This window comes from Carcharhinus amblyrhynchos, unplaced genomic scaffold (assembly GCF_965287045.1).
Source record: "Carcharhinus amblyrhynchos unplaced genomic scaffold, sCarAmb.v2.hapA scaffold_65, whole genome shotgun sequence".
NCBI lineage: Eukaryota > Metazoa > Chordata > Chondrichthyes > Carcharhiniformes > Carcharhinidae > Carcharhinus > Carcharhinus amblyrhynchos.
The window spans coordinates 591,384-733,950 of record NW_027649805.1 but is presented as its reverse complement, the minus strand read 5'-3'; the positions used below and the strand labels follow the sequence as shown (position 1 = coordinate 733,950).

The 142,567-nt window shown below is 44.9% G+C and overlaps 1 protein-coding gene across 1 annotated transcript; it reads left to right on the top strand.

The window, feature by feature from the left end:
- The first annotated feature begins 21,057 nt into the window (after positions 1-21,057).
- Positions 21,058-119,388, top strand: hsf2bp (heat shock transcription factor 2 binding protein). The gene is made up of 7 exons (XM_080182541.1): positions 21,058-21,193; positions 33,043-33,146; positions 64,568-64,717; positions 80,242-80,383; positions 85,428-85,545; positions 112,697-112,800; positions 119,186-119,388. The coding sequence occupies exons 1-7, from the start codon at positions 21,112-21,114 to the stop codon at positions 119,386-119,388; spliced, it is 903 nt and encodes a 300-aa protein (XP_080038667.1). The 5' UTR covers positions 21,058-21,111.
- Positions 119,389-142,567: the final 23,179 nt, after the last annotated feature.

Below are 142,567 nucleotides of genomic sequence, written 5' to 3'. Positions count from 1 at the left end.
AGTCTCCAACTGATCTATATTCTGAAGTATCCTCTGATGGTCTTCATCGCTATCTGCAAATTCACCAATGAAACCAATTATATTTTTTTTCAAATCATATATATATTACAAACAGCGAAGGTCCCAGCACTGATCCCTGAGGAACACCACTTGTCACAGCCCTCCGTTCAGAAACCCACGCAGACACAAGGAGAATGTGCAAACTCCACACAGACAGTGAGCCGAGCCGAGAATCGAACCCAGGACCCTGGAGCTCTGAAGCAGCAGTGCTAACCACTGCTACCGTGCCACCACGTGTGGTGCTGACTACTGGACAGATCACAGGCTCATTGTCTCCAAAATGAGGCTCCGAATCAGACCCAAGAGGTGACCACTAGGAAGCAAGGTTATGAAAAGAATCAATGCGGCCAAGCTAAAGAACCCCAGAATAGCTTCAGCACTGGCTGAAGACTTAGAAATCAAGCTTGCTAACCTACGCCTTGCAGGCAGCGCTGAGGATGACTGAGAACGCTTCAGGGATGCTATCCATACATGTGCGCTGAAGATGCTTGGGCCCTCTACTCGCAGGCCACATGATTGGTTCAACGAGAATGATGAGGAGATACAGGCTTTACTTGCTGAAAAGCACGGTCTTCATCGAGCCTGTCAGAACAACCCATCTTCAGCTGCCAAGAAAAATACTTTTACCAGTGCTCGCAGGACAGTCCAGAATAAACTGTGTAAAAAGCAGGATGCCTGGCTGAGCGCCAAGACAGATGAAATACAGGGATATGCTGACAGAAATGACTTGAAATGATTCTATGAAGTCCTCAACACCCTCCATGGACCTCAATCTCTCAGGAGTTCCCCCCTCCTAAGTACAGATGGTACAACTCTCATTACAGAGGAAGATCACATCCTGCAGAGATGGGCTGACGCTTTGAAGCCGTCCTCAACAGACCATCATCTATTAATGATGAGGCAGTAGACAGGATTCCCCAGGTTGATAACAACAGCGCTATGGATGATCCTCCGGTAGTAGCCGAAGTCACGAAAGCTGTCAGCCAGCTATCAAGTGGCAAAGCCCCAGGGGCAGATGCCATACCTGCAAACATCTGTAAAGCTGCTGGTCCTGCACTTATTGAGAAGCTCACTGAGTTGTTCCAGTCCTTTTGGAAGCAAGGATCCATTCTTCAGGAACTGAAAGGTGCTTCCATCGTACACCTCTACAAGAGGAAGGGCAATCGGCAAGTATGCGACAACCACCGAGGGATCTCGTGCTCTCCATCACAGGAAAAACCCTTGCAAGAGTCCTGCTGTATCGTCTGGTCACTCATCTGGAGCTGGGCCTGCTTCCAGAGTCACAGTGTGGCTTCCACAAAGGACGTAGGACTACTGACGTGATTTTTGCTGTGTGCCAACTTCAGGAGAAGTGTCAGGAGCAGAATCGCGAGCTCTACACAACCTTTGTTGACCTCGCGAAAGCCTTCAACACTATAAGCTGACAAGTCCTGTGGAGGATCATGTCAAACTTTGGCTGCCCTCCCAAATTCATTCAGATGGTACGCCAGTTCCATTATGGCCAGAGTACTGGATGGCGGAGAATCCTCTGAGGCATTCCCAGTCACCAGTGGCGCCAGACGGGGCTGTGTGCTCACACCCACACAGTTCAGCATGATGGTTACTGCCATGCTGAATGATGCCTTCCAGGACAGCGTTGCTGGAATCAGCCTCAAGTACAGAGTGGATGGGAAGCTTTTCAACCTGAGGAGACGTCAAGCTATTACCAAAGTGAAGGAGACTGTTCTGAGAGATTTCCTCTTCGCCGATGACTGCGCCCTGTATGCTGGCTCAGAGCCAGAGATGCAAGTCAGTATGGACGAATTTTCCAGGGCTTGTGACAACTTTGGACTCACCATCAACATTAAAAAGACCGAATCATGCTCCAGCCTGTTCCTCATGCACCGTACACAGAACCCATAATCACAATCAAAGGGCAGAAACTACAAGCAGTGGACCAGTTCACTTATCTTGGCAGCACCCTCTTCCAAGAAGTGACTATTGATACAGAAGCTAACTGCAGAATAGCAAAGGCAAGTTCTGCTTTCGGTAGACTGCGCTCCACTGTTTGGGAACGTCGAGGAATCAGCCCAGCAACAAAACTGAAGGTCTAAAGTGCTGCAGTACTCACGACCCTCCTGTTTGCTTGTGAAACGTGGACTGTATATCGAAGGTATGCAAGACAGCTCAATCATTTCCACATGATTTGTTTTCGCAGAATATTACGCATCCGTTGGCAAGACAAAGTACCAGACACTGAAGTTCTCTCTAGAGCAAATCTACCATCAGTCCACACACTGCTGATGAGAGCGCAGGCCAGGTGGGCAGGTCATGTCATCCATATGTCAGTTACTAGCGGTGTGCCTCAGGGATCTGTTTTGGGGCCACTGCTGTTTGTAATTTTTATAAATGATCTGGATGAGGGTATAGTTGGGTAGATTAGTAAATTTGCTGATGACACCAAAGTCGGAGGTGTGGTAGATAGTGAGGAAGGGTGTCATAGTTTACAGAGAGACTTGGACAAGTTGCAGAGCTGGGCCGAGAGGTGGAGGATGGAGTTTAATGCGGAGAAGCGTGAGGTAATGCACTTTGGCAGGAATAACGGATGTGTAGAGTATAGGGCTAACGGTAGGACTCTGAATAGTGTGGACGAACAGAGGGATCAAGGTGTATGTGTACATAGATCCCTGAAAGTTGGGAATCAAGTAGACAAGGTTGTTAGGAAAGCATACGGTGTTTTGGCATTTATTGGTAGGGGGATTGAATTTAGGAGCCGCAGCGTCATGTTGCAACTGTACAAAACTCTGGTGCGGCCACACTTGGAGCATTGTGTGCAGTTCTGGTCCCCACATTATAGGAAGGATGTGGAGGCTTTGGAGAGGGTGCAGAGGAGGTTTACCAGGATGTTGCCTGGTATGGAGGGAAGGTCCTATGAGGAGAGACTGAGGGATTTGGGGTTGTTTTCGTTAGAAAGAAGGCGGCTAAGAGGGGACCTTATTGAAACATATAAGATGATTAGAGGTTTAGATAGGGTGGACAGTGATAGCCTTTTTCCTCGGATGGAGAAAGCTAGCACGAGGGGGCATAGCTTTAAATTAAGGGGTGGTAGTTATAGGACGGATGTCAGGGGTAGGTTCTTTACCCAGAGGGTGGTGAGGGATTGGAATGCCCTGCCTGCTGCAGTTGTAAATGCGCCTAGTTTGGGGGCGTTTAAGAGATCCGTGGATAGGTTTATGGATGGAAAGGGATTGGTTTAGGTTAGAAGGTCATTGCTTTTTAATTGGTCGGTGCAACATCATGGGCCGAAGGGCCTGTTCTGCGCTGTAATGTTCTATGTTCTATGAGCGCACACCCAAGCAGCTCCTTTTCGGGGAACTCTCTGCTGGAAGACGCTTGCATGGAGGGCAGAAGAAACGTTTCAAAGTCACACTCAAAGCCTCCCTGAAGTCGCTTGATATTGACACGATCACCTGGGAAACGCTGGCATGAAACCGCCCTACCTGGTGCTGCCTCATCCACAAAGGCTGTCAAGCTCACGAAGCAAGATGTATTGCTGAAGCATAACTTAAGCACGAGCTGCGCAAGTCCAGAGCCACCAGCACAACAACTACAGTGTCTACACAAGTCTGTCCAATATGTATCAGGACATTCCGTGTCCGAATTGGCCTGATCAGTCATCTTCGGACACACTGCAACCAGCCTCAAAATGTCTAATGGTGTCGAGGTCCTCATTGATGATGATGGACAAACAACAACAACTAGTCACTGATCGCCAACCAGAAAAACACTCATTTGCCCCCAGTCTTTGCTTTCTGTTAGTTAACCAATCCTCTATCCATGCTTATACATTACCCGTAACACTGTGCACCTTTATCTTATGTAGCAGTCTTTGGTGTGACACCTTGTCAAATGCTTTCTGGAAATCCAAGTACATCACATCCACAGTTTCCCCATTGTCCACTGCACATGTAATGTTCTCAAAGAATTCCACTGAATTAGTCAAACATGACCTGCCCTTCATGAACCCATGCTGCGTCTTACCAATGGGACAATTTATATCCAGACGTCTCGCTATTTCTTCCTTGATGATAGATTGAAGCATTTTCCCTACACAGAAGTTAAGCTAACCAGCCTATAATACCGTCTTATGTCTACCTCTTTTAAACAGTGGTGTCACATCTCTGCCACCGTATCGACCTTGCCAGCGATTTCGTCTTCTGCAGCAGTCTGCCGTAAGGGATGTTGTCAAAGGCCTTACTGAAGTCAATGTAGACAACATCCATTGCCCTGCCTTCAGCGATCATCCTTGTCACTTCCTTGAAAAACTCGATGAAATTAGTGAGGCACAATGTCCCCTTCACAAAATCATATTGCATCTCGCTGATACATCCACTTCTTTCCAAATGGGAGTAAATGCTGTCTTGAAGAATCCTTTCCCAATAATTTTCCTACCGCTGATGTAAGGCTCACTGCCCTGTAATTACCTAGATTATTCTTCCTCCCCTCTTAAAGGAACAGTATTTGCTATTCTCCATTCGTCTGGGACCTTCCCTGTCCTGTCACCAGTGATGATACAAAGATTTTTCTCAAGGCCCCAGCAATTCCTCTATTGCCTGTCTCAGTATTCTGGGGTAGATCCCATCAGGCCCTGGGGACTTGTCTACCTTAATTTTCTCAAGAACTCTTAAGAACTTTCTGATCTCAGCATGACCCATACTATATCACCTGACATCCTTCCCCAGTTTCATCATCAACCAAGTCCTCTTTGGTGAATACTGATGCAAAGTACTCATTTAATACCTCACTCATTTCCTCTGGCTCCACGCTTAGATTCCTTCCACTGTCCTTGAGTGGGCCAACCCTCTCCCTGTCTACCCTCTTGCAAATATACATATACACATAGAACATAGAAAAACTACAGCACAAACAGGCCCTTCGGCCCACAAGTTGTGCAGATCATGTCCCTACCTACGAGGCCAACTATAACCCTCAATCCTCGAATTCGCCCCCCCCACCACCAATGGCAGCCGATTCCACTCACCCACCACCCTCTGAGTGAAAAACTTAGGCCTGACATCTCCTCTGTACCTACTCCCCAGCACCTTAAATCTGTATCCTCTCATAGCGACCATTTCAGCCCTGGGAAATAGCGTCTGAGAATCCACCCGATCTATCTATACCTCTCAACGTCTTATAAACCTCTATCAGGTCCTGCACCTATTTTTTATATTTCTATGATCCCAGAAATCCAGCCAGTATCTTCTGAATTTATTGATCTCGGAAATCCACCCACTGTCTCCAGAATCCATCCAGTGTTCCCAGAACCCACCGACTGTTCCACTAACCCACTGACTCCTGATAATCCACCAAGTTTCCCAGTGATCCACTGAGGGTCCTGCTGATTCAGCAAATGTCCTGGTAATCCACTGACACTTTGAGCAACTGGGTCTGTCAGTGATCCACCCAATCTTGGTGAGCAGCTGAGTGTGGATAATGTGCTGACTCCCGGTAATGTGCTGACTCCCGGTAATCCACTGACTTGTCAGTGATCCTCTGTGCAATGATAATCTGCTGATTTCTGGTAATCCACTGAATTTTGTTGAGCAACTGGTTGTGTTGGTAATCCAGTTATGGTATTGCACTTGGTGTGTCAGTAATCCACTGGGTGTATCCTTCTGCAAAAGGATCATTTAGATCAAAAACATTAACTGTTTCTCTCCACAGATACTGCCAGTCCTGCTGAGATTTTCCAGCATTTTCTGTTTTATTAAGTCTAATGACTTTGTATCTTAATGCATGGAGCAATCACAAGATGGTAGATGAATTAACAGTGCAAATAGATAGAAACATTTACAGTATAATTACAATTACAGAAACATGACTGCAAAGGTTCCAAGGATGGGAACTGAACATCCAGAAGTATTATTATTTTGTAAGGACAGATGGAAACAGAAAGAAGTTGGGTTAGCATTATTAGCAATGGAGGAAATCTATGCAAAAGTGAGGATGTATGTTGTCTGAGAAAAATCATGTGGAATCTGTGTGGGTGCAGATAAGAAACAAAGGGGCAGAAAACATGGTTGGGAATTGTCTTATTGGCCCCAAACAGTGGAGGTATAAAGGAAGATATTAAACAAGAAATCCAAGATGCAATAAGGGGTACTTGTGCACAAAACGCAGAAAACTAGCAATCAGGTACAACAGGTAATCAGGAAGGCTAATGGAATGTTGGTCCTTATTTCAGGAGGGTTGGCATATCACAGTCATATAATCCCTACAATACAGAAGAAGACCATTCAGCCCATTGAGCCTGCACTGACACCCACCCAGGATCCCCATGTATTTATTCTGTTGATCCCTGACATCAAGGGGCAATTTTAGCATGGCCAATCCGCCTAACCTCCACATCTTTGGATGTGGGAGGTAACCAGAACACCCAGACAAAACCTGCAAACACATGGGGAGAACGTGTAAACTCTACACAGACAGTTAACTGAGGCTGGAATTGAACCAGGATCCCAGGCACTGTGAAGCAGCAGTGCTAACTACTGTGCCACTGGGAAGTTTTGCTGCAACTGTACAAGAGATCACATCTGGAGTAGTGAGCAGTTTTGGTCTCCTTATTTAAGGAAAGATTAACCAAAAATAGAGGCAATTTAGGGATGGTTCACCAGGGTAATCCTTGGTATAGAGGAACTGTCTTATGAGGAAAGGTTAAACAGGTTGGGACTCTATTCACTGGAATTTATAAGAATGACATAAGAACATAAGAAATAGGAGCAGGAGTAGGCCATCTAGCCCTTCGAGCCTGCCCCGCCATTCAATAAGATCATGGCTGATCTGTCGTGGCTCAGTTCCACTTTCCCGCCCTCTCCCCATAACCCTTAATCCCCTCTTTTATCAAGAACCCATCAACCCGCTTCTTAAAAATATTTAGCGAGGCAGCCTCCACCACTTCAACGGGCAGAGAATTCCAGAGATTCACCACCCTTTGAATGAAGAAGTTCCTCCTCAACTCTGTTCTAAACTGTCCCCCCTCTTTATTTTGAGGCTGTGCCCTCAAGTTCTGCTATCCTTTCTAAGCAGGAAGAATCTCTTTACCTCTACCCTATCTAGCCCTTTCATTATCTTGTAAGTCTCTATAAGATACCCCCTCAGCCTTCTAAACTCTAATGAGTACAGACCCAGTCTATTCAATCTCTCTTCATAAGCTAACCCCCTCATCTCCGGTATCAGCCTGGTGAACCTTCTCTGTACTCCCTTCAAGGCCAACATATCCTTTCGCAAACGCGGGGACTACAGCTGCACACAGTACTCCAGTTGCGGCCTCACCAGTGCCCTGAACAGTTGCAGCAAGACCTCCCTGCTTTTATATTCTATCCCCCTCACTATAAAGGCCAGCATCCCATTCGCCTTCTTGATCACTTGCTGCACCTGCAGACTGGGTTTTTACGATTCGTGCACAAGGACCCCCAGGTCCCTCTGCACTGTAATATGCTGTAGCTTTTCACCCTTGAAATAATAATCCCTCCTACTATTATTTCTACCAAAGTGGATAACCTCACATTTGCTAACGTTGTACTCCATCTGACAGGACCTTGCCCACTCACTCAGTCTATCCAGATCTCTCTGCAGACTTTCCGCGTCTTCCATGCAATTTGTTGTTCCACTCATCTTCGTGTCATCAGCAAATTTAGTTGTCCTACACTCAGCCCCCTCCTCCAGATCGTCTATGTAAATGGTAAATAGTTGAGGCTCCAGCACTAATCCCTGCGGCACTCCACTAGTCACCAACTGCCAACCAGAAAAGCACCCGTTGATTCCAACTCTCTGCTTCCTGTTAGACAACTAATCCTCAATCCACGCGAACACCTTATCCCCAACTCTGTGCACCCTAACCTTTTGCAGCAACCTTTTGTGAGGCACCTTATCGTACGCCTTCTGGAAATCTAAAAACACCACATCCACCAGTTCCCCTCTTGCTACCACACTAGTCACATGGTCATAGAAATCAAATAAATTCGTTAAACATGACTTCCCCTTCACAAATCCGTGCTGCGTCTGCTTGATCAAACTGTTCTTTTCTAGGTGTCTTGCTATTTCTTCTTTGATGATGGATTCTAGCATTTTTCCAATTACGATGTAAAGCTAACCGGCCTATAATTCCCTGCCTTTTGTCTGCTACCTTTTTTAAACAATGGCGTAACATGAGCTGTTTTCCAATCTTCTGGCATTTCCCCAGAGTCCAGTGAATTTTGATAAATAATTACTAAGGCATCCGCTATCACTTCTGCCATTTCTTTCAGAACCCTGGGATGCATTCCATCCAGCCCCGGGAACTTGTCTACCTTCAGTCCTGTTAGTCTATCAAGCACTACCTCTCTAGAACATAAAACACTACAGCACAAACAGGCCCTTCGGCCCACAAGTTACGCCGATCACATCTATACCTACGAAGCCATAGAACTATCTGTAACTCCCAATGCCATTAGATCCCATGTACTCATCCAGAAGTCTTTTAAAAGACCCCAACGAGTTTGCTTCCATCACCACCGGCGGCAGCCGATTCCACTCACTCTCCACCCTCTGAGTGAAAAACTTTCCCCTAACATCTCCTCTGTACTTGCTTCCCAACACCTTAAACCTGTGTCCTCTCGTAGCAACCATTTCAGCCCTGGGAAATAGCCTCCAAGAATCCTATCTATTCCTCTCAACATTTTATAAACCTCTATCAGGTCGCCTCTCAACCTTAGTGTCTCCACGGAGAAGAGACCTAGCTCCCTCAACCTATCTTCATGAGGCATGCCTCCCAATCCAGGCAACATCCTTGTAAATCTCCTCCACACCCTGTCAATAGCTTCCACATCCTTCCTGCAGTACGGTGACCAGAACTGCGCACAGTACTCCAAGTGGGGTCTGACAAGGGTCCTATAAAATTGCACCATTACCTCCTAGTACACCATATGCCTTCTTGACCACATCCTCCACCTGCGATGCCGATTTAAGAGTCCTATGGACCCAGACCCCAACCCCAAGATCCTTCTGCTCTTCAACACATCCAAGATTCCTACTCTTGATATTGTACTCTTGCATCCCGTTGGTCCTGCCAAAATGGACCACTACACATTTATCTGCGTTGAAGTCCATCTGCCACTTCTCCACCCAGTCTTGCATCCTATCTATGTCACGCTGCAACTTCTGACATCCCTCCAGACTATTCACAACACCACCAACCTTCGTATCATCGGCAGACTTACTAACCCATCCCTCCACTTCCTCATCCAGGTCATTTATGAAAATGACAAACAGCAAGGGTCCTAGAACAGATCCCTGGAGCACTCCACTGGTGACCGACCTCCGTGCAGAAAAAGACCCAACCACAACCACTCTCTGCCTTCTGCAGGCAAGCCAGTTCTGGATCCACAAGGCCAAAGCCCCCTGGATCCCATGCCCTCTCACCTTCTCAAGAAGTCTTGCATGGGGGACCTTATCAAACGCCTTGCTGAAGTCCATGTAACCACGTCCACCGCTCTTCCTTCGTCAATGTGTTCAGTCACATTTTCAAAGAACTCATCTAGGCTCATAAGGCACGACCTACCCTTGACAAACCCGTGCTGACTATTTCTGATCATTCTAAACTTCTCTAAATGCTCACAAATCTTGTCCCTCAGAATCCTCTCCATCAACTTACCAACCACTGAGGTCCAACTCACTGGTCAGTAATTTCCCGGGCTATCCCTGTTCCCTTTCTTGAAAATAGGAACCACTTCCGCAATCCTCCAATCCTCCGGAACCTGCAAAGGACAATGCAAAGATCATCGCCAGGGGCTCTGCAATCACTTCCCTCACCTCCCACAGTAACCTGGGGTACATCCCATCCGGTCCCGGCGACTTATCTATCTTGATAGAATTTAAAAGTTCCAAAAGGAAAGGATTGCAAAGATGATCCTAGATAGGTGCAAAAGTAACAGGGTAGTTGTTATGGGGGACTTTAACTTTACAAATATAGATTGGAAAAGCAATAGTTCAAGCACGTTAAAGGGGTCAGTTTTTGTCCAATGTGTGCAGGAAGGTTTCATGACACAGTATGTAGATAGGCCAACAAGAGGTGAGGCTACATTGGATTTGGTACTGGGTAATGAACCAGACCAGGTGTTAGACTTGAAGGTAGGTGTGCACTTTGGTGATAGTGACCACAATTCGGTTACGTTTACCTTAGTGATGGAAAGGGATAGGCATATACCGAAGGGCAGAAGTTATAGCTGGGGGAAAGTTAATTATGAGGCTATTAGGTGAGATTTAAGATACATAGGGTGGAGTAGGAAATTGCAGGGGCTGAGAACATCTGAAATGTGGAGCTTATTCAAGGAGCAGCTACCGCGAGTCGTTGATAAATATGTACCTGTCAGGCAGGGAGGAAGTGGTCGAGCGAGGGAACCGTGGTATACTAAGGAAGTTGAATCTCTGGTGAAGAGGAAGAAGGAAGCTTATGTAAAGATGAAACGTGAAGGCTCAGCTAAGACACTGGAGAATTATAAATTAGCCAGGAAGGAGCTAAAGAGAGAGTTAAGAAGAGCTAGAAGAGGACATGAGAAGACTTTGGCAGATAGGATCAAGGAAAATCCTAAAGCTTTCTACAGGTATGTCAAGAATAAAAGATTGGTTAGGGCAAGATTAGGGCCAGTCAGAGACAATAGTGAGAAGTTGTGCATGGAGCCTGAAGAAATAGGAGAGGCACTGAATGAGTATTTTTCGTCAGTATTCACGCAGGAAAAAGTCAGTGTAGTCGAGGAGAATACTGTGATACCAGGTAGTAGACGAGACAGGATTGAGGTACATAAGGAGGAGGTGTTGGCAATTCTTGACAGTGTGAAAATAGATAAGTCCCCTGGGCCGGATGGGATTTACCCTCGGATTCTCTGGGAGGCTAGGGAGGCGATTGCAGAGCCTTTGGTTTTGATCTTCATGTCGTCATTGGCTTCAGGTATAGTGCCGGAAGACTGGAGGATAGCAAATGTTGTTCCCTTGTTCAAGAAGGGGAGTAGAGACCATCCTGGGAATTATAGACCGGTGAGCCTTACTTCTGTTGTGGGCAAAGTTTTGGAAAAAATTATAAGGGATTGGATTTATAATCATGTCGAGGGAAATAAATTGATTAGGGATAGTCAACACGGTTTTGTGAAGGGTAGGTCGTGCCTCACAAACCTTATCGAGTTTTTTGGAAAGGTGACCAAAGAGGTGGATAAGGGTAAGGCAGTTGACGTGGTGTATATGGGTTTTAGCAAAGAGTTTGATAAGGTTCCCTGTGGTAGGCTACTGCAAAAAATGCAGATGCATGGGATTGAGGGTGATTTAGCAGTTTGGATCAGGAATTGGCTAGCTGATAGAAGACAGAGGGTGATGGTTGATGGGAAATATTCAACCTGGAGTTCAGTTACAAGTGGTGTACCTCAGGGATGTGTTTCAGGGCCACTGCTGTTTGTCATTTTTATAAATGACCTAGATGAGGGTGTAAAAGGATGGGTTAGTAAATTTGCTGATGACACCAAAGTCAGAGGAGTTGTAGACAGTGAGGATGGATGTTACAGTGTGCAGAGGGACTTAGATAAGCTGCAGAGCTGGGCTGAGAGGTGGCAAATGGAGTTTAATGCGGAAAAGTGTGAGGTGATTCACTTTGGTAAGAATAACAGGAGTACAGAATATAGGGCTAATGGAAGGACTCTTGGTAGTGTCGACGAGCAGAGAGATCTCGGTGTACATGTGCACAGGTCCCTGAAAGTTGGCACCCAGGTTGATAAGGTTGTTAAGAAGGTGTAAGGTGTGTGAGCTTTTATTGGTAGAGGGATTGAATTTCGGAGACATGAGGTCATGTTGCAACTGTACAAAACTCTGGTGCAGCCGCACTTTTGGAGTTTTACGTATAGTTCTGGTCGCCGCATTATAAGAAAGATGTGGAGGCATTGGAAAGGGTGCAGAGGAGGTTTACCAGGATATTGCCTGGTATGGTGGGAAGGTCTTATGAGGGAAGGCTGAGGGACTTGAGGTTATTTTCGTTAGAGAGAAGAAGGTTAAGAGGTGACCTAATTGAGGCATACAAGATGATCAAAGGATTGGATAGGGTGGACAGTGAGAGCCTTTTACCTCGGATGGTGATGGCTAACACAAGGGGACATAGCTTTAAATTAAGGGGTGGTAATTATAGGACAGACGTCAAAGGTAGGTTCTTTACTCAGAGGGTAGTAAGGTCATGGAATGCCCTGCCTGCAGCAGTTGTGGACTTGCCAACTTTAAGGGCATTCAAATGGTCAGTGGATAGGCATATGGATAACATTGGAATAGTTTAGGTTAGAGGGTCATTAGATTGGTTCCACTGGTCGGCGCAACATCGAGGGCTGAAGGGCCTGTACTATGCTGTGAAGTTCTATGTTCTAACACATCCTCTTTCTTAACATCCACATACTCAATCTTTTCAGTCTGCTGCAAACCTGGAGTACAACCTCCCAGATCACTTTCCACTGTGAATACCGAGGCTCATTAAGCACCTCTGCCATTTTTTCAGGTTCCACACAGACTTTTCCCCCTTCACCTTTTATAGGTCCTATCCGTTCTCTTCTCATCCTTTTACTCTTCACATATTTGTAGAAAGCCTTGGGATTCTCCTTAATCTTACCCACCAAGGCCTTTTCATTGTTCCCTTCTGGCTCTCCTAATTTCCTTTTTAAGCTCCTTTCTACAAGCCTTATACTCCTCTAGATCCTTAACATCTCTTAGCTTTCTGAACCTTTTATATGCCTTTCTTTCCTGACCAGGTTCACCACAACCTTTGTGCACCCCGGCTCCTGCGAGTCTAGTGACAGTAATTGCATTTAGGACCTCATCTCCTACCATTTTTCTGTCTTTAATATTCGGCAAGCTATTTGTGTCCTCCTCCATGAAGACCGACACAAAAAACTTATTTAAAGCCTCAGCCCATTTCCTCATTACCCACTGCTAAATCCCCCCTCTCATCCTCCAAGGGTCCAACATTCACTCTAGCTAGTCTCTTTATATATTTGTAAAAACTTTTACTATCATTTTTTATATATAGAGCTAGATTGGCTTCATACTCTATCTTTCCTTTCTTTTTCGCTTTCTTAGTCATTCTTTGTTGCTTTTTAAATCTTTCCCAATCTTCTAATTGCCCACTATTTTTAGCTGCTCTGAACGCATCAGCTTTTAATTTAATACTCTCCTTTATTTCCTTCGATAACCACGACCGGTTATCTCTTCTCTTACAGTCCTTCTTTACCATTGGAATATATTTCTGCTGAGTACTGAAAAAGATCTCCTTAAAAATCCTCCACTGTTCCTCAGCCATCCTACCAACCAATCTGCGTCCCCAGTCTGCATTTGCCAATTCTGCCCTCATCTTATCATACTCCCCTCTGTTCAAACAGAGGACACAGGTTTGGGACCCTACTTTCTCATCCTCCATCTGCATCAGAAATTCAACCATACTATGATCACTCGTCCCAAGAGGATCCCTCACAAGAAGATCCCTAATTCTACCTGCCTCGTTACACAGTACCAGATCTAAGATAGCTCGCTCCCTCGTAGGTTCCGTTACATACTGTTCAAGGAAACTATCCCGACAGCATTCCAAGAATTCCTTGCCATTGGGAGTTGTGAGGGCAAAGTCCTTGTGTATTTAACAATGAGATAGATAGATATTCCCAGTAAGGGAATAAAGAGAAAGGACAGGAAAAATGGATATGAGGAATATTGGAACATCCATAACCTTATTGATTGGTGAGCAGGCTCAAGGGGCGAATGGCCTTGTTCCTGTTCCTGTTTCATGTGGTCTTATGATTAACTAACAGCCTTGTTGTGCAGGATCCCTTGGAGAAAAGCAACCATAGTATGATAGAATTCTTAATTAAGATGAAGAGTGAAATAGTTGAATCCAAAACTATGGTCCTGAATCTTAATAAAGGGATCTGTGGGGATATGACAGGGCATCTTACCAGGCTTATCCCCTGCAGTATCCCTGCAATCTTACACATTTGCCCTGTCCCCCTTAACCTACACATCTTGGAACATGAAGGGGCAATTTACCATTGCCAGCTCACCTAATCTGTACATTTTTAGACTGTGGGAGGAAACTGGAATACCTGGAGGAAAACCACACAGATACAAGAAGAACATGAAAACGCTACACAGTCACCCAAGGCTGAAATTGAAACTGGGTCCCTGGCACTGAGGCTCTGGCACGGTGCTGCCCTGTTCATTCATTTCTGTCTGGTGCATTGTAATCCAGGTCAAAAACTCCAAGATGTTTTATGGTGTCAGCATAGATCATAAGTTTTATGCTTTGATGTTGGCAGGGATAAGTATAAGATGTTTCTCTCCAGGTGTAATTCAAATGACCCACTAAGGAGCTTTTATCAAAGAAAGTTTAATTAAGCTTACAGTTGACATATAGTAAGACAATTTGCAATAACTTTTACCAATTACACACAAGAAAAAAACAACCATAATAGACCTTAACAACTACAAATACTGTTCCAAGCCAATATTCTTAGGAACATAAACCTTGGTTCCAAGGTTAACACAGAAAGTAAGTATACTCATATGATACTGGACTGTACAGTTTTGCAGCACCTGCTGTGATTTAGTTCTTTGGATGGATAATTGAAACTCTGACTTCCCCGTTCTGAAGCGCCCAGCGCAACTTGAGTATAGATAGAGTCAGTGCTAGCCTCTAGCCTTTAGCCAATCAACCACTTCAAAAAACAGAGGCACTCCTTTCCTTTAGTTACTAGCTAGTCAGCCACCAAGATCGAAATTTCCAATGCCAGGGAGAGGCAGCAGATAGGAGACAGAGGCTAGCAGATAGGAGACAGAGGGTGGTGGTTGATGGAAAGTATTCGTCATGGAGTTCGGTTACAAGTGGTGTGCCTCAGGGATCTGTTTTGGGGCCACTGCTGTTTGTAATTTTTATTAATGATCTGGATGAGGGTATAGTTGAGTGGATCAGTAAATTTGCTGATGACACCAAAGTCGGAGGAGTGGTAGATAGTGAAGAGGGGTGTCATAGTTTACAGAGAGACTTGGACAAGTTGCAGAGCTGGGCCGAGAGGTGGCAGATGGAGTTTAATGTGGAAAAGTGTGAGGTAATTCACTTTGGCAGGAATAACAGATGTGTAGAGTATAGGGCTAACGGTAGGACTCTGAATAGTGTTGATGAACAGAGGGATCTAGGTGTATGTGTACATAGATCCCTGAAAGTTGGGAATCAAGTAGATAAGGTAGTTAGGAAGGCATACGGTGTCTTGGCGTTTATTGGTAGGGGGATTGAATTTAGGAGCCGCAGCGTCATGTTGCAACTGTACACAACTCTGGTGCGGCCGCACTTGGAGTACTGTGTGCAGTTCTGGTCCCCACATTACAGGAAGGATGTGGAGGCTTTGGAGAGGGTGCAGAGGAGGTTTACCAGGATGTTGCCTGGTATGGAGGGAAGGTCCTATGAGGAGAGACTGAGGGATTTGGGGTTGTTTTCTTTAGAAAGAAGGCGGCTAAGAGGGGACCTTATTGAAACATATAAGATGATTAGAGGTTTAGATAGGGTGGATAGTGATAGCCTTTTTCCTCGGATGGAGAAAGCTAGCACGAGGGGGCATAGCTTTAAGTTAAGGGGTGGTAGATATAGGATGGTTGTCAGAGGTAGGTTCTTTACCCAGAGGGTGGTGAGGGTTTGGAATGCCCTGCTTGCTGCAGTTGTAGATGCACCTAGTTTGGGGGCGTTTAAGAGATCCGTGGATAGGTTTATGGATGGAAAGGGTTTGGTTTAGGTTAGAGGGTCATTGCTTTTTAACTGGTCGGCGCAACATCGTGGGCCGAAGGGCCTGTTCTGCGCTGTAATGTTCTATGTTCTATGATGTGGTCAAGAAGGCGTGTGGTGTACTAGCCTTCATTAATCGAGGGATTGAGTTTATGAGTCGGGAGGTAATACTGCAACTTTTTACGACCCTTGTCAGACCCCACTTGGAGTACTGTGCGCAGTTCTGGTCGCCTCACTACAAGAAGGATGTGGAAGTATTGAGAGGGTGCAGAGGAGATTGACAAGGATGTTGCTTGGATTGGGACGCATGCCTTATGAGGATAGTTGAGGGAGCTAGGTCTTTCCTCCCTGGAGAGACGACGGTTGCGCGGCAACCTGATCGAGGTGTTTAAGATGTTCAGAGGTATAGATAGGGTGGATTCTCGGAGGCTATTTCCCAGGGCTGAAATGGTCGCTACGAGAGGACACAGGTGTAAGGTGCTGGGGAGCAGGTACAGAGGGGATGTCAGGGGTAAGTTTTTCACTCAGAGGTGGTGAGTGAGTGGAATCGGCTGCCGTCAGTGGTGGTAGAGGCGAACTCATGGGGTCTTTTAAAAGACTTCTGGATGAGTACATGGGATTTAATGGGATTGAGAGTTATAGATAGGCCTGGTAGGTAGGGATATGATCGGCGCAACTTGTGGGCCGAAGGGCTTGTTTGTGCTGTAATGTTCTATGTTCTATCCCGCTTCAAGCAAAGCGAGAGATACAGAGAAAACAGTCTCTCTCAAAACCAGCTTAGAACAGACTGCCTTGAGTTAGAATAGAATCGCTACAGTACAAAAGGAAGCTATTCAGCCCATCGAGTCTGCACCGACCATAATCCCACCCAGGCCCTATTCCCATAACTCCAATATTTACCCTAGCTAGTCCTCCTGACACTAAGAGGCAAATTAACATAGCCAATCAACCTGACCTGCACATCTTTGGACTGTGGGAGGAAACCAGATCACCCAGAGGAAACACGCAGACACTTAGAGAATATGCAAACTCCTATTCTCTGTGAAAGCCTAGCTGTACCAAGTCATATGACCTTATCTTTCCATAAGCCTAATCAAGCCCCATTCTGAAATATGCCAGGGGAAAACACAAAACAGCAGCACTCTGCATTAGTTCAGGTCAAAACAAATGCATCAGTTAAGATCAGTTATGTTGCTGCGGTCACAATACAGTGCTTCTGGATCCAAACACAACGCACCAATAAAATGGAAGGGACAATTAAACACATTCAGCATAGAAACATGACTAAAATACGTTCCTTAAAGGCACAGTATCGACACATACCTATGAGGAGAAATTGAACAGGTTAGGGTTATTTTCCTTGGTACAAAGAAGCTAAGAGGCAACTTTAGAACATTACGGCACTGTACAGGCCCTTTGGTCCTCAATGTTATGCCGAGCTATGTCCAATCCCAAGATCATGCCATCCCACTTCCTACAATTCTGGTGTGCTTCGTGTGCCTATCCAATAACCGCTTGAAAGTTCCTAAAGTGTCCGACTCCACAATCACAGTGCGCAGTCTATTCCACACCCTAACCACTCTCTGGGTGAAGAATCTACCTCGACATCCCTCCTATATCTCCCAGCATGCACCTTATACTTACGCCCTCTAGTAACAACTACATCCACCCGAGGCAATAGTCTCTGCACGTCCACCCTATCAATCCCTCTCATCATCTTACAAAGCTCTATTAAGTCGCCTCTCATCCTCCTCCACTCCAAAGAGAAAAGCCCCAACTCCCTCAACCTTTCCTCATAAGACCCGCCCTCCAAACCAGGCAGCATCCTGGTGAATCTCCTCTGCATTCTCTCCAATGCTTCCACATGCTTCTTATAGTGAGGTGACCAGAACTGTGCACAGTACTCCTAGTGGGTCTGACAAGGGTCTTATAAAGTTGCAGTATTACCTCCCGACTCCTAAACTCAATCCCTCAATTGCAGCAAGCCAAGGACAGACGTATGGGCATAGGAGCAGGATTGTGTATTAAAATGGCAAGCATCGGGAAGGTCAGGCTTCTGATTGCACACAGACAGAAGATGTTTAGCAAAACGAGCAACCCAGTCCATGTTTAGTCTCTCCGATATAGAGGAGACCACATTGGGAGCAGCGAATGCAATACACCAAATTGAAAGAAGTCTATTTCTCTCCCACCCATCTCCCCCCTCCCTCACATCTTCAGCTGTCACAGCTTACTCTCTGATTTCAGCTTTTCTGCCATTTGGCCATTCACATCTTTATTCTCTCTATGGACTGCCATTAGCAGCCTTTCCCCTTGTTTCTGTGGCTATGCCTTATCTTTCGTTCCCTTACCCTGCAGTATAAATATCTCCCACTTTCTACGCCTTTTAGCTTTGACAAAGGGTAATCTAGACTTGAAATGTCAGATTTTTTCTCTGCTTACAGATGCTGACAGATCTGCTGAGATTTCCTAGCGTTTTCTCTTTTGGATTCAGATTCCAGCATCCGTAGTAATTTGCTTTTATTAGCTGTGGGAACCAATAGGCATGTAATGGACACTGGTGGACAATCTATCACCAGAAATGGAACCGGAGAGGTAAAGGACGGGAAAAGAAGAGATGGACTATGTGAAGGTGATAGACGGGTGGAAATTGGACCTAAATTGATTTTTAAAATTTCCAGGTCCAGACGAGAGCATGAAGCGGCATCAAAATAATCATCGATGTCTCGATGAAAGAGTTGTGAAAGGGAGCCGGAGTAGAACTGGAACAGAGAATGGCCCACATGCCCCATAAAGAGACAGGCATAACTGGGGTTCATGGGGGTGCCCATAGTCACATCTGTTACTTGGAGGAATTGAGACAAGTTAAAGAAGAAATTGTTGCATGCGAGAACAAGTTCAGTCAGACAGAGGAGAGTGGCGGTCAATGGGATTGTTCAGGGCTTTGCTCGAGGAAGAAGCAAAGAGCTCTCAGACCATACTGGTGGGGAATTGGGGTGTAGAGGACATCCATGGTGAGGAGGGGGCGGTTTGGGCCAGGGAACTGGAAGTTGTTGATACGGCTTAGGTGTCGCCATTCAACACACCTTCCCTCATTCACCTGGTCAGCATTCTGCAGGGACTGTTCCATCCAGAGCATCTGGGTCCATTGCTCCATCACACCCATCACCTCACCTACCATCAATAGCACTTTCTCATGCAATCATACAAGGTGGAACACCGCACCTTCACCTTCCCCCTGTTCACCATCCCCAGAGCACAAACACTCTTCCGATGAAGCAGCACTTCAGATGTACCTCCTTCAATCTAGTCTGTTTTGGGGCCACTGCTGTTCGTAATCTTTATTAATGATCTGGATGAGGGTATAGTTGGGTGGATTAGTAAGTTTGCTGATGACACCAAAGTCGGAGGTGTGGTAGATTGTGAGGAAGGGTGTCGAAGTTTGCAGGGTGACTTGGACAGGTTGCAGAGCTGGGCCGCGAGGTGGCGGATGGAGTTTAATGCGGAGAAGTGTGAGGTAATCCATTTCGGTAGGAATAACAGATGTGTTGAGTATAGGGCTAACGGGAGGACTTTGAATAGAGTGGAGGAGCAGAGGGATCTAGGTGTATGTGTACATAGATCCCTGAAAGTTGGGAATCAAGTAGATAAGGTTGTTAAGAAGGCGTACGGTGTCTTGGCGTTTATTGGTAGGGGGATTGAATTTAGGAGTCGCAGCGTCATGTTGCAACTGTACACAACTCTGGTGCGGCCGCACTTGGAGTACTGTGTGCAGTTCTGGTCCCCACATTACAGGAAGGATGTGGAGGCTTTGGAGAGGGTGCAGAGGAGGTTTACCAGGATGTTGCCTGGTATGCAGGGGAGGTCCTATGAGGAGAGACTGAGGGATTTGGGGTTGTTTTCACTGGAAAGAAGGCGGCTAAGAGGGGATCTTATAGAAACATATAAGATGATTAGAGGTTTAGATAGGGTGGATGGTGATAGCCTGTTTCCTCGGATGGAGAAATCTAGCACGAGGGGGCATGGCTTTAAATTAAGGGGGGGTAGTTATAGGACGGATGTCAGGGGCAGGTTCTTTACCCAGAGGGTGGTGAGGGACTGGAATGCCCTGCCTGCTGCAGTTGTAAATGCGCCTAGTTTGGGGGCGTTTAAGAGATTGGTGGATAGGTTTATGGACGAAAAGGGAGTGGTTTAGATTAGTGGGTCAATGTTTTTTTTTAAAAAATAAGACTGGTCGGCGCAACATTGTGGGCCGAAGGGCCTGTTCCGCGCTGTAATGTTCTATGTTCTATGTTCTATGTCTGTTGTATTTTCTGCTCCCAATGTGGTCTATTCTACATCGGAGAGGTCATAGACTGGGTGAACGCTTTGCAAAACGCCTTTTGTCCGTCCACTAGCAGGACCCAGATCTTTCTGCCACTTGCCGCTTCAATACACTCCTGTACACATGTCAATCGTATGACTTTTGCAGTGTTCCAGGGAAGCTCAGTGTAAGCTGGAGGAACAGCGCCTCATCTTCCTATTGGGCATTTTTCAGCCTTCTGGACTGAATATTGAGGTTAACTTCAGAGCATGAACTCCCTCCTCCCCCTCCACTCTACCATCACTATTTATTTTATTTCATTACTCCTTTTCATTTTATTCATCCATTTTTATTACTTTGTGTCTTTTTTTGCACTTCTAAAATCTTACTTTCCATCTTGTTTCGTCTTCCTCCCCCACCCCACTACGGCCAACTGCCGCATTCCTATACTCTGCATCTTTGTTCTGCCACTTATTCCGATCTCTTAATGGACACTGTTAGCACCATTCTCAGCGTTTAGCATCACCTTTTACATTCTCTTTGTCTTCTTGTCTATGCCTTTCCTACCAACTACAGCAGTCCCCACCCCCCCACCCATAGTATAATTCTTATCCAATTTTCCTTGTCTTCAGCTCTGACAAAGAGCTATCCTGACTCGAAACATTGGCTCTATTCTCTCTCCACAGATGCCGTCAGACCTGCTGAGATTTTCAGAATTTTCTGTTTTTGCTCCAGCATCCGCAGTATTTTGCATTTACCTTAAGTTATCTCAGTTGACTGTGCTCCTTTTGCCTTCAATGTTTTATAATTAAACGCTGTCAGAGCTACATGCAGTTTAGCTATTTATCAATCTTTTGACCATTAATTATTTCTGTTTCAGAAGCCTGTGAGCAAAGATGAGTTTGTTAAAATTCGAAAGAAAGACTTAGAGAGACTAACAACTGAAACTATGCAAATCAAAGAGTTTCTGCCAAAAATACTCAATGGAGAATTCCTGGAAAGCTTTCACCAATTAGAAGCAGCTGAAGCAAGTGAGTTCTTTATTTGCTTTTGTTGAAACGCTGCTTCAGTTCATGAATAAGCAGCCATGACGATGTAGTTTATGGGAGAAAGCTGGAGGTATTCAAAAGATGTAGCAGTGTCTGGAAAGAAATAACATTGCAGCTTGGTAAAGAAGTTCTCCAAGAAATTCATCAACCTGAAACATTAATGTGTTTTTCTCCATAAAAGCTACCTGACCTGAGAGTTTTCTGTTTTCATTTCAGATCAGGCAGCACGGTGGCACAGTGGTTAGCGCGGCTGCCTCAGTGCCAGGGACCCATGTTCAATTCCTGATTTGGGTCACAATGTGTCCGGAATCTGCATATTCTCCCTGTGTCTCTGTGGGTTTCCTCTGGGTGCTCTGGTTTCCTCCCACAGTCCAAAAGATATGCTGGTTGGGTGCATTGGCCTTGCTAAATTCTCCTTCAGTGTACCCAAACAGGTGTCAGAGTGTGGCGACGAAGGGATTTTCACAGTAACTTCATTGCAGTGTTAATGTAAGTCTACTGGTAACACAAATAAATAAACTACAAAAAAGAGTTCCAGCACCTGTATTATTTAGCTTTTGCATAGGAATTTGATTGTTTGTTAACTGTTAACACTACACAAGTCGGGAGGAATTAGAGTCATAGCAGTTTACAGCTTGGAAACAGACCCTTCAGTCCAACTTGTCCATGCTGCCCTTTTTTAAAACGCCTAAGCTAGTACCAATTGGCGGCATTTGGTCCATATCCCATGTAACTGTCCAAACGCTTTTTAGAAAATAAAATTGTACCCACACTTACTACTACCTCAGGCAGATTGTTCTAGACATTCACCACCCTCTGTGTTAATACATTGCCCTTCTGAAACCTTTTGTATCTCTTCCCTCTCATCTTAAATTTATGCCTTTCGTTTTAGATTCCCCTACCTTTGGGAAAAGATATTGACTATTTAGCTGATCTATGCCACTCCTTATTTTATAGACCTCTATAAGATCATCCTTCAGCTTCCCATGCTCCAGAGAAAAAAGCCCTAATCTATCCAGCCTCTCCTTATAACTCAAACCATCAAGTGCAGTAGTATCCTAGTAAATCCTTTCTGCGCTCTTTCTAGTTTAATATTACCCTTTCCATACTAGGGTGATCAGAACTGTACACAGTATTCCAAGTTTGGCCTTAACAATGTCTTGTACAACTTCAACAAGACATTCCAAATCCTGTATTCAATATTCTGACCAATGAAACCAAGCATGCTGAATGCCTTCTTCGCTATTCTGTCTACCTGTGACTTTACTTTCAAAGAGCTATGAACCTGTACCCTTAGATCCCTTTGTTCTGTAAATCTCTCCACTGCCTTACCATTACTGAGAGGCAACATGGTTTTGTGAAGAGGAGGTCGTGTCTCACGACCTTGATCGAATTACTTCGAGAAAATAACAAAGGTGATTGATGAGGATAGGGCAGTGGATTTTGTCTACATGCACATCAGTAAGGCCTTTGACAAGGTCCCTCATGGCAGATTGGTGAAAAAGGTGAAGTTGCATGAGATCAGAGATGAGCTGGCAAGGTGGATACAAAACTGGCTCAGTCAAGGAAAATAGAGAGTAGCAGTGGAAGGGTGTGTTTCTGAGTGGAGGACTGTGACAAGTGGCATTCCTCAAGGATCAATGCTGGGACCTTTGTAATATATATAACTCATAGAAACCCTGCAGTGCAGAAAGAGGCCATTCGGCCCATCGAGTGAATGTAAAATCATGTCTCACAAATTTGATTGCGTTTTTTGAAGGGGTAACCAAAGTAAGTGAGGGCAGTGCAGTTGATGTTGCTTACATGGACTTTAGCAAGGCAACTGACAAGGTTCCGCATAGTTGTTGCTTAAGGTTAAATCTCCCAGGGTCCAGGGTGGGGTAGCCAATTGGATACAATCTCACCCAGATCCTACCCCCATATCTCTACATATTTTACCCACTAATCCCTCTAACCTACGCATCTCAGGACACTAAGGGCAATTTTTAGTATAGCCAATCAACCTAACCTGTACATCTTTGGACTGTGGGAGGAAACCGGAGTACCCGGAGGAAAGCCACGCAGACACGAGGAGAATGTGCAAACTCCACACAGACAGTGACCCGAGCCAAGAATTGAATCCAGGTCCCTGGTGCTATGAAGCAACAGTGCTAACCACTATGCTACCATGCTGCCCAAATGATTTGGAGGAAAGTGTAACTGGTTTGATTAGTAAGTTTGCGGACAACATGAAGGTTGGTGGATTTATGGATAGCGATGAGGACCATCAGATGATATAGCAGGACATAGATCGGTTGGAGACTTGGTGGAGAAATGGCAGATGGAGTTTAATCCGGACAAATGTGAGGTCATGCATTTTGGTAGGTCTAATACAGATAGGAAATATACAGTAAATGGCGGAGTATTGATCGACAAAAGGATCTGGGTGTACAGGTACACAGGGAGAAAGTATTCGAGAAGGCATACGGCATGCTTGCCTTCATTGACCGGGGCATTGAGTTTAAAAGGTGGCAAGTCATGTTGCAGCTTTATAGAACCTTAGTTAGGCCGCACTTGGAATATAGTGTTCAGTTCTGGTTGCCACACTACCAGAAGGATGTGGAGGCTTTAGAGAGGGTACAGAAAAGATTTACTAGGATGTTGTCTGGTCTGGAAGGCAATAGCTATGAAGAGAGTTGGAGAAACTTGGTTTGTTCTCATTGGAACGACGCAGATTGAGGGGAGACCTGACAGAAGTCTACAAGATTATGAGAGGCATGGGCGGAGTGGATAGTCAGAAGCTTTTTCCCCAGGGTGGAAGATTCAGTTACTTCGGTGGCATAGGTTTAAAGTGCGAGGGGCAACGTTTAAAGATGTATGAGGCAGATCTTTTGTACAGAGGGTGGTGGGTGCCTGGAACTCGTTGCCAGGGGAAGTAGGGGAAGCGGATACAGTAGTGACTTTTAAGGGACATCTTGATATATACATGAATAGGATGGGAATAGAGGGATATATTCCACGGAAGGATAGGGGGTTTCAGCTAAGTCGGGCAGCATGGTTGGTGCGGGCTTGGAGGCCGAAGAGCCCGTTCCTATGCTGTAATTTTCTTTCATCTTTGTTCTATTAACTTGGTAATTCCTGCCCTGGTTCAATCTACTAAAATGCATCACCTCGCATTTATCTAAATTAAACTCCATCTGCCATTCGTCACCCCACTGGCCCAATTGATCAAGATCCCATTACAATCCGAGATAACCTTCTTCACTGTCCATTATGTTGCCAATCTTGGTGTCATCTACAAACTTACTAATCATGCCTTCTATATCCTCATCCAAATCATAAATATAAATGTCAAATAACAGTGGACCAGCACTGATCCCTCAGGCACACCGCTAGTCACAGGCCTCCAGTTTGAAAATCAACCCACTACAACCACCCTCTGGCTTCTGTCAACAAGCCAATTTTGTAACCATTTGGCTACCTCACCCTGGACCCTGGGAGATTTAACCTTAAGCAACAACTATGCGGAACCTTGTCAGTTGCCTTGCTAAAGTCCATGTAAGCAACATCAACTGCACTGCCCTCATTTACTTTGGTTACCCCTTCAAAAAACTCAATCAAATTTGTGAGACATGATTTTACATTCACAAAGTATTGCTGATTGTCCTTAATCAGTCCTTGCAACTCTGAATGCCTGTGGATCCTGTCTCTCAAAATACCTTTCGACAACTTATCCATCACAGATATGAAGCTTACTGGCCTGTAATTCCCAGGCTTTTTCCCTACAGCTCTTTTTAATCAAAGGGAGAACATTTGCCTCCCTCCAATCTTCAGGCACCTCACCTGTGACTATCAATGATTCAAATATCTCTGCTAGGGGACCCACAATTTCCTTCCAAGCCTCCCACAATGTCCTGGGATACACTTCATCACGTCCTGGGGATTTATCTACCTTGATGCACTTTTAGACTTCCAGCCTCCTTCTCTGTAATATGTGCACTCCTCAAGATATCACTATTTATTTCCCCAAGTTTCCTAACATCCATGTTTTTCTGAACAGTAAGTACTAATGAGAAATATTCATTTAGGATCTCACCTATCTCTTGTGCATCCGCACATAAATTAACTTGTTGATCCTTAAGAAACCCTACTCTTTCCCTAGTTACGCTTTTGGCCTTTATGTATTTGTAGAAGCTCTTTAGATTCCTCTTTGCCTTATCTGTCAAAGCAATCTCGTGTCCTCTTTTTTGCCCTCCTGATTTCTCTCTTAACTCTACTCCTACACTCTCTGTACTCTTCAAGGGATCCATTTGATCCCAGCTGCTCATGCACGTCATGTGCCTCATTCTTCTTCTTGACCAGGACCTCAATATCACGAAGCATCCAAAATTCCCTATTTCTATCAGCCTATCCCTTCACTCCAAGAGGAATGTGTTTACCCTGAACTCAGGTTTACACACTTTTGAAAGCCTCCACTTACCAGCCGTCCCTTTGCCTTCCTACAGCACCCCCCAATTAACTTTTAAAAGTTCCTGTCTCGTACCATCAAAATTGGCTTTGCCCCAATTTAGAATTTTAACTTTTGGGCCACACCTATTATTATCCATAACTATCTTAGAACTAATAGAATTAGTGATCCCCCACTAATACTGTTGTGCCTGCCGCACAGTGTGTTTTAATCGTTATACAGTGGACACATAATTGTGAGTAGAGATCTGGTTATATCAATCAATATTTATTTAAGACACACAATCAATAATCACCCACCCAACCAACATTAAGTTATCTTTCAGAAAATACTAGAGTTCAAGCCCAATACAAGACCTTGACTTAACTTTGCGTGACTAGCAAGTACCCAAGCAGATATTGGCCTTTATCTGTGTGCTGATCTCAGTTGCCCTCTGTGTAATCTGGCCCTTTGGTCTGGTTTGGTACTCTGGCTCTGATTTTCCTTCCTTCTTGTGCTAGTCGTCGCTTGCGATGGTCACCGTGGTTGTAGCCCATTTGTGGGTTCAGAGAGAGAGAGATTCTTGGTTGTGCAGCACCCTTTATACCCCATTGGGTTTTGCACCCCTTTTGGCCATTGCCAATCAGGACTTGATCACCCTGATTGATAAAGTCCAATCGGGTGCTGCCACACTAATCTCTGGGTGTGTCCCCAATGATGTGGATATGCCGGCGTTGGATTGGGGTAAACACAGTAAAAAGTCATTCACCTGAAGAAGAGGGAAACCTCGAAAGAACAAAGAACAACCCAGCACGGGAAACAGGCCCTTCGGCCCAACGAGCCCGCGCCGCCGCATCATCCTACACCTATTCTACCCTGCTTGTCTACGAATGGAACCCCTAACTTAGCCAGATTCAGGGGAGAATAGTGTCAATTTGGTAAACCAATCAGCCTAAGAGCACATCTTTGGGGTGTGGGAGGAAACTGGAGCGCCCGGAGGAAACCCACGCAACCACAGGGAGAATGCGCAAACTCCCACAGACACAGGCCCAAATCCATGTTTCTGCACAGCTAGCAGTGCTAGTCACTGAGCTGTTGCGGCACCCGTCTACTGGTCCAGGATCAAGCACACACACCGACACGAAGTACTAGGCCACTCCCGGAACCTCCAAGAGCAGCCCACGCACGACCCACTGTGTGCATGCCCCTCGTTTGACAACAAGGTGGACTTCCACCTGCGGAATAAAAAGACAAAAACGTTAACATACAAGACTGCATTTCCGGTGTCTCCCGAGGCTCTGACCTTATTTAATACCCCCACTATAACCCTCCATCCTCGTTTCGCTCATGTGTCTGTCTAAGTGAACCTTAAATGAGTCCAACGTTCCTGCCTCCACCATCCTACTCGGTAGCGCGTTCCATACCCCCACGACCCTCTGCGTGAAGAACCTTCCTCTCACATCCAAATTATACCTCTCCCCCCTCACCCTTAGATCATGACCTCTTGTAATTGTACCCAGTCTAGGGAGCAGTCTCTTACTATTGACTTTATTTATTCCCTTCAGTATCTTATATACCTCTATCATGTCCCCCCTCAATCTCCGTCTTTCCAAGGAGAAAAGTCCCAGTTTCTCCAACCTTTCCTCATAACTCAGTCCCTCCATGCCAGGCAACATCCTGGTAAACCTCCTCTGCACCCTCTCCAGAGTCTCCAGAGTAAGCTAGTGAGTTTACTATCAAATAAATCGGTTGGACTTAAACCTGGTGTTGTCAGACTTTTTACTGTGTGTCCCCAGTGGCCATACCTGCAGGTGCTGGGGACATGTAGAATAGACACGACCCTCCCAAATAAGGGGTTACAGTGCCCCATGTCTGGTAAACTCCCCAGTTTGACCAGAAAGTCTCTTTTGTCCTAGAGATGACCCATTCACCCATTTGGGTTGCAGCCTGTTTATCTCTACCTTTTAGGCTGAAGCCTGTCATTTTAGTTCTTGCCCAGTTGTCCCAGTGCTTTACAAATAGTCATTTTAGGTGGCCTCTTTGGCCACACAACCCTCTAATACTACGGCTGTTCCGGTCAATGTTGGGAAAGTTAAAATTCCCTACTGTTACCACCCTCTTTTTCTTGGAGTTATCTGTAATCTCCTTACATATTTGCTCCTCAATTTCCTGCTGACTACTTGGAGGCCTATAGTACAATCCTATCAATGTGATTTCCCCCTTCCTATTTCTCAGTTCTACCCATATGGACTCAGTGACCGAACCCTCGGATATATCCCTTCTCAGTACTGCCATGATGATTTCTCCTCATCAAAAGTGCAACTCCTCTTCTGCTCTTACCTCCTTTCGATCTTTAGTATAGCATCTGTACCCTGGAACATTGAGCTGCCAGTCTTGTTGCTCCCTTAGCCATGTTTCAGTAATTGCTATAATATCCCAGTCCCTCGTACCCATCCATGCCCTGAGTTCATCTACCTTGCCCGTCAGGCCCCTTGCATTGAAATAGATGCAGCTTAATTTGGACTTCCCTTGCTCTCTGCTCTGCTTTTGCCTGTTCTGACTGGCACTAAAATTACTGACACTGCCTTTACTACTTAATGTTCTTTCTTTAACTTCTGTGCTGTACTCAACCTTTTCTTCTGCCTCCGTACTGCTTTGGGTCCCACCCCACTGCCAAATTCATTTAAAACCTTCCGAGTGGCTCTAGCAAATCTCTCCGCCAGGATATTAGTCCTGCTGTAATTCAGGTGTAACCTGACCCTCTTGAACAGAACAGCCCTTTTCCAGAAGAGATCCCAATAAATCACAAGTTTAAATCCCCCCTGCACCAGCTGTCAAGCCATGCATTCATCTGTCTAATCTTCCTGTTCCTACTCTCACTAGCATGTGGCACCAATAGTAATCCAGAAATTACTATCTTCGAGGTCCTGCACTTTAGCCTTCTGCCTAACTCTCTATATTCACACATCAGGACCTCATCCTTTTTTCTACCTATGTCATTGGCACCCACATGTACAATGACCTCTGGCTGGGTACAGTCAGTATAAGAAAAGGTGCCGGTTAAGCATATAGTGTTTTTCGGAAATGGAATGGGTTTAGGTTACTGTGTGTATCGGTTATATTATAGATTCATGCTATAGTTTATGTAGGATATGGGATTAGGATACATATGAGATATGTTTTTATTCGTTCACAGGATGTATCATCACTGGATAGGCCAGCATTTTTACTTTTCAACCATAATTGTCCTTGAGGTGGTGTCCAAAGATGTGCGAGTAGGTTGATTGGCTGTGCTAAATTGTCCCTTCGTTCAAGTGAATTAGCAAGGTAAATATGCGGGGTTACGTGTGTAGGACCTGAGTGGGATTGTTGTCGGTGCAGGCTCAATAGGCCAAATGTCGTGCTTCTGCACTGTAAGGATTCTATGGTGAGTAGTGTTATTGAACCTCTACAGTAGAAATGTGATATAGATACACCCACAATGCTGCTAACAAAGGAGTTCCAGTATTTTCACCCAGTGAAGGTGAAGGATCGGCGATATAGTTCCATGTCAGGATGGCCTGTGGTTTGAGGGCGAGGTTAGAGGTGGTAGTGTTCCCATGTATCTGCTGCTATTGACCTTCTAGATGGTAGAGGATATGTGCTTGGATGGTACTGATGAAGGAATGTTTAAGCACACTGTGTTGGTAAATATATAGTTTAAAGTATAGTGTGCATAGGATATGTGTATATATATATATGTGATACAATATAGAAACTGAACTAGACTAGCTATATAAATACTGTGGCTACTCAGGGCAGGTCAATGTCTAGGAATCCTGTGGCAAGTAACTCACTTCCTGATTCTTCACTATTTACAAGGCACAAGTCAGAAGTGTCATGTAATACTCTCCACTTACCTGGATGGATGCAGCTCCAATAACACTCAAGAACTTGACACAATCCAGGAAAAACAGCCTGTTTGATTTCTACCTCTTCCACAAACATTCACTCTGTCCACCACTCACAAATGTGGCAGCCATGTGTACCATCTATAAGATGCATTGCAGAAACTCACCTAGGCTCCTTGGGCAGCACCTTCTAAATGCACAACCACTACCATCTAGAAGGACAAGGACAGCAGATACCTGGGAACACCGCCACTTGTAGGTTCCCCTCCAAGTCACTCACTGTAGGCCTGGCCTATCCCTCATTCTACCACCATCAAGACAAGGCACCAACCTTGTTGCATTGAAAAGTACAGGAGACTATATCAGGACGTGTACAAGGCATGCTTAAAAAAACTGATGAAGCTACAACACATCTATTTGCATGCTGAAGAGAGGAAGCAATATGCAATATACAGAGGTAAGCAACCTCCAGAACCAAAGGATCAGTTTCAAAGTTCATCAGACCTGCCACATTCAGTCATGAATTCTAGTGCATGATTAAAAAACTAACAGGAAGAGGAGGCCCCACAAAATATCCCTGGGGGAGCCCAGCATGTCAGTGCAAAAGAGGACTGAAGCATTTTTTTAATCATCTTCCGCCAGAAGTGCTGACTCCATAACCTGTCTTTGTTTCCTTCTGAGGTCTGCAGCATCAATGATGCCAGTCTTCAGCCAATTTATTGACTCCACGTGATATCAATAAATGACTGAAGACACTGGATGCTGCTTCGGCTGTGTAGATATTCCATATAGTACTGAAGACTTGTGCTGCAGAACTTGCTGCACCCCTAGCCACACAATGACCTTCCCGCCATCATAAGGTCAAAAGTGGGCATGTTCACTGATGATTGTTCACCACTCATTCTTTGAAACTCTAGAAATACAGGTTCAGTTTTCCAAATCTCTCTTCATAAGACAGAGCTGCCATCCCTAGAATAAGCCCCGTGAACATTCATTACATTCCTTCTTTTGCAATACTATCATTTCTAAGTAAGTAGTTACACAACACCAGGTTTAAAGTTCAACAGGTTTATTTGGTAGCGCGAGCTTTCAGAGTACTGCTTCTCATGAGGTGAGGCATTCCATCATCAAAGAAGAAATAGCAAGACACCTAGAAAAGAACGGTTTGATCAAGCAGACGCAGCACGGATTCGTGAAGGGGAAGTCGTGTTTAACGAATTTATTGGATTTCTATGAAGATGTGACTAGTGCGGTAGTCAGAGGGGAACCAGTGGATGTGGTGTTTTTATATTTCCAGAACGTGTTCGATAAGGTGCCTCACAAAAGGTTGCTGCAGAAGGTTAGGGTGCACGGAGTTGGGGGTAAAGTGTTAGCATGGATTGAAGATTGGTTATCTAACAGGAAGCAGAGAGTTGGAATCAGTGGGTGCTTTTCTGGTTGGCAGTTGGTGTCTAGTGGAGTGCCGCAGCGATCAGTGCTGGGACCTCAACTGCAGAGAGATTTGGATAGGCTGAGTGAGTGGGCGAGGACCTGACAGATGGAGTATGACGTTAGCAAATGCGAGGTTATCCACTTTAGTAGAAATAATAGTAGGAGGGATTATTATTTAAAGGGTGAAAAGCTGCAGCATGATACGGTGCAGAGGGACCTGGGGGTCCTTGTGCACAAATCGTAAAAACCCAGTCTGCAGGTGCAGCAGGTGGTCAGGAAGGCGAATGGAATGTTGGCCTTTATAGCGAGGGGGATAGAATATAAAAGTAGGGAGGTCTTGCAGCAACTGTACAGGGCACTGGTGAGGCCGCAACTGGAGTACTGTGTGCAGTTTTGGTCCCCGTATTTGGGAAAGGATATATTAGCCTTGGAGGGAGTGCAGAAAAGGTTCACCAGGTAGATACCGGAGATGAGGGGGTTAGCTTATGAAGAGAGATTGAATAGACTGGGTCTGTACTTGTTAGAGTTTAGAAGGCTGAGGGGGGATCTTATAGAGACTTACAAGATAATGAAGGGGCTAGATAGGGTAGAGGTAGACAGATTCTCCCTGCTTAGAAAGGTTAGCAGAACTAGAGGGCACAGCCTCAAAATAAAGAGGGGGGGGCAGTTTAGAATGGAGTTGAGGAAGAACTTCTTCACTCAAAGGGAGGTAATTCTCTGGAATTCTCTGCCCATTGGTGAAGGCTACCTCGTTGAATATATTTAAGTCACAGGTAGATAGATTTCTGATAGACAAGGGAATTAAGGGTTATGGGGAGAAAGCAGGAAAGTGGAACTGATTCACTTCAGATCAGCCATGATCTTATTGAATGGCAGGGCAGGCTCGAACGGCTAGATGGCCTACTCCTGCTCCTATTTCTTATGTTCCAACGTCGGCAACTCCATAACATTGTTTCTAAGGTAAAGGGACTAAAACTGTAGTCCAAGTGCACCTAACCAAAGTTGTACAATTGAATCAAGACTTTGTTACTCCTGTATTGAAATCCTTTTGCGATAAAGGCGAATGTATCATTAGCTTTCCTGATTATTTGCTCCATCTGAATATTAATTTTCAGTGACTTATTGACAAGGATACCCAGGTCCCTTTGTACATCTACAATTTCTAATCTCCACCATTTAAGAAATTCTCTACACATCTGTTCATCTGGTTAAAGTTATACATTTTGTTTAAGCCAGACCAGAAACTCCTAAGTGTTTTATGAAGTCATCCTAGACCACAGGTTTTGCACTTTGATTTTGGCATTAGGTTGAGCATAAGGTGTTTCACTCCACATATGATTCAAGTGACCCACTAGGAATATTTCATCAAACAAAGTTTATTTAAGAACACAGTTAAACTAATAAGCAAAATCAGCTTAACTTTTACCAATTACAAAAGAACACCCACAATATTGTATAAACTTTCACTGTGAAGTATACTGTTTCAAATCAAGAAACCTCCACAGACATACACCACTTTCAGGACTTGGCACAGAAAGCGAGTTTGCTCACCTAATGCTGGATTTTGCAGCCTTTTAACTCCTGCTTTGAATTAATCATTTGGATGTTGGATTAAAACATTTCTTAGCCCTGGAATTTTCAGCATACATTGAGAGAGAGAGTGAGTGTGAGGTGACCTGATTGAAGCATATAAAATCCTAGTAGCTGGACAGACTAGATGTAGGAAGGGTGCTTACGCATGGGAAATTAATTTACAATGCTTCTTACATTTCAAGAACAGATTACAAACACAGAAACAATCAGACATCTGCCTTTGTATGGACAGTGGTTTTAAGAAGCATCTACCTGCATATTCAGACTTGCTCCACATTTTGCCTGTAGAAGACATAAATGTTGTACATTACTGATACAGAAAATGAATGTGTGCAGCTAAATTTGTGGAAAATCCATTGGACAGTGGGATTGAACCTTGGTGTGAAATATTGTATCTTGTTGCTGCATTATGACTTGGTGTGAAGCATGAATTTTTAAACAGTGTCAGAGTTACATAGCGCCTCATTGTAAATGTACTATTTCTGTTACAGCTTTGGAGAAAAGGGAGCAAGAAAATGAACAGTTACGACTGGATTGTGAACATTTTAAAGCTAGGCTGAAAACAGCACAGGCAGATTGCCAGAAGGAGCGAGAGGTAAAAACTCATTTAGTAATGTGAGCCCCCTGCTCCACCCACCTCACCCATCCAGGTTTACCCATTATCCTCGAACTATGACCATTGGTTCTGGACTCCCTCTAACATTGGGAACATTCTTTCTGAATCTACCCTGTCAGAATTTTATAAGATTCTAAAAATTTGATTTGATTTGATTTATTATTGTCACGTGTATTGGTGTACAGTGAAAAGTATTGCTTCTTGTGTGCTATACAGACAAAGAACATAAGAAATAGGAGCAGGAGTAGGCCATCTAGCCCTTCGAGCCTGCCCCGCCATTCAATAAGATCATGGTTGATCTGTCGTGGCTCAGTTCCACTTTCCCGCCCTCTCCCCATAATCCTTAATCCCCTCTCTTATCAAAAACCCATCAACCCACGTCTTAAAAATATTTAGCGAGGCAGCCTCCACCACTTCAACGGGCAGAGAATTCCAGAGATTCACCACCCTTTGAGTGAAGAAGCTCCTCCTCAACTCCGTTCTAAACCGCCCCCCCTTTATCTTGAGGCTGTGCCCCCTAGTCCTACTGTCTTTTTTGAGCGGGAAGAGTCTCTCCAGCTCTATCCTATCCATCCCATTCATTATCTTATACGTCTCAATGAGACCTCCCCTCATTCTTCTAAACTCTAACGAGTACAAGCCTAGTTTATTCAGCCTCTCCTCATAGCTCAACCCCCTCAACTCCGGTATCAGCCTAGTAAACCTCCTCTGCACTCCCTCCAAGGCCAAAATATCTTTGCGCAGGTGCGGCGCCCAAAACTGCACACAGTACTCCAGCTGCGGCCTCACCAATGCCCTATACAGCTGCAGCAAGACCTCCCTACTTTTATATTCAATCCCCCTCGCTATGAAGGCCAGCATCCCATTCGCCTTCCTGACCACCTGCTGCACCTGCAAGCTGGGTTTTTGCGACTCATGCACAAGGACCCCGAGGTCCCTCTGCACCGTCGCCTGCTGCAGTTTTTCGCCCCGTAGGTAATAGTCCTTCCTACCATTCTTCCTACCAAAGTGGACCACCTCACACTTGCCAACATTAAATTCCATTTGCCATTTCCTGGTCCATTCGCCCAGCCTATCTAGATCCTTCTGCAGACTCTCCACACCCTCCGCACAATTTGCCGTTCCCCCAATCTTGGTGTCATCAGCAAATTTCGACACCCTACACTCGGTTCCCTCCTCCAGATCATCTATATAAATGGTAAAAAGCTGAGGCCCCAGCACCGACCCCTGGGGCACTCCACTAGTCACCATCCGCCAATCCGAATAGCACCCGTTGGCCCCCACTCTCTGCCTCCTATTTGACAACCAATCCTCTATCCACGCTAACACCCTACCCCCAACTCCATGTCCCTCGACCTTCTGCAATAACCTCTTGTGAGGTACTTTGTCAAACGCCTTCTGAAAATCCAGAAAGTCCACATCCACTGGCTCTCCTCTATCCACCGCCCTAGACACATCCTCATAGAACTCCAGTAAATTTGTCAGACACGACTTCCCCTTAACAAAACCATGCTGCGTCTGCTCTATCAAGCAATTCCCCTCAAGATGCCTTGCTATTTCCTCCTTGATGACGGATTCTAACATTTTACCTACAACAGACGTTAAACTAACCGGCCTATAATTCCCTGCCTTTTGCCTGGCACCCTTCTTAAACAGCGGCGTAACATTAGCCGCTTTCCAATCTTCTGGCACTTCCCCGGAATCCAGCGACGTCTGGAAAATAACCACCAAGGCATCCACTATCACCGCCGCCATTTCTTTCAGAACCCTCGGATGCATTCCATCTGGTCCTGGGGACTTGTCCACAATCAGTCCCTCCAGTCTGTCGAGCACCGCCTCTCTAGTAACAGTAATGTCATTGAGACCCTCCAGTCCTACCACCTTTCCATCGCTAACACCTGGCAAATTATTCACATCTTCCTCCGTGAAGACCGAAACAAAAAAGTTATTCAAGACCTCAGCCATTTCCCCATCCCCTACCACTAAGTCCCCCCTCTCATCCTCTGAGGGTCCAACGTTCACCCTAGCCAGCCTCTTCCTTTTTATATATTTATAAAAACTCTTGCTGTCCTTTTTTATATTAAGCACTAGCCCAGCTTCATAGTTTCTCCTACCCTTCTTTATCAACTTCTTTGTCAATCTTTGTTGACATTTAAACCTCTCCCAATCCTCTTCTCGCCCACTACTCTTAGCTACTCTAAACACCTCCGCTTTTCATTTAACACTTTCCTTCACCTCCTTCGTTATCCACGGCTTATTACCTCTCCTCCTACGGTCCTTTTTAACCATCGGAATAAATTTCTGCTGAGCACCAAGAAAGATCTCCTTAAAGATCCTCCACTGCTCCTCAGCAGACCTACCTTCCAACGCGCTCCCCCAGTCAACATTCGCTAATTCTTCTCTCATCCTACCGTACTCCCCTCTGTTCAAACAAAGGATGCGCGTCCGGGAACCCACTTTCTCCTCCTCCATCTGCACCAGAAACTCCACCATACAATGATCACTCTCCCCAAGAGGATCCTTCACCGCAAGGTCCCTAATTCTACCCGCCTCATTACATAACATAGAACATTACAGCGCAGAACAGGCCCTTCGGCCCACGATGTTGCGCCGACCAGTTACAAAACAATGACCCACTAACCTAAACCAATCCCTTTTCGTCCATAAACCTATCCACGGATCTCTTAAACGCCCCCAAACTAGGCGCATTTACAACTGCAGCAGGCAGGGCATTCCAATCCCTCACCACCCTCTGGGTAAAGAACCTACCCCTGACATCCGTCCTATAACTACCCCCCCTTAATTTAAAGCCATAACACCAGATCCAAACTCCATTTAAGCCATTGAAATAGCAAGAAAAGGATTTCTTGCAGATGGCCTGGCAACAATGAGAAAAAAAAACTGAAAAAGTCTGTTTACAGCTGGAGAGAACATGATTAAAGAAAAAATCTGAAAGGTACACTAACGTTGCACCTCTCCCCTGAGCAAAAAATAAATCATCAACATTCAAAAATGGTTTCATTTTTCAAACCCTTTCAGTTTTCACACTATTAGTGTTCTACAATAAATATACACACGTCTTACAAAATCAAAACATGCAAACAGAACACTCGTATCATCCATTTCAGTCCTTGTCTTCTACGTCTCCAAAATTCTTCATCAATCCGGCATTGATTCAAGATCCTACTCAGTTTTATTGTGCAATTGGAACAGCATTTCCCACATCTACATCTATAACCATTTCAGTACTTCCCAACATATTCCCACATACTTGTCTATGTCCTATTAATAACTCTTTCAGGTCAGTTTGATTTTCCTCGGGAAGGTAACTCAATAACTTATCCCAATTTCTAATAAAGTCTCGATTATCCAATTTAATTTGAAAAATGTGAAATTCAGAGTCATTTGAATTCAGTTCTTCGCTGTGAGTTATAACATCGGCCTTCTACTCTCCTTCCTATCAAAATATCTTTTAATCATATTCATATGACACACTCTAAGTTTTCGTTTTATCTGGCATTCTTATCAAATAATTCACCTCACTCAATTTCCTTTCAATTTGATAAGGCCCGCTAAACCTTGCTTTTAAATGTTCATCTATCACTGGTAGCAATACTAAGACTTAATTCTCACTAGCAGAACTACAAACTTTTGATTTCTTATCCGCTTCCTGTTCATCACAATCTGTGCTACTTTTAAATGTTGTCAAATCAATCCACCTACACTATTCAACCTTTCCCTAAAATTTGATGCACGTGGCTCGATTTTACCATTTTGATTCTAAGTGCTGAATCTGGGCGCAATTCAGATCCGACTTGGAAAACTGTTCTCAGGCGCCCTCATATGCACTTAGTCTGAAAACAAAATCACAGGTCAGAGTTGCGCTGTGGGCAAAGCTTATCACGCTCAAAATGCTGCTGGTCTGATCGGAGGTTTTCACTGGCTACTAATACATGTGAAAATAATAAGTCAAATCAAAATTGATCTGATTGTATTTCTGTGAGTAGTCCATATCCGGTAAAACATTGAAGAAACTCCTTTACAATCCTTTTAGCTGTGATATTATGGAATGGCCTCTGGAAACCTAGTAGACACATCCATTATGGTGAATAGATATTGATTCCTATTTTTTGTTTCAGAAAGGGGTCCTACACAATCAATTAAGGTTCGTCAAATGCTGGAAAGGGAATAAAAGGTGCTGATTTTATCACTGCCTGAGGTTTCCCTATTCCCTGATATCTGTGACTGGCAAAATCTTCATGCAGTCCAGGCAAATAAAAATGTTTTTATATTTTAGCTTAAGTTTTCCTTACTCCCAAATGATGTCCTACTGGTACTTCATGTGCTGTCTGCACCATCTTCTTTCTATACCCTACCAGTAATACTACATGATGAACTTCTGCCCACTTTTCATCCATCTGCATATGTAAAGATCACCATTTCCTCATTAAGCCATCATTTTCAAGGTTAGAACATTTTGGTATATGCTCAGATTCCTCTTCCATGTACACTTTCTGCTGCAACTATTTTATTTCTATATCTTTCTGTCGTTACTCTGCCAACTTCCCAAATTAAAAATATCCACCTCATCCTCCACCTGTTTTTGTTCTTTTCCAACCATCTGATCAAAAATCATTTCTGATTATTGAACTTCAACTTCATTATCTTCACTCTTTGATTTCTCCTTTTGTGACTTTGTGACCTGGTTACCACTGTTATAAAGCAGCTTTGGATCCCCCGCTTTGAGAACTGCCACCAAAACACCCAAAGAGGAGTACCCTGCCCAAAAACCTGTAAAAAGCGTGTGGGAAATGGTACGATGTGCTCTTCAGTCACTCCTAGAGGTTGTATCAAAATAAATCCCTGACATCCTCAAAAATCAACATATAACAATTTATTTATCCAACTAACAGTGAGCACTAAACTATTAACCAAACCAAATAAAGCACGATTCTAATGGAACACTGTTCAGATAAATACAATTCCCACTCATTAACTAAATACAATTTAGTCACTCTCACCATTACACCAGGCTTGATGTCTTCGAACAAACAACAGTATGATATAAGGAAAGGCTCTTCGGCCCTCCAAACCTGTGCCGATCACGTTATACGATCTAGACCAACCGCTTGTATCCCTCTTCCCCAGCTGTTCATATGTCAATCCAGATAAATCTTAAATGTCACTAATGTATCTGCCCCAACCACCTTAATAAATATAACCAACATAAGAAATAGGAGCAGGAGTAGGCCATCTAGCCCTTCGAGCCTGCCCCGCCATTCAATAAGATCATGGCTGATCTGTCGTGGCTCAGTTCCACTTTCCCACCTTCTCCCCATAACCCTTAATCCCCTTGCCTATCAAAAACCTATCTACCCGCGTCTTAAATATATCTAGCGAGGCAGCCTCCACCACTTCAACAGGCAGAGAATTCCAGAGATTCATCACCCTTTGAGTGGAGAAGTTCCTCCTCAACTCCGTTCTAAACTGCTCCCCACTTATCTTGAGGCTGTGCCCTCTAGGCCTACTGTCCTTTCTGAGCGGGAAGAGCCTCTCCACCTCTATCCTATCCATCCCATTCATCATCTTATATGTCTCAATGAGATCTCCCCTCATTCTTCTAAACTCTAACGAGTACAAGCCTAGTTTATTCAGCCTCTCCTCATAGTTCAACCCTCTCAACTACGGTATCAGCCTAGTAAACCTCCTCTGCACTCCCTCCAAGGCCAAAATATCTTTGCGTAACTACGGCGACCAAAACTGCACACAGTACTCCAGCTGTGGCCTCACCAGTACCCTGTACAGTTGCAGCAAGACCTCCCTACTTTTATATTCAATCCCCCTCGCTATGAAGGCCAGCATCCCATTTGCCTTCCTGACCACCTGCTGCACCTGCAAGCTGGGTTTTTGCGACTCATGCACAAGGACCCCGAGGTGCCTCTGCACCGTAGCATGCTGCAGTTTTTCGCCATGTAAGTAATAGTCCTTCCTACCATTATTCCTACCAAAGTGGACAACTTCACACTTGCCAACATTAAATTCCATTTGCCAGTTCCTGGCCATTTGCCCAGCCTATCTAGATCCCTCTGCAGACTTTCCACACCCTCCACACAATTTGCCGTTCCACCAATCTTGATGTGATCAGCAAATTTCGACACCATACACTCGGTTCCCTCCTCCAGATCATCTATATAAATGGTAAATAGCTGAGGCCCCAGCACCGATCCCTGGGGCACTCCACTAGTCGCCATCCGCCAATCCGAATAGCACCCATTGACCCCCACTCTCTGCCTCCTATTTGACAGCCAATCCCCTATCCACGCTAACACCCTACCCCCAACTCCATGCCCCCTAACCTTCTGTAACAACCTCTTGTGCGGCACCTTATCAAACGCCTTCTGAAAATCAAGAAACACCACATCCACCGGTTCTCCTCTATCCACCGCACTAGACACATCCTCATAGAATTTCAAGACACATCCTCATAGAATTCCAGTGCATTCCAATACTTCACAGTGCATTGAAGGCCACCGTTATCCCCATGTAAAAAATTTTCCCCGCACACTTCCAGTGAACCTTCCCCCCTTACCTTGAACTTGTGCCCCCTTGTAATTGTCATTTTTGCTCTGGGAAAAAGCTTCCAACTGTTCACACTATCTATACCCCTCATAATTTTATAAATTTCTATCAGGTTGTCCCTCAGCCTCCATTTTTCCAGGCAGAACAATCCCAAATTATTCAATCTCTCCTCATAGCTCCTTCATACCAGGCAACATCTCCTCCAAAGCCTCCACACTCTTCAGGTAGTGTGGTGACCAGAATTGAACACAGTGTTCCAAATGTGGCCTAACCAACATTTTATATAACTAACATAATTTGCCAACTTTTTGATTCAATTTTAGACTCAATTCTGGACAATGAAGGCAAACATGCCATATGCTTTCTTCACCACCTTTTCCACCTGTGCTGCCACTTTCAAGGATCTGTGGACCTGTACTCCCAGATCTCTGTGTGTCTTTGCTCCTAATTGTTCTGCCATGTATGTTATAATTCCTACCTGAATTGGATCTACCAAAATGCATCACCTTACATTTGTCCGGATTAAATTCCATCTGCTATTTCTCCGTCCAATTTTCCAGCCTATCTATATCCTGCTGTATTCTCTGACAATCTTCATCACTATCCGCAATTCCGCCAATGTTAGTATTATGTGCAAACTTGCTAATCAAACCAACTACATTTTCTTTCAAGCCATTTTCATATATTACAAACAGCAGAGATCCCAGCACTGATCCCTGTGGAACACCACTACTTACAGACCTCCATTCAGAAAAACACTCTTCCACCGCTACCTCTGTCTTCTATGGCCAAGATGTGGAGTTGCCGGCATTAGACTTGAGTAAACACAGTAAGAAGTCTCACAAACTAGGTTAAAGCCCAACAAATTTATTTGGTAGCACAAGCCACAAGCTTTCGGAGCACTGCCCCTTCATCAGGTGAGTGGCAGTTCTGTTCACAAATGGTATGTAAAGACACAAACTCAATTTACAAAATAATGATTGGAATGCGAGTCTCTAAAGGTAATCAACTCTTAAAGCTACAGACAATGTGAGTGTAGAGAGGGTTAAGCACAGGTTAAAGAGATGTGTATTATCTCCAGCCAGGACAGATTTTGCAAGCCCAGGCAAGTTGTGGGGATTACAGATAGTGTGACATGAAGCTAATCTCATGTGTGCGGAACTTAGCTATGAGTCTCTGCTCAGCGACTGCATTGTCATGTGTCGTGAAGGCCACCTTGCAGAACATTTAGCCAAAGACCAGAGGCCGAATGCCTCTAAGGAGGTCAGTGCGGTTTTTCACTGTGGCATGTCGGAACTGTCGATCGATGAGTCGAGCACCATATCCTGTTCTTATGAAGGCACCTGGAGGTGTCTATTGCAATCCTCCTCATCTGAGCCCATCCTGTGAATATAGAGGGGATGCCTTCTTTAACATGTTTAGGGTGGAAGCTGGAGAAGTGGAGCATCGTGAAGTCATTGGTGAGCTTGCAGTACAGTGAAGTGCTGAGGTGACCATCCTTCATGGAGATGCTTGTGTCCAAGGATGCAACCCATTCTGGAGAGTAGTCCATGGCGAGTCTGATGGTGGGATGGAACTTGTTGATGCCATCAAATAGTTGTTTCAGTGATTGTTCACCATGAGTCCAAAGGAAGAAAATGTCATTGATGTATCTAGTGTATAGTTTCAGTTGAATGTTCTGTGCAGTGAAGACGTCTCATTCGAACCTGTGTATGGAGGTGTTGGCATATTGAGGTGCGAATTTGGTTCCCATGGCTGTTCCGTATGTCTGGATGAAAAACTGCTTGTTGAAGGTGAAGACATTGTGGTCCAGGATGAAGTGGATAAGTTGTAGAATTGCATCTGGAGATTGGCACTTGTTGGTGTTGAGTACTGAGGCAGTTGCAGCAATGCCATTGTCGTGGGGGATGTTGGCGTAGAGTGCCGAGACACCCATTGTGGCGAGGAGTGCTCCTGGTTCATCTGCTCCATGTGTGCTGAGTTTCTATAGGAAGTCCGTACTGTTGCGACAAAAGGTGGAGGTTCTTTGTACAATGGGTTTCAGGATGCCCTCGACATAGCTGGAGAGGTTCGCGCACAGGATTCCATTGCCTGATATGATGGGACGGCAGGGTGTGTTGGCCTTGTGTATCTTCAGGAGGCAGTAGAGGTCTCCAACGTGGGGAGTAATGCGGGATGAGAGCACAGAGGGTGCTCTGAAGGTCTGGGTCAAAAGTCTCAATCAGTCTGTTGAGTTGATGGGTGTGTTCTTTGGTTGGATCTGTCTGTAGTGTTCCTCGTTGTCGGTACACTTTTACCCTGCCACAGCAACCTTTGCAAGACATGCCGGATCATCGACATGGATGCCATCTTCTCACGTGAGAACACCAGGTACCCAGTACATACACTTGCAACTTGGCCAATGTTGTACGTTGGGGAGACCATGCAGACACTACGACAGTGGATGAATGAACACCGCTCAACAATCACCAGGCAAGAGTGTTCTCTTCCTGTTGGGGAACACTTCAGTGGTCACAGGCATTCAGCCTCTGATCTTCAGGTAAGCATTCTCCAAGGCGGCGTTCACAACACGCAACAACGCAGAGTCGCTGAGCAGAGACTGATAGCTAAGTTCCGCACATATGAGGGCGGCCTCAACTGGGATCTTGGGTTCATGTCATACTATCTGTAACTCCCCCAACTTGCCTGGGTTTGCAAAATCTCACTAACTGTCCTGGCTGGAGACAATACACATCTCTTTAATCTGTACTTAACCCTCTCTCCATCACATTTTCTGTACTTTTAAGATTTGATTATCTGTAAAGACTCGCATTCCAACCATTATTTTGTAAATTGAGTTTGTGTCTTTACGTGCCCTGTTTCTAAACAGAATTCCCACTCACCTGATGAAGGGGCAGCACTCCGAAAGCTTGTGGCTTGTGCTACCAAATAAACCTGTTGGACTTTAACCAGGTGTAGTGAGACTTCTTACTGTTCAATGGCCAAGCCAGTACTGAATCCATCTAGCTAGTTCACCCCTGATCTCATGAGATTTAATCTTTTGCACCATCAGGAGTGAATTAGGAAGCATGGATTGGATTAGGGGATTACAGGGACTGGGAACGTCTGAAATGTGGAGTTTTTTCAAGGAGCAGCTACTGCGAGTCCTTGATAGGTATGTCCCTGTCAGGCATGGTGGATTTGGTAGATCTAGGGAACCGTGGTGCACTAAAAGAGTTAAGTCGATGGTTAAAAAGAAAAAGGAGGCTTATGTTCGGATGAGATTGGAGGGCTCAGATAGTGCACTAGAAAGCTTTAGATTGGCTAGGAGGGAGTTGAAGAGTGAGTTGAGAAGGGCTAAAAGAGGACATGAGAAGACTTTGGCTGATAGGATTAAGGAGAATCCTAAGGCGTTCTATAGGTATGTCAAGAACAGAAGGTTGGTCAGGGCAAGATTAGGGCCAGTTACAGACAGCAGGGGGAAGTTGTGTGTGGAACCGGAGGAGATTGGAGAAGTATTGAACCAATATTTCTCTTCGGTGTTCACGCAGGGGGACATGAATATAGCTGAGGAGGACATTGGGTTGCAGGGGTGTAAAATAGACAGTATTACGGTTGATAAAGGGGATGTGCTGGAAATTCTTGAGGGGCTGAAAATAGATAAGTCCCCTGGTCCGGATGGGATCTACCCTAGGATTCTCTGGGAGGCTAGAGAGGTGATTGCAGAGCCTCTGGCTCAGATCTTCAGGTCGTCATTGGTCTCTGGTGTAGTCCCGGAGGATTGGAGGATAGCGAATGTTGTCCCATTGTTTAAGAAGGGGAACAGAGACTTTGCCGGGAATTATAGACCGGTGAGTCTTACTTCTGTTGTGGGCAAGGTTTTAGAAAAAATTATTAGGGATAGGATTTATAGTTATTTGGAGTGTAATGAATTGATTAGAAATAGTCAGCATGGTTTTGTAGCGGGTAGGTCGTGCCTTACTAACCTTATTGAGTTTTTTGAGAAGGTGACCAAAGAGGTGGATGGGGGTAAGGCAGTTGACGTGGTATACATGGATTTTAGTAAGGCGTTCGATAAGGTTCACCATGGTAGGCTTCTGCAGAAAATGCAGATGTATGGGATTGTGGGTAATCTAGGAAGTTGGATCAGGAATTGGCTATCAGATAGGAGACAGAGGGTGGTGGTGGATGGTAAATATTCATCATGGAGTGCAGTTACGAGTGGTGTGCCTCAGGGATCTGTTTTGGGGCCACTGTTGTTTGTAATTTTTATTAATGATCTGGATGAGGGTATAGTTGGGTGGATTAGTAAATTTGCTGATGACACCAAAGTTGGAGGTGTGGTAGATTGTGAGGAAGGGTGTCATAGTCTGCAGGGAGACTTAGATAGGTTGCAGAGCTGGGCCGAGAGGTGGCGGATGGAATTTAATGCGGAGAAGTGTGAGGTAATTCACTTTGGTAGGAGCAACAGATGTGTCGAGTATAGGGCTAACGGGAGGACTTTGAATAGTGTGGATGAACAGAGGGATCTAGGTGTGTGTGTACATAGATCCCTGAAAGTTGGGAATCAAGTAGATAAGGTTGTCAAGAAGGCGTACGGTGTCTTGGCGTTTATTGGTAGGGGGATTGAATTTAGGAGTCGCAGTGTAATGTTGCAACTGTACACTACTCTAGTGCGGCCGCACTTGGAGTACTGTGTGCAGTTCTGGTCCCCGCATTACAAGAAGGATGTGGAGGCGTTGGAGAGGGTGCAGAGGAGGTTTACTAGGATGTTGCCTGGTATGGTGGGGAGGTCCTATGAGGAGAGACTGAGGGATCTAGGGTTGTTTTCGTTGGAAAGAAGGCGGCTAAGAGGGGATCTTATTGAAACATATAAGATGATTAGAGGTTTAGATAGGGTGGATAGTGATAGCCTTTTTCCTCGGATGGAGAAAGCTAGCACGAGGGGGCATGGCTTTAAATTAAGGGGGGGTAGCTACAGGACGGATGTCAGGGGTAGGTTCTTTACCCAGCGGGTGGTGAGGGATTGGAATGCCCTGCCTGCTGCAGTTGTAAATGCGTCTAGTTTGGGGGCGTTTAAGAGATCTCTGGATAGGTTTATGGACGAAAAGGGATTGGTATAGGCTAGTGGGTCATTGTTTTTGTAACTGGTCGGCGCAACATCGTGGGCCGAAGGGCCTGTTCTGCGCTGTAATGTTCTATGTTCTATGTTCTAGCCTGCCATGAGAGTCGTTGTCAAATGTCAAATCAATTAAACTAGTGAAGCATGATCTCCCACGTACAAAACCATGCTATCTGTTGCAAAAAAAAAATTCACTTCCAAATGTGTATAAATCCTAATCCTAAGAATCTTTTCCAACATTTTTACGATCACTGATGTCAAGCTCACTGGCCTATAGTTACTTGGGTTATCCTTGCTGCCATTCTTAAATAACGGGACAACATTGGCTATTCGCCAATCCTCTGGGACCTCACTAGTGGCCAACAAAGAAACAAAAACTTCTGTTAGAGGCCCAGCAATTTCAATTTGTCTCAAAGAACAAAGGAAATTACAGCACAGAATAGGTTCTTCAGCTGTCCAAGACTGCACCAACCATGCAGCCTGACTGAACTAAAACCACCCCCCAGATTCCGTCGCCCTCCATTCCCATCCTTTTCATGTATTTGTAAAAATGCCCCTTTTCCATGAGATTGTTTTGGCAGATAAGGCAAAGGAGAATCCCAAGAGCTTCTACAAGTACATAAAGGGCAAAAGAGTAACTAGAGAGAGAGTAGGGCCTTTTAAGGATCAACAAAGTCACATATGTGTGGACCCACAAGAGATAGGTAATATCTTAAATGAATATTTCCCATCAGTGTTCACTGTTGAGAGAAACATGGATGTTAGGGAACTTGGGGAAATAAATAGTGATGTCTTGAGGAGCGTACATATGAGAAAGAGGCACTGGAAGTCTTAAAGCGCACCAAAGTAGATAAGTCCCCGGGACCTGATGAAGTGCATCCCAGGACATTGTGGAAGGCTAGGGAGGAAGTTGCGTGTCCCCTAGCAGAGATATTTAAATCATTGATAGTCACAGGTGAGATGCCTGAAGATTGAAAGGTGGCAAATGTTATGCCTTTGTTTAAGAAAGGCTGCAGGAAAAGCCTGGGAATTACAGGCTGGTGAGCCTAACATCTGTGGTGGGTAACTTGTTAGAGGTATTTTGAGAGACAGGATCTACAGGCATTTAGAGATGCAAGGACTGATTAGGGACAGTCAGCATGGCTTTGGAAGTGGAAAATCATGTCTCACAAATTTGATTGAGTTTTTTGAAGGAGTAGCCAAGATAGATGAGGGCAGTGCAGTTGATGTTGTCTGCACGGACTTTAGCAAGGCCTTTGACCAGGTACCACATGGTAGGTTGTTGCATAAGGTTAAATCTCAAGGGATCCAGGGTGAGGGAGCCAAATGGATACAAAATTGACTTGATGACAAAATGTGGAGATGCCAGCGTTGGACTGGGGTAAGCACGTTAAAAAGTCTCACAACACCAGGTTAAAGCCCAACAGGTTTATTTGATACAAAAGCCACTACCAAATTGACCTGTTGGAGTTTAAACCTGGTGTTGTGAGACTTCTTGATGACAAAAGCCAGAGGATTGTTTTTCAAACTGGAGGCCTGTGACCAGTGGTGTGCCTTAGGTATTGGTGCTGGGTCCACTGTTGTTTGCCATTTAGATTAATGATTTGGATGAGAATATAGGAGGCATGGTTCATAAGTTTGCAGATGGCACCAAGACTGCTGGCATAGTGGACAGTGAAGAAGGTTACCTAGGATTGTAATGAGATCTTGATCAATTGGGCCAGTGGGCTGACAAATGGCAGGTGGAATTTCATTTAGACAGATGTGAGGTGATGCATTTTGGTAGATCAGTCCAGGACAGGACTTACTCAGTTAATGGTAGGGCACTGGGGAGAGTTACAGAACAAAGAAACCTAAGAGTACATGTTCATAGCTCCTTGAAAGTGAAGTCACAGGTGGACAGAGTGGTGAAGAAGGCATTCGGCATGTTTGGTTTCATTGGTCAGAACATTGAATATAGGAGCTGGGACATCTTGTTGAAGTTGTATAAGACTTTGGCAAGGCCACACTTGGAATACTGTGTACAGTTCTGGTCACTCTATTATAGAAATATTATAAGTCACAGGAACAAAATTAGGCCACTTGGCCATTGAGTCTGCTCCGCCATTCAATCATGGCTGATATTTTTCTTATCCCCATTCTCCTGCCTTTTCCCCATAACTACTGATCCTCTTATTAATCAAGAATCTTAAAAACACTTAATGACCTGGCCTCCACAGCCTTCTGCGGCAAAGACTTTCATAGATTGACCACTCTCTGCCTGAAGAAATTCCAACTCATCTCTGTTTTAAAGGATCCCTTCATCCTGAGGTTGTGCCCTCTGGTTCTTGATTTTCCTACTAGTGGAAACATCCTCTCCAAATCCACTGTATCCAGGTCTCGCAATATCCTCCAAGTTTCAATAAGATCCCCCCTCATCCTTCTAAACTCCAACGAGTACAGACCCAGAATCCTCAACTGTTCTTCATAAAATAAGTTCTTCATTCCAGGGATCATTCTTGTGCATCTCCTCTGGACTCTTTCCAAGGCCAGCACCTTGCTAAAATTTGGGGCCCAAAACTGTTTAGAATATTCCAAATGGGTTTTGACCAAAGTCTTATACAGCCTCAGAAGTACATCTCTGCTCTTGTATTCTAGCCCTCTCGAGTTGAATGCTAACATTTCATTTGTCTTCCCAACTGCCGACTGAACCTGCACGTTAACCTCAAGAGAATCTTGAACAATGACTCCCGTGTCTTTTTGTGCTTTTGATTTCCTATTTAGAAGCATTTTCCTATTTAGAAAGTAGTCTATTCCTCCATTCCTACTTCCAAAGTGCATAACCTCACACTTTCCCACATTGTATTCCATCCGCCACTTCTTTGCCCACTTTCCTAACCTGAAAAAGTCCTTCTGCGGCCCCCTTTCTTCCTCAGTACTACCTGTCCCTCTAGATATCTTTGCGTCATATGTAAACTTAGCAACAGTGCCTTCAGTTCTCTCTTCCAAAGCATTAATGTATAGTGTGAAAAATTGTGGTCCCTGCACCGACCCCTGAGGCACACTACTAGTCACCGGCCATCCTGAAGACCCCTTTATCCCCACTCTCTGCTTTCTGCCAGTCAGCCAATCCTGTAACCATGCCAGGATCTTTTCCTTAACACCATGAGCACTTAACTTATTTAACAGTCTCCTATGTGGCAACTTGTCAAAAGCCTTGTGGAAATCTAAATAAATCATGTCCACTGGTTCTCCTTTATCTAACTTCCTTGTTACCTTCTCAAAGAACTCTAACAGATTTGTCAGACATGACCTCCCCTTGACAAAGCCGTGCAGACTCAGTCCTACTTTATCACGCACTTCCAAGTATTCTGCGATCTCATCTTTACTAATGGACTCTAAGATCTTTCCAGTGTCTGAAGTCAGGCTAACCAGCCTATGATTTCCCATCTGCTGTCTCTCTCCCTTCTTAAACAGTGGTGTTACCTTCGCTACTTTCCAGTCCTCTGGGATCCTCCCTGCCTCCAGTGATTCTTGAAAGATCATCATCAATCCATCCACAATAGAACATTACAGCGCAGAACAGGCCCTTCGGCCCACGATGTTGCGCCGACCAGTTAAAAAGCAATGATCCGCTAACCTAAACCAAACCCTTTCCATCCATAAACCTATCCACGGATCTCCTAAACGCTCCCAAACTAGTCGCATTTACAACTGCAGCAGGCAGGGCATTCCAATCCCTCACCACCCTCTGGGTAAAGAACCTACCCCTGACATCCGTCCTATAACTACCACCCCTTAATTTAAAGCTATGCCCCCTCGTGCTAGCTTTCTCCATCCGAGGAAAAAGGCTATCACTGTCCACCCTATCTAAACCTCTAATCATCTTATATGTTTCAATAAGGTCCCCTCTAAGCCGCCTTCTTTCTAACGAAAACAACCCTAGATCCCTCAGTCTCTCCTCATAGGACCTCCCCTCCATACCAGGCAACATCCTCTGCACCCTCTCCAAAGCCTCCACATCCTTCCTAGAATGTGGGGACCAGAACTGCACACAATACTCCAAGTGCGGCCGCACCAGAGTTTTGTACAGTTGCAACATGACGCTGCGGCTCCTAAATTCAATCCCCCTACCAATAAACGCCAAGACGCCGTATGCCTTCCTAACAACCCTATCTACTTGATTCCCAACTTTCAGGGATCTATGTACACATACACCTAGATCCCTCTGTTCATCCACACTATTCAGAGTCCTACCGTTAGCCCTATACTCTACACATCTGTTATTCCTGCCAAAGTGAATTACCTCACACTTTTCCGCATTAAACTCCATCCGCCACCTCTCGGCCCAGCTCTGCAACTTGTCCAAGTCTCCCTGTAAACTATGACACCCTTCCTCACTATCTACCACACCTCCGACTTTGGTGTCATCAGCAAATTTACTAATCCACCCAACTATACCCTCATCCAGATCATTTATAAAAATTACAAACAGCAGTGGCCCCAAAACAGATCCCTGAGGCACACCACTCGTAACTGAACTCCATGACGAATACTTACCATCAACCACCACCCTCTGTCTCCTATCCGCCAGCCAATTCCTGATCCAATTACCTAAATCACCCTCAATCCCATACATCTGCATTTTCTGCAGAAGCCTTCCATGGTGAACCTTATCAAACGCCTTACTAAAGTCCATATATACCACGTCAACTGCCTTACCCCCATCCACCTCTTTGGTCACTTTCTCAAAAAACTCAATGAGGTTAGTAAGGCATGACCTACCCTCCACAAAACCATGCTGACTATCTCCAATCAATTCATTACTCTCCAAATAACTATAAATCCTATCCCTAATAATTTTTTCTAAAACCTTACCCACAACAGAAGTATGACTCACCGGTCTATAATTCTCAGGGAAGTCTCTGTTCCCCTTCTTAAACAATGGGACAACATTCGCTCTCCTCCAATCTTCCAGTACTATACCTGTGACCAACGACGACCTGAACATCAGAGCCAGAGGCTCTGCAATCGCCTCTCTTGCCTCCCAGAGAATCCTAGGGTAAATCCCGTCTGGCCCAGGGGACTTATCTAATTTCAAACCCTCAAGAATATCTAGCACATCCTCCTTATCAACCGCAATACTGTCCAGTTTACAACCCTGTAACCCAGTGTTCTCCACAGCTACATTTATGTCCCCCTGCGTGAACACCGAAGAGAAATATTGGTTCAATGCCTCTCCAGTCTCTTCCGGTTCCACACATAAATTCCCGCTGCTGTCTCTAACTGGCCCTAATCTTGCCCGAACCAACCTTCTGTTCTTAACATATCTATAGAATGCCTTAAGATTCTCCTTAATCCTATCAGCCAAAGGCTTCTCATGTCCTCTTTTAGCCCTTCTTAACTCACTCTTTAACTCCCTCCTAGCCAATCTAAAGCTTTCTAGTGCACTACCTGAGCCCTCAAGTCTCATCCGGACATAAGCCTCCTTTTTCTTTTTAACCAGCGAATCATCTTTCCTAGTGCACCACAGTTCCCTAGCTCGATCAATTCCCCCCTGCCTGACAGGGACATACATATCAAGGACTCACAGTAGCTGCTCCTTGAAAAAACTCCACATTTTGGACGTTCCAAGACCCTGTAGTCTCCTAGTCCAACCTATGCTTCCTAATTCTCTCCTAATAGCCTCATAATTACCCTTCCCCCAGCTAAAACTACTGACCCGCGGTTCATGCCTATCCCTTTCCATCACTAAGGTGAACGTAACCGAATTGTGGTCACTATCACCTAAATGCACACCAACTTCCAAGTCTAGCACCTGGTCTGGCTCATTTCCCAGCACCAAATCCAATATAGCCTCACCTCTAGTTGGCCTATCAACATACTGAGTCAAAAAACCTTCCTGCACGCTTTGTACAAAAACTGACCCCTTTAATTTCCTCAGCTGTCTCTTTTAGAACCCCGGAATGCAGCCCATCCAGTCCAGGTGATTTATCCACCTTCAGACCTTTCAGTTTCCTCAGAACATTCTCCTTAGTGATAGCCACCACACTCACCTGTGCCTCCTGACTGCTAGAGCTCTGGCATCCCACTGGTGTTTTCCACCATGAAGACTGATACAAAGTAATTATTCAGTTCCTCCACTATTGCTTTGTTTCCTATTATCATTTCTCCAGTCTCATTTTCCAGTGGTCCAATAGCTATCTTTACCTCTCTGTTACCTTTTATGTATTGAAAAACCCTTCCTATCTTCTTTTACATTGCTATCTAGCTTACATTCATATTTCATCTTCTCCCCCCTTACTGCTTTTTTTAGTTGTTCTCTGTTCACTTTTAAAGGCTTCCCAATCCTCTGGCTTCCCACTAATCTTTGCCACTTTGTATGCTTTATCTTTTGTTTTTATGCTGTCCTTGACTTCCCTCATCAGCCATGGATGCCTCATCATCCCCTTAGCATGTTTCCTCCTCCTCCTTGGGATGAATTTCTGTTGTGCTTCCTGAATAACTCTCAAAACTCCTGCCATTGCTGTTCCACTATCTTCCCTGCTGGGGTCCCTTTCCAATCAACTCTGGCCAGCTCCTTCCTCATGCCTTTGTAGTTACCTTTATTTAATTGTAATTCCATTAGATCTGATTCCAGCTTCTCCCTTTCAAACTGCAGAGTAAATTCTATCATAAGTTTGAGTTATAAAGAGAGGCTGGATAGTAGCAGGCTTAGGTGTGATCTTATTGATGTCTTTTTCCAAAGATAGGGGAGTCTAAGAGGGCATAGGTTTAAGGTAAGAGGGGAGAGGGACAATTATTTCACACGGAGGATGGTGAGTGACTTGAACAAGCTGCCAAGAGGTAGTAGTAGAGATGGATACAATTTTATCTTTTAAAAAGCGTGTAGACAGTTACGTGGGTAAGATGAGTATAGAGGGATGCAGGCCAAATGCGGGCAATTGGGACTAACTTAAGGGTTAAAAAAGGGGGCAGCATGGACAAGTTGGACCAAAGGCCTGCTTCCGTGCTGTAAACCTCTATGACTCTATCACATGCGTTGCCACTTTCAGTGACCTGTGTACAGGTACATCCAGATCCCTGTGCCTATCAATGCTCTTAAGGGTTCTGCCATTTACTGTTTATTTCCCATCTGTATTAGACTTTCCAAAATGCATTACCTCACATTTGTCCAGATTAAATTCCATCTGCCATGTCTCTGCCCAAGTCTCCAACTGATCCTGCTATATCCTCTGACGGTCCTCATTGCTATCCGCAATTCCACCAACCTTTCTAATCAAACCAAATACATTTTTCTCAAAATCATTTATATACATTACAAACAGCAAAGGTCCCAGCACTGATCCCTGAGGAACACTTGTCATAGCCCTCCATTCAGAAACTCACCCTTCCACTGCTACCCTCTCTCTTTGACTGAGCCAGTTCTGTATCCATCTTGCCAGTCACCTCTGATACCATGTGACTTCACCTTCTGTACTAGTCTGCCATGAGGGATCTTGTCAAAGGCTTTACTGAAGTCCATGTAAACAACATCCACTGCCCTATCCTCATCAATCATCTTTGTCACTTCCTCAAAAAACTCGATCAAGTTAGTGAGACATAACCTCCCTTTCACAAAACTATGTTGCTTCTCGCTAATAAATCAGCTTATTTCCAAGTGGAAGTAAATCCTGTCTCTGAGGACCATGAGCTATTAATTATGGAAAATTGGTTCAAATTCATGAAAATTGCAGGGGACGAGGAGATGCCAACATCCCCAATGGACCTGGCCAGGTCGGGCATGCATCCTGCAAGCTTACTACTCACACCCTTATCTAGGCCAGACAAAATTTGGAATTCTGGGAATGGGGAGGGGAATCCTGGAATTGGGTCTCATTCACCATTTCTAAATGCTTCCAGAACCTTTCCAACTCCAAAATCCAGCCCAATGTCTGTAGTGCTAAAGAAGAGAAGATTCTACCCTTCTTAAACAAAGGAACAAATTGGCTATTCTCCAATCTTCTGGGACCTCCCCTGTAGCCAGTGAGGATACAAGATTTTTCTCAAGGCCCCAGCAATTTCCTCCCCTGCTTCTCTCAATATTTGGGGTATATCCCATCAGCCTCTGGGGACTTGTCTACTTTAATATTTCTCAAGAATCCCCAGTATTGGAGATAATGTATTGATGTGGATAGAGAACTGGTTGGTAGACAGGAAGCAAAGTGTAGGAATAAAGGGTCCTTTTCAGTGTGGCAGGCAGGAACTAGTGTGGTACCGCAGGGTTCAGAGCTGGACCTCCAGCTATTCACAATTTACATTAATGATTTGGATGAAGGAATTGAATGCAATATTTCCAAATTTGCAGACGACACTAAGCTGGATGATGGTGTGTACTATGAGGAGGATGTTAAGAGGCTGCAGGGTGATTTGGACAGCCTGGCTGAGTGGGCAAATACTTGGAAAATGCAATATAATGTAGGTAAATGTGAGGTCATCCACTTTGGTGGCAAAAACAGGAAGGAAGGTTATTATCTGAATGGTGGCGGTTTAAGAAAAGGGGAAGTGTAAGTAACCTAGGTGTCATGGTGGAACAGTCGCTGAAGGTTGGCATGTAGGTGCAGCAGGTGGTGAGGAAAGCTAATGGCATACTGGCCTTCACAGCAAAAGGATTTGAAAATCGGAGTAAGGATGTCTTGCTGCAGTTACACAGGGCCTTGGTGAGGCCACACCCTGAGTATTGTGTGCAGTTTTGGTCTCCTAGTCTGAGGAAGGACATTCTTGCTATTGAGGAGTGCAGCGAAGGTTCACCAGACTGATTCCTGGAATGGCAGGACTGACATATGAAGAGAGACTGGATTGTTTGAGCTTGTACTCACTGGAATTTAGAAGAATGAGAGGGGATCTCATAGAAACATTTAATAACTGGAGGGGCTAGATGTGGAAAGAATGTTCCCGATGTTGGGGAAGTGCAGAGCCAGGGGTCACGGTCTAAGAATAAGGAGTAAACCATTCAGGTCTGAGATGAGGAAGAACCTCTTCACTCAGAGAATTCTGATCCTGTGGAATCCTCTACCACAGAAAGCTGTTGGGGCCAGTTTGTTAGATATGTTCAAGAGGGAACTGGACATGGCCCTTGTGGCTAAAGGGATCAAGGGATATGGAAAGAAAGCAGGAGTGGGATAGCAAGATCCACTCTGTCCATGCCTCCCATAATCTTGTAGACTTCTATCAGGTCACCCCTTAACCTCCATCGTTCCAGTGAGAACAAACCAACTTTTTCCAACCTCTCCTCATAGCTGATGCCTCCATACCAGGCAACATCCTGGTAAATCTTTCCCATACCCTCTCCAAAGCTTCCACATTCTTCGGGTAGTGTGGCGACCAGAATTGAACACTATATTCCAAGTGTGGCCTAACTAAGGTTCTATAAAGCGTCAACATGACTTGTCAATTTTTAAACTCAATGCCCCTGCCGAAGAAGGCAAGTATGCCATATGACTTCTTGACTATCTTCTCTATCTGCATTGCCATTTTCAGTGACCTATATACCCAGATCCCTCTGCCTATAAATACTCTTAAGGCTTCTGCCATTTACTGTATATTTTCTATCTGTGTTAGAGCTTCCAAAATGCATTACTTCACATTTGTCCGGATTAAACTCCATCTGCCATCTCTCCGCCCAAGTCTCCAACTGATCTATATCCTGCTGTATCCTCTGATGGTCCTCATCACTATCTTCAAATCCACCAACCTTTGTGTCGTCCGCAAACTTACTAATCAATTCAGTTACATTTTCCTCCAAGTCATTTATACATATTACAAACATCAAAGGGCCCAGCACCGATCCCTGAGGAGCCGCATTTGTCACAGCCCTCCATTCAGAAACACACCCTTCCACTGCTACCCTCTGTCTTCTGATAAGTATAAAGGTAAGGTGCTTCACTCCAAGTATGATTCAAGTGACCCACTACGAAGCTTTTATCAAACAAACTTTATTGAAGAACACACTTAAAATATAATAAGAAAAATTAGCATAATCTTTCCCAATTAGTAAAATAATCATGATATTGTATAAAACTTAGCAGTTAACTATTATGATCCAGGTCAAAGAACACCCATAAACATACACTCATTTCTAGACTTGCCACAAAAAAGCAAGTATGCACAGGTGAGGATGGATTTTACAGCTTTTTAACACCTGCTGTGAATTGGTCCCTTGAGTTGATTAAAACCTTGAGGCTTCCTAGACCTGGAACTTTCAATATGCCTCTGGAGAGAGAGAGAGAGAAAAACAGAAACATACTGCCTTCTTCCATTGGTTTCTGACAGCAATTTACCAACAGCAGAATTTTTAACTCCAGAGAGAGAGACAGAAACACTGCATGCCTCTATCAATTTCAAGCTAGCAACTAAACTGAAACTAAAACCCTGAACCTTTCTGTGGAAAAAAATTGTCCAAGGCAGCACCTGACCTGTCAGTTATGACCTACCCAGCAATTACAAAAGGGTCATAAAACCCCAGGACACTGCATTAGTTCAGATTAAAAATATACTAGATACCAATTTTATTGCTTCAACAATTAACAATTAACTAACAGAAAGCAAAGAGTGGGGGTAAATGGGTGCTTTTCTGGTTGGCAGTCAGTGACTAGTGGAGTGCTTCAGGGATCAGTATTGGGACTGCAGTTGTTTAGAGTTTACATAGATGATTTGGAGTTGGGGACCAAGTGTAGTGTGTCATAGATCATACTATAAGATGAGTGGCAGAGTAAAGGACACTGAAAGCCTGGCAAGGGATAAAGATAGTCTAAGTGAGTGGGCAACAGTCTGGCAGATGGAGTACAATGTTGGTAAATGTGAGGTCATCCATTTTGGTAGGAATAACAGCAAAATGGACTATTATTTAAATGGCAAGATATTGCAGCAAGCTGCTGTGCAAAGGGACCTGGGGTGTCCTTGTGCAAGATACACAAGGAGTTGGTTTGCAGGTGCAGCAGGTAATTAAGAAGGCAAATGGAATTTTGTCCTTCATTGTTCGAGGGATGGAGTTTAAAAACAGTGAAGTTATGTTACAGCTGTATCAGATGCTGGTGAGGCTACACCTGGAGTACTGTGTACAGTTTTGGTCTCCTTACTTGAGAAAGGATATACTGGCACTGGTGGGGATGCAGAGGACATTCACTAGGTTGATTCTGGAGTTAAGAGGGTTGGTTCATGAGGAGAGAATGAGTAGACTGGGGCTATACTCATTGGAATTCAGAAGAATAAGAGGAGAACTTATAGAAACATAAGAACATAAGAGTCGAGAGCAGGAGTAGGCCATTTGGCCACTTGAGCCTGCTCCACCATTTAATGAGATCATGACTGACCTTTTTGTGGACTCAGCTCCACTTACCCGCCCGCTCACTATAACCCTTAATTCCTTTACTATTCAAAAATTTATCTATCCTTGCCTTAAAAACATTCAATGATGTAGCCTCAACTGGGCAGGGAATTCCACAGATTCACAACCCTTTGTGTGGAGAATTCTTCCTCAACTCAGTCCTAAATCGGCTTTCACTAATTTTGACGGCATGCCGCCTAGTTCTAGTTTCACCTGCCAGTGAAAACAACTTCCCTGCTTCTATCTTATCTATTCCCTTCATAATCTTATGTGTTTCTGTAAGATCTCCCTTCATTCTTCTGAATTCTAAAGAGTATAGCCCCAGTCTACTTGGTGTCTCCTCATAAGCCAACCCTCTCAACTCCGGAATCAACCTAGTGAATGTCCTCTGCATCCCCACCAGTGCCAGTATATCCTTTCTCAAGTAAGGAGACCAAAACTGTACACAGTACTCCACATGTAGCCTCACCAGCATCTTATACAGCTGTAACATAACCTCACTGTTTTTAACTCCATCCCTCCAGCAATGAAGGACAAAATTCCACTTGCCTTCTTAATTACCTGCTTCACCTGCAAACCAACTCCTTGAGATTCTTGCACAAGGACACCCCAGGTCCCTCTGCACAGCAGCATGGTGCAATTTTTTACCATTTAAATAATAGTCCATTTTGCTGTTATTCCGACCAAAATTGGTGACGTCACATTTACCAACATTGTACTCCGTCTGCCAGACCCTCACCCGCTCACTTAGATTATCTATATCTCTTTACAGATTTCAGAGTCCTCTGCACACTTTGCTCTGCCACTCATCTTAGTGTGATCTGCGAATTTTGACACACTACACTTGGTCCCCAACTCCAAACCATCTCTGTAAGTCATAAACAATTGCAGCCCTAACACTGATCCCTGAGGCACACCAGTAGTCATTGATTGCCAACCAGAAAAACAAACATTCCACCTTCTCTCTGCCTTCTGCTAGGTAACCAATCCTCTATCCGTGCTAATACATTATCCGTAACAATGTGCACCTTTATCTTACGTAGCAGTCTTTGGTGCAACACCTTGTCAAATGCCTTCTGGAAATCCAGATACACCACATCCACATGTTCCCCATTGTCCACTGCACATGTAATGTTCTCAAAGAATTCCACCAAATTAATCAAACATGACCTTCCCTTCGTGAGCCCATGCTGTGTCATACCAATGGAACAATTAATATCCAAATGTCTTGCTATTTCTTTGATGATAGATTCAAGTATTTTCCTTGCTATAGAAATTAAGCTAACTGGCCTATAGTTACCTGCCTTTTGTCTGCCTCCTTTTTTAAAACAGTGGCGTCATATTTGCTTTTTTCCAATCTGCAAGAACCATCCCAGAGTCCAGCAAATTTTGGTACATAAGAACATAAGAAATAGGAGCAGGAGTAGGCCATCTAGCCCTTCGAGCCTGCCCCGCCATTCAATAAGATCATGGCTGATCTGAAGTGGATCAGTTCCACTTTCCCGCTCACTCTTCATAACCTTTAATTCCCTTGTCTGTCAAAAACCTATCTACCCGTGACTTAAATATATTTAGCGAGGTAGCCTCCACCACTTCAACGGGCAGAGAATTCCAGAGATTCACCACCCTTTGAGTGAAGAAGTTCCTCCTCAACTCCAATCTAAACTGCCCCCCCCGCCTTATCTTGAGGCTGTGCCCTCTAGTCCTGCTATCCTTTCTAAGCAGGAAGAATCTCTCTACTTCTACCCTATCCATCCCTTTCATTATCTTATACGTCTCTATAAGATCCCCCCTCATCCTTCTAAACTCCAACAAGTACAGACCCAGTCTATTTAGTCTCTCTTCATAGTCCAACCCCCTCATCTCCGGTATCAGCCGAGTGAACCTCCTCTGCACTCCCTCCAAGGCCAAAATATCCTTGCGCAAGTGCGGCGACCAAAACTGCACACAGTACTCCAGCTGCGGCCTCACCAGTGCCCTGGTAAATTATCACTAGTGCATCCACTGTCTCTTTTAGTACCCTGGGCTGCATTCCATCAGGGCCAGGAGACTTGACTACCTTTAGTCCCATTAACTTGCCCAACACTAACTCTTTTGTGATAATGATAGTTTCTAGGTCCTCATCTGCCATAGCCTTCCTGTCATCAATTTTTGGCACATTATTTGTGTCTTCCATGTGAAGATCGACACAAAATACCTGAAAAATGCGTCAGCCATTTTCTCATTTCCACTTATTACATTCCCCCTTCTTGTTCTGCAAAGGACCAATGTTTACTCTAGCCACTCTGTTTCGTTGGCTGTATTTGTAGAAACATTTGCTATCTGTAAGATATAAGATTATGAAAGGAATAGATAAGATAGAAGCAGAGAAGTTGTTTCCACTGGTGGGTAAAACTAGAACTCAATGACATGGCCTCCAAATAAGTGGGAGTAGATTTAGAACTGAGTTGAGGAGGAACTTTTTCACACAAAGGGTTGTGAATCTGTGGAATTCCCTGCCCAGTGAAGCAGTTGAGGCTACCTCATTGAATGTTTTCAAGGCAAGGATAGATAAATTTTTGAACAGTAAAGGAATTAAGGGTTATGGTGAGAGGGTGGGTACTTTTACAAAGCTGAAAATGTCACTTCCAACAGTAGATGTGATGACGCAATTGGACAACACTTATTGAACAATCAGGGACCAGGCTCAGAATTACACTCATAACTAATGTAAGATTATCAGTTGGGATTGCAATATGGCTCACATCTTCTTGCTACAAGTTACATATAAGTGTATGCAGGCTTTGTCCTCTACAAAAAAAAGTCCACACATTATGCAGTTTACAGCTAAACGTAAGCTTGGAGGACAACCACTCGCTGATCCATTCATCATAGCAATTCTTCGACCGATCAGAGTTAACTTGGTTTATTAAATTTAAACCAAAGCCTGAGGGATAATTGTTTCCTGTGTGACAATACTGTGCCTTTAAGAAGTGTATTTTAATCATGTTTCTCTGCAGTTTTGAACTCCAAGTCCCCTCTGAACATCAATTCTGTTCAAAGTTTTGCCATTACCCTTAACATTTGATCTCCTAAAATTCAGCACCTTACACTTGCTCGGACTAAACTCTGCCTGCCATTTCTCTGCCCGTATCTGCAGCTGATCTATATCCCGTTGTATCCTTTGACAACCTTTTACACTATCCACAACTCCTCCTATCTTTGTGTCGTCTGCAAACTTACTAATCTACCCATCTATGTTTTCATCCAAGTCATTTATATATATCACAAATATCAGAGGTCCCAGCACGCAGGGCACCTGTAGTCACGGACCTCCAACTGGAAAACATTCTTCCATCACCACTTTCTGACTTCTGTAGGCAAGTCAATTCTGAGAAAAAGCGGCCAAGTCACAGTGGACCCGATGCATCTTATCTTCTGGATGCGCCTACCATGAGGGACCTTGAGAAAAGCTTTACTAAAACAACAAAGAACAACCCAGCACGGGAAACAGGCCCTTCGGCCCAACAAGCCCGCCCCGCCATTTCAACAGTGCATTTTCCTGCACCTACCCTGCCCCATGTGTATGTGAATGGTACCCCTAATGTAGCCAGATTCAGGGGAGAATAGTGTAGGGCCAATTTGGTACACCAGTCAGCCTAAGAGCACATCTTTGGGGTGTGGGAGGAAACCGGAGCACCCGGAGGAAACCCACGCAACCACAGGGAGAATGTGCAAACTCCCACAGACACAGGCCCAAATCCATGTATCTGCACAGCTAGCAGTGATAGTCACTGAGCTGTTGTGGTGCCCGTCTGCTGGTCCAGTATTAAGCACACACAACGACACAAAGTACTAGGCCACTCTCGAAACCTCCAAGAGCAGCCCACGCACAACCCACCGTGTGCAAGCCCCTTGTTTGACAACAAGGTGGACCGACTCCTGTGGATTAAAAGAGACAAAACATTAACATGTAATATTACATTTCCAGTGTCATCCCGAGGCTCTGACCCTTTTTAATACCGTTTTCTATAACCCTCCATCCCTGTTTCACTCATGTGCCTATCTAAGTAAACCTTAAACAAGTCCAACGTGCCTGCCTCCACCACCTTACTTGGTAGCGCATTCCATACCCCCACGACCCTCTGCGTGAAAAACCTTCCTCTAGTATCCAAATTATACTTCTCCCCCCTCACCCTTAGATCATGACCTCTTGTAATAGTTGTCCCCAATCTAGGGAAAAGCCTGCCACTATTGACTCTATTTATTCCCTTCATCATTTTATACACCTCGATCAGATCCCCCCTTAATCTCCGTCTTTCTAAGGAGAAGAGCCCCAGTTTTTCCAATCTTTCCTCGTAACTCAGTCTTTCCATACCAGGCAGCATCCTGGTAAACCTCCTCTGCACTCTCTCCAGGGTCTCCACGTCCTTCCGGTAGTAAGGTGACCAGGGCTGGATGCAGTACTCCAAATGCGGTCTAACCAAAGTTCTGTACAACTGAAGCGTTAGACGCCAGCTCTTATACTCTATACCCCTTCCTATAAAGGCTAGCATTCCATAAGCTTTCTTCACAACCTTCTCTACCTGTGTTGACACCTTCAGAGACTTGTGCACTTGCACTCCCAGGTCCCTCTGCATTTCTATACTCCTAATCGGTCTACCTTTTATCATATAACTCCTCCCTGCATTATTCCTTCCAAAATGCATCACCTTGCATTTGTCAGGATTAAATTCCATCTGACATCTATCTGCCCAGTATACCAACCTATCTATATCTTACTGTGTCACCTGACAATCCACCTCAGTATCTGCCAAACCTGCCATCTTGGTGTCATCTGCAAACTTGCTGATCACACCACGTAAGCCCTCTTCCAAGTCGTTTATATGTATTACAAAGAGAAGAGGTCCCAGTACTGAGCCCTGCGGCACACCACTGGTGACTGATCTCCAGTCAGAAAAGGACCCTTCCAGCACTACTCTCTGTCTCCTGTTGCCCAGCCAGTTTTCAATCCATCTAGCTACCTGTCCTTGTATCCCATGTGCCTTAACTTTTTCTACCAGCCTACCGTGAGGGACGTTGTCAAACGCCTTACTGAAATCCATATAGATGACATCAACGGCTCGTCCATCGTCAACCGTTTTTGTCACCTCCTCAAAAAATTCTACCAGATTCGTAAGGCAAGACCTCCCCTGAACAAAGCCATGTTGCGTATCCCTAATCAGATTGCAATGTTCCAAATGCTTATACATCCTATCCCTAAGAATTTTTTGCAATAATTTTCCTACCACCAATGTCAAACTCACTGGTCTATAATTACCAGGGTTATCCCTACTGCCCTTTTTAAACAGCGGTACCACATTAGCTACCCTCCAGTCCTCTGGGACCTCACCTGTGTCCAAAGAAGAGACAAAGATTTGCGTCAGAGGCCCAGCAATTTCATCTTTCACCTCCCTAAGCAGCCTGGGATAAATACCATCAGGCCCTGAAAATTTATCTATTTTTATGCTACCTAAAAACCCTAGCACTTCCTCCCTTGTAATGGATATTTCCTACAAATGATCTACAGCTCCCTCCAAGACATTACACGACACCAAACTCCTCTCCTTCGTGAATACCGACGCAAAGTATTCTTTCAGGATCTCCCCCATTCCCTCAGACTCGATGCATAGCTCCCCTCCTTTGCCCCTAAGAGGACCAATTTTCCCTCTAACCACTCTCTTGTTCCTAATATAAGAGTAAAATGCCTTTGGATTTTCCTTAATCCTATCAGCCAAAGCCATTTCATGCCTTCTTTTTGCCTTTCTAACTCCCCTTTTAAGCTCCCTCCTACTCTCTCTATATTCCTCCAGCGCTCTCTCCGTTCCCAGTTGTTTTGACCTAACATATGCCTCTCCCTTCTTCCTGACCAAGTCTTCAATACCCCCTGTAATCCACGGCTCTCTAATCCTGCCTTTTCCATCCTTCCTCTTTACCGGCACATGCCTTTCCTGCAACATTATCAGTTTGCCCTTGAAAGCCTCCCACTTAACAACCGTGGACTTGCCCGCTAACAACCCCTCCCAATCAGTGTCCTTCAGCTCCCTCCTAATCCGGCGATAGCTCGCCTTCCCCCAGTTCAGCACCCTCCCCTTCGGACGGCACTCATCCCTTTCCATTTTTATCCTAAAGTAGACGGGCTTGTGGCTACTGTTAGCCACGTGTTCGCCTCCTGCAACCTCAACCACCTGCCCCAGCTCATTACCCAACACTAAATCCAATATAGCCCCCTCCCTAGTCAGGCTAGTTACGTACTGCTCCAAGGACCTTTCCAACACACATTTTACAAATTCCTCCCCGTCCGTAACTCCAGCTCTAGGCACCTTCCAATCCACTCCAGGAAGATTAAAGTCACCCACTACAACCACCTTATTCTTTCTGCACCTATCTAAAATGCCTCTGCAAATACCTTCCTCCACTGACCTCGGGCTGTTGGGTGGCCTATAGTATACCCCTAGCATCGTAATCTCTCCCTTTTTATTCCTCAACTCCACCCACAGCGACTCGATCCCTAACTCCTCTATATTATCCTCCCTCTGCACTGCTGTGATGTGCTCCTTTACTAACAGTGCCACCCCGCCACCTCTCTTCAACCCTCCTCTGTCACACCTAAAACACTTATACCCAGGAACATTCAGCTGCCAGTCCTGCAACCACGTCTAAATTCCTCACGAACATCAAGGCCCTAAGCTCATCCGTTTTACCCATCACACTCCTCTCATTGAAACAGACGGAGTCCAACCCTCCAGGCCCACTCGGAACCTCCTTCCCCCTGATAATTTTCCTTTCACCCAAACCTACCCTATCACCCAACTCACTCCCGACTCCAGTGTCTAATGAGCTATCAGTCTCATCCCCACTCCCCCTCCCTATTAGTTTAAACCTCCCTGCTAAAACACTTGTCCCCCTCCCATTCAAATTCTCCCCATCCCTCCTGTACAGGTGCCCTTCTCGCACAAATAATTCCCAGTGATCTACAAAGGTAAAGCCCTCTACCTTGCACCAATCCCTAAGCCATGCATTCAGCTGCATGATCTCATTATTCCTAGCCCTGCTGGTACGAGGCAGAGAATGCCACCCTGGAGGTCCTGCTCTTCAGTTTGGACCCCAACTCCCTAAATTGCCTGCGTACATCTGCTCTACTCTGCTTCCTACGTCCTTCTCTCCTATGTGTATTATTACTTCTGCCTGGGTCCCTCCCCTTTCAAAATTCCCTCTATCCTCTCCGATATGTCCTGTACCCCTGCTCCAGGGAGGCAGACTACCATCCTGGAGTCACGCTTTTGCCCACAGAACCTCCTGTCAATTCCTTTGACCCGCCCGTCCCCCACCACTATCTCATTGCCAGCCCCCTTCCTTCCCTCTGAGTCATTCTGGCCCTCCTGTCTTTCCTTTTGTACCCCTGTCGATGCCTTTTGGGGGGCCACTGGGGTGGTCTTTGGACCAGGACTATTCTTCTTCTTCTTCCTCTTAACAGTTATCCATCCATCCTGCTCCTCAGCCCCTGGGACCTCCACTTGTTCATGGTTCATAGCCATTAACTCCTCATTCACTGTTCTACCTTCATTGATCACTTTTATCACTGACCTTGCTGGTGTATACTTAGCATACTTACAATTGTTCAGTAAGTGCCGTTCAATTATGGAATCACATCAACTATTGAACCTTTTGGGACTGGGTCAGGTGGCAGAGATTGTAGATTTCTCATATCTATGAATCCGGCCTCTAAAAATGCCTGCCAGATATTGAATTTTTGGACCAAGATAGGGTGGGCTGGATTAGAAGATGATGTGGAGGGGAGCTGGGCTGAAAGTCTCCCTCAGGGCTCTAGTACTGTTCAAAATCAAAGATCAAAACATGAAACATCCCTTCAACCTCTTTTGTTCCCTCTCCAAACACTGCCAGTGCCCCATCCGTGCCCACCCCTTAACCCCTGATACCCTCCACCTGTTGGGGCAGCATGGTGGCACATTGGTTAACACTGCTGCCTCACAGCACCAGGGACCCAGGTTTGATTCTGGCCTTGAGCTTTGACAGCATGTCTCTTTTTTCCACAATACTGAAGAGTTAATTTAGTGAGAATATGTTTGTGAAAGTGAAATAGATTTTTAATGATTGATTCAAATGGGTAATGGTGAATTGGTAACCTCATTAATACATGCCCAATTTTCTGTCTCATTGCTGAATCACTAACATCTGTTTCACTCAAACCACTGAAACCAATTTCAATCCCTCAGTTTATACTTATTTTTCTCTGGTACACTTAGAAATAATTTCTAAAAATGTCAAAAGCTGTTTCTTTTCAGTGTGCTGAATTATTGCTTCCGGTTGAAGTAACTTTTCATCTTTTTTATGAAGGAAAAATTGACATCGAGACTACAGTTGAATGAAGCAAGACAGCAACTACTTCAGCAAGCTGAATACTGCACAGAAATGGGTGCTGCGGTGTGCACTTTGCTCTGGAGTGTCTCCAGCAATGAAGAATCTGTTAAATTTATCCTTGGAGGAGTAGGTTGTACTGATATTTTGAAGTATATCACTTTCTCTGGCCTGTCAAACTCGTTGAAAGCTACGTTTAATTTTAAAAATGACAGTCTGTGCAGAGTTTGCACGTTCTCTTTGTGTCTCATGGGTTTCCTCCAGGTCCTCCAGTTCCTCCCATAGTCTGAAGAATTAAGTTGATAGGCCATGCACAATTGCCCTTTTGTGTCAGGACAATTCGCAGGGTAAATATGTGGGGTTAGGGGATGGGGCCTGTATGGGATTGTTGTTGTGCAGGCTCGGTGGGCCAAATGGCCTCTTCCTGCACTGTCGGTATTCCATAAGAATGAATGTTTAAATTTAAATTTGATTAACAAATGTTTGGCTAGGAGGAGAAAACAATAACCAAGAACTGTAAACTGGGGTTGGCTATGGCATCATAGAAAGACCAAAACAACAGGTATGACAATGTCCTAAAATTACAGAGAGTTGAAATCAGTTTTGACCATTTGTGCAATGTGACTCCTCCATACATAATTGGTGAGGAATATCGGATACAAATCAGAGTCAGTATGGTCTTATGAAGGGGAAATCTTGTTTGATAAAGTTTTTTTGAGGGTGTACATTAGAACATAAGAACTAGGAGCAGGAGTAGGCCATCTGGCCCCTTGAGCCTGCTCTGCCATTCAATAAGATCATGACTGATCTTTTCGTGGACTCAGCTCCACTTACTCGCCCACTCACCATAGCCCTTAATTCCTTTACTATTCAAAAATTTATCTATCCTTGCCTTAAAAACGTTCAGTGAGGTAGCCTCAACTGCTTCACTGGGCAGGGAATTCCACAGATTCACGACCCTTTGTGTGTAGAAATTCCTCCTCAACTCAGTTCTAAATCTGATTCCCCTTATTTTGAGGCCATGTTCCCTAGCTCTAGTTTCACCTGCCAGTGGAAACAACTTCCCTGTTTCTATCTTATCTATTCCCTTCATTATTTTGAATGTTTCTCTAAGATGTCCCCTCATTCTTCTGAATTCCAATGGATATAGTTCCAGTCTACTCAGTCTCTCTCCATAAGCCAAGTCTCTGAACTCTGGAATCAACTTAGTGAATCTCTTCTGCATCCCCTCCAGTGCCAGTATATCCTTTCTCAAGTAAGGAGACCAAAACTGTACATAGTACTCTAGGTGTGGCCTCACCAGCACGTTATACAGCTGCAACGTAAGGTCATAAGAACTAGGAGCAGAAGTAGGCCATCTGGCCCCTTGAGCCTGCTCCGTATTCAATAAGATCATGGCTGACCTTTTCATGGACTCAGCTCCGCTTATCTCCCAGCTCACCATAACCTTTTAATTCCTTTACTGTTCAAAAATTTATCCTTGCCTTAAGATTATTCAGTGAGGTAACCTCATCTGCTTCACTGGTCAGGAAGTTCCACAGGTTCACGTTTTGTGTGAAGAAGTTCCTCCTCAACTCAGTCCTAAATCTGCTTCCCCTTATTTTGAGGCATGCCCCCTAGCTCTAGTTTCACCTGTCAATGGAAACAACTTCCCTGCTTCTATCTTACCTATTCCCTTCATAATCTTATATGTTTCTATAAGATCTTCTCTCATTCTTTTGAATTCCAATGAGTATAGCCCCATCTACTCAATCTCTCCTCATAAGCCAACCCTCTCAACTCCGGAATCAACGTTGTGAATCTCCTCTGTCCCCCCTCCAGGGTCAATATATTCTTTCTCAAGCAAAGAGACCAAAATTGTACATAGTACTCCAGGTATTGCATCATCAGCACCTTATACAGCTGCAACATAACCTCGCTGTTTTTTTAAACTCCGGCAATAAGGACAAAATTCCATTTGCCTTCTTAATTACCTGCTGCACCTGCAAACCAACTCCTTAAAATTCTTGCACAAGGACACCCAAATCCCTCTGCATAGCCGCATGGTGCAATTTTTTACCATTTAAATAATAGTCTATTTTGCTATTATTCCTACCAAAATGGATGACCTCACATTTACAAACATTGTACTCCGTCTGCCAGAGCCTCACCCACTCACTTAGACTATCTATATCCCTTTGCTGACTTTCAGCATCCCCTGCACACTTCGCTGTGCCACTCATCTTAGTGTCATCTGCAAATTTTGACACATTACATTTGGTTCGCAACTCCAAATCATCTCTGTAAATTGTAAATAATTGCAGTCCCAACACTGATCCCTGAGGCATACCTCTAGTCATTGATCGCCAACCAGAAAGACACCCATTTACCCCCACTCTTTGTTTTCTGTTAGATAATCAATCCTCTATCCAGCTAATACATTACCCTTAACATTGTGCACCTTTATCTCATGTATCAGCCTTTGGTGTGGCACTTTGTCAAACGCCTTCTGGAAACCTAGATACATTCACAGATTCCCCATTGTCCACTACACGTATAATGTTCTAAAGAATTCCACCAAATTAGTCAAACATGACTTTTGCTTCATGAATCCATGAATGTCTTACTAAGGGGACAACTTATAACCTTCCTGTTTTTAAACTCCATCCCTCTAGCAATGAAGGACAAAATTCCATTTGCTTTCTTAATTATCTGCTGCACCTGCAAACCAACTTTTTGTGATTCTTGCACAAGGACATCCAGGCCCCTCTGCACAGCAGCATGCTGCAATCTTTTACTATTTAAGTAATAATGTTCTCAAAAAGTTCCATCAAATTAGTCAAACATGACCTGCCCTTCATGATCCCATGCTGCTAATTTCCAGTGGGACAATTTATATCCAGATATCTCGGTATTTTTTTCTTGATGATCGATTCAAGCATTTTCCCTGTTACTGAAGTTAAGCAAACCGGCCTATAGTTACCCGCCTTTGTTTACCTCCTTTTTTAAATGGTGATGTCACATTTGGTGTTTTCCAATCTGTGGGAACCAACCCAGAGTCCAGCGAATTACCATGCTATTTCCCCCGCCATCTCTTTTAGTACCCTGGGATGCATTCCATCAGAGCCAGGAGACTTATCTACCTTTAGCCCCATTAGCTTGCCAAAAACACTACCTCTTTCATGGTAATGATAGTTCTTAGTTCCTCACCTGCCATCACCTTCTTGTCATCAATTTTTGGTTTTTTTTGATGTCTTCCACTGTGAAGGTTCACACAAAATACTTGTTCAATGCCTCAGCCATTTCCTCATTTCCAGTTATTACATCCCCCTTCTCATCCTCTAAAGGACCAATGTTTACTTCAGCCACTCTTTTCCGTTTTACGTATTTGTCGAAACTTTTGCTATCTGTTTTTATATTCTGAGCTTGTTTACTGTCATATCCATCTTACATTTCTTTATAGTTTTTTTGTGGCTTTCTGTTGACCTTGAGAAATTTCCCAATCCTCTAGATTCCCACTAATCTTGACCACTTTGTATACATTTTCTTTCAGGTTGATAACCTTCTTTATTTCCACAGTAAGTAGTCTCACAACACCAGGTTAAAGTTCAACTGGCTTTTTTGGTAGTATTAGCTTTCAGAGCGTTTCAGGTGAGTGAAGAGTTTGGTTCCTATCCACCAAAGTCTTCTCATGTCCTCTTCTAGCTCTTCTTAACAGTCTCTTTAGCTCCTTCCTGGCTAATTTGTAACTCTCCAGTGCCCTAACTGAGCCTTCATGTCTCATTTTTACATAAGCTTCCTTCTTCCTCTTCACTAGAGATTCAACTTCTTTAGTACACCACGGTTCCCTCGCTCGACCACTTCCTCCCTGCCTGACAGGTACATATTTATCAAGGATTTGCAGTAGCTGCTCCTTGAATAAGCTCCACATTTCAGTTGTTCCCAGCCCCTACTCCAACCTACGTATCCTAAATCTCGCCTAGTAGCCTCATAATTACCTTTCCCCCAGCTATAACTTCTGCCCTTCGGTATATACCTATCCCTTTCCATCACTAAGGTAAACATAACCAAATTGTGGTCACTATCACCAAAATGTTCACCTACCTCCAAGTCTAACACCTGGTCTGGTTCGTTACCCAATACCGAATCCAATGTAGCTTCACCTCTTGTTAGCCTATCTACATACTGTGTCAGGAAACCTTCCTGCACACATTGGACAAAAACTGACCCCTCTAACGGAACCTGTGAATTCTGTGAGAAGTAGGGAAGTAGACCCTCAGAAGGTCTACTGCAGAAGGAAAGTATATAGTAAATAGCAGAGCCCTAAGAAATATAGGCATGCAAAGGGATCTGGGCGTGCAGATCCACAGTTTCCTGAAGGTGGCAACTCAGATAGACAAGGTGGTCAAGAAGGCATAAGACATGCTTGCCTTCAACGAATGGGGTGTTGTGTATAGGAATTTGAAAATGGTGTTCGAGCTGCATAAGATTTTGGTAAGGCTGCGTTTGGAGTATTACAAAGAACAAAGAACAACCCAGCACAGGAAACAGGCCCTTCGGCCCAATGAGCCTGCGCCGCCATCCTAACAAAGAATTTTCCTACACCTACCTTTCCCCGTGTGTATGCTAATGGTATCCCTATTGTAACCAGATTCAGGGGAGAATAGTGTAGGGTCAATTTGGTACACCAATCAGCCTAAAAGCACATCTTTGGGGTGTGGAAGGAAACCGGAGCACCCGGAGGAAACCCACGCAACCACAGGGAGAATGCGCAAACTCCCACAGACACCGGCCCAAATCCATGTATCTGCCCAGCTAGCAGTGATAATCACTGAGCTGTTGTGGTGCCCATCTGCTGGTCCAGGTTTAAGCACACACCATGACGCGAAGCATTAGGCCACTCTCGAAACCTCCAAAAGCAGCCCACGCACAACCCACCATGTGCATGCCCCTCGTTTGACAACAAGGTGGGCCGACACACTGCGGATTAAAAGAGACAAAACATTAACATGTAGTATTACATTTCCAGTATCGTCCCGAGGCTCTGACCCTTTTTAAAACTGTCGCCTATAACCCTCCATCCCTGTGTCACTCATGTGCCTATCTAAGTAAACCTTAAACAAGTCCAGCGTGCCTGCCTCAACCACCTTACTTGGTAGCGCATTCCATACCTCCACAACCCTCTGTGTGAAAAACCTCCCTCTAGTATCCATATTATACTTCTCCCCCCTCACCCTTAGCTCATGACCCCTTGTGATATTTGTCTCCAACCTAGGAAAAAGCCTGCCACTGTTGACTCTATCTATACCTTTCATTATTTTATACACCTCTATCAGATCCTCCCTTAATCTCCATCTTTCTAAGGAGAAGTGCCCCAGTTTACCCAATCTTTCCTCATATCCCAGTCCTTCCATACCAGGCAGCATCCTGGTAAACCTCCTCTGCACTCTCTCCAGGGTCTCCACATCCTTCTGGTAGTAAGGTGACCAGAACTGGACGCAGTACTCCAAATGCGGTCTGACCAACGTTCCGTACAACTGAAGCATTAGATGCCAGCTGTTATACTCTATACCCCTTCCTATAAAGGCTAGCATTCCATAAGCTTTCTTCGCAACCTTCTCCACCTGGGTTGCCACCTTCAGAGACTTGTGCACTTGCACTCCCAGGTCCTTCTGCATTTCTATACTCTTAATTGGTCTACCTTTTATCATGTAACTCCTCCCTGCATTATTCCTTCCAAAATGCATCACCTTGCATTTGTCAGGATTAAATGCCATCTGCCATCTATCTGCCCAGCATACTAGCCTATCTATATCCTGCTGTGTCACCTGACAATCTTCCTCACTATCCGCCAATCCTGCCATCTTGGTGTCATCTGCAAATTTGCTGATCACACCACGTACACCCTCTTCCAAGTCATTTATATATATTACGAAGAGAAGAGGTCCCAGTACTGAGCCCTGCGGCACACCACTGGTGACTGACCTCCAGCCAGAAAAGGACCCTTCCACTACTACTGTCTGTCTCCTGTTGCCTAGCCAGTTTGCAATCCTGGCTAGATACCTGTCCCTGTATCCCATGTGCCTTAACCTTTTCTACCAGCCTACCGTGAGGGACTTTGTCAAATGCCTTATTGTGTACAATTCTCGTTGCCACATTACCAGAAGGATATTGATGCATTGTAAAGGTGCAGAAGAGATTCACCAGGATGTTGCCTGTTTTGGAGGATATGGACTATGAAGAAAGGTTGAACAAACTTGGATTTTTTTTATTGGAGCGTCAGAGGATGAAGGGGGAGCTGATTATGACAGGCTTGGATAGAGTGGACAGTCAAAGTCTTTTTCCAAGGGTCGAAGGGTCAATTACTCAGGGGCATGGGTTGAGAGTGAGAGGGCGAGAGTTTAAGAGAGAGGTAAGAGGCAAATTTTTCATACAGGTGAATGCTGGAACGTGCTGCCAGAGGAGTGATGGAAGCAGATTCTACAACAACATTTAAGAGACATCTGGATAGATACACGAATAGGCAGGGAATAGAGGGATCTGGACCATGTCGAGGCTAGAAAATATTAGATTAGAGAGGCATCTGTGTCGGCATAGACTTGGTAGGCTGAAGGCCTGTTCCTGTGCTGCACTGCTAGTTGTTCTTATTTGATGTTTATTGAGGGAGGTGGATATTCAGTAAAACCTTGGTGACTTTGTGCATTAGTGACTGAGATTAAGCATGCAGATACAGCAGGCAGTAAAGACGGCAAATGGAATCAAATGTTATCATGTCAGCGCCAGCTGTATTCCAGAGGGCCATAGACCTAATCTTAACTGGGTTGCCAGGAGTCCAGCGTTACCTGGATGATATTTTGATAACTGGCTCTACCGAAGGAATGAGGAATTCGCAGATACAACAGGTAATAAAGAAGGCAGGTGATATGTTAACTTTCACGGGGAGAAGATTTGAGTATAGGAATTGAAATGTTTGACTGCAGTTGTATAGGGCGTTGGAGAGGCCACAGCTGGAGTGGTGTGTGCATTTTGGTGTCCTTATCTGAGGAAGGATGTGCTTGCTATAGAGGGAATGCAGCAAAGATTTACCAGGTTGATTCCTAATTACTCAGGCGCTTGTTCAGGTATACTGAGGGAGAATTTAGCATGGCCAGTGCACATAACCAGCACGCCTTTCGTACCATGGGAGGAAACCAGAGCACCTGGAGGAAACACGGGCAGACATGGGAGAACGTGAAACTCTGCACAGTTACCCAAGCAGGGAATTGAACCCGGGTCCCTGTGAGGCAGCAGTGCTAACCACTGCGTCATCATGCTTTCCATAGCAGATCTGTCACATGAGGAGAGGCAGAGTTGGTTCAGATTGTATTGATTGGAGTTTAGAAGAGTGAGGGATGATCTCTCAGAAATGTATGGAATTTAGACTGGATTAGACAGGGTTGTTCATCCATTGTCATCAATGAGGAACTCGACACCATTAGTCATTTTGAGGCTGGTTGCAGTGTGTCCGAAGATGACTGATCAGGCCAATTCGGGCACAGAATGTCCTGGCACATATTGGACAGACATGTGTAGACACTGTAGTTGTTGCGCTAGTAGCTCTGGACTTGCGCAGCTCACACTTACGTTGTGCTTCAGCAGTACATCTTGCTTCGTGAGCTTGACAGCCTTTGTGGATGAGGCAGCACCAGGTAGGGCGGTTTTGTGCCAGCATTTCCCAGGTGGTCGTGTCAATGTCAAGCGACTTCAGGGAGGCTTTGAGTGTGTCTTTGAAACGTTTCTTCTGCCCTCCATGCAAACGTTTTCCAGCAGAGAATTCCCCAAAAAGGAGCTGCTTGGGTATGAGTTCGTCTGACATACGGATGACATGACATGTCCACTGGGCCTGTGCTCTCATCAGCAGTGTGTGGACTGATGGTAGACTTGCTCTAGAGAGAACTTCAGTGTCTGGTACTTTGTCTTGCCATCAGATGCGTAATATTCTGCGAAGACAAGTCACGTGGAAATGTTTGAGCTGTCTTGCATGCCTTCGATACACAGTCCACATTTCACAAGCAAACAGGAGGGTCATGAGTATTGCGGCGCTGTAGACCTTCGGTTTTGTTGCTGGGCTGATTCCTCGACGTTCCCATACAGAGGGGCGCAGTCTACTGAAAGCAGAACTTGCCTTTGCTATTCTGCAGTTAACTTCTGTATCAATAGTCACTGCTTGGAAGAGGGTGCTGCCAAGATAAGTGAACTGGTCCACTGCCTGTAGTTTCTGCCCTTTGATTGTGATTATGGGTTCTGTGTATGGTGCATGAGGAGCAGGCTGGTGCATGACTTCGGTCTTTTTAACGTTGATGGTGAGTCCAAAGTTGTCATAAGCCGTTGAAAATTTGTCCGTACTGACTTTCGTCTCTGGCTTTGAGCCAACATACAGGGTGCAGTCATCGGCAAAGAGGAAATCTTTCAGAACAGTCTCCTTCACTTTGGTAATAGCTTGAAGTCTCCTCAGGTTGAAAAGCTTCCCATCCACTCTGTACTTGAGGCTGATTCCAGCAACACTGTCCTGGAAGGCATCATTCGGCATGGCAGTAAACATCATGCTGAACTGTGTGGGTGCGAGCACACAGCCCTGTTTGATGCCATTGGTGACTGGGAATGCCTCAGAGGATTCTCCGCCATCCAGTACTCTGGCCATCATGCCACCATGGAACTGGCATACAATCTGAATGAATTTGGGGGGGCAGCCAAACTTTGACATGATCCTCCACAGGTCTTGTTGGCTTACAGTGTTGAAGGCTTTCGCGAGGTCAACAAAGGTTGTGTAGAGCTCGCAATTCTGCTCCTGACACTTCTCCTGAAGTTGGCGCGCAGCAAAAATCGTGTCAGTAGTCCCATGACCTTCGTGGAAGCCACACTGTGACTCTGGAAGCAGGCCCAGCTCCAGATGAGTGACCAGACGATTTAGCAGGACTCTTGCAAGGGTTTTTCCTGTGATGGAGAGCAGCAATATTCATTGGTGGTTGTTGCATACTTGCCCATTGCCCTTCCTCTTGTAGAGGTGTACGATGGAAGCATCTTTAAGCTCCTGAGGAATGGATCCTTGCTTCCAAAAGGACAGGAACAACTCGGTGAGCTTCTCGATAAGTGCAGGACCAGCAGCTTTATAGATCTCTGTGGGTATGGCATCTGCCCCTTGGGCTTTGCCACTGGATAGCTGGCTGACAGCTTCATGATTTTGGTTACTACTGGTGGGTCATCCATGGCGCTGTTGATATCAACCTGGGGAATCCTGTCTATTGCCTCATTGTTAATAGATGACGGTCGGTTGAGGACGGCTTCAAAGTGTTCAGCCCATCTCTGTAGGATCTGAGCCCTCTCTGTAATGAGAGTTGTACCATCTGTACTCAGGAGGAGGGAGCTCCTGAGAGATTGAGGTCCATGGAGGGTGTTGAGGACTTCATAGAATCATTTCAAGTCATTTCTGTCAGCATATCCCTGTATTTCATCTGTCTTGGCGCTCAGCCAGGCATCCTGCATTTTACGCAGTTTATTCTGGACTGTCCTGCAAGTAGTGGTAAAAGCATTTTTCTTGGCAGCTGAAGATGGGCCATTCTGACAGGCTCGATGAAGACGGTGCTTTTCAACAAGTATTGCCTGTTTCTCCTCATCATTCTCATCAAACCAATCATGCTGCTTGCGGGTAGAGGGCCCGAGCGACTTCAGCGCAGATGTATGGATAGCATCCCTGAAGCATTCCCAGTTGTCCTCAGTGCTGCCTGCAAGGTGTAGATCAGCAAGCATGATTTCTAAGTCTTCAGCCATTGCTGAAGCTATGCTGGGGTTCTTTAGCTTGGCCGCATTGATTCTTTTCATAACCTTGCTTCCTTGTGGTCGCCTCTTGGGTCTGATGCGGAGCCTCATTTTAGAGACAGTGAGCCTGTGACCTGTCCAGCTGTCAGCAACACACATGGCCTTGGTTACTCTGACATCCTGCCTGTCTTCTCCTGACAATGACATAGTCGATAAGATGCCAATGCTTAGAGCGGGTGTGCATCCAGGAGGTCTTGTTACGGGTAGGCAGACGGAAGGTTGTGTTGGTGATGAGGAGGTCGTGTGCTGCACAGGTCTTCAGTAAGAGTAGGCCAGTACTGTTACACTTGCCCACTCCATGACTTCCTGCCAGGTTGCAGAGTCACAACCTACTCTTGCATTGAAATCGCCAAGCAAGATCAGCTTGTCGGTACTTTTCATTGCTGATAGTAGGGCATCTAGTTCTTCGTAGAACTTGTTTTTCATCACGTCAGGGTTATTCATTGGGGGGGCATAGGCGCTGATCAGGGTGGCTTGACTTCTGTTCTGTAGAGGAAGCTGTAATGTCATAAGCCGGTCATTCACACCCTTGAGTAGACTATCAAGTTTTTGAACAAGATGATTCCTGATGGCAAGTCCAACTCCAGCATTACGACGCGCGTCGCTGCTGCGACCGCTCCAGAAAAAAGTGTATCCACCTCCAGTTTCAGTCAACTGACCTACATTGGCAAGACGAGTTTTACTCAGGGCTGCAATGTCAATGTTGAATCTTGCAAGCTCTCTGGCAACTAAGGCTATTCTATTTACCATTTATATCGATGATCTGGAGGAGGGGGCTGAGTGTAGGGTGACGAAATTTGCTGATGACACAAAGATGAGTGGAAAAGCAAATTGCGTGGAGGGTGTGGAAAGCCTGCAGAGAGATCTGGATAGGCTGAGTGAGTGGGCGAGGACCTGGCAGATGGAGTATAACGTTAGCAAGCGTGAGGTTATCCACTTTGGCAGAGATAATAGTAGGAGGGATTATTATTTAAAAGGCCAAAAGCTGCAGCATGCTACGGTGCAGAGGGACCTGGGGGTCCTTGTACATGAGTCACAAAAACCCAGTCTGCAGGTGCAGCAGGTGATCAAGAAGGCGAATGGAATGCTGGGCTCTATAGCGAGGGGGATAGAATATAAAAGCAGGGAGGTCTTGCTGCAACTGTACAGGGTACTGGTGAGGCCACAGCTGGAGTACTGTATGCAGTTTTGGTCGCCGCACTTGCGCAAGGATATATTGGCCTTGGAGGGAGTGCAGAAGAGGTTCACTAGGCTGATACCAGAGATGAGGGGGTTGGACTATGAAGAGAGACTAAATAGACTGGGTCTGTACTCATTGGAGTTTAGAAGGATGAGGGGGGATCTTATAGAGACGTATAAGATAATGAAAGGGATGGGGTGATAAGGGGATGGAGTGATAAGATAAGGGGGGGGTGCAGTTTAGATCAGAGTTGAGGAGGAACTTCTGCATTCAAATCTCTGGAATTCTCTGCCCGTTGAAGTGGTGGAGGCTACCTCGCTAAATATATTTAAGTCACGGGTAGATAGGTTTTTGATAGGGGAATTAAGGGTTATGGGGAGAAAGCAGAAAAGTGGAACTGATCCACTTCAGATCAGCCATGATCTTATTGAATGGTGGGACAGGCTCGAAGGGCTAGATTGCCTACTCCTGCTCCTATTTCTAATGTTCTCTCTGGTCTGTTTGCTGTAGGGTTGTCCAAAAGCATGCGCACGTTCCAAGTGCCAGTGGTGAGCAGTGTCACCTTGTGTTTTATTTTGTGTGTTCAACTGCAAGATGGGATCCCTGCCAGCCGTGGTAAACTGGGCAGGGTGTAGTGAAGCAGGCAATGTTTAGGGCACCTTTTCTAGCCCCTTCCTCATTCTACGGTGGTGAGCAGTGTGTTCCTGAAGAGGCGTGGGCTCGTTGGGCCAAAGGGCCTGTTTCCTGGGCTATTTTTGTTCTTTGCTCTTTGACTGCTCAGCTGCCCAGGTAGACGCCGAGTTCCACTGCTGCTTCGGTCAGCGGAAAACGACCATTAGACCTGAGCTGCATGCGTGCAGGTCCCTGACTACAGCTCCCAGTGTATCCACACCTGCTGCTTCATCACTCACCCATCGCCACAGGACTTCAAGGATTGAACAGGACACATGATGATGGTGTCGAAACTAGCGCTTGATTTGGATTAAAGTGAGGGAGAGTTGCGCAGCATCAGCCTCACTCTCTCTTCCCAATTCCCATCTAGATCCAGTGGCAAGACAAGAGTCAAGACAAGGTAGATTCAGAAAGAAAGTTCCCAATGGTGGAGGAGTCACCATACTTTGAGGATAATGGAAAAATCTTTCAGGACTGAGGTGAGGAAAAGTTTCTTCACACAGAGTATTGAATGTGTGGAATTTAATACCACAGAAAATAGTTGGGGCCAAAACATGATTTCAAGCCGAAATTAGGTATAGCTCTTGGGGCTAAAGGAATCAAGGGATATGGTGGAAGGCAAGGTCAGGATATTGAATTTGATGATCAAAATGAATGGCAGAGCAATTCGAAGGGTTGAATAGCCTACTCCTGCTTCTATTTTCTATGTTTCTAAAGAATCAGTTCCTTGTTTTAGTACCCTATGATACAGGAACTGCAGGCTATTAATAGCTTCAGGGTTAGGGTTAGAACCCTAACCTAGCCTGTGTGTGTTTGCGACATATTTATGATATATATGTATATGCAATTGTGTGTGTACATATACTGGTGTGTGTATGTCTGTATTGGGCGCCCAGATGCAAATGGAGAAATATGTGGTATTATAAATAAGAGTGTTTCTGTATTTCCATCACAGTTTGCACCACCGTATGATATTTGAAAGCATCTCACAGACAATAATTACTTCTGTAGTAGTCACTGAAACTTGAGAGATGTGTGGAGATTACTACATAGTCGGACTTTTATGAGCAATTAATAGCTGAAAAAATGCACCTTGGAATTGTTTGTCTCATTGAAATGTGCCATGTTACTGAAAAGGTTGGGATCTACTGCCAGGAGGAATTCCAGGAATGTGTATAGGATAGTTTTCAGGACCAAAATATTGAGGAACAAACTCAAGAACAGGCCATCCAGTGCTGGGTATTATTTATTGAGAAAGGAATCATTGGCAATCTAGATATGCAAGACCCTTTGGGCATGAGATACTATAATATGGCAGAATTCTTCATCATGATGGAGAGTGACTAAGTTGATTGTAAGAGTAGGGTCCTGAATTGATGTATTGTTGCACAGGGCCTTGGTGAGGCCACATCTATTGTGTGCAGTTCTGGTCTCCTTATCTGAGGAAGGATGTTCTTGCTTTTGAGGGAGTGCAGCGAAGATTTACCAGGCTGATTCTGGGCATGGCGAGTCCGATGTATGAGGAGAGATCGGCTAGGTTAGGATGTTTTCACTGGAGTTCAGACGAATGAAGGGGGATCCCGGGAGACTTATAAAATTCTAACAGGACTAGACAGCTAGATGCAGGGAGGATGTTCCCGATGATGGGACTGTCCAGAACCAGGGGTCATAGTCTGAGGTTACAGGATCATCCATTTAGGATGGAGATGAGGAGACTTTCTTCACCCAAACAGTGGTGAGCCTGTGGAATTCATTACCACAGGAAGTAGTTGATGCCAAAACATTGAATGTATTCAAGAAACAGCTGGATCCAGCACTTGGGGTGAATGGAATTAAAGGTTATAGGGAAAAAGCAGGATTAGGCTGTGGAGTTGGACAGTCAGCCATGATCGTAATGAATAGCGGAGTAGACTCAAAGGCCCCTTTCCATCTTCCGTAGTTTCTATCTTAATGAAGGAAACTACGATGGTATGAGGTGCAAGTTGGCTGTGATGTATTGGGGAACATCACTTAATGAGACGACGATGGATAGGCAATCGCTAACATTCAAAGAGCGCATTGATAAACTAGAACAATTTTTCATTCCTGCCCGGCATAAAATTAAAAGAGGGAAGGTGGTCAAACCGTAGCTTACAAGGGAAATTAAAGATGCTATTAGATTCAAGGAAAAGGTGTACAAATTGGCCAGAAAAAACAGCAGACCTGAGGATTGGGGGCAGTTTTAGAATTCATCAAAGGAAGACCAAGGGATTGATTAAGAAGTGGCACGATAGAGTTTGAGAGAAAGTTTTCAGAGAACATAACTTTCTCTAGCTATGTGAAGAGGAAATGATTGGTGAAGGCACGTGACTTACAGTCAGAAACAAGGGGATTTATAATGGGGAACAAAGAAGTGGCTGACCAACTAAATCCATACTTTAGTTCTGTCTTCACAAGGGAACTTGCAAATAACATATCAGAAATGTTGGGAATGCAGAGTTTAGTGAGAGGGAGCAACTGAAGCAAATCAGTATGGAAATTGATGGATTTGAAGGCCAGTAAATCCTCAGGCCAATAAATAAATAATCTACATGTCAGAGTACTTAAAGAAGTAGTCATAGAAAAAGTGAATGCATTGGTGGTCATCTTCCAAGATTCTAGACTCATACTCTCCTTGCCTGTCCTGGTAGCTTTCTTTTCACTCTCCTCTAGGTGTTGCTGATAGTATGTCTGCTGTTCTGTTCTCACACTCTCCTCTAAGTGCTGCTGACTGCTTGTCTTAGTGTCCTCCTGTAGGTAATTCTGGCTGCCTATCTTTGTGTCCTCCTCTCGCATTCTTACCCAGGTGTTGCCGACTGCCCATTGTGGTGGCCTCCTTTCGCACTCTCCTCTAGCTGCCGCTGGTTGCCTGTCCCAGTGTCCTCCTTTCGCACACTCATCCTTTGAATGAGCAATATGACTTTGAATCATAGAATAAAAGAATCATAGACTTAGTGCCATTGGAGATTGTTTCTGTTCAAGTAGTCATCTAGTGCCCTCTTGAATGCCCTGATTAAACTTGCCTCCACACATCCAGGCAGTGCAGTCCAGCCATGAACCGCTCATTTTGTGAAAAAGTTTTCTCTCACATTGCACTCGCTTCTTTTGCAAATCACTTTGAATCTGTGCCCTCTCTTGATCCTTTTATATAAGGGAATAGTTTTTCCCTATCTACTCTGTCTAGCTCCTCATTTCCCAAAGACCTCATACAGCTCCTTCACCACTCCATTTCTTTTTTTCAGCCCTGACCCCTCCCCATATTCTCACTGCTTCCTCTATGTCTCACCTCCCAAACACTAGAGACCTCATCTGCTGCTTTTTTATCCATGCCAACTCTTCCTTCTCTGTCCCTCAATTGTCACATCCTTCTGCAGTTCTGATAAAAGGTTGTAGATGTGAAACATTTTTTCCTCCCTCGATAAATGCTGTCTGACATGCAAGTATTCCCAGCATTTTCCCAATATTCATTTCATATTTTCAACATTACAACATTTTTTGTTTTGCAAGATAATTTTTATTAAATAGTTTTAATTGGGGCATAGATAAGGTAGATAGTCAACATCTTTTCCCAAAGGTAAGAGAGTTTAAAACTAGAGGGCACAGTTTAAGATGAGAGGGGAGAGATACAAAAGGGTCCAGAAGGGCAATTATTTCACTCACAGGGTGGTGAGTGTCTGGACCGAGTAGTAATAGAGGTAGGTACAATTTTGTCTTTTGAAAAGCATTTAGACAGTTACATGGGTAAGATGGGTATAGAGGGATATGGGCCAAATGCAGGCAACTGGGACCAGCTTAGTGGTAAAAATTGGACAACATGGACAAGTTGGGCTGAAGGACCTGTTTCCATGCTGTAAACCTCTGATTCTAATTCATTTCTCAACATTGTAATATCTTTGTGTGTCTGCACATTAACAGAATTTGAACAGGATCCTTCTTGTTTAATTAACAGAGCAAAGCAGAAAGGTTCTTTAATATCGTGGGACAGACAATTGAAAGTTTTGTGAAATCTCTAGATGGAAGTGTCAAGGAGCAACAGAATCTGGATTCAGATGAAAACCAGTTTGTTCTGGCATTGGCAGGAATTGTAACAAGTAAGCTCCATTCCAGTTTAAAACCAGCTTCTGTATTCTGTAGAGCATTCTTAATACCTGTGCTAAATTTTTGATCATATCTGTTCCCTTACTAATTAAAAATCTATTTATCTTAGTCTTTAACTTACTCAACAACACAGCCTCTGCAGCAAAGATTTTCAGAGATTCACCGTCCTCAGAGAAGAAATTCTTCCTCATTTGTGTTTAAATAGATGACCCTATACTCTGTGTTGGACATATTTTTAATTAGTAAGGGAAGCAAAATTTATGGAAATAAAGCGAGAAAGTGGAGCTGAAGATCTCATTGGATGGTGGAGCAGACTTGATATGCCAAATGGCCTACTTCTGAACCCATATCTTATAGTCTCATGGATTGCTTGAGTATCTTGTTTGAGGCAAGATACCCTTTGGCAGTGACCATACACCCTTTGGGATAAGCCTTTGACAAGGAAACTGATGAAGGTAAAAGCACATAGGATCCAATAGTAACATGGAAAGATAGATCCAAGATGTCTTAGTGGTAGGACACAGAGGGTGGTGGTAGAAGACTGTGTGACTGGAGGTCAGTGTCCAATGTTGTAGCACTGGGCTCAGTGCTAGACCTCTTACCATTTGCGATACACTCAGAAGGAGCTGGGTGTGTTTGTCCACAGATGCCTAAAGGTAGCAGGACAGTTTAAAGGGCATTTAAGAAGGAATATGGGGCACTTGGGCGAATGGGGGGCTGATTGAGGTGTACAACATATGGTGATATAGAGAAGGTGGATAGGAAACAGCTATTCCCCTTAGGAAAAGGGTCGATAATGAGGGGGCATAATTTTAAAGTGAGGAGCAGGAGGTTTAGAGAGGATTTTGGAACAGACTTTTCATTGAGAGGGTGGTGGGTGTCTGGAATTCACTGCTTGGGAGGGTAGTAGAGGCAGGAAACCTGACAAACTTGAAAAGGCAAGTAGATGAGCACTTGAAATGTCATAACACTTAAGGCAAGGGCCAAGTGCTGGGAAGTGTAGAGTTAGTGTAGTTTTGTTGGTGCAGACTTTTGGCCTTGGAGGGATTTCAATGCAGGTTTGCAAGGATGATACCTGGACTTCAGGAGTTAAGCTACACAGAGAGATTAGACAAATTAGGCCTTTATTCCCTCAAATTCAGAAGTTTGAGGCGTCATCTTATAAAAGTTTGGATGAGAATATAGATTAGTAAGTTTGCAGATGACACCAAGATTGGTGACATAGTGGACGGTGAAGAAAATTATCTCAGATTGCAATGGGATCTTGATCAATTAGGCCAGCGGATGCTACAAATTGCAGATGGAGTTTAATTTAGACAAATGTGAGTTGATGCATTTTGGTAGATTGAACCAGGGCAGGACTTATTCAGTTAATGGTAGGGTGTTGGGAAGAGTTACAGAGCAAAGAGATCTAGGGGTACATGTTCATAGCTCCTTGAAAGTGGAGTCACAGGTGGACAGAGTGGTGAAGAAGGCATTCGGCATGCTTGGTTTCATCGGTTAGAACATTGAATACAGGAGTTGGAATGTCTTGTTGAAGTTGTATAAGACATTGGTAAGGCCACACTTGGAATACTGTGTGCCATTCTGGTCTCATTATTACAGAAAGGATATTATTAAACTAGAAAGAGTGCAGAAAAGATTTACTAGGATGCTACCAGGATTTAATGGATTGAGTTATAAGGAGAGGATGGATAGACTGGGACTTTTTTCTCTGGAGCGTAGGAGGCTGAGGGGTGATCTTATAGAGGTCTAAAACATAATGAGGGGCATAGATCAGCTAGATAGTCAATACCTTTTCCCAAAGGTAGGGGAGTCTAAAACTAAAGGCATAGGTTTAAGGTGAGAGCGGAGAGATACAAAAATGTCCAGAGGGGCAATTTTTTCACGCAGAGAGTGGTGAGTGTCTGGAACAAGCTGCCAGAGGTTGTAGTAGAAGCAGGTACAATGTTGTCTTTTAAAAAGCATTTAGGCAGTTACATGGGTAAGATGGGTATAGAGCGATATGGGCCATATGTGGGCAATTGGGATTAGCTTAGGAGTTTTTAAAAAAAGGGCAGTATGGGCAAGTTGGGCCGAAGGGCTTGTTTCCATGCTGTAAACTCTATGACTCTATAAGTTGACGAAGTATTTACAGAAAGGACAGGACAGTTGGATGAGAGTCAACTGTTTCCACTGTTGAAGGCTGTAGAGCCTGAGGCCATAATCTAAAAATTAGGGCCAAGCCGTTCAGGAGGGAACAGTCAGCATGTTTTGTTCAGGGGAGATCATGCCTGACCAACTTGATTGAATTTTTTTGAAGTGACCAGGTGTGTAGATGAGGCAAAGGCATTTGATGTAGTCTACTTGGACTCCAGCAAGGCTTTTGATAAGGTCCCATGTGGGCAACTGATAGCAAAGATAAGAGCCCATGGGATCCAAGGAAATTTGGCATCTTGGTGTGCAAGTACACTGGTCCCTTAAGGTAGCAGGACAGATGGATAAAGTGATTAAGAAGGCATATGGTATACTTTCCTTAATTAGTTGAGGCATAGAGTTTAAGAGCAGGAAGTGACTGCAGAAGGATAGAAAAGAGGTGCAGGAGTAGGCCATTCAGTCTTCGAGCCTGTGCCACCATTCAATATGATCACGGCTGATCATGCACTTTAAGTATCTCTGTTTGCTGCTTATGCTGTTTGGCACACAAGTAATTTTGTTTTGGTAGCTTCCTCAGGTTTTTAGGTATGGACGGTGCTGCTCCTGACATGCCTGCCTGCACTCATTATTGAGCTAGGTTTTACCCTTCCTTCCACAAAAGCTTTTAAACTCACTAAAACTATATGTCATTTCTAATATTTACCAATACAAATCCCTTAAAACTACCTTTGTTTTCCTAACAATCACTGTTGTTCTTATGTTCAGTATCATTTGAAACTTCTCAAATATGAAACACTCAGTAAAAGTTTTTTAAAATTTATTAAACACATGTAGGCTTACATTAAGAACCTAAGAACTAGGAGCAGGAGTAGGCCATCTCGCACCTCGAGCCTTCTCCGCCATTCAGTAAGATCATGGCTAATCTTCTCGTGGACTCAGCTCCCTTTAACCGCCCGGTCACCGTAACCCTTAATTCCTTTACTGTTCAAAAATTTATCTATCCTTGCCTTAAAAACGTTCAATGAGGTAGCCTCAACTGGACAGGGAATTCCACAGATTCACAACCCTTTGTGTGAAGAAGTTCCTCCTCAACTCAGTCTTAAATCTGCTCCCCCTTATTTTGAGGCCATGCCCCCTAGTTCTAGTTTCACCCGCCAATGGAAACAGCTTCCCTGCTTTTATCTTATCTATTCTCTTCATAATCTTATATGTTTCTATAAGATCTCCCCTCATTCTTTTGAATTCTAATAAGTATAACCCCAGTTTACTCAGTCTCTCCTCATAAGCCAACCCTCTCAACTCTGGAATCAACCTAGTGAATCTCCTCTGCACCACCCCCCAGTGCCAGTATATCCTTTCTTAAGTAAGGAGACCAAAACTGTACACAGTACTCCAGGTGTGGCCTCACCAGTATCTGATACAGCTGCAACATAACCTCACTGTTTTTAAACTCCATCCCTCCAGCAATGAAGGACAAAATTCCATTTGCCTTTTTAATTACCTGCTGCACCTGCAAACCAACTCCTTGTGATTCTTGTACAAAGATACCCAGGTCCCTCTGCATAGCAACATATTGCAATTTTTTACCATTTAAATAATAGTCCGTTTTGCTGTTATTCCTACGAATGGATGACCTCACATTTATTAACATTGTACTCCATCTGCCAGACCCTCGCCCACTCGCTTAGACTATCTATATCCCTTTGCAGATTTTCAGTGTCTTCTGCATACTTTACTCTGCCACTCATCTTAGTGTCGTCTGCGAATTTTGACACTACACTTGGTCCCCTGCTCCAAATCATCTAGGTGAATTGTAAACAATTGCGATCCTAACACTGATCCCTGAGGCACAGCACTAGTCACCGATTGCCAACCAGAAAAACACCCATTTACCCCCACTCTTTTGCTTTTTGTGAAAATCCCCTAGTCACCACACTCTGGCGCCTGCTCAGCCACACTGAGGGAGAATTTAGCACGGCCAATCCACCTAATCAGCATGTTTTTCAGACTGTGGGAGGAAACCGGAGCACCCAGAGGAAATCCACATATGCACAGGATGAATGTTCTGACTCCGCACAGTTAGTGACCCAAGCCAGGAATTGAACCCGGGTCCTGGTGCTATGGGGCAGCAGTGCTAACTGCTGTGCCAGTGAGGTCACTGGGGTGACGCCAGTGGGAATTCCCACTCAGCAGCGTTACCAGAGAATCGTGCTATTAGCAAACAATGCGCTACCTCCCGCTGGCGGGAAACACGCCACTGGGAGGTCGGAGAATCTTGCCCAAAATGTCTCAACCAGGTGATTGAGGGGAGCTTAGTCTATGTGCAGATCCACAAGAAATGGGTAAGATCCTAAATGAATAGAACAAAGCCAATTCAGCACAGGAACAGGTCCTTCAGTCCTCCAAGCCTGCACCGACCATGCTGCCCGACTGAACTAAAACCCCATCCCACTATTTAGCCTGGATTTGCAAAATCTTACTAACTGTCCTAGCTTGAGACAATTCAAACTTCCTTAACTGGTGCTTATCCCTTCTCCACTCACATTACCTGTAAAGACTTGATTACCTGTAAAGACTCACATTCCAACCAATATCTTACATTTGTGTCTCTGTCTATATATACCATATTTGTGCAACCTACTCCCCACTTACCTGGTGAAGGAGGAGCACTCCGAAAACTTGTGATTCCAAATAAACATGTTGGACTTTAACCTGGTGTTGTGAGACTTCTTCCTGTGCGTTCCCCAGTCCAACACCAGTATATCCACATTAAAGTGAGATTGACAGCCACAGGTTGAAGTGCATTTCTATTGTACTTCTGATGGTGATATTTTTACAGGAAATTCCAGTCCTTTACCAACTATGTACTTATGCTACCTATTACTTTTATGTTAATTACAGATGTGGCTGCTGTAGCCTGTGGTCGGGAATTCTTGGTTAATTCTTCTCAAATTTTGTTGGAAACGCTGTTGCAGCTCCTGGCAGAAATGAAGGCAGGTCTATGCACCAAGCTCAAAGTGTGAGTGTTGGATCAACACAAGCCTTACTGTTTTCTAGAAATCTACTTTGTCATGATTTTATTTATTATTGTCACATGTATTGGGATACAGTGAAAGGTATTGTTTCTTGCATGTTATACAGACAAAGCATACAGTTCATAGAAAACATAGGGGAAAAGAAAAGAATAGGACACAGAATATAGTGTTGCTGTTACAGATAGGGTGAAGAGAAAAATCAGCACAATATATGATAGAATCATTCAAAAGTCTGATGGCAGCAAAGAACAAGGCAAGAAGGAGTCACAAAATGTCCTTGCCAGACAGGATTAAGGAAAATCCCAAGGCATTTTATACATATATTTGGAACAAGAAAGTGGCTAGAGAAAGAGTTGGTCCACTTAAGGACAAAGGAGGGAAATTATGTGTAGAACCAAAGAAGGGGTGAGATCCTTAATGAGTCGTTTGCATCAGTGTTCACAAAGGAGAGGGACACGTCAATTGATGGTGTCTCGGAGGGGTGTGTAAACCCATTGGAAAAAGTGCCCATTACGAAAGAGGAATGTTTTAGGTGAATTAAAAAGCATTAAGGCAGACGAATCCCCAGGGGCAAATGGCATCTATCCCAGACTACTGAGGGAGACAAGCGAGGAAATTGCTGGGCCTCTAACAGAAATTGTTGTTTTCTTATTAGCCACAAGTGAGGTCCCAGAAAATTGGAGGGTAGCCAATGTTGTCAACAAAGAACAGTACAGCCCAGGAAACAGGCCCTTTGGCCCTCGAAGCCTGCACCGCTCATGCTTCCAACTAGACTATTCATTTGTATCCCTCCATTTCCAGTCTGTTCATGTGGCTATCCAGATAAGTCTTAAACAACCCCAGCGTGTCCGCCTCTACCACCTTGCTTGGCAGTGCATTCCAGGCCCCCACCACTGTTCACCCTATCTATGTCCTTCATAATTTTATACACCTCTATTAGGTCGCCCCTCATCCTCCGTCTTTCCAGGGAGAACAACTCCAGTTTGCCCAATCTCTCCTGAAATTTAAGAAGGATAGCAAAGATAACCTGGATAATTATAGGCCAGTGAGCTTGACATCAGTGATAGGGAAGCTGTTGGGGAAGATTCTTAGGAGTAGGATCTATACACATTTGGAACTGAATGGTCTTGTTAGCGACAGACAGCATGGTTTTGTGCATGGGAGGTCATGTCTCACTAATTTGAGTTTTTTGAGGAGGTGATAAAAACGATTAACGAGGGAAGGGCTGTGGATGTTGTCTATATGGACTTTAGTAAGGCATTTGACAAGGTCCCTTATACCAGGTAGGTGTAACAGATTAAAATTTCACAGAATCAGCAGTGAATTAGCTAGATGGATTCAATTTGGGCTAAATTTTGAGAATCTTGCCCAAAACGTCTCAACCAGGTGACTGAGGGGAGCTTTAACTCCAATGAATATAATCCTAACCGCTGTAGTCTATGTGCAGTTCCACAAGAGATGGGCGAGATCCTAAATGAATAGAACAAAGTCAGTTACAGCACAGGAACAGGCCCTTCGGCCCTCCAAGCCTGCACCGACCATGCTGCCTGTCTGAACTAAAACCCCCTACCCCACCACTTGGCTTGGGTTTGCAAAATCTTACTAACTGTCTTGGCTTGGTAAACACTGATTTATCATACCATGGGCATTTCTGAGATTCATTTTTCTGCTACCATTCTCCATATCCTTCCTCTTGCTATGGGTATTAAAGAGGTTTTTGTGCTCATATTTTCTGGGTTTCAACCTTCTGCCATACTCTCACAGCCGGTTTGTGCCTGTATGATCTCACCATCCTGTTAATAGCGTATCTGCTACAGTCCACCACTGACTGACCCATTTTTATCATAAAAGCCGAAGAGATAGAATGTTTCCCTAAAAAAAAAGTTTTAATTTGGTCATATAAGGGATCTTTATCTCCAGATTTAACTCGTGTCAAAAACAGCCTATCCATATTTGTCATTTTTAGTATAATCCACAAACTTAAATGCCAACACAAACTGTGGAATTTCCAACCAGTGTTTATGCAGCTTTATATATAGTCTGCTAAATTCCATCACATCTTCCTCAATATAAATATTCTCTGATTTCCAAAATTTAACCAGGCTTCATACACACTCAATAAGTCATCCTTTTGATAGATCTTATCCATAAAGGTTAAGAAAGTGTCCAGTCCTTCCTCTAAGTCCAAATGCTCCAACTCCAATTCAGAAAATACTTCGTGTCTAATTTTTTTTTCCCCACTCAAAGGGTGGTGAATCTCTGGAATTGTCTGCCCGTTGAAGTGGTGGAGGCTACCTCGCTGAATATATTTAAGTCACGGGTAGATAGGTTTCTGATAGACAAGGGAATTAAGGGTTATGGGGAGAAAGTGGAACTGATCCACTTCAGATCAGCCATGATCTTATTGAATGGCAGGGCAGGCTCGAAGGGCTAGATGGCCTACTCCTGCTCCTATTTCTTATGTTCTTAATTTCCCTTCTATATGGTAAAGAAAGAGCCAAGGCCATTCCTTGTTTTCTTTTTCTCAAATCAGCTTTCATAGTCCACATGATAACTTCATTTTTCCATTGGTAATAAGGTTCAGTTTCTGAAAATAATGGTGAATAGTCATATCCTGATACTTTTACTCTGGGTTCAGTCATTTTGTTGTCTCCTACACACTCCTTTGTTGGTTAGAATTTGAGTGAAGTCTCCTTTTTTTTAAAAAAAAGTCATCATTTGCAGTCCTTTACTTAGAACCATCCTCTGCTACCACTGTTTGAGCCTCTCAATTGTAGTTCAGTAAAGGAGACACAAGATCAGCTTCTTCATAAACCACCTTTATTTCTTTGATCTAGTTCCACACACAATTCTTCTTCAACCCACAGTGTCACCTGTGTCCCCTGTGTCTATCAGTGACTTTTATTGAATACTTGACATCAAATTCAGACTTAATTGGAAGGTCTGTTAACGCATTCCTAACATCCACCACCCTGCCGCCGGGCAGCGGACGTCCCCGTTGGAGATCCCCCTGTGGAGGGATCCCCTCCACTATCTTGGGGAGCTGAGGTAGAGGGTGCTGCACACAGCATTACTGTATAACCATAGGTTTTTCTGGTTCATGGACTCCGAAGTGTGCTCTTTTTGCAATCTTGTAGAGTTCCTGGACCATGTCCATGTTGCATGTTATAGGCTGCACAACCTTTTCAGTTTTCTGAAGAATCCTTTATTGATATGTTATTTGCACTTCAGTCCCACATTCCTGATCTACAAGTGCCTGGTGTGTGTGTGTGTGTGTGTGTGTGTGTGTGTGTGTGTGTGTGTGTGTGTGTGTGTGTGTGTGTGTGTGTGTGGCGGGGGGGACCTCCTCGTGAAACTCCTCGTGAACCTAGCAAGACATTTCACCAACACATCCAGGCAATGGGTAATCATGGGAGTCATCCAACCTGTCCGCCTCTTTACTGTGGCTATATTTGCGGCCAGGTGTCCCTGGAAAGGGAGCATGCAGTGTCCAGGGGCACCGTTAACACCTTCCATGCCCACTGGGCACCACAAGAACTGAGGTGTATTATTGACCCCATTAATCACATTTTAATTTGATGTTTTACGTTTTCTTTCCACTTTGTTTTCCATTTTGGGCTGTTCCCCTCCTTTTAGGGAGCTGCCCTTTTTAAGTTGTCCCTAAGTTAATTTGATTTTGCACAGTAAAAGAATTCATAACACTCACCACCCTCTGTGTAAAAAGCTTCCCCTGCACATATCTACTGGATCATTCCCCCTTTCCCTGAAACTTGTACCTCCCTGTAATTGTCATTTCTGTCCTGGGAAAAAGCTTCCAAGTGTTTACCTTATCTATGTCTCTCATAATTTTATAAACTTCTATCAGGTTGCCCCTCAGCCTCCATTTTTCTAGGGAAAATAGTCCCAGTTTATTCAATCTCTCTCATAACTAATACATAGAACACAGAACATTACAGCGCAGTACAGGCCCTTTGATGTTGCACCGACCTGTGAAACCAATCTAAAGTCCATCTAAACTATCATCCATATGTTTATCCAATGACCATTTAAATGCTCTTAATGTTGGCGAGTCCACTACTGTTGCAGGCAGGGCGTTCCACGCTCTTACTACTCTCTGAGTAAAGAACCTACCTCTGACGTCTGTCCTCCATACCAGGCAACCTTCTGGTAAACCTTTTCTGCACTCTCTGCAAAGCCTCCACGTCCTTCTGGTCATGTGGTGACCAGAATTGAACACAGTATTCCAAACGTGACCGAACCAATGCTTTATATAACTGTAACATAATTTGCCAACTTTTATACTCGATGCCTCGTTCGATTAAGGCAAGAATGCCGTATGCTTTCTTCACCGCCTTTTTCATCTATGCTGCCACTTTTAAGAATCAGTGGACCTGTACTCCCAGATCTGTGTGTGCCTGTGTTCATGATGGTCCTGCCATTTATTTTATAGCTCCCACCTGAATTGGATCTATCAAAATGCATCACCTTGCATTTGTCTGGATTAAATTCTATCTGCCATTTCATCACCCAATTCTTCTGCAAGGAAGAAACTGTTCTTGAGTCAAATGGAGTATGTTTTCAGACTTTTGTAACTTTTTCTTGTCAGGAAAAGGTGGCAGAGAGAATGTCCGGAGTGCATGAGATCCTTAATTATGGTGGCTGTCTTTCCGAGGCTATGGGAAGTGTAGACAGTCAGTGGATGGGAGGTTGGTTTTCTTAATGGATTGGGCTACGTTCACAACCCTTTATAATTTCTTATGGTCTTGGTTAGAGCAGAAGCCATACCAAACTGTGATACATCCGGAAAGGATGCTTTTTATGCTGCACTTGTAAACATTGGTGAGACTCATAGGAGTTGATTTGCAAAGCAATAACAATAAAATTATCCATCTTGAATGAGCTCCTTTAAGCCTTCTTCATAGACATCTGAAGCTGAGCTGTTTTTGCTGATTGACAATCTGGATAAGTTACGGAATAGAACATAGAACATTACAGCGCAGAACAGGCCCTTCGGCCCACGATGTTGCGCCGACCAGTTACAAAACAATGACCCACTAACCTAAACCAATCCCTTCTCGTCCATAAACCTATCCACGGATCTCTTAAACGCCCCCAAACTAGGCGCATTTACAACTGCAGCAGGCAGGGCATTCCAATCCCTCACCACCCTCTGGGTAAAGAACCTACCCCTGACATCCGTCCTATAACTACCACCCCTTAATTTAAAGCCATGCCTCTTAATGCTGAATATTCTTGATGTGATAATTGGGTGAGGTCAAACTACATGGTCTCCTCACTGCTTCTGCATTATTTAAAAAGTTCCATATTGTGAAGTATTTATTAAATTAATGACTTGGATTTGGGGATCCAGGTCACAACTTTGTCATTTACACATGACATGAAACTTTCCTGGTACCTATGCTGGTGTTGTTCAGAACACCTCCAAAATTGTAAATGGGGACCCCACCCCTTGATGTAGAGACGCCAGCTATTGGTCCACATGCTGTCACCAAATCATCTCATCCTGAAGTTTCCTCCGTATTGGACAATGGCCCTGTCTTGGCTACAGTCAGGGCCAGAACCCACTTCTCCCATGAACTGTAGTTTCTGGCAAGAACCAACTCACCCTTCTGAAATGCCTTTAGCTCGGCATGTTCGGCTCGCCAGCCCATTTGCGCCTCCTGATTCCTCTCCACCACTCAACTCATCAGGCCTCAGTAGGTTAAACATTGTATGCAACTGTCTCCCAAACATCAACTCCATGGCTGAGCATTTAGTTGTTGCATGGGAGGTGGTTCCTGCACACACTCAAGAACTGGTTTAATCTTCATGTTAATGACCCTTCCCCCATGAAGCCTCCAAAGATTGTTTAACGGACTGTACAAAACGCTCTGCTAACCCATTGTGTCTGGCTTGTAGGGTGCAGACTTTATATGACAAATTTCTTGCAGTTCGATGTATTCCTCAAAGTCTGCAACATTAGCTGCGGCCTGTTTTCACTTGCAACCAGGTTATCCAAACCTACCAAACACGTCATCAAGCTTGTCAAAGGTCGATTGGTCATTGATTTCATACATATCACTTCCGGTCGCTTTGAGTGTGCGTCAACTGCCATCGGCAACATCTGGCCCTACAAAATCTATGTGGATGCGCTCCCAAGGGTCGCTTGGCCATTCCCATGGGTGCAATGCCAATGTAGGTTGAGCCTTCCAGATCTTGGAATACGCCCGCATGAGCTTGCTTGTTTCTCAATGCTGGCATCAACATAACTACGCAACACCTCTTTCATCTGCATCACTCCTAGGTGCCTTTGGCGCAGTTACTCCAACACTTTCCTCCTCAAGGAAGGGGTGTGACGATTTGCATGCCCCACAACAAACAACTGGCCTGCACTGACAATTCCCACTGCCAGCTTCCATACTGCCTCAGTTCCAGATTCTTCTGTTGGCTTGTCCTCTCCTGGACCACTTCGACTACTTGATTCGGTACAGGATCCTTTCCTATAGCTTGTTTCACCTTAGCAGCTGTAACCGTTAACTTATCACCTTGTGAAAAGTATATGACAAAGAATAAAGAAAATTACAGCACAGGAACAGGCCCTTCAGCCCTCCAAGCCTGCACCGACCGTGCTGCCCAACTGAAATAAAACCCCCTACCCTTCCAAGGACCATATCCCTCTGTTCCCATCCTATTCATGCATTTGTCCAGACGCCCCTTAAAAGTCACTACGATATCCTCTTCCACTACCTCTCCCGGCAGCAAGTTCCAGGCACCCACCGCCCTCTGTGTAAAAAATCTCCTTGTATATCTCCTTTAAACCTTGCCCTTTGCACCTTAAACCTATGTCCCCTAGTAATTGATTCTTCCACCCTGGGAAAAAGCTTCTGACTGTCCACTCTGTCCATGCCTCGCATAATCTTGTAGACTTCTATCAGGTTGCCCCTCAACCTCTGTCGTTTCAGTGAGAACAAACCAAGTTTCTACAACCTCTCCTCATAGCTAATGCCCTCCATACCAGGTAACATCCAAAGCCTCCACATCCTTCTAATAGTGTGGCAACCAGAAATGAACACTGTATTCCAAATGTGGCCTATCTAAGGTTCTATAAAGCTGCAACTTGACTTGCCAGTTTTTAAACTCAATGCCCCGAACTGCATTGCCACTTTCAGTGACCTGTGTAATTGTACATCCAGATCCCTCTGCCTATCAATACTCTTGAGGATTCTGCCTTTTACTACACACTTCTGCCTGTATTAGACCTTCCAAAATGCATTACATGGTCTAGATAGCATCACCCAGGACCTCTGTGACAAGGAATGGCAGCCTGGATAATGCATTTGCATGTCAGTCCAATGGGCAATAGCACATTTCATACAAGTGACTATGACCCAGTAATATCAACACCCACCTCTGCAGCTAAGCTGAGGCCATGGATGGAACCCATGAGTGAGGTCCCAAAACTTTGGTCAGCCATCTGTCGTCCATCAGTAGGAGAAAGTTCCTGCCGTACAGATAGTGGTGAAACTTGATAATGTCGAAAATGATGCCCAATGACTCCTTCTCTTCCGCTTTAGAGAGTGACCTCAATGCAAATGCAGTGGGCCTATCTTCTCCATTAGCCATCACATCAGATAACACCATTCCTACACATTATGATGAAGCATCACAGGCCAGCTGCAGAGGTCCTTTGGAGTGGAAATGGATTAGGTCCCAAACTCCTTCCATGCTTTTTCCACTGCCTGGTAAGCCTTTTCACACTCCAGCGCCACTGCCACGCCTGTCCCTTCATCAACAACCGATGCAGAGATTTCAAAACTGTCACCAAGTCAGGCACAAATTTGCCAAAAAGCTTGTGATTTCCACGAAAGACCTCAATGGGGATACGTTTCTGGTCTCAGCACTTTATGGATTCTTTGGCGTTTTATGTAACCCTTCACTTGCGAGAACGTGACCTAAATACCTGACACAGACCTTGAAAAACTCACATTTCTCTTTCCTAATCTGCAACCCATATACTCCGCAATCTCTTGAACGTCTCCTCTAACTTTCGCAAATTTCTTTGTCTGTGGAAACTGTCACCAGGATGTGATCTAAGTACATTGGACCCCCGAGAGACCACTCAAAATCTGATCCATTGCTCTTTGAAAAATGGCCAAGGCCAACATAGAACACTACAGCACAAACAGGCCCTTCGGCCCACAAGTTGCGCCAGTTATATCCCTACCTACCAGGCCTATCTATAACTCTCAATCCCATTAAATTCCAGGTACTCATCCAGAAGTCTCTTAAAAGACCCCAACGAGTTCACCTCCACCACCACCGACGGCAGCCGAATACAGTCACTCGCCACCCTCTGAGTGAAAAACTTACCCCTGACATCTCCTCTGTGCCTACTCCCCAGCACCTTAAACCTGTGTCCTCTCATAGCGACCATTTCAGCCCTGGGAAATATCCTCCGAGAATCCACCCTATCTATACCTCTCAACATCTTATAACCTCTATCAGGTTGCTTCTCATCCTTCGTCTCTCCAGGGAGAAAAGACCTAGCTCCCTCAACCTATCCTCATAAGGCATTCCACCCAATCCAGACAACATCCTTGTAAATCTCCTCTGCACCCTTTCAATAGCTTCCACATCCTTCTACATAAGAACATAAGAAATAGGAGCAGGAGTAGGCCATCGAGCCCCTCGGGCCTGCCCCGCCATTCAATAAGATCATGGCTGATCTGAAGTGAATCAGTTCCACTTTCCCACTTTCTCCCCATAACCCTTAATTCCCTTGTCTATCAGAAATCTATCTACCTGTGACTTAAACCCGTCTTGTAGTGAGGCGACCAGAACTGTGCACAGTACTCCAAGTGGGGTCTGACAAGGGTCTTATAAAGTTGCAGCATTACCTCCCGAGTCCTAAACTCAATCCCTCGATTAATGAAGGCTAGTATACCATACACCTTCTTGACCACATCCTCCACCTGTGAGGCCGATTTAAGAGTCCTATGGACCTGGACCCCAAGGTCTTTCTGCTCCTCAACACTGCTAAGAGTCCTACCCTTGATATTGTACTCCTTCATCCCATTGGACCTGCCAAACTGGACCACTACACATTTATCCGCATTGAAGTCTATCTGCCACTTCTCTGCCCAGTCTTGCATCCTATCTATGTCTCGCTGCAACTTCTGACATCCCTCCAGACTATCCACAACACCACCAACCTTCGTGTCGTCAGCAAACTTACCAACCCATCCCTCCACTTCCTCATCCAGGTCATTTATGAAAATGACAAACAGCAAGGGTCCTAGAACAGATCCCTGGAGCACTCCACTGGTGACCGACCTCCATGCAGAAAAAGACCCATCCACAACCACTCTCTGCCTTCTGCAGGCAAGCCAGTTCTGGATCCACAAGGCAACAGCCCCTTGGATCCCATGCCCTCTCACTTTTTCAAGAAGTCTTGCATGGGGGACCTTATCAAATGCCTTGCTCAAGTCCATGTAAACCACATCCACCGCTCTTCCTTCATCAGTGTGTTTGGTCACATTTTCAAAGAACTCAACTATGCTCGTAAGGCACAACCTGCCCTTGACAAAGCCGTGGTGACTATTTTTGATCATACTAAACTTCTCTAAATGTTCATAAATCCTGTCCCTTAGTATCCTGTCCATCAACTTACCAACCACTGAGGTCAGACTCACCGGTCGGTAATTTTCTGGGCTATCCCCATTCCCTTTCTTGAAGTGGGTATGCCGGCGTTGGATTGGCGTAAACACAGTAAAAAGTCTGACAACACCAGGTTTTAGTCCAACCGATTTATTTGATAATAGACTCACAAGCTTTCGGGGTTAGTCCCTTCGTCAGGTGAACGGAGAGTTCTGGCCTCAGACAGAGCACATAAAGCACAGACAGTTTAGAGATTACTGATTAGAATGCGAATCCTTACACCTAACCTGCTGTTCAAGACCTGAAGTGGCTGACAATGTGAGTGGAAGGAGCACTGATCACAGGTTAAAGAGATGTGTATTGTCTCCAGACAGTACAGTAAGTGAGGTTTTGCAAACCCAGGCAAGCCACGGGGGTTACAGATAGTGCGACATGAACCCAAGATCCCTGTTGAGACCGTCCTCATGTGCGGAACTTGGCTATCAGTCTCTGTTCAGCGACTCTGCGCTGTCGTGTGTCGTGAAGGCCGCCTTGGAGAATGCTTACCCGAAGGTCAGAGGCTGAATGCCCGTGACCACTGAAGTGTTCGCCAACAGGAAGGGAACAGTCTTGCCTGGCGATTGTCGAGCGATGTTCATTCATCCGTTGTCGTAGCGCCTGCACGGTCTCCCCAATGTACCATGCTTCAGGACATCCTTTCTTGCAACGTATCAGGTAGACAGTGTTGGCCGAGTTGCGAGAGTATTTACCATGTACCATCCACCAGGTACATGGTAAATACTCTTGCAACTCGGCCAACATTGTCTACCTGATACGTTGCAAGAAAGGATGTCCTGAAGCATGGTACATTGGGGAGACCGTGCAGGCGCTACGACAACGGATGAATGAACATCGCTCGACAATCGCCAGGCAAGACTGTTCCCTTCCTGTTGGCGAACACTTCAGTGGTCACGGGCATTCAGCCTCTGACCTTCGGGTAAGCATTCTCCAAGGCGGCCTTCACGACACACGACAGCGCAGAGTCGCTGAACAGAGACTGATAGCCAAGTTCCGCACATGAGGACGGTCTCAACAGGGATCTTGGGTTCATGTCGCACTATCTGTAACCCCCGTGGCTTGCCTGGGTTTGCAAAACCTCACTTACTGTACTGTCTGGAGACAATACACATCTCTTTAACCTGTGATCAGTGCTCCTTCCACTCACATTGTCAGCCACTTCAGGTCTTGAACAGCAGGTTAGGTGTAAGGATTCGCATTCTAATCAGTAATCTCTAAACTGTCTGTGCTTTATGTGCTCTGTCTGAGGCCAGAACTCTCCGTTCACCTGACGAAGGGACTAACCCCAAAAGCTTGTGAGTCTATTATCAAATAAATCGGTTGGACTAAAACCTGGTGTTGTCAGACTTTTTACTGCCCTTTCTTGAAAACAGGAACCACATCCCCAAACCTCCGGAACCTATCCTGTCTCCATTGACGATGCAAAGATCATCGCCAGAGGCTCTGCAATCTCTTCCCTCGCCCCCCCACAGAACCTGGGGTACATCCCATCTGTTCCCGGCGACTTATCTATCTTGATAGAATTTAAAAGTTCCAACACATCCTCTTTCATAATGTCCACATACTCAATCTTTTCAGTCCTCCGCAAACCTGCAGTACAACCTCCCAGATCATTTTCCATCGTGAATATCAAGGCAAAGTATTCATTAAGCACCTCTGCCATTCGTTCCGGTTCCGCACAGACTTTTCCCCCTTCACCTTTTATAGGTCCTAATCCTTCACATCTCATCCTTTTGCTCTTCACATATTTGTAGAACGCCTTGGGGTTCTCCTTATCTTACCCTCCAAGGCCTTCTCATGACCCCTTCTGGCTCTCCTAATTTCCTTTTTAAGCTCCTTCCTACAACCCGCATACTTCTCTAGATCCTTAACATCTCTTAGCTGTCTGAACTTCTGTAGGCCTTTCTTTTCTTTCTGACTAGGTTCATCACAACCTTCGTGCACCACGGTTCCTGTGACCTACCAAAACCTCCCTCTCTCATCGGAATGTTGTCGTGCAGAGCTCCAGACAAACATTCCTTGAAAACGCCTCCTTCCAGTTTACTCGTCTAATTTCCTGCCTGATGGCTTTGTATTTCCCCTTACTCCAGATAAACACCTTCCCAGCCTGCTTGATCCTATCTCTTTCCAATGCTATCGTGAAGGAGATAGAATTATGATTGCCATCCCTAAGATGCTCTCCCACCAAGAGATCTGACACCTGTCCAGGTTCATTAGCCAGCATCAGGTCAAGTACAACCTCTCCTCTCGTAGGCTTATCCACATACTGTGGCCGGAAACCCTCCTGAACACACCTAACAAACTCCTCCCCATCCAAACCCCTTACCCTAGGGAGATTCCAATCAATGTTTGGGAAATTAAAGTCTCCCATCACGGCAACTCTGTTATTACTACATCTTTCCAGGATTTGTTTCCCTACCTGCTCCTCAACTTCCCTGTCACTATTGGGCGGCCTATAGAAAACACCCAGCAAAGTTACCGACCCCTTACTGTTCCTAACTTCCACCCACAGAGACTCCGTAGACAGTCCTCCACAGCGTCCACCTTCTCTACAGCCATGACGCTATCCCTGATCAACAGTGCCACTCCGCCCCCTCTTTTGCTTCCCTCCCTGTCCTTCCTGAAACATCTGAATCCCGGCACCTGAAGTATCCAGTCCTGCCCCTGAGACATCCAAGTCTCCGTAATGGCCACCACATCACATCCCCAAGCAGCGATCCATGCCCTAAGTTCATCCGCTTTATTCACTACGCTCCTGGCGTTAAAATAGACACACCTCAGATGTTTGGTCTGGGCGCTCCCCTTCTCCATCACCCGTCTATACTCCCTCTCACACTGTCTACAGTCCTTCTCTACTTGCGAGCTAACCTCCTCACTCTCAGTCACCTCACCTTGATTCCCTCCCCCCAAACTTTCTAGTTTAAAGACCCCCAGTAGCCTTAGCCAACCTTCCCGCCAGGATATTCGCCCCCCCTGGGATTCAAGTGCCACCCATCTTTATTGGACAGGTCACATCTGCCCCTAAAGAGGTCCCAATGATCCAGGAACCTGAATCCCTGCCCCCTGCTCCAGTCCCTCAGCCACGCATTCATCCTCCACCTTATTCCATTCCTGCTCTCACTCTCCCTCGGTGCAGGCAGCAATCCTGAGATTACTACCTTTGCGTTCCTCTTTCTCAGCTGTCTACCTAATTCCCTATAATCTCTTTTCATGATCCCCTCCCTCTTCCTGCCTATGTCAGCAGTACCTATATGTACCACGACCTCTATCTCCTCTCCCTCCCCTTTCAGGATATCTGGGACGTGTTCAGAGACATCCCGGATCCCGGCACCAGGGAGGCAAACCACCATCCACGACTCCCGTCTGCGTCTGCAAAAACGCCTGTCGGACCCCCTCACTATAGAGTCCCCTATTAACATTGCCTTCCTCCTCTTTTCCTTACCTTTTTGAACTATTGTGTCAGGCTCAGCTCCAGAGACCCGGGCATCGCTGCTTTCCCCAGGTGAGCTGTCTCCCCCAGCAGTACTCAGACAGGAGTACTTATTATGAAGGGGCACATCCACCGGGGTGCTCTCCATCATCTGAGCTTTCCCCTTCCTAACAGTTACCCACTTGCCTTCCTCCCGTGGCCCCGGTGCGACCACCTGCCGGTAGCTCCTGTCAATCACCTCCTTTCAGACCTTTCAGTTTCCCCAGAACCTTCTCCTTAGTGATACCCACTACACTCACCTGTGCCCCTGGATTCTCCTGGAGCTCTGGCATCCCACTGGTGTCTTCCATCATGAAGACTGATGCAAAGTAGCTGTTCAGTTCCTCTGCCATTGCTTTGTTTCCTATTATTATTTCTCCAGCCTCATTTTCCAGTGATCCAACGTCTATTTTTACCACTCTCTTACCTCTTACATATTGAACAAAACCCTTCCTATCTTCTTTTATCTTACTAGCTGGCTTACACTCATATTTCATCTTCTCGTCCCTTATTGCTTTTTTAGTTATCCTCTGCTCGCTTTTAAAGACTTCCCAAGCCTCTCACTTCCCACAAATCCTCACCACTTTGTATGCTTTCTCTTTTGCTTTTATGCTGTCCTTGACTACCCTTGTCAACCATGGATGCCTCGACCTCTACTTAGCATGTTTCCTCCTCCTTGAGATGAATTTCTGTTGTGCTTCCCGAATAACTCCCCAAAGCTTCTGTCATTGCTGTTCTACTGTCTTGCCTGCTAGGCTCCCTTTCCAATCAACTCTGGCCAGGTCCTCCTTCATGTCTTTGTAGCTACCTTTATTTAATTGCAATACCGTTACATCTGATTCCAGCTTCTCCCTGTCAACTTGAAGGGTAAATTCTATCATATTTTGGTCACTGCTTCATAAGGGTTCCTTCATCTTAAGTACCCTGATCAAGTCTGCCTCATTACACATCACCAAATCCAGAATTGCTTGTTCCTTAGTAGGCTCTGTCCAAAAAAAATCTTAGATATTCCACAAATTCCTTTTCTTGGGATTCACTACCTCCCTGATTTTCCCAGTCCACCTGCTTATTAAAGCCCCCATGATTATTGTAATATTGCCTTTTTTATATGCCTTTTTTATCTCCTGATTTATTTTCTGCCCCACATCCTGACTACTAGGGGCCCATCAGGGTCTTTTCACTTCTGCAATTCCTTGACCCTACCCACACAGATTCTCTGTCTACTGATCCTATATCACTTCTTGCTGTCAATTTAACTTAATTCCTTACTAACAATGCAACCCTGCCTCCTTTGCCTATCGGCCTGTCCTTCCGATAAGGTACATATCCTTGGACATTTAGATCCCAGCCCTGATCCCCTTGCAGCCTCATCTCTGTGCTGCCCAAAGCATCGTACCAGAAAATTTCAACGTGGGCAACAAGCTCACTTACCTTGTTCCATATACTGCGCGCATTTAGGTACAACACCCTCAGTCCTGCATTGACCACCTCCCTTCTCATACTTGTCACCTTTTTTGCTCTGCGTGAGGTTAGATTCCTGCCACCTTTTATACTATCTGCTCTATTTACATGGCCTGGAAACATTACTAACTTCTCCTGAGCCCTCTGCTCCTTTAACTAGTCCTCAACATTAACCTGCACTTCTACTCTCTCCTTTAACTTTGGTTTTCTAATTCTCCATACAACTGAAACCACCCCTGCCCAATCACTTAGTTACAAGAAGTTTGTCCAACTGCAGCTCCTGTTAGACTGCTTGACGGCTGTGGAGTTGTGGATGGATTCACTTTGGAGGATCCATGAAGCTGAGGAAGTCATGGATAGCACATACAGTGAGTTGTTCACACCGCAGATAAAAATTATTGAAGGAGATAGAGAATTGCCTCCCTCGTGCAAAGGTCAAGGATGTCGTGGAGTAGCTGTAGGGCACTTTGGAGGGAGAGGATGAACAGCCAGGTGTCGTGGTGCTTATAAGTAGAAAATGAGATGAGATCCTATAAGCTGAATTTAAGGTGTTACGAGTTAAACTAAAAAGTAGGACCTCAAAGATAGTAATCTCAGAATTGCTCCCAATGCCACATGCTAGTCAGAGTAGGAATGTCAGGATAGATAAGTTGAATATATGGCTTGAGGAATGGTGCAAGAGGAAGGGATTCAAATTCCTGGGAGATTGGAACCAGTTCTGGGGGAGGTGGGACCAGTACAAATTGGACGGTCTGCACCTGGGCAGGACTCAAACCATTGTCCTAGCGGGAGTGTTGCGCTAGTGGGCGGCATGATGGCACAGTGATTAGCACTGCTGCCTCATAGCGCCAGGGACCCAGTTCAGTTCCGGCCACGGGTCACTATCTGTGCAGTTTGCACATTCTCCTCGTGTCTGCGTAGGTTTCCTCTCACATTCCAAAGGTGTGTGTGGGTTAGGTTGATAGGCCATGCTAAAGTGCAGTGATCACAATTCTTTAAGTTTCAAGATACTTGTAGAAAAGGATAGAAGTTGTACCAGAGTGACAGTACTAAAGGCTAACTATGACAATATTAGGCAGGAGTTAGGGAATGTGGACTGGGAGTGACTGAAGGTAAATCCACATCTCATATTTGGGCGTATTTTAAATTCAGTTGTTAACAATTCAGGACAAGTATATGCCTGTAAAAATGAAGAATAAAGATGGCAAGATTCAGGAATCCTGGATGACAAGAGAAATTGTGAGCTTAGTGAAAAAGGAGGCATACATAAATTTTCAGAAATTGAAAACTGATAAGGCTGTTGAGGAATACAAAGATAGCAGCAAAGCGCTTAAACAGGGACTCAGGAGGGCAAAAAGGGGCCATGAAATGTCCTTGGGAGGCAAGATTAAGGAGAATCCCAAGGCTTTTTATGTGTATATAAGGAGGAAGAGAGTAGCTGAGGAAAGGGTAGGTCCACTCAACGGCAATAGAGGAAATCTATGTGTGGAACCAAATGAAGTGGGTGAGGTCTTTAACAAGTAATTTGCATCAGTATTCACAAAGGAGAAGGATGTGATGGATGGTGAGTGTAGAAAGGAGGATGTTGACATTCTCAGACTTGTTGAGATAAAAGGGGAGGAGGTATTGGCGGTTTTGAAAAACATTAAGGTGGAAAAATCACCAGGGCCAGTTAGGGTTTATCCCAGAATACTGAGAGAGACGGGCAGAAATTGCTGAGGCCTTGGCCAAAACCTTTGTATCCTCTTCAGTCATGGGTGAGGTACCAGAGGATTGGAGAGTAGCTAGTATTGTTCCTCTTTTTAAGAAGGGCAGAAGAGACAATTTGGGAAATTACAGGCCTGTGAACTTTACATCAGGTGGGGAAATTATTGGATAAGATTCTTAGGGACAGGATGTACTCACGTCTGGAAGAGAATAGAAGCCTGGATTTATGAAGGGGGAATCATGCTTGACAAATCTGTTGGAATTTTTTTGAAGATGTAACTTGTAGAGTTGACAAGGGGGAATCAGTAGATGTGACACATGTGGACTTTCAGAATGCGTTTGACAAAGTCCTGCACAAGAGATTATTGTGCAAGATTAAAGTGCATGGGATTGGGCGAAGTATATTGAAATGGATAGAAAAGTGGTTGTCAGAAAGGAAACAAAAGGTAGGAATTAATGGGTGTTTTTCAAATTGGCAGGCAGTATGTAGTGAGATGCCAGTCAGATCAGTGCTAGGACCTCAGCTATTCACAAAATATATGATTTGGATGAGGGAACAAAATGTAATATCTCAAAGTTTGCAGATGATACCAAGTTGGGTGGGAGGGTGAACTGTGACGAGGATGCAGAGATCTTTCAGAATGACCTTTCACTCAAAGGGTGGTGAATCTCTGGAATTCTCTGCCCGTTGAAGTGGTGGAGGCTGCCTCGCTAAATATTTTTAAGACGCGGGTTGATGGGTTTTTGATAAGTGAGGGGATTAAGGGTTATGGGGAGAGGGCGGGAATGTGGAACTGAGCCACGACAGATCAGCCATGATCTTATTGAATGGCGGGGCAGGCTCGAAGGGCTAGTTGGCCTACTCCTGCTCCTATTTCTTATGTTATGTTCTTATGTTATGTTATGATCTGGACAGGTTGGGTGAGTGGGCTAATCAATGTCAGATGCAGTATAATTTGGATAAGTGTGAGGTTATTCACTTTGGAAGCAGAAACAAGAAGGCACATTACTCCCTGAATGGCTGTAAATTGGGAGAGGGGAGAGTGCAGTGGGACCTGGGTATCCTTGTGCACCAATTGCTGAACGTAAGCATGCAGTTGCAGCAGGCGGTAAAGAAGGCAAATGCCATGTTGGCCTTCATCGTGAGAGGTTTTGAGTCATGAGCAGGAATGTGTTATTGCAATTATACAGGGCCTTGGTGAGGCCACACATAAAGCATTGTGTGTAGTTTTGGTCTCCTTTTCTGAGGAAGAATATTTTTGCTTTCGAGGAAGTGCAGTGAAGGTTTACCAGGCCGATTCCAGGGATGGCAAGACTGATGTATGAGAAGGGATTGACTAGGTTAGGATTGTTTTCGCTGGAGTTCAGCCAAATGAGGAGAGATCTCATAGAGACTTACAAAATTCTAATAGGTCTAGACAAGACAGATACAGGGAGGGTGTTCCTGGCGGTGGGGGAGTCCAGAACCAGAGGTCACAGTCTGAGGATTCAAGGTAGACCATTTAGGATGGAGGTGAGGAGACATTTCTTCACCCAAAGAGTGGTGTCAAAGCGGCTTTGTCAAAGGGTCATCTGGACTTGAAATGTCAGCTCTTTTCTCTCCTTACAAATGCTGCCAGACTTGCTGAGATTTCCCAGCACTTTCTCTTTTGCTTTACCAGGATGTTGCCTGGTTTGGAGGATATGGACTATGGAGAAAGGTTGAACAAACTTCAGTTTTCATTGGAGCGTTGGCAGATGAGAGGGGATGTTGAGCAAAATTTTGACAGGCTTTAATAGAGTGGATAGTTTTTCCCAGGATCGAAGAGTCAATTACTTGGGAACATAGGCTGAGAGTGAGGGTGAAAGTTTAAAAAAAAATAAGGAGCAAGTTTTTCACACAAACAGTGGGAATGCCTGGAACGCGCTGCCCGAGGAGGTGGTGAAAGCAGATTCTATAACAACATTCAAGAGGCATCTGGATAGATATACGAATAAGCAGAAAATACAGGGCTATGAACCACATAGAGGCAAGAAAATATTAGATTAGAGAGGCAGCTGTGTCGGCACAGACTTGTGGGCTGAAGTGCCTGATTTTGTGCTGGTCTACTCTTTATTCTTAGAGAAGACAGAGAGTAGGGGCAGAAGGGTGTTTTTCAAAATGGAGATCTGTCGTGTTCCGCAGGGATTGGTACTGGGACCTCTGTTATTTGTAGTATACATAAATGATCTGGAGGAAAATGTGGATGATCTGATTGGTAGGTTTGCGGATGATGCGAAGATTGTCCAAGTTGCTCATAGTGCCAGGGATTGTCAGAGGATACAACAGGATATAAATAGATTGGAGGCTTGGGCACAGAAATGGCAGATGGATTTTAATCAGGACAAATGCGGGGTGATGCATTTTAGAGGACCAAGTTTAGGTGTGAACTATACTGTAAATGGCAGAACCCTTAGGAACATTAACATACACAGGGATCTGGGTATGCAGGTCCACAATTCCTTAAAAGTGGCAACACAGGTAGAACGTAGAACACTACAGCGCAGTTCAGGCCCTTTGGCCCTTGATGTTGTGCCGACCAGCGGAGCCAATCTAATGACCCTCTAATCTATTCCAATATTATTCATATGCCTATCCAATGACCATTTGAACGCCCTTAAAGTTGGCGAATCCACAACTGCTGCAGGCAGGGCATTCCACGCCCTTACTACCCTCTGAGTAAAGAACCTACCTCTGACATCCGTCCTATAGTTATCACCCCTCAATTTAAAGCTATGTCCCCTCGTGTTAGCCATCGCCATCCGAGGAAAAAGGCTCTTACTGTCCACCCTATCTAATCCTCTGATCATCTTGTATGCCTCAATTAGGCCACCTCTTAACCTTCTTCTCTCTAACGAAAACAATCTCAAGTCCCTCAGCCTTTCCCCATAAGACCTTCCCACCATACCAGGCAACATCCTGGTAAATCCCTTTTAAATCGGCCTCACAGGTGGAGGATGTGGTTAAGAAGACATATGGTGTACTGGCCTTCATTAATCGAGGGATTGAGTTTAGGAGTTGGGAGGTAATGCTGCAACTTTACAAGACCCTTGTCAGACCTCACTTGGAGTACTGTGCGCAGTTCTGGTCGCCTCACTAAAGGAAGGATGTGGAAGCTATTGAGAGGGTGCAGAGGAGATTTACAAGGATGTTGCCTGGATTGGGAGGCGTGCCTTATGAAGATAGGTTGAGGGAGCTAGGTCTCTTCTCCCTGGAGAGACGAAGGTTGAGAGGTGACCTGATAGAGGTTAATAAAATGTTGAGAGGCATAGATAGGGTGGATTCTCGGAGGCTATTTCCCAGGGCTGAAATGGTCACTACGAGAGGACACAGGTTTAAGGTGCTGGGGAGCAAGTACAGAGGAGATGTTAGGGGTACATTTTTCACTCAGAGGGTAGTGAGTGAGTGGAATCGGCTGCCGTCAGTGGTGGTAGAGGCGAACTCGCTGGGGTCTTTTAAAAGACTTATGAATGAGTACATGGGATTGGAAGTTACCGATAGTTCTATGGCCTGGTAGGTATGGATATGATTGGTGCAACTTGTGGGCCGAAGGGCCTGTTTGTGCTGTAGTGTTCTATGTTCTAAACCACCTCTGCACCCTTTCCAATGCCTCCACATCTTTCTTATAATGCGGCGACCAGAACTGTACGCAGTACTCCAAGTGCGGCCGCACCAGAGTTTTGTACAGTTGCAACATGATCTCACGGCTCCGAAATTCAATGCCTCTACCAATAAAAGATAACACACTGTACGCCTTCTTAACAATCTTATCAACCTGGGTGCCAACTTTCAGGGATCTATGCACACGTACACCAAGATCTCTCTGCTCGTCGACACTACCAAGAGCCCTTCCATTAGCCCTACATTCTGTACTCCTGTTAGTCTTACCAAAGTGAATCACCTCACACTTTTCCGCATTAAACTCCATTTGCCCCCTCTCAGCCCAGCTCTGCAGCTTATCTATGTCCCTCTGCAAACTGTAACATCCACCCTCACTGTCTACAACTCCTCCGACTTTAGTGTCGTCCGCAAATTTACTAACCCATCCTTCTACACCCTCATCTAGGTCATTTATAAAAATGACAAACAGCAGTGGCCCCAAAACAGATCCGTGTGGTACACCACTTGTAACTGAACTCCAGGTTGAATATTTCCCGTCAACCACCAACCTCTGTCTTCTATCAGCTAGCCAATTCCTGATCCAAACTGCTAAATCACCCTCAATCCCATGCATCTGCATTTTCTGCAGTAGCTCACCATGGGGAACCTTATCAAATGCTTTGCTAAAATCCATATACACCACGTCAACTGCTTTACCCTTATCCTCCTCTTTGGTCACCTTCTCAAAGAACTCAATAAGGTTTGTGAGGCACGACCTACCCTTCACAAAACCCTCTAGATGATTATAAATCCTATCTCTTATAATCCTTTCCAAAACTTTGCCCACAACAGAAGTAAGGCTCACCGGCCTATAATTCCCAGGGTGGTCTCTACTCCCCTTCTTGAACAAGGGGACAACATTTGCAATCCTCCAGCCTTCCGGCACTATACCTGTAGCCAGTGACAACATAAAGATCAAAGCCAAAGGCTCTGCAATCTCCTCCCTAGCCTCCCAGAGAATCCTAGGATAAATCCCATCTGGCCCAGGGGACTTATCTATTTTCATACTTTCATGAATTGCTAACACCAAGGTGGTAGCCAAGGTGATTAAGAAAGCATGTGGTATGCTTGCCTTCATTGGCCAGGGCATTGAGCACAAGCTGGGAAATCATGTTGCAGCTGTATAAAACTTTGGTTCGGCCCCATTTAGAGTATTGTGTGCTATTCTGGTCACTACACTATCAGAAGGACGTAGAAACTTTGAAGAGAGTGCAAAGAAGGTTCAGGATGTTGCCTGGCCTCGAGTGTGTTGGCTATGAGGAGAGGTTGAATAAACTAGGATTGTTTTTAATTATAAGAGGCATAGGCAGGGTGGATAGAGAGAGGCTTTTTCCCAGGATGGAAGCATCAATTACAAGGGGGCACATGTTCAAGGTGAAAGAGTGAAAGTTTCGAGGAGATGTGCAGGGGATATTTTTCATACAAAGAGTGGTGGGTGTCTGGAATGCACTGCCAGAGGAGGTGGTGGAAGCAGGTGCATTAGCGACATTTAAGAGGCACCTCGATGGGTACATGAATAGGGAGGGAATAGAGGGAATATGGACTGAGTAAGGGTGGAAAGTTTTTTTTTAGTTTAGTTGGGGCATCATGATCAGCATGGGTTTGGCGGGCCAAAGGGCATGTTGTTGTGCTGGACTTTTTTCTTTGTTATCAACTTTTATCTGGTCCACTTTTAAAACTGGAAATGCTCTGCAATCAGCTGCAGTTTTGGTATGAAGTGCCCCTTCAATACCATACCACTCCTCAGCCGGTTTCTCCAGCTACAGTAGACTTCTCAGGACACCAAATGTTTTACTGGTACGATAGGTTATCTGCCACCTTTGTCACACTGACAAAAGTACTGAACTGTTCAATGTAGCCTCATTGAATGCCCCTATCTAGATGGGTAGAGAACTGGCTTGCAAAGAGGAGTCAGAGAGTAGTAGTGGAGGGGTCTTTTTCTAGCTGGAGGTCTGTCACTAGTGGTGTGCCGCAGGGCTCGGTACTGGGACCTCTTCTCTTTGTAGTGTATATAAATGATTTGGAAGAGGGAGTAGGTGGTGTGATCAGCAAATTTGCTGATGACACCAAGATGGCTGGATTGGCGGGCAGTGAGGAGCAGTGTCTGGCAATACAGCGGGATATTGATAGGCTGGTTGATTGGGCAGATACATGGCAAATGGAGTTTAATCTGGATAAATGTGAGGTGATGCATTTTGGCCGGAATAATGTAGGGGGAAGTTATATGGTAAAGGGTAAGCCCGTAAGGAGTATAGAATCGCAGCGAGACCCGGGGGTGCAAGTGCACAAGTCTTTGAAGGTGGCAGTGCAAGTGGAGAGTGTGGTGAAGAAAGCCTATGGTATGTTAGCCTTTATAGAAAGGGGTATAGAATATAAGAGCTGGAGTCTAATGTTGCAGTTGTACAGAACGTTGGTTAGGCCGCATTTGGAGTACTGCGTCCAGTTCTGGTCGTCTTACTACCGGAAGGACGTGGAGACTCTGGAGAGAGTGCAAAGGAGGTTTACCAAGATGTTGCCTGGTATGGAAGGACTGGGGTATGAAGAAAGATTGAATAAATTGGGGCTCTTTTCCCTTGAAAGACGCCGACTGAGGGGGGATCTAATAGAGGTATATAAGATTATGAAGGGTATAGATAAACAGTGGTAAGCTATTTCCCATGATAGAGACACGTAGGACAAGGGGCCATGGACTTAAGGTGAGGGGGGAGAGGTACAACACAGATATTAGAGGGAGGTTTTTCACACAGAGGGTAGTAGGGGTATGGAATGCTCTGCCAAGTAAGGTGGTGGAGGCAAACACGCTGGAGTTGTTTAAGAGTAACTTAGACAGGCACATGACTGAGTTGGAGATGGGTGGATATAGGAGATCCTTTTAAATAAGGGTCATTAGCGTTGGGGCGTCCCTGGTAATGTAAATGGGTATAGTATGATAATAATGTTTTTTCTCTTTTCATTCACAGGTTTTAAGTTGGTCCACCTCGTGTCCAACGAGGGGCATACACACGATGGGTCGTACTGGGGCTGCTCTTGGTTGTTCGAGATTGGCCTAGTGCTTCATGTCGTTAGTGTGTGCCTAAGCTGGACAAGATACTGGGCAAGACGACAGCTCAGTGACTATAGCTGATTGCTGTGCAGACACATGGATTTGGGCCAGTGTCTGTGGGAGTTTGCGCATTCTCCCTGTGGTTGCGTGGGTTTCCTCCGGGCGCTCCGGTTTCCTCCCACACCCCAAAGATGTGCTGTTAGGCTGATTGGCAGGAATAAATTGTCCCGAAATCAGTTTCCCTCAATCTGGATGGCCATAAAACATTAGACAGGGGTCGTGGGTCGAGAGGTGGACTGGTGGTGTTGAGATGGCGGCGTGGGCTCGTTGGGCCGAAGGGCCTGTTTCCCGGGCTGATTTTTGTTCTTTGTTCTATCGTACCAAACTTCATATGTCTGCCGGAGGCAGTGCTTTCCTTGCCCCTGTACTACACCCAAAGCTTTAAAGGGGTTACGCCCCCAACATACATAACTGAGGTCAACTCCTAATTGGGTGCCACTGTGCTTGCCATCCTTGCGGCACTGCTAGTCTATCGGAAGTCAACCTTGCATCCCCACTGGAAGAGCTAAGCACTGCTGAGGAAATTTGGGGATCACAAGCCTGCCTCAACATGGAGACATCCTCATGAGTGAGGGAAGGGATACATTATGGAGAGGAGGATAGGAAGGTGATGGATCATTCTTGAAAGGGATTAGATTATAAGAACATAAGAAATAGGAGCAGGAGTAGGCCATCTAGCCCCTTGAGCCTGCCCCGCCATTCAATAAGATCATGGCTGATCTGATACTCAGTTCCACTTACCCGCTTGTTCCCCAAAACCCTTAATTTCCTTATTGATCAGAAATCTATCTACCTGTGACTTAAACACATTTAAAGAGATAGCCTCCACTGCTTCAATGGGCAGAGAATTCCAAAGATTCACTACCCTCTGAGAGAAGAAGTTCCTCCTCAACCCTGTTCTAAATTGACTCTCCCTTATTTTGAGGCTGTGCCCTCTAGTTCTTGTTTCCTTTCCAAGTAGAAATAATCTCTCTGCCTCTACCCTATTTAGCCCCTTCATTATCTTATGTGTCTCTATAAGATCCCCCCTCAGCCTTCTAAACTCTAACAAGTACAGGCCCAATCTACTCAATCTCTCCTCATAAGCTAACCCCCTCATCTCCGATATCAACCTTGTGAACCTTCTCTGTACTCCCTCCAAGGCCAATATATCCTTTCGCAAATAAGGGGACAAAAATTGCACACAGTACTCCAGTTGCGGCCTCACCAGTACCTTGTACAATTGCAGCAAGACCTCCCTGCGTTTATACTCCATCCCCTCGCTGTAAAGGCCAACATTCCATTTGCCTTCTTGATCACCTGCTGCATCTGCAAACTGACTTCTTGTGATTCAAAGATTGTTGGGAGCAAGTGGGATGTGGATCATAGGGTGAGGGGGCGGTGGAGTAGTGTGAAAGGAAATGAAGGAAAGGGAAAGTGGATAATTGGAAGGGGGGCAGCGAGAAAGAGAAGTTGTGAATCACAACATGGAAGGAGATGGGGAGCAAAATGACAGATCACAGGGAGATGCTGATTTGTTTAGAGGGCTGAAATACCTGGGGGTCCTAGCAGTGATCCCTGTGGTACCCCACTGGTCACTGCCTGCCATTCAGAAAAAGACTTGTTTATTCCTACTCGTTGTTTCCTATCTGCTAACCAATTTTCTGTCCATCTCAGTAAACTACTCCTAATCCCATGCACTTTAATTTTACATACTAATCTGTTAAATGGGACTTTGTTGAAGGCCTTCTGAAACCACACCCACTGACTCCCTCTCATCAAATTATTAATTACATCATCAAATAATTCCAATAGATTTGTCAAGCATGATTCCCCTTGCATAAATCCATGCTGAACCTTTCCAATTCTACCAAGTGCTCTGCTATTAAATCATTGATAATGGACTCTAGAATTTTCCCCACTACTGACGTCAGGATTACTGCCAACAATGGCCTATTTTCTCTCTACCTTTTATTTTAAATAGTGGAGTTACATTAGCTATCCTCCAAACTGTAGGAACCATTCCAGAGTCTATAGAATCTTGGCAATTGGCAGGCAATGACTAGTGGGTGCTACAGGGATTTGTGCTGGGACTCCAGCTGTTCACATTATATATTAATGATTTGGAAGAGGGAACTAAATGTATGATCGCCAAATTTGCAGATGATATAAAATAGGGTGGGAGGGTGAGTTTGAGGAAGTTGCAGAGATGCTTCAGCATGATTTGGATAGGCTGAGTGTGTAGACATATGCATGGATAATATGGATAAATGTGAGGTTATCCACTTTGGTAGCAATAATAGGAACACAGAACATTACAGCCCTTCAGCCCTCGATGTTGCGCCGACCTGTGAAACCAATCTAAAGCCCATCTAACCTACGCTATTCCAATATCATCCACATGTTCATCCAATGACCATTTAAATGCCCTTAATGTTGGCGAGTCCACTACTGCTGCAGGCAGGGCGTTCCATGCCCTTACTACTCTCTGAGTAAAGAGGAAGACAGATGATTATTAGAATGAATGTAAATTGAGAGAGGTGGATACTCAGAGAGACCTTGATGTCCTTGTGCATAAGTTGCTGAAAGTAAATGCACAGGTACAGCTCAGAGTAAAGAAGGCAAATTGCATGATCCCTGATAAACACAGCCTCGGGGCTTTAAATCTAAATGTCAGTTCAAATTTGAGGGATGCCATTTCATTCACAGCTTGAATAATTGACCCATCTCGTATGAGCAGGTTAGGTGCATTACTACCAAATCTGTTATGATTAAACATGTTGGCTTTCAGACTTTTGATACTTTAAAAAGTCCCCCCACCCTACACCTCTCCTACCCATTATGTAAATTTAAAATTGCTGCCCCTGTATCCAACACTGGGTTAGCAGTCCCTGACCCGCACTAGAGCTGTAGTCTGTACTTCATAGATCACTGCTGCCAAGCTGTTTCCAGAGACTCCACTGTTCTTAGGCTGTATGTAGAAGGCAATACACATACGGGGCAGAATTTTCTCAAAAAAATTTGAAGCTTCGAATGGGCAAGAAAATGGTAGGTTTTCTAGTAGGGGGCTGGGTGGAGCCTCAGCCTTACTGAGAAGCCGGCTGCTGAGCTCCACGGGCGCCTTTGCACATGTGTCCCGATCTCCCAGCACATTATATATGCACACAGTGTACTGGGAGATCTGTAACACCACCCCAACACCCCACGGACATCACCCCTCTTCCAGCCCACCTTGTACAGCCCCAGCCCCCGATCACCGCCATCAATGACCCCACTGATCAACCCCCCCACCCCCACCCCTCACACTATAGTAGTACTACCCTCATGCGAGATGGCTCAACTATTCAAATGTGCGAATGAAGCGACACCCTTCAAATTTGAACTGACATTTAGATTTAAGGCCTGGAGGTTGTGTTTATCAGGGATCGTGCGAATTGCCTTCTTTATTCTGAGCTGTACCTGCACGTTTACTTTCAGCAACTGATGCACGAGGACACCGAGGTCTTGCTGAGTATCCACCTCTCTCAATTTACACCCATTTAAATAATAATCTGTCTTTCTATTATTGCTATTGAAGTGGATAACCTCATGTTTATCCACACTTATTCCCTTTCCTAATCTCCTATGGAGCTCTTCCCTGTCAGGTTCCATCCCCTCAGGTCCCCCGCCATTGGCCAGCCGTAAGATCACACCCATATTATTTCTTGATAGTCTTTTAAGGCACATGTACACAACTTTGGAAATCCATAAGATTAAAAATATGGGTGGCCAATTTCTCTACCTCCATGGCATATCCCTTTCTCACTCTCTAACAACACAGCCAATGTCATCCTACTTCAGGTAGGAGCGTGCTGCCCCCTGCCCTGAAACAAAAACCATGCTACTCACCTGCCCCTTTGAATAGACTCAGTAATTGAATGGTCTCCTTTTGAGCTATAATTTCTAAAACTATATGCTTACAAAAAATTACGTTGATTAATTTTGCAAAGGTATAATGTTGGACAAAATTTCTTCTTTTTGCAGACTAATGCTAATGTGTTTGTACAATGTAAGCATTAACCTGAAAGGCCTGCAGTATATCAGTGAAAGCCCGGGTTTCATCCCTTTATTATCCTGGCTTCTGGAAGGTAAGTTTTTAATGTGTTGGCAGCAAGTGTCATTGGTCACCTTTCATACCTTGAGCTTGATTTCAATTGCTGTAAATTTATCCTGAATTACTTCTCTTAAATTACTTCTCTCAGAGGGTTGTCAATTGATGGTGTCTTGGAGGGCTGTATAAACCTTTTAGAAGTCATCATTACGAGGAAGGAAGATTAAGTGATTTAAAAAGCATTAAGGTAGAGAAATTCCCAGGGTCAGATGGCATCTATCCCAAACTACTGAGGGAGACAAGAGATGAAATTGCTGGGCCTCTAACAGAAATCTCTGTTTCCTTGTTGGCCACAGGTGAGGTCCCAGAGGATTGGAGGATAGCCAATGTTGTCCCGTTATTTAAGAAGGGTAACAAGGATAACCAGTGTAATTGTAGGCCATTGAACTTGATGTCAGTCATAGTGAAATTGTTGGAAAAGATTCTTAGGGATAGGATCTGTACACATTTGGAACTAAATGGTGTTATTAGCAACAGACCGTATGGCTTTGTATATGGGAGATCATGTCTCACTAATTTGATTGACTTTTTTGATGAAGTGACAAAAGTGAGAGAAGGGCCGTTTATGTTGTCTACATGGACTTTAGTAAAGCATTTGACAAGATCCCTCAAAAGTGAATGAGCTATGTGGATTCAGAACTGGCTTGGCCATAGAAGATAGAGGGTAGTGGTGGAAGGGTGTTCTTCTGAATGGAGGTCTGTAACTAGTAGTGTTCCACAGGGATCAGTGCTGGGATCTCTGCTGTTTGTAATATATAGAAATGACTTGGAAGAAAACGTAGTTGGTCTGATTAGCAAGTTTGCGGATGATACTAAGATTGATGGAGTTGCGGATAGTGATGAAGATTGTCAGAGATTACAGCAGGATATAGATAGGCTGGAAAATTGGGCAGAGAAATGGCAGATGGAATTTAATTCAGATAAATGCAAGATGATGCATTTTGGTAAATCCAATCAGGTCAGAGCTATAAAATAAATGGCAGAACATTTAGGAGCAAAGACACACAGAGAGATCTGGGAGTACAGGTCCACAGATCCTTAAACTTGGCAGCACAGGTGGAAAAGGCATATGGCGTGCTTGTCTTCATCAGCCGGAGCTTTGAGCATAAAAGTTGGTAAAATATGTTAGTTATATAAAATGTTGGTTCGGCCACATTTGGAATACTGTATCCAGTTCTGGTCACCACACTACCAGAAGGACATGGTGGCTTTGGACAGAGTGCAGAAAAATTTAACCAGAATGTTGCCAGGTATGGAGGGAGAGATTGACTAAACTTGGATTGTTCTCTCTGGGAAGACAGTGGCTGAGGGGCAACCCGACAGAAATTTGTAAAAATATGAGGGGTGTAGATTTGATTTGATTTGATTTGATTTATTATTATCACATGTATTAACATACAGTGAAAAGAATTGTTTCTTGCACGTTATGCAGACAAAACATACCATTCATAGAGAAGGAAAGAGAGTGCAGAATGTAGTGTTACAGTCATAGCTAGAGGGTAGAGAAAGATCAACTTAATGCATGGTAAGTCCATTCAAAAGTCTGACAGCAGCAGGGAAGAAGCTGTTCTTGAGTCAGTAGGTTTCGTGACCTCAGATTTTTGAATCTTTTTCCCAACGGAAGAAGGTGGAAGAGAGAATGTCCGGGATACGTGGGGTCCTTAATTATGATGGCTGCTTTGCTGAGGCAGTGGGAAGTGTAGACGGAGTCAATGGATGGGAGGCTGGTTTGTGTGATGGATTGGAGTACATTCATGACCTTTTGTGATTTCTTGCAGTCTTGGGCAGAGCAGGAACCATACTAAGCTGTGATACAACCAAAAAGAATGCTTTCAATGGTGCATCTGTCAAATTTGGTGAGAGTCGTAACTGACATTCCAAATTTCTTTCATCTTCTGAGAAAGTACAGGTATCGATGAGCTTCGTTAACTATCATGTCAGCATGGGGGATCAGGACAGGTTCTTGGTGATCTGGACACCTAAAAACTTGAAGCTCTCAACCTTTTCTACCTTGTCCCTGTTGATGTAGACAAGGGCATGTTCTCCTTTATGCTTCCTGAAGTAAATGACAATTTCCTTCACTTTGTTGACATTGAAGGATTATTGACATTATTGTCATCACAGGTTTCAAAGTATTCAGCCCATCTCTGCAAGGAGAGCCCTCTCTATAATGAGAGTTGTACCATCTGTACTCAGGAAGGGGGAGCTCCTGAGTCATTGAGGTCCGTAGAGAATGTTAAGGGCTTCATAGAACCGTTTCAAGTTGTTTCTGTCAGTGTATCCCTGTATTTCATCTGCCTTGGCACTCAGCCAGGCATCCTGCATTTTACGTAGTTTATTCTGGACTGTCCTGCGAGCACTGGTAAAAGTATTTTTCTTGGCAGCTGATGATCACAGCAGTTCACCAGGTTCTCTATCTCATTCTTGTACTTCATTTCTTCTTTGTTTGAGATCAACTGGGGACTCAGGAGGTGAGTTACTCTACATACAGTGCTCTAGCTGTGGCCTCACCAAATTTTTAGAGAACTCCAATATGATTTCTCTGCTTTTGTTATCTGTGCCTCGATTGATAAAGGTATGTATCCCATATGTATTTTTCATCACTCTACTAACATGCTCTTCTGTCTTCAGAGATCTGTGGACAAACACACCAAGGTCCCTTTGTTCCACAGAACTTCCTAATGTCCTGCCATTCATTGAGTCATAAATGGTCTACCCCGAATCCTCAGACTGTGGCCCCTGGTTCTGAACATCCTCCCTGCATCTACCCTGTGTAGTCCTGTTAGAATTTTATAAGTCTCTATGAAATTCTCTCTCTCGTTCATCTGAACTCGTGAAAACAATCCTAATCTAGTCAGTCTTTCCTCCGACATCAGTCCTGCCATTCCCAGAATGAGCCTGGTAAACCATCACTACACTCTCTTGAAAGGAAGAACATCCTTTCTCAGTAAAGACCAAAACTGCACACAATACTCTAGGCATGGCTTCATCAAGGCCCTGTGTAATTGCAACAACACATCCCTGCTCCTGTCCTCGAAACCTCTCACAAGGCCAACATACCATTTGCCCTTTTTTACCGCCCGCTGCACTTGCATGCTTACCTTCAGCAACTGGTGCACAAGGACACCCAGATCCCACTGCACATTCCCCTCTCCCAATTTACAGCCATTCAGTTGGTAATCTGCTTTCTTGATTTTGTTTCCAAAGTGAATAATCTCATACTTATCCAAATTACACTGCATCTGCCATGGATTTTCCCATTCACCCAACCTGTCCAGATCATTCTGAAGGATCTCTACATTTGCGTCACAGTTCACGCTCCCATCCAACTTGGTGTCATTTGCAAACTTTGAGATGTTACATTTTGTTCCCTCATCCAAATCATTAATATATATTGTGAATAGCTGAGGTCTCAGCACCAATCCCTGTGGCACTCCACTAGTTACTGCCTGCCAATTTGAAAAGAACACAATAATTTCTTCACTTTGTTTCCTCTCCACCAACCAGTTTTCTGTCCATCTTAATACACTTCCCCTAATCCTTTACGCTTTAATCTTGCACGATAACCTCTTATGTGAGACTTTGTCAAACACTTTCTGAAAGTCCAAATATATCAAATCGACTAGCTCCCCCTTGTCAACTCTAGTCGTTACATCTTCAAAGAATTCCAGCAGATTTGTCAAGCATGTTTTCCCTTTCATAAATCCATGCTGACTCTGTCTGATCCTGCCACTGCTTTCTAAATGCTCTGCTATAAAGTCCTTGATAATGGATTTGAGAATTTTCTCCACAACCGATGTTAGGTTTACTGGTCTATAATTCCCTGTTTTCTCTCTACTTCCCTTTTTGAATATTGGAGTGACATTGGCTACCCTCCAATCTGCAGGGACTGTTCCAGAGTCTATAGAATCCTGGAAGATGACCACCAATGCATCCACTATTTCTAGAGCCACTTTCGTAAGTACTCTGGGATGTAGATTATCAGGCCCTGAGGATTTATCTGTCTTCAATCCATCAATTTTCCAAAGACCATTGTTTGAGATCCAACCCAATACAATGGTGTCATAGGCAAACTTGAAAATTGAGGAGAGTAATTTCACCACACAGTGATAGGTGTAGGCCATTTCAGAGGGATGTTAGGAGTCTGCCACATTACTGTGGGTATGGAGTCATACATAAGGCACGGTGTTTCCTTCCCTAAAGAGTATTCACAAATCAGTTTGTGTTTTTAAAGCAATCAGACAACTTCATGATCATCATTTCTAATATGAACCTTTTATTTCAGATTTCTTTGACTTTTCCTTTTTTTAAGTGTTTGTTACATTAGATTGGATTCTTAGCACACCCAGGCTGTGGGCCCACTTTCTATGCCTTTTAGCTTTGACAAAGGGTCATCTGGACTCAAAACGCCAGCTCTTTTCTCTCCTTACAGATGCTGCCAGACCTGCTAAGATTTCCCAGCATTTTCTCTTTCAGCTTACTCTAGGGGTTCTAAATTACCCATTTTGCTCACTGCACCCTGCTCCACTACAATGGATGTTCGGGGGTGGTAAGGGGCAGCTTGCCTGCCTGTGGGCCAATTGAGACCCTTAAGTGACCACTTACAGAACTCATGCTGCTGCCACTGGGATTTAGCCAGTGCAAGAGAGGCACTGGCATTGCACCCGGACATAACCTCTGGCCCAGTTCCAACCTTGCTGCAGCCCTCACTGCGATACCACCAGTGACCATTTCTGCCAGTGCTGCTGCCAGCCTTCATCAAAGAAGAAATAGCGAGGCACCTAGAAAAGAATGGTTTGATCGAGCAGACGCAGCACGGATTCATTAACGGGAAGTCGTATTTGGCAAATTTATTGGATTTCTATGAGGATGTGACTAGTGCGGTAGACAGAGGGGAACCAGTGGATGTGGTGTTTTTAGATTTCCAAAAGGCATTTGATAAGGTGCATCACAAAAGGTTGCTACAGAAGGTTAGGGTGCACGGAGTTGGAGGTAAGGTGTTAGCATGGATGAAGGATTGGCTGTCTAATAGGAAGCAGAGAGTTGGTATCAATGGGTGCTATTCTGGTTGGCGGTTGGTGACTAGCGGAGTGCCGCAGGGATCGGTGCTGGGGCCTCAACTGTTTACCATTTACATAGTTGATCTGGAGGAGGGGGCTGAGTGGAGGGTAACAAAATTTGCTGATGACACGAAGATGAGTGGAAAAGCAAATTGCGTGGAGGGTGTGGAAAGTCTGCAGAGAGATCAGGATAGGCTGAACGAGTGGGCGAGGACCTGGCAGATGGAGTATAATGTTAGCAAGTGTGAGGTTATCCACTTTGGCAGAAATAATAGTAGGGGGGATTTATTATTTAAAAGGCGAAAAGCTGCAGCATGCTACGGTGCAGAGGGACCTGGGGGTCCTTGTGCACAAGTCACAAAAACCCAGTCTGCAGGTGCAGCAGGTGATCAAGAAGGCGAATGGGATGCTGGCCTTTATAGCGAGGGGGATAGAACATAAAAGTAGGGAGGTCTTGCTGCAACTGTACAGGGTACTGGTGAGGCCGCAGCTGAAGTACTGTGTGCAGTTTTGGTCGCCGCACTTGCGCAAGGATATATCAGCCTTGGAGGGAGTGCAGAGAAGGTTCACTAGGCTGATACCGGAGTTGAGGGGGTTAGCCTATGAAGAGAGACTAAATAGACTGGGTCTATACTCGTTGGAGTTTAGAAGGCTGAGGGGGGATGTTATAGAGACATATAAGATAATGAAGGGAATAGATAGGGTAGAGGTAGAGAGATTCTTCCCGCTTAGAAAGGATAGCAGGACTAGAGGGCACAGCCTCAAGACAAGGGGGAGGGGGTTGCGGGGGGCAGTTTAGATCAGAATTGAGGAGGAACTTCTTCACTCAAAGGGTGGTGAATCTCTGGAATTCTCTGCCTATTAAAGTGGTGGAGGCTACCTCGCTGAAAATATTTAAGTCACGGGTAGATAGGTTTTTGATAGATAGGGGAATTAAGGGTTATGGGGAGAAAGCGGGAAAGTGGAACTGATCCACTTCAGATCAGCCATGACCTTATTGAATGGCGGGGCAGGCTCAAAGGGCTGGATAGCCTACTCCTGCTCCTATTTCTTACGTTCTTATGTTTGATTGGCCAGCAGTTATCTGAATTTCTTGTGATACGGGGCAGAAATTACACCTCAAGCCAGTTCATGGTTTTTTGATACATCTCTGCAAGGCGTGCCTACCAACTGGAGGCAGGTATGCCCTTGGATTATACAAGTGGACACAGGACTGCTGTCTCAACATAAAATCAAAGCCATTGCAACTTTTCAAAATTCAGAATAATGCAGCTGTCCATTATTCCGGTTTTTATCCATCAGATCCAGATGCAGAAGTTTGTCTCCACGTTCTGCGACTCATTCAGTCTCTGATCCTTGAGCCAGAGGTTTTGTCCAAAGTGTCAGCCCAGATCCGTGAATCACTGCCAGAGCAGCGCATTCTAGAACTTTCCAGCAACCGTAACCCAGATCTCCGCAACATAGCAAGTGAGCTGTTGGAGGACATGAAAATGCTTAATATTTAACAAAAGCTTGTTTTACTTGTGCCAGTTTTTGCTGCAAAATCTATTCATATTTGAAAACATTCTTTAGTAAATGATTGCAGATCTTGGTTTCATTTTGTAAGTTGCAAAATATTAAACCTGGTATTGGAAGAAATTGTCAAGTCAGTGTGGAGCGTTTCTGCCTTTGAATGTTCCAAAAGAGGAAAACATTGGTTCAACACACCTTTGAAGTGAATCTGTCTTATTGCTGATCTGAAATGGTGAATTTATTGTTAGAGCTTAAATAAAATGAATTTGCTAATCCCAAACACTTCTCTCTGAAAGTTCAGGAATTGGATTGGTTTTAGATTCTTTCCGGTGCCACTCCTGAACCACACACTCAATATATAAGAGACTTCAGTCTCTTCTATCCTCCTTTTCAGGTAAGTGGAATTCTAGGTCAAACATTAATTGTAACTTTGCCTCCCATTGCATTTTGTAGCGTCGGTCTTTGCCATGTTTACAGCACAACAAAATGGAAAGCTGAAATGACAATGTTTATTAGTGTGTGTGGTAAGGAATTTCCATTCATAATGCATAGGAAACTCAAGCCAATATTTGTATTCCTAAATATCTGTACAGTAATATTTTAATTTGTAGGCTTTATGCTTTACTGTGATCTGCTGACTGAAGGGTTTGCTGAACTTAAACTTCTTATGACTTAATGGATTTCTGTGGCTCGGGGGCTTATGATTAGAGATTTATGCTGGTGATTTGTAGAGGTTTCTGTAGTCATCAGCATATATTAGTTCTCTGAACTTGCTCACACTCCAGGACTGAATGTTGTTGTATATGTACCATTTATGCTGAAATAGCTAGATACATTCTGTAAACTTGTTTAATAAAAGTTTGAAGTAAGCATTACATTTTCACAGATCTCCAATTTATTGTCAGCTTTTTAGTTAAAAATTTAAAGTTTGAGAAAAATATTGCCCCCAAAAATAAACAAACCTGGTAAATTTGGGATGGTGGAGTACAAGGATGGGCGATTACTGAATTTGGCAGAATATTAGTTTTGAATTAGTTCTGCTTTCAGTAGATTGTGCTCCACTGTATGGGAATGTCAAGGAATCAGCCCAGCAATAAAACTGAAGGTCTACAGTGCACGGTACTCACTACCTTCCTGTGTGCCTGTGAAACGTGGACTGTGTATCGAAGGCATGCAAGACAGCTCAATCGTTTCCACATGACTTGTCTTCACAGAATATTACACATCAGATAGCAAGACAAAGTACCAGACACTGAAGTTCTCTTTAGAGCAAATCTACCATCAGTCCACACACTGCTAATGAGAGCACAGAACCGGCGGGCAGGTCATGTCAGACGAGCGCATACCCAAGCAGCTCCTTTTTGGGGAACTCTCTGCTGGAAGACGCTCGCATGGAGGGCAGAAGAAACGTTTCACAGACACACTCAAGGCCTCCCTGAAGTTGCTTGACATTGACACCACCACCTGGGAAACGCTGGCACAAAACTGCCCTACCTGGCACTGCCTCATTCACAAAGGCTGTCAAGCTCACGAAGCAAGATGTATTGCTGAAGCACAACTTAAGCACGAGCTGCGCAAGTCCAGAGCTACCAGCTCAACAACTACAGTGTCTACACAAGTCTGTCCAATATGTGCCAGGACTTTCCGTGCCCAAACTGGCCTGATCAGTCATCTTCGGATACACCGCAACCAGCCTCAAAATGACTAATGGCGTTGAGGTCCTCATCAATGATGATGGACGAACAACATACATCCTTTAATTTTTTTCCACTCTCCACTTCCCCATGGCCACTGCTGCCTCTAACACAGCCAGTGCCAGGGGAGAGTCTCACAACACCAGAAATTCTAAGCTATTACTGAGGCCAGGAAGGTTCACTGATATTCCCTCCGGATAGATGCTCTTTGCTGCTGGCCACTTGGTGGAGCACAGTAAAAAGTCTGACAACACCAGGTTTTAGTCCAACCTATTTATTTGATAATATACTCGCAAGCTTTCAGGTTAGCCCCTAACCCGAAAGCTTGCGAGTATATTATCAAATAAATAGGTTGGACTAAAACCTGGTATTGTCAGACTTTTTACTGTGTTTACGCCAGTCCAACGCCGGCATACCCACATCATGACCACTTGGTGGAGCTACAGGATTCGGTTGGCTGAGTCGAGTAGGAGAGAGGGAGCAGTAGAACCCGAATTTGATTCAGAAGTCGTTTATTAATTGAGAATGATGTGGAGGTGCCAGCGTTGGACTGGGGTGGGCACAGTAACAAGATTCAAAACACCAGGTTAAAGTCCAACAAGTTTACTTGGAATCATGAGCTTTTGGAGCGCTGCTCCTGCATCAGATGAGTGGCGTGAACCTAATGTAGGAGAAGTGCTCCGAAAGCTCGTGATTCCAAATAAATCTGTTGGACTTTAACCTGGTGTTGTGAGTCTTTCTAATTGAGAAGGTTTAGAAACAGTGTTTGCAAAAGATATAAATGTGTCAAAACTAGAAATTCCCAAAGTTAGGTAGATTCTGCACTGTTATTATTGTTTTATCAAGTCAGAGACTTAAGCAATAGGATAGCACATGTGAAGCTCGATGACTTCTGATATCCAGCAAGGAAAGAAGCTACAGAATTCTTTGCTGCTTTAAAAAACTTGTGAGATTTAAAACACTTTAGAGTCATAGAGGTTTTCAGCATGGAAAAGTCTCTTCGGCCCAACTTTTCCGTTACTGGCTATAATGTTCTATGTTCTACCTGGAGGAGGGAACCGAGTGTATGGTGTTGAAATTTGCTGATGACACCAAGATTGGTGGAACGGCAAATTGCGCGGAGGGTGTGGAGAGTCTGCAGAAGGATCTAGATAGGCTGAGCAAATGGGCCAGGAACTGGCAATTGGAATTTAACGTTGGCAAGTGCGAGGTGGTCCACTTTGGTAGGAATAATGGTAGGAAGGACTATTACTTACGTGGCAAAAAACTGCAGCAGGCGACGGTGCAGAGGGACCTCGGGGTCCTTGTGCACGAGTCGCAAAAACCCAGCCTGCAGGTGCAGCAGGTGGTCAGGAAGGCTAATGGGATGCTGGCCTTCATAGCAAGGGGGATTGAATATAAAAGTAGGGAGGTCTTGCTGCAGCTGTATAGGGCATTGGTGAGGCCGCAGCTGGAGTACTGTGTGCAGTTTTGGTCGCCGCACTTACGCAAGGATATTTTGGCCTTGGAGGGAGTGCAGAGGAGGTTTACTAGGCTGATACCGGAGTTGAGGGGGTTGAGCTATGAGGAGAGGCTGAATAAACTAGGCTTGTACTCGTTAGAGTTTAGAAGAATGAGGGGAGATCTCATTGAGACGTATAAGATGATGAATGGGATGGATAGGATAGAGGTGGAAAGACTCTTCCCGCTCAAAAAAGACAGTAGGACTAGGGGGCACAGCCTCAAGATAAAGGGGGGGGGGGGGCAGTTTAGAACGGAGTTGAGGAGGAACTTCTTCACTCAAAGGAAGGTGAATCTCTGGAATTCTCTGCCCGTTGAAGTGGTGGAGGCTGCCTCGCTAAATATTTTTAAGACGCGGGTTGATGGGTTTTTGATCAGGGAGGGGATTAAGGGTTATGGGGAGAGGGCGGGAATGTGGAACGGAGACACGACAGATCAGCCATGATCTTATTGAATGGCGGGGCAGGCTTGAAGGGCTAGATGGCCTACTGCTCCTATTTCTTATGTTCTTATGTTCTAATACATTGCAAGAAAGGATGCCCCAAAGCATGGTACACTGGGGAGACCGTGCAGACATTATGACAACGGATGAATGAACATAAGAAATAGGAGCAGGAGTAGGCCATCTAGCCCTTCGAGCCTGCCCCGCCATTCAATAAGATCATGGCTGATTTGTCGCTGCTCAGTTCCACTTTCCCGCCCTCTCCCCATAACCCTTAATCCCCTCTCGTATCAAAAACCCATCAACCCGCGTCTTAAAAATATTTAGCGAGGCAGCCTCCACCACTTCAACAGGCAGAGAATTCCAGAGATTCACCACCCTTTGAGTGAAGAAGTTCCTCCTCAACTCCGTTCTAAACCGCCCCCCTTTTATCTTGAAGCTGTGCCCCCTAGTCCTACTGTCTTTTTTGAGCGGGAAGAGTCTTTCCACCTCTATCCTATCCATCCCATTCATCATCTTATACGTCTCAATGAGATCTCCCCTCATTCTTCTAAACTCTAACGAGTACAAGCCCAGTTTATTCAGCCTCTCCTCATAGCTCAACCCCCTCAACTCCGGTATCAGCCTAGTAAACCTCCTCTGCACTCCCTCCAAGGCCAAAATATCTTTGCGCAGGTGCGGCGCCCAAAACTGCACACAGTACTCCAGCTGCGGCCTCACCAATGCCCTATACAGCTGCAACAAGACCTCCCTACTTTTATATTCAATCCCTCTCGCTATGAAGGCCAGCATCCCATTCGCCTTCCTGACCACCTGCTGCACCTGCAAGCTGGGTTTTTGCGACTCATGCACAAGGACCCCGAGGTCCCTCTGCACCGTCACCTGCTGCAGTTTTTCGCCCCGTAAGTAATAGTCCTTCCTACCATTCTTCCTACCAAAGTGGACCACCTCACACTTGCCAACATTAAATTCCATTTGCCGTTTCCTGGCCCATTCGCCTCATTCGAATGAACATCGCTCGACAATCACCAGGCAAGACTGTTCCCTTCCTGTTGGCGAATACTTCAGTGGTCGCGGGCATTCAGCCTCTGACCTTCAGGTAAGCATTCTCCAAGGCGGCCTTCATGACGCACGACAGCGCAGAGTCGCTGGGCAGAGACTGATTGCCAAGTTCCAGACACATGAGGACAGTCTCAACAGGGATCTTGGGTTCATGTCACACTATCTGTAACCCCCAAGACTTGCCTGGGTTTGCAAAACCTCACTTACTGTACTGTCTAGAGACATTACACATCCCTCTAACCTGTGCTCAATGCTCCTTCCACTCACATTGTCGGCCACTTTAAGACTTGAATAGCAGGTTAGGTGTAAAGATTCGCATTCTAATCAGTAATCTGTAAACTGTCTGTGCTGTTATACGCTCTGTCTGAGGCCAGTACTCTCCATTCACTTGACGAAGAGGGAAACCTCGAAAGCTTGTGCGTCTACTATCAAATAAATCGGTTGGACTTAAACCTGGTGTTGTCAGACTTCTTACTGTGTTTACCCCAGTCCAACGCCGGCATCTCCACATCATGAATAGGGATATCCAATGCTTGCTGAAACCAGGTCTGAGGCATTCGAGTCAGGTGACCTGACCTATACAAGAAATCCAGATACGATCTATGGAAAACAATCAAAGATGCCAAAAGACAGTACCAGACCAAACTGGAATTCCAGACTAACCACACGAACCCCTGCCAACTATAGTAAGGTACGCAAGACATAACAGGCTACAAGATGAAGGCGTGCAGAATCGCCGGAAGAAATGTACTCTTCCCCAATGAGCTCAACACATTCTATACCGATTTTGAGCAAGAGGTCAGCGAGAGCATGCCCTCCATCCCGGAAGCCTCAGCCAAACTGGTATCTGAGTCACCACTGTAGGCATCCCATCAGCCTTCTCAAAAGTCAACTGGCCCAGGAGCAGTACTTGGACAAGCATTCAGATTCTGGATGGACCACCTAGTGGGGGTATTGGCATACATCTTTAATCTCTCCTTATACCAATCTGAGGTCTCTACCTGCTTCAAGAAGGCAACTATCATCTCTGTACCAAAGAAAAGTCAGGCAATGTCACTCAATGACAATTGTAGAAACATACAGTGCAGAAGAAGCCCTTCAGCCATCGTGTTCGCACTGACTGAACTCACGCCTAACCCCATTTGCCAGCACTTGGCCCATAGCCCTGAATGTAATGTACCAAGTGCTCATCCAAATACTTTTTAAAGGATGTGAGGCAACCCACCACTACCACCCTCCCAGGCAGCGCATTCCAGACTGTCACCACCCTCTGGGTAAAAAGATTTTTCCTCACATCCGCCCAAACCTCCTGCCCTTGAACGTATGCCCCCTCATGACTAATCCTTCAACTAAGGGGAACAGCTGCTCCTTATCCACTCTGTCCATGTCTCATAATTTTGAACATCTCAATCAGGTCGCCTCCTCCGCTCCCCCCCCCCCGCCCCACCCACGCGCCTCTTTTCCCCCCCCCCCCCCCCCACAAGTCTTTTCTGCTCCAATGAAAACAAACCAAGTGTACACCAATTCTGTCCATAACTTAAATGTTCCAGCCCAGGCAGCATCCTGGTAAATCTCCTCTGCACCCACTCCAGTTCAATCACATCCTTCCAATAAAGTGACAACCAGAACTTCACACAGTACTCCAGCTGTGGCCTCACCAATGTTCTATACAACTCCAACATGACTTCCCTGTTTTTGTAATCTATGCCTTGACTGATAAAGGCAAATGTCCCATTTGTCTTTTCACCACCCTCCTAATTTGCCCTTCCACTTTCTAATATCCGTGGACAAACAGGCCCCATCTAGGCCCCACCCCCAGCAGGCCCCTCCCCAATAGGCACCCACCCACATGGCCATGCCCCATGCCTGGGGGATGGTGCCTCCTGGGCATTGGTGGCACAGGATGACACTGCCAAGCTGCCTATGCCCAGTGGGCACCAGCACCCCCCGCTGCCCACCCCCCTGATGGGGCCCGGTCGCCCCCATTCCCACCCTTCTCACTTCAGCAGCGTCAGGCCACTAGCTCAGCAAAAGTGGGGAACTACTATAAATCCCACTGGAGTGAAACGCTGTGGCGGGGTGGGAGATTGCGTGGAGGGTGTGGAAAGTCTGCAGAGGGGTCTGGATAGGCTGAGCGAGTGGGTGAGGACCTGGCAGATGGAGTACAATGTTAGCAAGTGTGAGGTTATCCAGTTTGGCAGAAATAATAGTAGGAGGGATTTATTATTTAAAAGGCGAAAAGCTGCAGCATGCTATGGTGCAGAGGAACCTGGGGGTCCTTGTGCACGAGTCGCAAAAACCCAGTCTGCAGGTGCAGCAGGTGATCAAGAAGGCGAATGGGATGTTGGCCTTTATAGCGAGGGGGATAGAATATAAAAGTAGGGAGGTCTTGCTGCAACTGTACAGGGCACTGGTGAGGCTGCAGCTGGAGTACTGTGTGCAATTTTGGTCACCGCACTTGCGGAAGGATATTTTGGCCTTGGAGGGAGTGCAGAGGAGGTTCACTGGGCTGATACCGGAGATGAGGGGGTTGGGCTATGAAGAGAGACTAAATAGACTGGGTCTGTATTCGTTGGAGTTTAGAAGGATGAGGGGGGATCTTATAGAGACGTATAAGATAATGAAGGGGATGGATAGGGTAGACGTAGAGAGCTTCTTCCTGCTTAAAAAGGATAGCAGGACTAGAGGGCACAGCCTCAAGATAAGAGGGGGGGGTGCAGTTTAGATCAGAGTTGAGGAGGAACTTCTTCACTCAAAGGGTGGTGAATCTCTGGAATTCTCTGCCCGTTGAAGTGGTGGAGGTTACCTCGCCAAATATATTTAAGTCTTGGGTAGATAGGTTTTTGATAGACAAGGGAATTAAGGGTTATGGGGAGAAAGCGGGAAAGTGGAACTGATCCACTTCAGATCAGCTATGATCTTGTTGAATGGCGCGGCAGGCACTAAGAGCTAGATGGCCTACTCCCGCTCCTATTTCTTATGTTCTTGGGAGATGCTAGCGGGCCCAGAGAATTCTGTCCCAGGCCTGGTAGTAGCATTTAAATAGTATGTAAAGTATTATTTAATGGCTAGCCCCACCTCCCAGCCAATTCCTGACATTACGCAGACACCACCAGAAATCCAGGCCTCAGAAACGCTACTGTGGCGGAATGCTCGGGGAATCCCTGGCTGGGAGAATCGCCAGACACATGATTCTCTCACTCCAGGCTGGGACAATCATTCCCCATGCTTTGAAACAAATATGTAGAGAAAGAAAACAGTTGCAAATGCATCAAAACACGTTCGCAATTGTTGGTACATGCTGGTCAAAGGTCAGAATTTGAGGCTCAGCAATGATCTGCCTATCTATAATGACAACAACGTACAAACAGCTATTTACCTCAGTCAGAATCCACTTGGGTCTAAGCTCATCATAACCTGACTCATACTGCTTGACGTCATAATGTAGATGATTGTCCCAAGAATTACTCATTCCTCTAATTTGATTCTACTTTGATTCTTCTTCTACCTAAACGAAATAAAACTTCCGCACAATTTGACCTCAGAATTTCTGTTAATTACAATACACTAGCAAGCACAGGTGAGTGAACTATTTTCTCCCTACACCATGTAAGTCGTTTTTGAACATGTGTAAAAGTTGAACTAGAGATCAAGGGGAGTAGAATTTGCAAAATAGTGTCAGGCCAAGCAGTCCCTGAAATCTGTTTCACCATTCAAGAAGATTTTGTGTGTTTAAGTTTAGTTTAAATTTATTTTTGGGACTTGAGAAGCTGAGTCACTGAAAGAGATTGAATAGGTTAGGACTTTATTCCCTGGGGCATAGAAGAATGAGGGGAGATTTGATAGATGTGTCTAAGATTTTGATGGGCATAGATAGAGTGAATGCAAGCAGGCTTTTTCCACTGAGGCTAGGAGAGAAAAAAACTAGAGGGCATGGGTTAAGGGTGAAAGAAAAGCTTAAGGGGAATATTAGGGGGGGGGGCTTCTTCATGCAGAGAGTGGTGGGAGTGTGGAATGAGCTGCTGGATAAAGTGGTAAATGCGGGGTCACTTTTAACATTTAAGAAAAACTTGGATGAGAGGGGTGTGGAGGGATATGGTCCAAATGCAGGTCAGTGGGACTAGGCAAAAAAATGGTTCTGCAGACAAGAAGGGCCAAAAGGCTTGTTTCGGAGCTGTAATTTTCTATTGTTTCTATTTATTAGTGTCACAGGTAGGCTTACATTAACACTGCAATTAAGTTAATGTGAAAATCCCTAGTCGCCACACTCCTGCGCCTGTTTGGGTACATAAGAACATAAGAAATAGGAGCAGGAGTAGGCCATCTAGCCCTTCGAGCCTGCCCCGCCATTCAATAAGATCATGGCTGATCTGTTGTGGCTCAGTTCCACTTTCCCGCCCTCTCCCCATAACCCTTAATCCCCTCTCTTATCAAGAACCCATCAACCCGCTTCTTAAAAATATTTAGCGAGGCAGCCTCCACCACTTCAACGGGCAGAGAATTCCAGAGATTCACCACCCTTTGAGTGAAGAAGTTCCTCCTCAACTCCGTTCTAAACCGCCTCCCCTTTATCTTGAGGCTGTGCCCCCTAGTCCTACTGTCTTTTTTGAGCGGGAAGAGTCTCTCCACCTCTATCCTATCCATCCGATTCATCATCTTATTCATCTCAATGAGATCTCCCCTCATTCTTCTAAACTCTAACGAGTACAAGCCTAGTTTATTCAGCCTCTCCTCATAGCTCAATCCCCTCAACTCCGGTATCAGCCTAGTAAACCTCCTCTGCACTCCCTCCAGGGCCAAAATATCCTTGCGCAGGTGCGGCGCCCAAAACTGCACACAGTACTCCAGCTGCGGCCTCACCAATGCCCTATACAGCTGCAGCAAGACCTCCCTACTTTTATATTCAATCCCCCTCGCTATGAAGGCCAGCATCCCATTCGCCTTCCTGACCACCTGCTGCACCTGCAAGCTGGGTTTTTGCGACTCATGCACAAGGACCCCGAGGTCCCTCTGCACCGTCGCCTGCTGCAGTTTTTCGCCACGTAAGTAATAGTCCTTCCTACCATTCTTCCTACCAAAGTGGACCACCTCACACTTGCCAACATTAAATTCCATTTGCCATTTCCTGGCCCATTCGCCCAGCCTATCTAGATCCTTCTGCAGACTCTCCACACCCTCCGCACAATTTGCCTTTCCCCCAATCTTGGTGTCATCAGCAAATTTCGACACCCTGCACTCGGTTCACTGAGGGAGAATTTGGCATGGCCAATGCACCTAACCAGCACATCTTTCGGACTGTGGGAGGAAACCAGAACACCTGGGGGAAACCCACACAGACACGAGGGGAATGTGCAGACTCCACACAGGTAGCGACCCAAGCTAGGAATTGAATCTGGGTGGATGCCTAGCACTGTGAGGCAGCAGTGCTAACCATTGTGCCACTTTGCTGCCTCTAATGTGACTAATTCACCACAAAATATATGAAAACAATTAAAAACAATGATCTAGCCACTTTTATTGCCCATCTCTGACTGGTCTCTGAAGTCATCAGCTGATCCTTTGAATGACTGAAGCCCTTGTGATGATGCATAAGAACATAAGAAATAGGAGCAGGAGTAGGCCATCTAGCCCCTTGAGCCTGCCCCGCCATTCAATAAGATCATGGCTGATCTGTCGTGTCTCCGTTCCACATTCCCGCCCTCTCCCCATAACCCTTAATCCCCTTGCCTATCAAAAACCTATCAACCCGTGTCTTAAAAATATTGAGTGAGGCAGCCTCCACCACTTCAACGGGCAGAGAATTCCAGAGATTCACCACCCTTTGAGTGAAGAAGTTCCTCCTCAACTCCGTTCTAAACCGCCCCCCCTTTATCTTGAGGCTGTGCCCTCTAGTCCTACTGTCCTCTCTGAGCGGGAAGAGCCTCTCCACCTCTATCCTATCCATCCCATTCAACATCTTATACGTCTCAATGAGATCTCCCCTCATTCTTCTAAACTCTAACGAGTACAAGCCTAGTTTATTCAGCCTCTCCTCATAGGTCAACCCCCTCAACTCCGGAATCAGCCTAGTAAACCTCCTCTGCACTCCCTCCAAGGCCAAAATATCCTTGCGTAAGTGCAGCAACCAAAACTGCACACAGTACTCCAGCTGCAGCCTCACCAGCGCCCTATACAGCTGCAGCAAGACCTCCCTACTTTTATATTCAATCCCCCTCGCTATGAAGGCCAGCATCCCATTAGCCTTCCTGACCACCTGCTGCACCTGCAGGCTGGGTTTTTGCGACTCATGCACAAGGACCCTGAGGTCCCTCTGCACCGTCGCCTGCTGCAGTTTTTCACCACGTAAGTAATAGTCCTTCCTACCATTATTCCTACCAAAGTGGACAACCTCACATTTGCCAACATTAAATTCCATTTGCCAGTTCCTGGTCCATTCGCCCAGCCTATCTAGATCCTTCTGCAGACTCTCCACTCCCTCCGCACAATTTCCCGTTCCACCAATCTTGGTGTCATCAGCAAATTTCGACACCATACACTCGGTTCCCTCCTCCAGATCATCTATATAAATGGTGAATAGCTGAGGCCCCAGCACCGACCCCTGGGGCACTCCACTAGTCACCAACCGCCAATCCAAATAGCACCCATTGACCCCTAATGTTAAATGGTAATGTTAAATGGCCCAGCGTTGGACTGGGGTGGACACAGTAAGAAGTCTCACAACACCAGGATAAAGTCCAATAGGTTTATTTGGAATCACAAGCTTTTGGAGGGCTGCTCCAGACTCAGTTGTTGTGAGGCATCTTACTGTGACGAGGCGTTACAATGCTGGTGTTGAGTAAAAAATTACAGGATTCTCACCTAGTTATGATGAAGAAAGAATAATGAATGTGCAAGTTGGAGAGGAACAACAACAGTGGTGCTTTCCACACAACCGCACAGGATTTCCTTCCCTAAAGGACATTAGTGAACCACAGGGGTTCATGGTCATCACCAGACTTTTTAATTCCAGATTTTTATTGAATTCAAATTTCACCATTTGCCATAGTGGGATTTGAACCCAGAGCATTATCGTGGGTCTCTGGATTACTAAGATAAAAGCAAAAGACTGCAGAGCTCTGATGAAGGGTCATCCAGACATGAAACACCAGCTCTATTCTTTCCCCACAGATGCTGTCAGACCTGCTGAGATTTTCCAGCATTCTGTTTTTCTGTCTGGATTACTAGTTCAGCAACAATACCACTTTGCCACCACCTTCCCTAATTGCTATTTCTGGCCATTTCGAGTGGGCATCGACAACCACCGATAACATTTTTCCTTCACCCGAACTTGCAAAGCCTATATGAATCTTTTGCCAAGGAGCTTCAGGCCATTTCTATGGGTGGTGGGACGAGAACAGCGGTGCTTTCTGCACTACCACCAGGATTCACAGGCACCTGACTTTTCCTTAGTCTGGGAGTCAACACTTGGCTACCAGAAATAGCTCTTGGGAATTTCTTTTATCCACACCACACCCAGGTGCCTGGACTGCAGTTGATCTTCCTATGTAATGTAGGAGGAATGACCACTCTCATACCTCACAAAAGACATCCATCCATTCCAGATAACTCTCATTCCTTGACAGGTAGGGATTCAAATCAGACTGATGCCTATGAATAATCTTTCCTCATAAGACTAAATCCATTACTTGATTTACAACTGCATTGTTTCTTATAGCACTTCAAACCTGGGCCCCTGACACAGATACTTTATCATCTTGGTAAAAATAATCTGGGGAAGACAATGGCCTAGTGGTATTATCACTAGACTATTAATCCATAAACTCAGCTAATATTCTGGGTTCGAAACCCACCACGGCAGATGGTGGAATTTGAATTTAACTTTTTAAAAATCTGGAATTAAGAATCTACTGATGACCATGAAACCATTGTTGGAAAAACCTTTCTGATTCACTAATGTCCTTTACGGAAGGAGATCTGCTGTCCTTACCTGGTTTCACTTGCATGTGACTCCAGAGCCACAGCAATGTGGTTGACTCTCAACTGCCCTCTGAAATGGTCTGGCAAGCTACACAATTGTATCGATCGCTATAACGTTTTAACAAAGAAATGAAAGTCGATGGACCACCTGGCATCAACCAAGGGATTGGAAAAGACAATGGCAAAGCAAACAGTCCTGTTGACCCTGCAAGTCTTCCTTACTAACATCTGGGGGCAGTGCCAAAATTGGGAGAGTTGTCTCGCAGACTAGTCAAACAACAGCCTGACATAATCATTCTCAAGGAATCATACCTTACAAAGAACACCGCAGACAACACTATTATCATCCATGGATATGTCCCAGATCCAGGAAGTAGTGGCACAGTGGTATTAAGTCAGGAGGGAGTTGCCCTGGGAGTCCTTTACATTGACTTCAGACCCTGTGAAGTCTTATGGTTTCAGGTTAAACGTGGGCAAGCGAACCTCTCACTCATTACCAAGTACCGTCCTCCTTTGGCTGATAAAGCAGTACTCTTCCATGTTGAACAACACTTGAAGGGAGCGCTTAAAGTGTCAAGGGCACAAAATGTACACTAGGTGGGGGATTTTAGTGTCCACCACCAAGTGTGACTTAAGAGCAGCACTACTGGTCGAGCTGTTTGGGTCCTAATCTTTGTCTGAACCGTGCTGGGACCAGAGTCCTGGTGAATCGTGTAACTAGGACTGTAGATAGGGCTTTAAACTAATTGCGGGGGGGAGGGTGCAGGGGTGGGAGAAATTACAATATCTAAAGTAAAAGAGAGGGTACGGGCGCAGGAAAATGTTGAGGATGTCCCAATAATAAAGGGAGTAGGGGGCATGAGAAAGGTTGGTAGCGTTCCTTTAAATAGGGTACAGATAAAGGCTGGGATAAAGACACTTTACCTGAATGCACGAAGCATTCGGAACAAAGTGAATGAGTTGGTGGCGCAGATCAGCACAAATGGATATGATCTGGTGGCCATGATGGAAACATGGTTGCAGGGTGACAGGGACTGGGAGCTGAATGTCCAGGGGTATCAAGTGTTTAGGAAGGATAGATGGAGGAAAAGCAGGGGTGGGGGTAGCTCTGCTGATTAAGGATAATATCAGGGCGGTAGTAAGGGAAGATATAGGCTCCAAAGAGCAGAACATGGAATCGTTGTGGGTGGAGATAAGGAACAGTAAGGGGAGGAAGACGCTGGTGGGTGTGGTCTATAGGCCCCCAAATAATAACTTGGAGGTGGGGCGGGCTATAAACAAGCAAATAAATGATGCGTGCAGAAATGGAACGGCGATAATTATGGGGGATTTCAATCTGCATATTGATTGGTTGACCCATGTTGGACGCGGTGGGCTTAAGGAAGAGTTCTTGGAATGCTGCCGGGATAGTTTCCTTGAACAGTGTGTGACGGAACCAACGAGGGAGCGAGCTATCTTAGATCTGGTGTTGTGTAACGAGGCAGGAAGAATTAGGGATCTTGTTGTGAGGGATCCTCTTGGGACGAGCGATCATTGTATGGTTGAGTTTTTAATGCAGATGGAGGATGAGAAAGTAGGGTCCCGAACCTGTGTCCTCTGTTTGAACAGAGGGGAGTACGATAGGATGAGAGAGGAATTGGCAAATGTAGACTGGGGGCGCAGATTGGTCGATAGGACGACTGAGGAACAGAATCTTTAAGGAAATCTTTTTCGGTGCTCAGCTGAAATATATTCCGATGGTAAAGAAGGAATGTAGGAGAAGGGATAATCAGCCGTGGTTATCGAAGGAAATAAAGGAGAGTATTAAATTAAAAGCTGATGCGTTTAGAGTGGCTAAAAGTAGTGGGCGAGTAGAAGATTGGGAGAGGTTTAAAAATCAACAAAGAATGACGAAGAAGTTGATAAAGAAAGGAAGGATAGACTATGAAGCTAAACTAGCACTAAATATAAAAAAGGACAGAGTTTTTACAAATATATAAAGAGGAGGAGACTGGCTAGAGTGAATGTTAGACCCTTAGAGGATGAGAGGGGGGATTTAGTGGTGGGAGATGAGGAAATGGCGGAGGCCTTAAATAAGTTTTTTGCCTCGGTCTTCACGGAGGAGGACGCGAATAGTTTGTCGGATATTAAAGATAGAAGGATGGTAGGAGTTGAGGGCCTGAATGCGATTACTGTCACTAGAGAGGTAGTGCTTGATAGACTAACGGGACTGATGGTGGACAAGTCCCCAGGACCGGATGGAATGCATCCCAGGGTTCTGAAGGAAATGGCAGAGGTGATAGTAGATGCCTTAGTGATTATTTACCAAACTTCGCTGGATTCCGGGGAAGTGCCGGAAGATTGGAAAATGGCTAATGTTACGCCGCTGTTTAAAAAAGGTAGCAGGCAAAAGGCAGGGAATTATAGGCCGGTTAGTTTAACATCTGTTGTTGGAAAAATGCTTGAATCCGTCATCAAAGAAGAAATAGCGAGGCACCTGGAAAGGAATGGTTTGATAGAGCAGATGCAGCACAGATTCGTTAAGGGGAAGTCGTGTTTGACAAATTTATTGGATTTCTATGAGGATGTGACTAGTGCGGTGGACAGAGGGGAATCGGTGGATGTGGTGTTTCTCGATTTTCAAAAGGTGTTTGATAAGGTGCCGCACAAAAGGTTGCTTCAGAAGGTTAGGGGGCATGGAGTTGGGGGTAAGGTGTCAGCGTGGATAGAGGATTGGTTGTCTAATAGGAGGCAGAGAGTTGGTATCAATGGCTGCTATTCTAATGGTGGTTGGTGACTAGTAGAGTGCCGCAGGGATCGGTGCTGGGGCCGCAGCTATTTACCATTTATATTGATGATCTGGAGGAGGGGGCTGAGTGTAGGGTGTTGAAATTTGCTGATGACACAAAGATGAGTGGAAAAGCAAATTGTGCGGAGGGTGTGGAAAGCCTGCAGACGGATCTGGATAGGCTGAGCGACTGGGCGAGGACCTGGCAGATGGAGTACAATGTTAGCAAGTGTGAGGTTATCCTCTTTGGCAGGAATAATAGTCGGAGGGATTACTATTTAAAGGGCGAAAAGCTGCAGCATGCTACGGTGCAGAGGGACCTGGGGGGTCCTTGTGCACGAGTCGCAAAAACCCAGTCTGCAGGTGATCAAGAAGGTGAATGGGATGCTGGCCTTTATAGCGAGGGGGATAGAATATGAAAGTAGGGAGGTCTTGCTGCAACTGTACAGGGCACTGGTGAGGCCACAGCTGGAGTACTGTGTGCAGTTTTGGTCGCCGCACTTATGCAAGCATATTTTGGCCTTGGAGGGAGTGCAGAGGAGGTTCACTAGACTGATACCGGAGATGAGGGGGTTAGACTATGAAGAGAGACTAAATAGACCGGGTCTCTATTCGTTGGAGTTTAGGAGGATGAGGGGGGATCTTATAGATACGTATAAGATAATGAAAGGGATGGATAGGGTAGAGGTAGAGACGTTCTTCCCGCTCAGAAAGGACAGCAGGATTAGAAGCCACAGCCTCAAGATAAGTGGTGGCCAGTTTAGGACGGAGTTGAGGAGGAACTTCTTCACTCAAAGGGTGATGAATATGGAATTCTCTGCTCGTTGAAGTGGTGGAGGCTACCTCGCTAAATATACTTAAGACACGGGTCGATAGGTTTTTGGTAGGCAAGGGGATTAAGGGTTATGGGGGGAAAGTGGAACTGATCCACTTCAGATCAGCCATGATCTTATTGAATGGCAGGGCAGGCTCGAAGGGCTAGATGGCCTACTCCTGCTCCTATTTCTTATGTTCCTAATGGATATAACTGCTAGACTGGAACTGCAGCAGGTGGTGAAGGAACCAACAAGAGGGAAAAACATAGTTGACCTCATCCTTACTAGTCTACCAGTTGCAGATGCATCTGTCCAAGACAGTATTGGTAAGAATGACCAGTCCTTGTGGAGATGAAGTCCCACCTTCACATTGAGAATACCTTCCATTGTATTCTGTGGCACTATCATTGTGCTAAATAGGTCAGACTTCAAACAGATCTAACAACTCAATGAGGCTTTGGGCCATCAACAGCAACGGAACTGTACTGCAGCCCACTCTGCAACCTCATGGCCTGGCATAGGCTCCACTCAACTATTACCATCAAGTCAGGGGACCTATCCTTGTTCAATGGAAAGTGCAGGAGGCCATGCCAGGAGCAGCAGGTGTCAACTTGATGAAACTACCAAACAGGACTACTTGCATGCCAAACAGCAAGTGATAGACATGGTTAAGCGATCCCACATCAACAGGTACAAGCTCTGATGTTTGCCACATGCAGTCATGAACCACGATGGACAATTGAACAACTCACTGGAGGAGGAGGCTGCACCAACATCCCCATCCTCAGTGATGGAAGAGTCCAGCACAGCAGTGAAATAGACAAGGCTGAAGCATTCACAGCAATCTTCAGTGGGAAGTGCCAAGTGGATGATCCATTTCGACCTCCTCCAGTGGTCCCCAGCATCACAGAAACCAGTCTCCAGCCATTTGATTCACTCTACATGATATCAAGAAACAGTTGAAGGCACTGGAGACTGCAAAGGCAATGGGCCCTGATAACATTCCAGCAATAGCAGTGAAGACTTGTGCCCCAGGACCTGCATGCTGTTGCTTTAGCCAAACTCTTCCAGTACAGGCACAACATTGGCATCTACCCAACAATATGGAAAATTGCCCAGATATGTTTTGTATACAAAAATTTTCAAGTTTTTTGATGACACCGCTATTGTTGGTCAGATCTCAAACAATGATGAGAAGAGTACATGAAAGAGATCGAGAACCTGGTGAACTGGCTTAATGACAATAATCTCTCTCCCTTGATGTCAGTAAAAAAATGGAGATAGTCATCGACTTCAGGAAGTGTAGTGGAGGACATGCACCTGAAGTGGAAGTGGCCAAAAGCTTCAAGTTTCTCGGTGTCCAGATCAGCAGTAACCTGTCCTGGTCCCTCTATAGTGGACATTATACTGAAGAGAGCTCACCAACACTTCTATTTTCTAAAGAAGCTAAGTAAATTTGGCATGTCTGCTACGACTCTCAACAATTTTTACAGATGTATATAGAAAACATCCTTTCATTCTTCATCCCAGGATACTTAAGGAAGATACTTTGGAAATAGTAGATCTATTGATGGTCATTTTCCAAAATTCTTTGGAATGTGGACTGGTTCCTACACGTTGGAGGGTAGCTATTGTAAGCTCACTATTCAAAAAGGGAGGTAGAGAGAAAACAATTTTTACAGATGCACCACAGAAAGCATTCTTTCTGGAGTCATAGCTTGATATGTTCTGCTCTGACTAAAACTGCAAAAACTACAAAGGATTGTGAAAGTAGCTCAGTCCATCACGCAAACTAGCCTCCCATCCAATAACATTGTCTACATTTCCCGCTGCCTTCGCAAAGCAGCCAGCATAATCAAGGATCCCATGCATCCCAGACATTCGCTCTTCCATCTTCTTCCATTGGCAAAAAGGTACAAAAGTCTGAGATCACATACCAAACAACTCAAGAACAGTTTCTTCCCTGCTGCTGTCAGAGTTTTGAATGGACCTAACTTAAAATGCTGGAAAATGTCAGCTGGGCTGACAGCATCTGTGGGGAGAGAATAGAGCCAAAGTTTCACCTAGACTGGAAACATTGGCTCGATTCCAGCTTCTGCAGTATTTTGCTTTAATTTTGAATGGATCTACCTATGTTAAGCTGATCTTTCTCTACATCCTAGCTATGACTTTAACACTACATTCCGCACCCTCTACGTATGGTATGCTTTGTCTGTATAGCGCACAAGTAACAATACTTTTCACTGTATCCCAATACATGTGACAGTAATAAATCAAATCAAATCAAGCAAGTCAGAAATGTGATGGAATACTCCCCATTTGCCTGGATAAGTACAGCTCCAACAACACTCAAGAAGCTTGATACCATCCAGGACTTGATTGGCACCACATCCACAAACATCCATTGACATTTAGTAAGAGCATTGTGTACTATGAACAAGATGCACTGCAGAAATCCACCAAAGATCCGTAGGCAACACCTTCCAGACCCATGACCACTTCCACCTAGAAGGACATGGGCAGTAGAAACATGGGAACACCACCAGCTGCAAGTTTCCCTCCAAGCCACTCACCATCCTGACTTGGAAATATATCGCCATTCCTTCACAGTCGCTGGGTCAAAATTCTAGAATTCCCTTCCTAATGACATTGTGGGTCAACTCACAGCACACGGACGGCAGTGATTCAAGAAGGCAGCTCACCACCACCTTTTCAAATGCAGTTAGGTATGGGCAACAAATGCTGGCTAAGCAGTGACACCCATATCCCATGAATCAATTTAAAAAATAGTCTGCGGAATTACTTGCAGAAATTAAGGAAATGGCAGGTAGACTTGAACATGTATTTTGCATCAGTCTTCACTATACACTCCAGAGAATACAAGTAACATCCCAGACATTGCTGTAAGTGAGGAATTAGATGTAAGGGGGGAAATCAGCAAAATTCCAATCATCAGAGAATGACTACTTAGCAAAGTGGTGAAGCTGTGAGCTGACAAATCCCTGAATTCAAATGAACTTTATCCTCGAGTCTTTAAAATACTGATGACTGAGAGAGTTGATACAGGCAAAATACTGTGGATACTGGAATCTGAAACAAAAACAGAAAACACTGGAGAAACTCAGCAGGTCTGACAGCATCTGTGGAGAAAGAACAGAACCAATGTTTCATGTCTGGATGACCCTTTGTCAGAGCTGATGAGAAGGAAAATCAGACAGTACTGTAATCGGACAAAGCGAATATAACTGGTGATGACAAAGGCAGAGAAAGGAGCTCAAAGCATCCATTAAGTGATTGGAATGTGTGATTGGCAGAACAGAGGTACAGATTGTTTGGGGACTCCCTGGTGCATGTGGTAGTAGGGGGTGCTGAGGGTTGAGACAAGATGGAGAGCAAGAAGTCAGAACCTGAGGGACTGGGGGCACAGTTTATATCAATAGTTTCGTTCCAGGGACTGGAGTACAGTTTATATTAATGGTTTTGATGTATGGACTGGGGTACAGATTATATCAATGGTTTCAAAACACGGACTGAGAGTACTGTTTATATTAATGGTTTCAGTGTAGGGACTGGGGGTACAGTTTATATCAATGGTTTTGGTGCAGGGACTCAGGGTACAGTTTATATCAGTGGTCTCAGTGTAGGGACTGGAGGTACAGTTAATATCCATGATTTTGGTGCAGGAACTCGGGGTACAGTTTATATTAATGGTTTCAGTGCAATGACTGGACTGTCGAAGAATGAGGGGAGATTTGATAGAGATGTATAAGATTTTGATGGGTATAGATAGAGTGAATGCAAGCAGGCTTTTTCCACTGAGGCTAGGGAAGAAAGAAAAGCAGAGGGCATGGGTTAAGGGTGAAAGGAGAAAAGTTTAAAGGGAATATTGGGGGGCTTCTTCACGCAGAGAGTGGTGGGAGAGTGGAATGAGCTGCCAGATGAAGTGGTAAATGCGGGCTCACTTTCAACATTTAAGAAAAACTTGGGTGGGTTCATGGATGAGAGGGGTGTAGAGGGATATGGTCCAAGTGCAGGTCAGTGGGACTAGGCAAAAAATGGTTTGGCTCAGACAAGAAGGGCCAAGAGGCTTGTTTCTGAGCTGTAAATTTTCTGTGGTTTCTATGACTGGGTGTACAGTTTATATCAATGGTTTCAGTGCAGGGACTGGGGGCACAGTTTGTATCAATGGTTTCAGTTCAGGGGTTGGGGGTACAGTTTGTATCAATGGTTTCAGTGCAGGGACTGGGTGTACAGTTTATATCAATGGTCTCAGTGTAGGGACTGAGGGTACAGTTGATATCAATGGTTTCAATGTATGGACTGGGGTACAGTTTATATTAATGGTTTCAGTGTAGGAACTGGGGTTACAGTCTATATCAATGGTTTTGGTGCAGGGACTGGTGGTACAGTTTACATCAATGGTTTCAGTGCAGGGACTGGGGGTACAGTTTATGTCAATGGTTTTGGTGTAGGGACTGGGAGTACAATTTGTATCAGTGGTTTCAGTGTAGGGACTGGGAGTACAGTTTACATCAATGTTTTCGTTATAGTGACTGAACATAGAACATAGAAAAACTACAGCACAAACAGGCCCTTCGGCCCACAAATTGTGCCAAACATGTCTCTACCTACTAGGCTTACTTATAACGTTCTAAGTCCCATGTACTTATTCAAAAGTCTCTTAAAAGACCCTATCGAATCCGCCTCCACCACCACCACCGGCAGCCGATTCCACTCACCCACCACCCTCTGAGTAAACAACTTACTCCTGACATCTCCTCTGTACCTACTCCCCAGCACCTTAAACCTGTGTCCTCTTGCAGCAACCATTTCAGCCCTGGGAAAAAGTCTCTGAGAATCCACTCGATCAATACCCCTTAACATCTTACACACCTCTATCAGGTCACCCCTCATCCTTCATCTCTCCAAGGAGAAATGACCAAGCTCTCTCAACCTATCCTCATAAGGCATGCCATCTAATCCAGGCAACATCCTTGTAAATCTCCTCTGCACCCTTTCTGTGACTTCCACATTCTCCCTGTAATGAGGCGACCAGAACTGCGCACAGTACTCCAAGTGGGGTCTGACCAGGGTCTTATAAAGCTGCAGGATTATCTCCCAACTCCTAAACTCAATTCCTTGATTGATGAAGGTCAGTACACCATACGCCTTCTTGACCACATCCTCCACCTGCGAAGCTGATTTGAGCGTCCTATGAACCCGGACCCCAAGATCCTTCTGATTTTCCACACTGCTAAGAGTCTTACCCATAATATTATATTCCGTCATCCCATTTGACCTGCCAAAATGAATCACCACACACTTATCCATCTGCCACTTGTCTGCCTAGTCTTGCATCCTACCAATGTCTCGTTGCAACTTCTGACATCCCTCCAAACTATCCACAACACCTCCAACCTTTGTGTCATCGGCAAACTTACCAACCCATCCCTCCACTTCCTCATCCAGGTCATTTATAAAAATCACAAAGAGCAAGGGTCCCAGAACAGATCCCTGGGGCACTCCAATGGTGACCGACCTCCACGCAGAAAAAGACCCATCTATAACCACTCTTTGCCATCTGTTGGCAAGCCAGTTCTGGATCCACAAAGTAACATCCCCTTGGATACCATGCCCCTCACTTTCTCAATAAGCCTTGCATGGGGAACGTTATCGAACTTTGCTGAAGTCCAGATAAACCACATCTACTGCTCTTCCTTCGTCAATGTGTTTAGTCACATCTTCAAAAAACTCAACCAGGCTCATAAGGCACGATCTGCCTTTGACAAAGCCATTTGATCATACTATACCTCTCTAAATGTTCATAAATCCTGCCCCTCAGGATCTTCTCCATCAACTTACCAACCACTGAGGTTAGACTCACTGATCAATAATTTCCTGGGCTATCTCTATTCCCTTTCTTGAATAAAGGAACCACATCCACAATCCTCCAGTCCTCCGGAACCTCTCCATTGATGACGCAAAAATCATCGCCAGAGGCTCTGCAATCGCTTCCCTCGCCTCCCACAGTAGCCTGGGGTACATCCCATCTGGTCCTAGCGACTTATTTAACTTGATGCTTTTCAAAAGCTCCAACACCTCCTTTGTCTTAATGTCAACATACTCAAGCTTTTCAGTCCACTGCAAGCCTGCACTATAACCACCAAGATCATTTTCCACTGTGAATACTGAAGTATTCATTGAACACCTCTGCTATTTCTACCGGTTCTATACAAACTTTCCCACCGTCACATTTGATAGTTCCTATTCCTTCACATCTCATCCTTTTGCTCTTCACATACTTGTAGAATGCCTTGGGGTTTTCCTTAATCTTACCTGCCAAGACCTTCTCATGACCCCTTCTGGCTCTCCTAATTTCATTCTTAAGTTCCTTCCTACAAGCCCTATACTCCTCTAGATCCCTGACATTACCCAGCTTCCTGAACCTTTTATACGCTTTTCTTCTTGACTAAATTCATTACAACTTTCATGCACCACGGTCCTGTAACCTACCAAAACTCCCCTGTCTCATCGGAACGTTGTCGTGCAGAACTCCAGACAAATGTACCCTGAAAATCTGCTCCATTACTTCGGTACATTTCCCCAAGAAAACCTCCTTCCAATTTATGCCTCTAATTTCCTGCTTGATGGCTTCATAGTTCCCCTTACTCTAGATAAACACTTTCCTAGCTTCCCTGATCCTATCTCTCTCCAATGCTAGTGTAAAGGAGATAGAGTTATGATCACTATCCCCAAAATGTTCTCCCACTGAGAGGTCTGACACCTGTCCAGGTTCATTTCCTAATACCAGATCAAGTACAGGCTCTCCTCTTGTAGGCTTATCCACATACTGTGTCAGGAAACCCTCCTGAACATACCTAACAAACTCCTCCCCGTCTAAACCCCCTACCCTAG

What these genes read in the sequence shown, in the direction of transcription:
- hsf2bp (XM_080182541.1), top strand. Translation starts at nt 21,112, where the DNA reads ATGCAAATCAAAGAGTTTCTGCCAAAAATACTCAATGGAGAATTCCTG. An exon ending in TTAAATTTATCCTTGGAGGA is followed by an intron (nt 64,718 to 80,241) that starts GTAGGTTGTACT and finishes TTTAATTAACAG; the next exon opens with AGCAAAGCAGAAAGGTTCTT. An exon ending in ATTGGCAGGAATTGTAACAA is followed by an intron (nt 80,384 to 85,427) that starts GTAAGCTCCATT and finishes TGTTAATTACAG; the next exon opens with ATGTGGCTGCTGTAGCCTGT.